Raw genomic sequence first — 144179 nt, 5'->3', positions numbered from 1 at the left:
GAAACAGAAGTAGTTCAGAAGATGTCTACTCCCATAGGGTCTTTGGTCACATTTGCAGATGTTCATATCTCAGTACTTGAGTTATAAAGTGGAAACTGACTCAGTTTCTTCCGTATTAAGAAATGTACAGTATCTTCTGCAATTTGCTCTAAAGGGTTTGTTTCCTATACCATGGTGTCATCTGTAATGTTAAGCGGACCTTAAGAAATATGGACATAATAAGTCAAATGATAAATTACTATCTTCCAAAAGTTATTTCCTAATAACAAGGAAATCACAGAATCCAGAAGTAACACTGTTAATAACACTCTATGTGGATCTTTTCTATCATTTGTATGTGTATATTTGTATATAAATTCATCTATATTGATATATTCTTACAGAATAGAGTTATATTGTGTATCTTTTTATTATTTGCTTTGCTCTTTTTTTTTTTAAACATTCATACAGTGCTTACTGTGTGCCAGGCACTAATCTAAGCACTTTACATATATTTTGACTCTTTTTAGTCCCCCAAACTACCATAAGAGTTAAATAATCTTATTCTCATTTGACCACTTGAGAAAATTTAGACCCAGAAAGCTGGAATACATTCCCCAAGTCACACTGCTGTTAAATGGCAGAGGCTGGATTTAAACCCAGGTATTTTAGCTCCACAGTTCACTCTTAACTATTATAATATTTTATGATGTTAAATATTTTTCTACAACAATGACTTTCAAATTTAGTCTACCTAATTATCATCCAGGGAGCTTGGCTTAAAATGCAAAATCCTAACCCCTTCTCCCAAAGAATTTGATTCAGCAAGTTTGCTTTGGAGTCTAGGATCTGAATTTTCTAATAGGCACCCTGCATGATTGTGTTGCAGCTCAATGGATCACATTTTTAAGAGAAACCTGTATAGAACATCAGTTTTTTTTTTTAACTAAGCTTTATACTGAAGTCAACATACATATAACAAATGCACACTTAAGTGTATAGACCATTGGACTTTCATAAAGTGAATATACTCATGTATCTCCTCTCAGACCAAGATGGAGAAAGTTATCAATGCCCCAGAAGCTTTCCTCTTGCTCTTTCCCAGTGCCTACACCCTCGAAAGTACAACTATCCTGACTTTTATCTCTGTCAGTTATTGTAAATGGAGTCATATAGTACATACTCTGTACTGTGGCTGCTTTCCCTCAACGTTTTGTTCTTATGATTCATCCACATCGCAGCATGTGGTACTAGTCCATGTATTTTCTTTGCACTATAATATTTTATTGCATCTGTTGTTGTTCAGTGCTAAGTCATGTCCAACTTTTTGTGAGCTCATGAACTTCAGTGCACCAGGCTTCCCTGTCCTTCACCATTTCCCAGAGTTTGCTCAAACTCCTGTCCATTGAGTTGGTGCTGCCATCCAGTCATCTCATGTTTTGCTGCTCCCTTCTCCTCCTGCCCTCAATCTTTCCCAGCATCAGGGTCTTTTCCAGTGAGTCAGCTCTTCACATCAAGTGGCCAAAGTATTGGAACTTCAGCCTCAGCATCAATCCTTCCAATGAATATTCAGGGTTGATTTACTTTAGAATTGACTAGTTTGATCTCCTTGCAGTCCAAGAGACTCTCAAGAGTCTTCTCTAGCACCACAGTTCTAAAACATCACTTCTTCAGCACATTGTATAAATAAACTTTAATTTCTATTCTACTGTTGATGAACATTGGATTTTCACTTCAGAGCTGTTATGAATGGTGCAACTACATTTTTGTTCATGCCTTTTGATGCACTTAAATGTACACATTTCTACAGAGTATATGTACATTTCTGTTAGAAATGGAATCGATGGATTCTAGGATCAGCTTGAGTAGATATCACCATAGTTTCCAAAGTGGTTTTGCCAACTTATACGTATCCCCACCACTGGCTTATAAGAGTTCCTATGATTCTGTATCCTTCCTCATATTTAATGATGTCATCTTTACAGAACATTTTTAAAGACCATATAGTGGTTGATCCTATGTGTGGACAATAAATATGTAATCAGTCCTTACCATTGAATATAGATTATCATCTTTCACTGTTTTAAAAAGCATTATAATAAATATTATTGTAGCTGAATCTATGTACATATCCTTATTTCCCCAAACTAATTTCCTGGAAATAAAATAGCTAGATCAAAAATTACACACATTTTAAAGTCATTTTTTGCTTTTGATACAAACCTCTCAAAAGCCCATCATGAAGTTTGTATCAGTCTACTGCCCTACTAATAGTTAGGTGTAAAAGTGTCTGTCCCTCCTAATCCTCAGTGTAAGTTGTGTTTTTAATCTCTGCTGAAATGGATACGCATAGATGGCACCTTATTCTTTTAATTTATCTTTGAATATTAGTGCATTTATGCATTATTTCCTGTGTTCATTAAACAGTTTTACTTCTTCTTTTGTGAATAACTTATTAAAGTCTTCCAGTTTTATCTTTTTCTAAGCTGTTTTGTAACAACAATAGATACTGAGGATAGGAATCATTTAACTATGTTGCAGTTACTTTTTGTTCTTTATCTTTAGTTCTAATTATGGTGTTCGTTTGTGTTGTGTGAAATACATTTTTTTAAGTAGTCCTATATTTTCTCTTGTGCTGTCTGATTTAAGATTTTATAAATATTTCCCATGTATTTTTCTACTTCCTCATTGTTTTCATTCTTACATGAATTTTCATTATATATAAATTCATTGTGATTTATTGTACATAAAGAATATAACTTTTTCATAATTAGTTCATTTTTCATGATTTATAGCCTTTTTCCACTTATTCAGAATGCCATTTTTTATCCTGAAGGCTATTATCTACATGATCTATTCATATTTTTCTTAGAGAATAGTCTTCTAAACCAAGGCTAGAACCCATATCTCCTGTGCCTCCAGCTTGGCAGGCAGATTCCTTACCACTGAACCATCTGGGAAGCCAAAAGAACAGAACACTATCTTAAATATTGTTACCTTGTAGGATATTTTTAATACCTTGTAGGATATATCTTCCCTCATTATCGTTCTTTTTTTTAATTCTTTTTTTTTAAAGGAAAATTAATGTTTCCAGGTAAACTTTAAAGTTGTTTTAGGGAAGTTCCTTTAAAGTAATCTCAGTGAATTTAAATTTTACTGACTTTTAAAAGCAATTTCCATAAAAAAATAATAATTTTACTACAAAAAGTTAAGAAGGTTAAAAATTTACAAAAGGACAGAAATATCTACAATGATTGATTAACAATTAACTATTCTTAACAGGGAAAAAGAGAAAAACTTCCTTGTAGGAAAAACTTCACCCTCAAAGCCCTTCCAGTTACAAACCACAATCACAAGCTTGTTGATGCTTCCTCGTGTGTTGAAGAATTCCAGTCCCAATTCATTTTTGTAAGTAAAATTACTTACTGGGCTCATGTTGATATTTTTAAGATGAACATGCCCTCTCCATTAGGATTAACCTTTTCAAAATCTTATTGAAAAACTGGGAGTTCAGGTTTTTGAGATGTTTTTAATATGTAATAACCAAAAGTAATGTTGCTTCCAAGGACCATTATAATTTGTATATTACATATTTAATTCAAAGAATGCTTTCAAAAAATATTTCAACCAATCAGTTCAGTTTAGTTCAGTTACTCAGTCATGTCCAACTCTGTGACCCCATGGACTACAGCACGCCAGTATGCCTGTCCATCACAACTCCCAGAACTTGCTCAAACTCATGTCCTTCAAATCAGTGATACCATCCAACTGTCTCATCCTCTGTCGTCCCCTTCTCCTGCCTTCAGTCTTTGCCAGCATCAGGGTCTTTTCCAACGAGTCAACTCTTCCCATGAGGTGGCCAAAGTATTGGAGTTTCAGCTTCAGCATCAGTCCTTCCAATGAACACCCAGGACTGATCTCCTTTAGGATGGACTGGTTGGATCTCCTTGCAGTCCAAGGGGCTCTCCAGAGTCTTCTCCAACACCATGGTTCAAAAGCATCAATTCTTCGGTGCTCAGCTTTCTTTATGGTTCAACTCTCATACCCATACTTGATTGCTGGAAAAACCATAGCTTTGACTAAACGGACCTTTGTTGGCAAAGTAATGTCAACCAATAAAATACAATAAATAATTCCTCCCTTTAGATATTGGTATTGTAGGTTCTATGTGGAAATACCTAATTTAAAAAATAGTTATGTCTTTAGGTTTTCTTGAAGGACTGTCATACACAGACAGTATTGAAGCTTACATTTATTTATTCATCTGATTGCTTTTTCATGTTAGAATCAGGCCCTGGAATCCAGATCTGTTTTCCTATCTTAATTACTCTCTCTCTCTATATATATATATATAGCTTTATAATAATGCTTAAAATCAGGCAGTGTTTAATCAGTGTTAAATATTCCAACTTTGTTCTTTTTCAAAGTTGTTTTGGATAGTCTTGGTCCTTTGCATTTTTATATGAATTTTAGAAACACTTTGATAAATTTCTACAAAATTTCTGCTAGAGTTTTGACTGGGATTCTGTTGAATCTACAGATCCATTTGAGAAGAATTGACATCTTAATAAGACTGTTTTAAGTCTTCCAGCTCATCGCTTCATATATTTAAACTTTTAAATTTTCTTAGTAGGGTTTTGTCATTTTCAGTGTATAGTCTTTCATTTCTTTTGTCAGATTTATCTCTAAGTATTTTGTATGTTTGGATGCTATTATAAATGGCATTGTTTTAATTACTGTTAGTATATGGAAATAAATTGACCTTTGTATATGAATCTTGTACCTGTCAAATGTGCTAAACTCACATGTTAATTATGAAAGCCTTTTCATAAAGACTGTCAGGTTTTCTACAAAAATAATCATGATGTCTGTCATTAAAGACAGTTTTAATTCTTCTTTTCCAATGTAAATACCTTTTATTTCTTTTTCTTGCTTTATTGCACTACCTTGAACCTCTAAGGGTATACTGAATAGCAGTACTGAGAGCTGATCATTATGCTTTGCTCCTGATTTTAGGAGGAAGGCATCAGTCTTTCACCATTGAAGATATTTATATGATGTTAACTGTGGATTTTTCATAATTGCCCTTTATCAGACTGAGGAAGTACGTTTCTATTTTATTCTTTCAGTTTTATTGAGATATAATTGACATACACCACTGTATAAATTTAAAGTGTACAGTAATGATATAATTAACATTCATCATGAAGTGATCATCACAGTAAGTTTAGATGAACATCTATCATCTCATATAAGCAAAACTAAGAATTAGAAAAAACTTACGTGTGAGTTGAAAAATATATTGGAGAGAATTAATGGCATGTTTGAAGGCAGGGGGAAAAGGGAATGACAGAGGATGAGATGGCTGGATGGCATCACCGACTCAATGGACATGAAAACTTTGGGAGTTGGCGACAGACAGGGAGGCCTGGCGTGCTGCAGTCCATGGGGTTGCAAAGAGTCAGACACAACTGAGTGACTGAACTGAACTGAATGGCATGTTAGATATTTCAGAAGAAAAGATTAGTGAAGGTGAAGATATAGCAATGGGACTATCCAGAATGGAATACAGAGGGAAAAGGGAATATTTAAAAAATGAAAAACATGAACAGAGCATCTTTGAGAAATGGTACAACTTCAGATAGCCCAATATACATGCAATTAGACTCTCCAAAGGAAAAGGAAGAAAAGTTGAAAGAGAGGAGAATATTTGAAGAAATCATGGCCAAAATTTTTCCAGGTTTGATAAAAACTATAAACCCACAGATAAAAAGCTCAGCAATCCCAAGCACAAGAAACATGAAGAAAGCTAAGCTAGGCTACATCATAATCAAATTATTCAAAACCATTGGAAAAGAAAATACTTATGTCTTGATAAATTAACCCCTTTATTATTAAGAAATGGCCTTATTTATGCCTGGTAATATTCTTTGCTCTGAAATCTTCTTTGTCTGATAGTAATATACCCACCGTCAGTCAGTCAGTCAGTTCAGTCTCTCAGTCATGTCCGACTCTTTGCGACCCCATGAATCGCAACACGCCAGACCTCCCTGTCCATCACCAACTCCCAGTTTACTCAAACCCATGCCCATCGAGTTGGTGATGCCATCCAACCATCTCATCCTCTGTCATGTCCTTCTCCTCCTGACCCCAATTCCTCCCAGCATCAGGGTCTTTTCCAATGAGTCAACTCTTCCCATGAGGTGGCCAAAGTATTGGAGTTTCAGCTTCAGCATCAGTCCTTCCAATGAACACCCAGGACTGATCTCCTTCAGGATGGACTGGTTGAATCTCCTTGCAGTCCAAGAGACTCTCAAGAGTCTTCTCCAACACCACAGTTCAAAAGCATCAATTTTTCAGCGCTCAGCTTTCTTCACAGTCAACTCTCACATCCATACATGACCACTGGAAAAACCATAGCCTTGACTAGATGGACCTTTGTTGGCAAAGTAATGTCTCTGCTTTTTAATATGCTGTCTAGGTTGGTCATAACTTTCCTTCCAAGGAGTAAGCGTCTTTTAATTTCATGGCTGCAGTCACCATCTGCAGTGATTTTGGAGCCCAAAAAAATAAAGTCTGACACTGTTTCCACTGTTTCCCCATCTATTTCCCATGAAGTGATGGGACCAGATGCCATGATCTTAGTTTTCTGAATGTTGAGCTTTAAGCCAACTTTTTCACTCTCCTCTTTCACTTTCATCAAGAGGCTTTTTAGTTCCTCTTCACTTTCTGCCATAAGGATGGTGTCATCTGCATATCTGAGGTTATTGATATTTCTCCTGGCAATCTTGATTCCAGCTTGTGTTTCTTCCAGCCCAGCATTTCTCGTGATGTACTCTGCATATACTGTAGTTCTCTGTTATTAGTGTTATCCTAGTTGAAACCTTTAGTTTCAACCTATTTATGTCTTTTTATTTTTAAAGTGTGTTTTTTCTTGGCAGCATATACTTTTGGGTCTTGATTTTTTAATATAACTTTGTTATTTATAATCACTAATCTTTTCTAGATATAATTTCTGCCTTTTATTTGGATTATTTAAACTATAATAATCTAATGTGATTATCCTTACTTTCTATCAAATTATCTAATGGGATATGGTTTGGTTTAAATCTGTCGTCATACTTATTTCCTATTCCATTTATTCTTTGTTCTTTTTCTTCTTTTTCTGCCTTTAATTAATTAAATTTCTTTATAATTCCATCTTATCTCCTTTTTTTGATTCATTCACCGTAACTCTTTGTTAATTGCTTTTGGGTCTATAGCATCCATGTTTAACTTGCCACAGGCTACATAAGTGAAATTATTCCACCTAGTGTATAATATACATATCTTACCATAGTATACTTTTATTTCTCTTCTCCAGCCTTTTTGCTACAGCTGTCATACATTTCACTGTACATATGCTATGAACCACACATCACTTTGATATAATTTTTGTTTAAGCTGTAAATTATCTTTTTAAAAGATTTAAATAATAAGAAAAAAAGGTATATGCTACCCATGTAGTTGCCACTTTAGGGTTTTTCATTCCTTTGTGTAAATCCATATTTCCATCTGGTATCATTCTGTCTGAAGGACTTAACTTTAATACTCCTTACAGTGCAGCTATGCAGGTGATAAATTCTTTCAGCTTTTATAAAATCATTACTTAGTCTCCTAAATAGTCATTATTTAGTCTGGAAAAATCTGAACAATCATTATTTAGTCTTCATTTTTGAAAGATATTGACAAATTCTGGGTTGACAGTTTGGGAATTTGTTGTTTTTAGTTTTTTTAAGATGTTGCTCCACTATATTCTCATTTGCATGCTTGCTAATCAAAAATCTACTCTCATTCTTATCTTTTTTCTTTGCTAATGGTTTTAAATAATTTGATTATACCATAGTTTAGCTTTGTTCATGTTTCTTATGCTTGGGATTTATTGTTTCTCTATCTGTGAGTTTATAGTTTTTATCAGACTTGGAAAAATTTTGGTCATGATTTCTTCAAATATTTCTTTCTTCCTCAACTTTTCTTCCATTTCCTTGGGGGAGTCTAATTACATGTATATTGCACTGTCAGAAGTTGTGCCACCTTTCACTCATGCTCTGTTCATTTTTTTGTTTTTTAAATATTCCCTTTTCTCTCTGTAGTCCATTCTGGATCATTCCTATTGCTGTATCTTCACCTTCACCAATCTTCTGAAATTTCTAATCTGCCATTAGTTCTCTTTAATATATTTTTCACCTCACACATAGTAATTTTTAAGTCCAGGTGTCCTATTTGATTCCTTTTTTTATATCTTTCATGTCTCTGCTTAACTTTCTAACATATATGATACAGTTTTAGTAATTTCATTAATATCCTTGTCTACTGATTCTAACATTTGCTAGTTCTGGGTTGGTTTCTGTGGATTGGTTTCTCTGTTATTATGGCTCATATTTTCTGCTGTTTTGCATGCCTGGTAAATTTTCTGTGCCAAATACTGTGGATTTTACTTTACCGGATGCTGGATATTTTTGTGTCCTATAGGCTCGAGCTTTGTTATGAGGTGTAGTTATTTGGAAACAATTTGGCTCTTTCAGGTTTTGTTTTTTTTAAGGCAGGACCAGAACAGTGCTCTGTCTCAGGATATTTGTTCTCCACCACTGAGGCAAGACTCTTCTATGTACTCCTCTGTTACTGGCTGGTGGGAGTAAAATCTGTGAGCCCAGGGTACTCCTGATCTTTTCTGGCCACTCTTTCCTCAGCCTTGAGCAGTTTCCTACACACATATTCTGATCTTACTCAGGGCAATACTTGACAGGGAGCTTCTGAAGATCTCCAGGTTCTCCTCTCTACTATTGATACGTTGTTCCGTAAACTGTAGGCACCTTGGTCTCCCCAAATACTTTGCACCACCTCCTCAACTCTGTCTAACCGGCTCTGCCTGGGTTTCCTCTCCTTGCACTGAGGCCTAGAACTCTCTCAAGGCAGTAAGTTGGGCATTCATAAGGCTCATCTCTTTGTTTCCCATCTGTCTGCAATCTCTGCCTTCCTTGCCTGATGTCCTTATGTGCAAAACTTTTTTATACCTTTTGGCTGTGTGTTGAGGTCTTACTGCATCTTCGTCGCCACACACGGGCTTTCTCTAGTTGCAGTGAGCAGGGGCTACTCTTCATTGCAGTGCACTGGCCTCACTGTGGTGGCCTCTCTCTTGTTGCAGAACACAGGCTCTAGGGCACGCGGGCTTCAGTAGTTGCAGCATTCAGACTCAGTAGTTGCGGCTTGCAGGCCCTAGAGTGCAGGCTGGGTGGCTGTGACACACGGGCTTAGTTGCTCCACAGCATGCGAACTCTTCCCAGTCTCCTGCCTTAGCAGGCAGATATCCTTTTACCATCAGGGAAATCCTGGGGTTTTTTTTTTTTGTCAATCCAGTCCCTTATTTCATCTTGGCTGAAAGCAAAGTCATTTTCACTAATTTTAAGTAACAGCTTTTCAAAATTATTTTATGTTTATATGTCAGTGGTGTTTTTGAATGAAAAAAGTATACCCAACAAACATACCATAACCAAAATAAATACAGAGTGCTTAAACTATCCCTTTATAAATCCAAGACCAGAGTCCTCTCTAAATCCCTAACACCCAGCCTGAGGACCTGCTTCAGTGCTTTCCTGTCATCCCTTATAAAGTGAAATATTCATCAAATAAAGCAATTCAGTTAAAAGGTTAAAAATGTAAGGGTTTTTTTGATAGGTAAAACTTAAACTTAGCAGCCCACACTTAGGGATCAAAACTGTTCTGGTCATTGTGAGTGTCATGCTGTTTGCTCATAAGCAGATGCCTGCCTCCAGGTGAGAAGTGCCTTCCACCTACAGGATTCTGCCCTCCTTGTGTATGCCAGACCTTAGACAAAAATGGGGACTCTAGGCACCTGAAATATCCCTGTCCTCTCCCTGTGGTCTTTGAACCTCTTAGTATCACCAACTTAAAAATGTTCTCTAAGCATAGTATTTGGAGAAATAACTGAGGCCTAGTTATAATTTTTTTATCTAACTGCTTGTCTGTCTGGTTTAATAACTTGGTGTTCATGTTTTTAGGAACATAGCTACAGTGTGATGGACAGTCCAAAGAAACTTAAGCATAAACTAGATCATGTGATCAGCGAGCTAGAGGATACCAAGAGAATTCTGCAGAATGTTCTAGACCGAGAAAAACGTTTCCAAAAATCATTGAGGAAGACAATCAGGGAATTAAAGGATGAATGTCTCATCAGTCAAGAAACAGCAAAAAGACTGGAAGCTTTCTGTTGGGACTGGTGTCAAGAGAGCACAGAACAAGACTATATTTCATGAAATAGTTTCATGTTATGTTCTACTTAAAATTGGTAAAATTGATATTGGCTTTTAAGGAAATAATTCTCATTTACCATCATTAAATAATGTCCATCATTCCGTCATTTAGAGTGCCCTTTGGGTCCTCTGCAGCCTGATGCATTAGAGTTATTATCCAAAAACTTTTTTTTAAAGATATGTAAAAATTTTGTGCTAGTTATCATGTTTTGGAGTAACTTGTGAGAGTTATGTTTTTATAGGCCTAAACTATATGGGCTTCCCTGCTGGCTCAGAGGTGAAGAATCTATCCGCAATGCAGGAGACCTGGGTTTAATCCCTGGATTGGGAAGATCCCCTGGAGAAGGAAATGGCAACCCACTCCAATATTCTTGCCCAGAAAATTCCATGGACAGTGGAGCCTGGCGGGATACAGTTCACGAGGTCACAAAGAGTCAGACACTACCGAATGATGAACACTTTCAGACCTAAACTAGTGCCAGGTCACTATTTTAAAATGTTAAGAGATCAAGAAAATTCTGTAGGACTAGGGAAATGATTTTAGATCAGCTACATTAAGCTCTAGTAGTCGAAAGTGGACACTTCAGCAGCATCAGATTTTTGGCTTCAGAGGAGTATCTTTGCTTATAACACATGTCCATCTAGAATCCAGTTCAAGGTGCTTTTATTATTAATAATACCAAAAGATGTGTTTACAAGGCATCCCATGGTAGTGACCTTGAGAACAACATATGGTGCAGATCTTTTGACTTTTAAGGTTGTTCAGAGCCGAGTTAAGAAGACCCCTGATGAGGTCTTATTTTTTCAATATAGTACATCATTTCTCCTCACTAGGAGCACTTTGATGTAAACCAGCATCACTTTAACAAATATTTAAAGAGGATCATAAATCTGATTTTTAAATGGTTACTGACAGTTCTTCTGAACATTTTGTTTCATGATTGTTATTTCATCATAAAGGTATATCTTCAAAATCTGAATGCCAGTAGTAACTGGTTACTTTTAATGCTGTTTTGTATTTTGCAGAAAGTAGTATTACTAACATTTTTTTAAGGTACAAAATACAGAAGAAACCATTAAAAATAATGATGTGGCTCTTCTAGTTAAAATAGGAATTAGAGAGTTATAATGTCTTCCTTTAATTAGGAGACAAGATTACTATCTGAGATTTCATTTAGAGAAATAGATAAGCAACAATTTTAGAATAGCTTCTTACTGAATTTACAGAAAAATAACTTTTAGTTATTTTCTGACTGATCCAAGAGTCAGAAATTTATCTCCTGATTTCTTAGTAAAAACAACTGAAATGAGTCATAAATACTGTGGGTTAGAATAAAAAGTACTAGCCCCAAAGCAAATTCTACTTTGAAGCATGTGTATATACATAAACTCCATTGATATGTCTGTGCTATAATAGTTAGAATTTGAATATCGGTTATTTCAATATGTTAACTAGAAATGAACTGCTTTTTGTGTTAAAATGTTCATTATAATTTTATTTGTGTTATATTAATATCAGTAAGGATACGGTCACTTGAATTTCTTATATTCAAGAAATATATAATGCATGTTATATTTTTATGTAAGATTCCAAACCTTCCCACTAAATGGGATTTTTACCCACATTTGAAAGATTAGCATTATGCTAAGAAATCACTGAGGTGCTATCTTTTTACTACCTTTAAAGTATTCTTTAGCTACCCATTATTTATTTGAGTTATTTAATTTTGCATTCATGGTGGACACGCTAATGGAAATTGGGGTATGATCTTAGGTTTTTAAAGTCAGTGGGCAATGGAGAAAAATAAAAGGATATATCCAAACACTGTGTGTCCAAATTCTAGATGTCTCCTGGCTGCTTAAAATAAATCAAGCTCAGTAGAACTTTCCAAGAGTCAGTTCCCAGTTTCTGCCTCATCACACAGTTACCACAGTCACTTTTACTACTGGTGTTCCGTGTTCACAGTGAACTAAAATTTTGTCTTCTTTTTCAGTGGTCTTAGTGTCATTGACAAAGAGTGAGCTGTTGGCAAAGGATTGGTATCGTCAAGAATCCAGAGCTGCCCATTTGCCCCTTATGGAAAAAGGATTACAAGTAGAAATGTGACATAAGAAGTAGAGTCCTCCCCACCTACCATCCAGGCAAATGCCTGAACGTGTACATACCTCAGTTCCTATAGCGCAGATGTAAAGAATCTGCCTTCAATGCAGGAGACCTGGGTTTGATCCATGGGTCAGGAAGATCCCCTGGAGAAGGAAATGGCAACCCACTCCAGTATTCGGGACAGAGGAGTCTGGTGGGTTACAGTCCATGAGATTGCGAAGAGTCAGGCATGATTGAGCAACACACACACTGTTCCCAGAGATTCCAGGCATGATTGAGCAACACACACACACACACACACACACACACTGTTCCCAGAGATTCCAGCACACACACACACACTGTTCCCAGAGATTCCAGCAAACACACACACACACACACACACACTGTTCCCAGAGATTCCAGCTTAGCCTGAGGACGAGCCGTCCTGTGCAAAACAGAACCAGGCACCCCTCACCCCCATCCAGAGGATCCTTAAGCAGCCAAGGTCAACCTAAGCGTTTCAGTTTGCTTTCAAGCTTACAATAGCCTCTGGATCCTGGAGCAAACCATTTCACCAGTTCAACCTCAGCACCAAATCAGGTACAATGGACTTGATGCAGTGTTTTTCTCATATCAAATTCAAAACTCTGGAAATAGACTTTGGTTGCTAAAAGATAATCACAGTTACACCATTGTCATTAATTTGAGAAAAGATGAAATTATATGTGTTTAGTCTTAATAAAAAGATAAAAGAGGGTAAAGAATCCATTATGTATTTGAAAAATATAATACTTTTTCTAGTAATGTGCTCTATGTGGTTTTTATACACTCAGTTCAATAAAATGAGCTGACAAAAATCAAGAGTATGTATACAGTGGTATTGCTTTAATTTCACCTGCATTTTTCCCTCCACCAATAACTCTGCTGTCTTTTAGAGTCTGCTAGATTAGGTAACCCAGGCGGCAGGCCAGCTTCCACCACAGTATGCATCCGCCATAGATCCCTTTCAGCCCTCTCCTTTCAGCCACTCAAAACTGACAGCCTTCATGTCATCAATATACAGGCAAGGGTAGTATTCTTAGATTTGAAATGTGCTGCCATCAAAACCTAGAGGTGCTTATTAAGCATCGTGCTTCCTTATTCATAGTGGGGGGCTTTCCTGGTGGCTCAAACGGTAAAGCGTCTGCCTACAATGCAGGAGACCCGGGTTCAGTCCCTGGTTGGGAAGATCTGGAGAAGGACGTGGCAACCCACTCCAGTATTCTTGGCTGGAAAATCCCATGGATGGAAGAATCTGGTAGGCTGTAGTCCATGGGATTGCAAAGAGTTAGACACGACTGAGCAACTTCACTTCAGTGCCCTGGTGGCCCAGTTGTTAAGGAATCCACCTGCAATGCAGGGGACCTGGGTTAAATCCCTGGGTTGGAAAGATCTGGAGAAGGAAGCAGCCAGTATTCTTCCCTGGAGAATCCCATGGACAGAGGTTGCAAAGTCCATGGGGTTGCAGAGAAGTCGGACAAGACTGAGCAACTTACACATTCACATTTCATATTCATAGTGGGAGATAGAAGTTGTACTACTAATTTGTCTTTTACTCAGAGGGGATGGTCTAGCATGCCCTTGGTCACTGGACTCCCCCCACCTCAAATTTTCCTGGTGTGGTTGAATTCAGTCACTAAATCATGTCTGACTCTTTGCAACCCTGTGGATTCCAGCATGCCAGGCTTCCCTGTCCATCACCCACTCCCAGAGCTTGCTCAAACTCATGTCCATCAAGTCGGTGATGCCATCCAACCATCTCATCCTCGGTCATCCCCTTCTCCTCCTGCCTTCAATCTTTCCCAGCATTGGGGTCTTTTCCAATGAGTCAATTCTGAGCATCAGGTGGCCAAAGTATTGGAACTTCAGCTTCAGCATCAGTCCTTCCAATGAATATCCAGGACTGATTTCCTTTAGGATGGACTGGTTTGATATCCTTGCAGTCCAAGGGACTCAAAAGTCTTCTCCAACACCACAGTTCAAAAGCATCAATTCTTTGGCACTCAGCTTTCTTTATGGTCCAACTCTCGCATCCATACATGACTACTGAAAAAACCATAGCTTTGTCTGTACTAGCCTTTGTCAGTAAAGTAATGTCTCTGCTTTTTAATATGCTGTGTAGGTTGGTCATAGCTTTTCTTCCAAGGAGCAAGTGTCTTTTAATTTCATGGCTGTAGTCACCACCTGCAGTGATTTTGGAGCCTTCAAAAATAAAGTCTGTCACTGTTTCCACTGTTTCCCCATCTTTTTACCACGACGTGATGGGACCAGATGCCATGATCTTAGTTTTCTGAATGTTAAATTTTAAGCCAGCTTTTTCACTCTCCTCTTTCACTTTCATCAAGAGGCTGTTTAGTTCCCCTTCACTTTCTGCCATAGGGTGGTGTCACCGGCATATCTGAGGTTGATATTTCTCCCGGCAATCTTGATTCCAGCTTATGCTTCATCCAGCCCGCCATTTTCTCCTGGCAATGTTGATATTCCAGGTTGTACTTCATCCAGCCCAGCAATTTGCACGATGTACTCTGCATATAAGTTAAATAAACAGGGTAACCGTATACAGTTTTTATGTACTCTTTTCCCAATTTGGAACCAGTCCATTGTTCCGTGTCCAGTTCTAACAGTTGCTTCTTGACCTGCATACAAGTTTCACAGGAGACAGGTAAGGTGGTCTGGTATTCCCATCTCTTGAAGAATTTTCCACAGTTTGTCATGATCCACACAGTCAAAGTCTTTGGCATAGTCAATAACGCAGAAGTAGACGTTTCCTGGTGTGATAGACCCCTGAATTTTGTGAGTTTCATCTCACCCTTTAGAGCATACTTTACTTTATCGAGGTTTCAGATTTACTAGTCACAGCTTGTACATCCTGTTTGATTAACATAATCTATCAATATAGTGATTTTCTGTAGAATGTCTACATGGTCTAGGTCTCTTTCAATCATAACAGAAGCAAGAGAGTTATAACCTAGGCTGTTAATGTTGTTTTTTGTTAGTTCCATGTTAATATGTTTTCTGATCCTGTTTTTTGGTTTTGTTTTTTTTTTTTCTTTTCAGTAGGGATGGTAAAGCAGGCACCCAGCTAATCACTGGATCACCTACCGTGCACCCAGAGCCATGTTAATTGAGTCAAGCAAGATGTCACAGCTGGTACTTGGCCATTGTCAGGGCTACTCCTTGGGTGAATTTGCTTTAGTCCTCTGTCATCTTGCAGTCTCTGTCTAAATTTTGCAGGAGCCAGAGTGGTGAATTAAATGGAGATAAGATGGGAGCCACTCCTCCTATGTCCTGTAAGATCTGTAAAAGTTTTACCAACCCCACCCACAAATCAGAAGCTAAGGGGTCTGAAAAAAGGGATTAACATAGCAGGCCTGAGACTGCTATCCTTAGAAAGGCCTGATTGTAGAATTGACTCTTGGCTAGCATCTGGGAATTTGGATTTCAGGAGGATTTCCATCATTCCCTAACTGATAAGAGGGCCTCTATGTGCCTTAACAGTTTGTAGACACAATGTGGTTTACGAAGAATACCTGCTTTCCTTCCAGGAGTCTGGAATTTGACAATGTTTTAGGTAAAGAGTGCCTATATAACCAGCCTCCAGTAAACCTTATACACTGAATCTTTCGTGAGCTTCCCTAGTAGACAGAATTTCATACATGTTGTCACAATTCCATGCTACAGTGGAATGACTCTTGGAGGCTTACACCTGATTACCTCCAGACTTTGCTTCCTCAAACTTCATTTCACCACACTTCTAACACTCAGGAGAAACAACGATGCCCATGCTCCCACATCCCTTACCTTCCTCCCAGCTGTACTTCCAATCACAGAAGTATACCCGATGCAAAGCAGGAGCTGGAAGAGATAAAACTGGCAGAAGAAAACATTGGATCAGGACCAGGAAACGCAGGAACAGCAGCCAGATACAACCTGTAATAAGAACTGCATGGGGGTCCATAACAAGCACCAGTAACTGCAGTTTAAGAGGAAATGCTGAGAACTTAGCACAATCAACAATTTCACACATATTTTTCAAGTTTCAGGAACTGAATGCCAGAAAATACACTAGGCACTAAATAACCAACAGAGAAAAGAGCAGTTCCTGTCCTCAAGGTTAGAGACTAGTAAGAAGTTCCAAAAGCAATAATCTGAGAATGCCAAGGAGTGCATTTCAGGAGGATGAGCTTCCTGGTGCCTTTCTCCTCACTGTGCACTGCTTTATTATTAATAGTAGATGCACATGTGCAATAGAATTCATACCACAACATCTTAAAGTTTATGTGTTTGAGTCTCAGTCTCCTTCTTTTAATATTTACCTCAGCTGGTGGCTCAGCTGCTAAAGAATCTGCCTGCAACACGGGAGACCTGGGTTGGATCCCTGGATTGGGGAGATCCCCTGGAGAATAGAACATCTACCCACTCCAGTATTCTGGCCTGGTGAAGAGTCAGACATGACTGAGTGACATTCACTTTTGCTTTTTAGGCACATAAATAAATTTATAGAATAGCCAATTTAACATCATAACCCATTGAGTGTACTGCTTTCAAAGCCCCATACAGTATTGTGAGGGATGCAAAGATGACAAAATGAAGGCATACGCAGCCTACAGGGGTGCACACATCAGAAGTAAGCAAATGACACATTTGCTTATATGACACAAACAGAAGTAAGCAAAGTGGCAGGACCGTGGCAGTTAAAGTAGGTGACTATGAAATGTATGGAGCCTCCAAGCTCCAAAATGGAACTCAAGTGTGTCGATGCAGACACTTTTAAACTTCTGTCACAGGCCTGGGACTCTATTAGCAGCCTCCTCAGATGTGAGAGTAGGAGACCAAACCACCTGGGGAAAATCAAAGAGACCTAGGTTCAAGTCTCAAGCCTGCCAGTTTACAGCATGTGGGACCTGGGCCAAGTTACCGAACCTCTATGAGCATTTACAAAGTAGAAAATATACCTTCCGCACCCTGTTGATGAGAATTATATATACCTGGTTGTAAAATACAGACCACACAATGAGCTTCCCATGCATTGTTTCTCTTTCTTTAAATCCTATGGCAGGATAATGGGGAAAGGAGATAAGAACAGGAAGAAGGGCAGAGCACAAGAGGGGAGACATGCTCTTGATGGGGAATAAAAGCAGTACAAGCCACAGTGGCCAGGTGATCTATCTGTGCCTTGAACAAACCTTCCCTCTCTCTGGCAGCTCAAGGACTAGCAAGGAACATCGTCCCACTGAAAGTCAAGAAAATTTTATTTAATCACATCCTCTCATGTCAACTCTGAAAAACCACTTAATCCATCTTAGATATGTCTCATTCACTCATTCATTCATTCATCCCATTTCATGAAGCACTTGAGACAGTGCTACTCATCATGTGGTTCAGAGACCAGTGTCCAACTGAAGGAGTTCGCATAAGAAAAGATGTCAGCTACATCGCCAAGCCCACTATTTGGTCAACATATCTTCATAGTGAGATTTTTCTCCATAAATAAAGCAATGTGTTTTTAGGATATATTTGTTTATTCTTTGGCCAGAGCATGCAAAATCTTCGTTCCCCAACCAAGGACTGACCCACACCCCTTGCACTGGGAGCATGGAGACTTAACCAATGGACAACCAGGGAAGTCCCACTGAAACCACGTGTTGATCTACATTCTAGGACGAGCACCTCATCTCACTCTGAACTGGCTACCTTGAGTTAGCACTGTCTCAGAGTATCCAGTCGCTTACTAAACAGATACTTTGAACTTACCCTTGGCTCCATGATTTGTGGTCATTTGACCACCCAGGAGTCCCCAACAGATTTGTGTCAGATAATAAGTTTCCCAAATCCTTGTGGTAGAGCTTGTGCTGTTGAAAAAAAATGCATGAGACCACATCTGACTCAGCAAATCTAGGTCTCATGCTTTTTAAAACAGATGTGTTTTATTAAACAGAGATAGTAAAGCATACTCTGTTAGTACAGGACACGAACCACAAATACTGGAGACGAGCACCTTGTGGAGACGGGCACCAGCTGCAGACTTGCAAAGTGTACATACGTACAATTTAATTAGAAGGACAGGGTACCAGTGCTTATAAAAGAGGTAGACTTTATAATGGTACAAAGTGTTGCCAGCCTATACAGCTGAAGGGAACTACCTCTGATATTCTGAGCATTTAAAAAAATATTTTGGCTGCCACTCTCTCTGTGACACTTGTGGGTTGGTCTTAAGAAGTAAGGAATGCCTTATTGCGATGCATGTTTCACCTTTCTGTGACCGTCACCATTATCTGGATATATCCTTGTTGAAAGGATACGACATGGTTTTAGCCAGCAATAAAATGTGGCTATCCAAAGGCTCCAGCCCACAAAGTACCATAGGGACCAGAAAACCAGAATGAAATGAAGATGTATTCTACAATTTAAATCTAGAAACAATTTCAGCAAGCTACTTTTAAAAGTTACTCGTGACAAATGCACTCTGCTGTTGCCCTATGGGAGGGTTGTTTATAAGAGCACAAAATGGAAAGGAACTCAAATTCCATCAGGCAGTGAATCGATAAATAAAACTATGGTGCACCCATACAAGGCAATAGTAAGCAACAATTCAAAAGAAAGAGATCCATCTATATGAATTGGCATGGGAAGAAAAGACATTTAAGTGAAAAAGAAATAATTTAGAAGGCAACTCAAAATATTAGCCCATTTATAAAACAATTTTTAAACCCACCTGCAAAACAATTTTTAAGTGTGTGTGTGTGTAAATACATAGAAAAAGGAATAGAAGGATATATGGCAAACTGTTAAAAAGTGATTAATCATTGGACTTCCCTGATGGTCCGATGGTTAAGAATTCACCTTCCAATGCAGGGGACATGCGTTCCATCTCTGGTCAGGGAACAAAGATCCCACATGCCACAACTACAGAGAAGGCCACACACTGCAGCAGAGTCTGACGGCCGCAACTAAGACCCAACGCAGCCTAAACAAATAAAGTGTTAAAGTGGCTGGTTCTATAGAGAAGGGAGAAGATACTTCCTGTAGGGTAGAGGGAGTGGGAAGAGAAAGAAGGTGCGGGGAGAAGAAGAGAGAGAAAGGAGAGGAAGGAAAAAGAGAGGGAAGGAAAGAACAAGTTTTAACAGCATTCTACAAATTTAAATCAAAACCATGCCATTTCTGAAAAAACTAGTAGCTGCTTGTCACCACCACACTCATCATCTCCTGGAGACACTGGTGAATGTTAGGTAAAAGTCTTAAATTATTACCATTTCCTGTAATTCCTGGATATTTCAAAGAATTCTCTCAAACCCCTGCCAGCTTAACTACTGCAGTTTATAGAAACCATTGTCTGGGTAAGTATGATGACAAGATTTTAATTAGCTTGCCTATGACTAGACACCTAGCAGAACCCTAAAGAAAACCCCTTCATTCCCTGTTGAGAACCTTCCCCTTCAGCTTTCCAACTGCCTCAATACCTCAGAAAATTTAAAAAAAAAACAAAATTTCAAAGTACTGCTGTGTGAGATTTGTGTGCACACGCTCACAAATCAATTTGCATGAATCCTCACGTGCTGCCTTTTCTTAGTTTTGTTTCAGATATCCGGGTTCTAGAGGAAACGTTTGTCTGAAACAGAAAGTTATTATTTTTCAAGAGTAACTATATTTAATATTTACATAGCCCCAGTCTCCATTGAAAGTGTTTAAATGGCATTAACTCACTTAAACTCACAACAACCCTGTGAGGTAGGCACTATTATTGCTCTCATTTTATAGAGGAGGAAACGAAAGTTGGGTAACTTGCCCCTTGGTCTTACAGCTTGCATAATGATACATACTCTCCTCAGTTCTACAAAGGGACACATTGTTATCAACCTCAATCTACAACCCAGAGATTTCAATTCAATAAACACTGAATTGCTCATTGAAAACACCTAAAGGCCAGACTTCATTCATTCCATTCAGGAGCTCCAACTGGGGCAGTTAAAGGTTGAAGGATAAAATGTGAACGCACCCCGTGTCTGAAGCTGGGGAAAGCCCATAGTGACTCATCACCGCAACCTGGATCTGTCTGATGCTACTGCCAGGCATAAACAGGGCAGCTGAGCACAGAGGATGAAGTCAGCTGACCGCATTCGTAGCCAAGACACTCAGGTATCCACAGCTTCCACCTGCGGGGGAGTCTGTCTAGTCATGCAGCTTCTCTCAGCTCTCAGGAAGAATGCACGGAATGATAAAAAGAATCATCTTAATTTCTTCAAATGCCTTACCTTACCCAACCACTGGAACTGACATAGTTTTCTACTCCCTGTCTACTTCTATAGTTTGTAATCAAATACAAGAGTATAAAAATTAATAGCTCTTCTTTCCATTTAACAAGCAACACTAGACTAGAAGTCTAGACTAGAAGTCTCGTGTTGCTTGTTAAATGGTTATTCTCTATGTGATTTGCTACCGTAAGACTGTACTGGTAATACTTTAGAATCTGTCTTACCATACCACATGCAGTGCAGTGTGTATGGCCTCAGGTATAGCTGGATCCACGGGGTCAAATGATGTCAGACTCTGCTATCTCTCCAGTCGGTTTTATTGAACAGACTCTCTCTTTGTGTAGGTGTCTCTCTCCCCAACTTCAAGTCCAAAGGCAAAATTTATGTGCCTCTTTTCCAGTCACTTATACAAAAGTTCCAGGATTGGTTTTGACTGGTCCCCAGTTGATTTGGCTTGAGTCAAATGCCCATCCCTAAACCAATTTCTATGGCCATAGAAAAGCGATGTGATTTGCAAGCGTAGGATACAGACAATCCTGAAGCCAGGGAACTTAGGCTAATCAGTAGTACTGATTAGATGTTGGGACAGATGTTGGGCTGAGTAAGCAAAAGATAATAAGCAATGGGACTTGGAGCAGTCTCTGAGAGGTATGAATAGTGGGGATATGGCTTCAGAGTGGAGGTTTTAGTAGATCTTTTCATGTACTTTGTCTACCAGGATAAGGCAGGAAGGTGTAGGAGTATTTTGGTCCTTATGATAGTGATAGATAAAGATGCCTTTAAATACACAATTTGGTTAACTGGGAAACATACAGAATCATTTCATCATTCTATTTGACCTAGAAATTAGATTCTGTCTCTGATCTTGTGACACTGGTTCTCCAACTCATCGTGGACCAGATTCATTCACATTCATTCATCTATATGCTCATGCATTCATGCAGGCCAGAAGAATCCAGTAAGGGTCTTCCATGTAGGAAGCACTGGGGTCACCCTGAAATCAGTGGCACCCTAGAAGAGGAATCTCCAAAAGAGCATCGGACCCCCCTCTCCCTATCAGCTGTCATTCTTCCCAACAGTAGGTCCATGGGGCTTTGACATCATAAACCCAAATACACCAATCACCCAGCTTAGATCATTATTAAACAATGATGCTTAAACAATGGACAATCTTGCTTCATCTATATTCCCACTCCCCATCCTCTGGTTATTCTGAAGTAAATCCCAGACAACATATAACCTGTAAATGTTTCAGCAACTATCTCTGAATCCATCTTTATCTTTTTGTTAAAATCATTTATCACCATCATATTTACAATAATTACTTAATATCATCAAATATCAGTGTTTACATTTCCCCAGTTGTATTTTCTTTAACAATTTGTTTATTTGAAGCAGGACCCAAATAAGGTCCAAATGTTGTAATTGTTTAGGTGTCTTAAATCTCTTTTAATCTGTAAGTTCTCCCTCTACCTCTTTTTATTTATTTAAGCCTTAAAAAAAAAATATGGTAACAACCAAGTCTTTTGTCCTACAGTGATGCCTGAATTTTCAGGACACTTTCACAGAGCCTTTATAAAAATAAGCTGACAAGCAGGGGGGTCAGAGTCCACCTAACACAGTGATTAGAGCATGAATTCTAGAGCCTAACTGCCTGTGTTCATATCAAGTTTCTGCCACTCAATAGTCACATGAACGAACCTCTCTGTGTCTCAATTTTTTCATCTTTAAGTGGGGTTCACAATAGTACCTTCTTCACTGGGTTATTTTAAGAATTAAATGGCTTGATGCATGCACAATAATTAGAACAGTGATGCATAGAACACAGCAAATGATATACAGATGAAACTGAGGGTCAGTCACACTGACAGGTCCAAGGTCTCACAGCTAATGGGCGGCAAGGCAAGACTAGAACCCTGATTTATCCCACTGGTTTGATACTGTTTCAGACCATTGATAAATGAGAGCTCTCACGTGGTGGGCATCACTCCGCCCCTGGCCAGGATGTTACTGCCTTTCTGTTGTTAAATCGCTGGGATGACTTTAGGAAACTTCTCCAGATCTCATCTCAGTCTCCAGATCTGCAAAGTGGTGGAGCTGGAGATATGTCTCAGGTGCCTGCAATCCCTTTTAGGAGAAATCCCAGCAGAAGACGCCCTTAGCAAGCCTAGCAGGAGAGTCATACAGTCTAATCCACATGGGCGCCGACCACAGAACCGCATAGATTCCCGGAAGGATTGTGTGCCCAGTGCTCCTGACACAACACGCCGATCCACCCCCAGGCCTCCAGGAAATGAGCCTCGGGGCGCTAGCGGCTACTCCTTCAGCCTGACTCAGGGGGCAGGCCGGTACCCATCGCTCCCCAGGTTATCCGTAATCCTGACTCACGAAGGCCCTGCTGGCAGCTTCCCGGCTTTTTCACACAGGTAAGGGGAACCCCTCCCCCAGACGGCTTCAGCGGTTTCTGCAGCAGGAAACCAGCCTCATTGGACTTAAGTGTGTCGCGCCTTTGGTTCTCTGAGGCCTGGCAGCAGAACAGGGACTTCATCCCTTCAGGACTGCGGCGGTGAGTGAGGCTAGGTGTTGCTGGTCATCCTCAAGCAGTCGTGCTGGGGTCCTTGAGCGTGTGATGGGCAGCTCTGCAGAGCGCCCCTCAAAGCCGCAGACGGACAGCTGCAGCCATCCAGCCATTCTCAACTTGTACGGTCTGAACGACAACGTGTAAATAAGCAAGGCGGTCAAAACTAAATCTACACACCAGCAGTAAATATATGTTCCAGGGACTCCCTGGTTGGTCCTGCTTCCCATGCAGGCTGCCTGGGTTGGATTCCTGGTCAGGGAACAAGATCCCACAGGCCACAACTAAGATCCAGCGTGGGGCTTCCCTGACAGCTCTCTGAAAAAGAATCCGCCTGCTAATGCAGGAGACACGGGTTTGATCCCTGGTCCTGGAAGTTCCCACAGACCATGGAGCAACTAAGCCCATGTGCCACAACTACCGTGCTCTAGAGCTTGGGAGCCACAGATTCTGGAGCCTGGGCACCCTAGAGCCTGCGGTTGCCAACAAGAGAAGCCACTGCAATGAGAAGCCGGCACAACGTACCTAGGGAGGAGACCCCTACAACTAGAGATAAGCCCACAGGCAGCAAGGAAGACCTAGCACAACCAAAAATAAATAAATTAAAAAATAAAAAGACCCTCCTCAGCCAAATAAATAAATAATAAAAGTTTTTTTAAAAGATATGTTAGGATTCTCTGCCAAATAAAAATTCAACGAGGAATACATGTAAATCCATGGCTGATTCATGTCAATGTATGACAAAAACCACTACAATATTGTAAAGTAATTAGTCTCCAACTAGTAAAAATAAATGGAAAAAAAAAAAATTCAATGAGGGACTTTCCAGGCAGTCCAAGGTTAAGACTCCATGCTTCCAAGGCAGGAGGCATGGGTTCCATCCTTGGTCAGGAAACTAAGATCCTGCAGGTTGCTCAATGCAGCCAAAAAATAAAAATAAAAAGAATTGTATGAAACTAAAATTTTTTGTTCCTTTTGAAGTTTTATTTATTTCATAAACTTCAGGACAACAAATGCAAACAGAAAGAAATTCTATTACCATTTTGATTTTGTTACTTATTTTCATCATTTCAAATGAAAGGTCATCAGAAATTCAATACAAAAAGAAAGAGGATCAGAAGAAATAATGCAAATGTCCATCATACAAAATGTTTGGCTCAATGGTTTGCAGTAAATCCATAAAACACAATACTGGCAGTAGTTACAGAGAATATGTGGAACTAATTTTATTGGAATGGCAATATGATTCTAATACAGAATACAAAGTGTCAACAGTATACGTAATACACACCCATTGGCGTAAGGTTATGGGTGTCTCTGCTTTGCAGCCTCCAGTGCTTCTTTATCTTAATACTCAAACCCCTTCCTGTCATTCCTTAATTAATATTTAATGTCCCTGGCAGACTAGACACTCCATGAGAGCAGGAACTCCATCGTTAGCCCGAGTACCTATACCAGGCCTAGACGTGACCCAGGACATGCAGTCAACAGAACCGAACGGTGGAATCTAAGGAGCTAAGCTTGTCCCTGCTTCCTTTCCAAATTGCTGACACATCGTTGACTTAACCATCTATTTCTAGAATTTTTGCCTAGGATTATCATCAAGTCTGTGGAATTTACCATTCTTCTAGTTGGTGAGTGTCTGCATTCTTATTCACTTTGATTCTCAGTTCGCACAGTCTCCCTCATTAGATTGCCAGCCTTTGGAAATCAGGGACTGTGTTCTGTTTTGTTCTTTCTGTAACAGCCAGGAAAATGTTTTGCTCAACCATTAGGCCATGGAGCGATTGAATGAGTTGGCAAGTATAAGCTCCTAAGAGAACAAAGAATTGAAGCCACTGTGATTTAGCTGCAGCCACAACAACTCCCTTTCTTTTTTTTTCACTTCTGTATTTTTATTCTTGTTATACCTTTTATTTAATATTCATTTGCACAGCCAGTGTGGGCAGGAAGAGGGGAAACAGGCTTTGGATTCACACATACTTAAAAATCTCAGCTCTGCCACCTCTCAGTGGTGCAACTTTGGATAAATTGCTTGAGTACTTCTCTGGGCCTTGGTTTCCTTGGTTGTAGGTAAAATGAAGATGATAATATTTGCCTCGCGAACTATGGACATTCAGTTATACAATGCAAGTTACATGCTTAGCACAGTGCCTGACACATAATAGGTATCAATAAATGTTATCAATATCTATATTGACACAGTAGAAGACATTCTCTTAGCCAGTTCAGCAGCTTAAGTGAAGCTTCCAGTCCTTATACAAAGCAGTCTGGTGGGTGCCCGCAGCATGTTGAACATTTGAAACCAGAAGCTTCTCTGCAGCGCCTTCATGTTTGCTCCAACTACCTGAGTTGTTTTCTTCCCCAAACCTGTTCTGTGCTGTTTGTCCTCAAACCTCTTTATGCCAGCTGAACTTGTCCTTGTAATTAAGTGATTTTTTTAACTAATTAATTTATTTATTTGGAATGGGCTGGGGAGGGAGGTGGAAGTGGGGTTCAGGATGGGACCATGTACACCCATGGCTGATTCATGTCAATGTATGCCAAAAACCACCACAATATGGTTAAGCAATTAGCCTCCAATTAAAAACAACTCCCTTTCTTGTGCCAGGCACTGTGGTTGGAGCTCTGTGTCAATTATCTCTTTTTTTCGTCACAACAATCCTCAGGGGGATATACTACAAGCCCCATTTTACCCCTGAGGCTTCAAGTCACCCACCTAGTAACAAAAGGAAACAGGGCTGGAGCCAGTTTTTCCTGACTCTGAAATCCATACCTTTTTTAACCTTTATTTTATTTAAGTATAGTTTATTTACAATGTGTTAATTTCTACTATATAAAAAAAAATTTCTACTATACAGCAAAGTGACTCAATTATACACCTATATACATCATTTTTCATATTCTTTTCCATTATGGTTTATCACGGGATATTGAACATAATTCCCTGTGCTACACAGTAGGGACCTTGTTCTTTATCCATTCTATATATAAGTTTGTATCTGCTAATCCCAAACTCCCAATCCATCTCTCCTCCAATGCCCCACATCCCCTTGGCAACCACAGTTGTGTTCTCTGTGTTTGTGAGTCTGTTCTGTTTCATAGATAAGCTCATTTGTGCCATATTTTAGATTCCACGATACGATATTTGTCTTTCTGACTTACTTAGTATGATCATCCCTACATCCAGGGTCCATGCTTTTAATCACTTGTGACCATCCCCTCCCATTCCTCCAGTAGCTGACAGGAAAAAAAACTGGGCATCTTTGGGGCAATTTGATGAATCAGAGGGAGTCCTGAAAGGACAACTCAGTAAATTAATCTCCCAAAATTTTCGTGTCTGTTTAGACAACGACCATGACGGCTACTAGAGAAGACAGTTTTTCAACTGTGGTCTTGGCTCCTGAACCAAAGCAGAAAAAACATAATCCCTGATCTGAAACCTGTGAACAGTCTCATCAAACCGCTTCAGTCTCTGAGCCTTTGGATAACGCCCTATGCATCCTGTTTGGCTTTGTGAAGTAAGCTATACAGAAGGAAACAGCGTGGAATATTTCCTGGACAGATCCTTTCTCTTGCTGAGGAGACCTACACACACAAGGAAAGAGAAGAAAAGACTTAAAGGAATTAGAAGTATAGCGAGGGTGTGGTTGTCCACAATCCAACTCCAGTCAAGGATGGATAAATGATGTTTGGCTGTCATTACAAGAGGCTCTGCTTGATAAACACTGTCTGGTATTTCCTTGCTGACTTCTTACCCTCACACCACAGGACCTGCTCACTGTGGTTCATTATGCAAATACAACTCCCTGAATCAAGCTGTGGGTGACTCACCCACCCCCTTTAAAGCCACGCTGGGTTCGAGGCAGTGACTGCTCAGGGTGGAAGCCATGGCTCACGGACCCTGCTTCTCCCACTGGCTGTTGGTCTGCTGGTTGGTGGTAACTGTGGCAGAAGGTAAGGGTTTTGCTTTTATTCTCCTGTGGGTCCACTAATTAACAAGCTGTGTAAAAAGAATGAATTTGGCTCCATGATTATAACATATCCATGAATTGGAAATATTTACGTCAGCTTCCATCAGCCTGTGTGTTTAAAGAGAAGGACACTGAATTTTATCATCGGAAGGTGTTGGTCCTAGTCTCAGTCCTAGCTATATGACTTTAGATGCACTTAACTGCTCTGAAATCCATTTCCTCTTGTGTGAAGTGACAGCATGAATGACATCCATTATTATGAGGGTTGTTAGGACCAAATGGGAGAAGGCAATGGCACCCCACTCCAGTACCCTTGCCTGGAAAATCCCATGGATGGAGGAGCCTGGTAGGCTGCAGTTCATGGGGTCTCAAAGAGTCAGACACGACTGAGCAACTTCACTTTCACTTTTCACTTTCACTCATTGGAGAAGGAAATGGCAACCCACTCCAATGTTCTTGCCTTGAGAATCCCAGGGACGGGGGAGCCTGGTGGGCTGCCGTCTATGGGGTCGCACAGAGTTGGACACGACTGACTTGACTTAGCAGCAGCAGCAACAGCAGGACCAAATGAGCTATCCTGCAAGAAAAGCTCTTCAAGCTTCAAGCACTATATGAATACTAGCTATTATTGTTGTGGAGCTAACAATTTCCCCCCTGAATTACAGCAATGTCCATCTCTTTGATTTCCCCATGGTGTGGTAATTTACACATGGTGGGTGCTCAGTTTCTGTTTGTTGATTGCTTTAATCACATCTAGTCAGTTGTGTCCTGGCGCTGCGGAGGTGAGTCTAGACTTCTTGCTTTGAGATTCTATGAGATTCAATTTCTCCACTGCTCCTTTCTCCTTCCTCCCCACCACCCCTACAAAATTTCCAGGTGGCCTGAGCCAGAGACTTGGTTTGCAAACACTGGGGACAGGCAAGAAAAGGAGGAGAGCCCCAGGAGTCACACCGAGCCCTCCATCCCTTTCATGTGGCCTGGGACTTTGCGGGGCTGCAGCCAGACCCTAGTAGACCCTAGTCATCCCCCAGCCAGTTTGCTGCGCCCATGCACCACAGCTCATAACGGAGTGGAGAGGAGCAGGGCCATCGGAGCTGGTGGTTCCAGAAAGTGAACCACTCTTCAGGAAACCCTACAAACATGTAGCCAGATAAGTTATAATGAAATTAGAGGTTTATTCACTTTTTTTCAAGCACTGCTAAAATGTGGTTTCTATTTTGGGCTCCCTCTCCCCCACTGTCCCTCATACTGGCCTCAAAGTCCTTCAAACGCAGCTTCACTCTCTCCAGGCAGCCCTGGTTTCAAGTCATCACTTGCTTACACGTGTGGTCCCTGAACTCACCCCGTCCTCTCTCATCTCCATGGCAGCAGCTGTGGCTAGCCCCCTTTCCTGCTTTCACCTGTTTATTACAATTCTGCTTCATATGATGTCGTTTAGTGTCGCTATGGTATTGCCTTCACAATGGTTTTCTTAAGACACGTGGTTTTAAAATTGTAATCTCCCTCTACCTGAAATTTTTGAATTCTTATAGCAATTCGCACATTGCCCACAGTACTTACTGCATTATGCTCTGTATTACAGATCCATGTATTTGTAGCATCTCCCCATAGGCCCTGTTTCTTCATCTCTGCCTTTGTCGCAGCTCCTAACACAGTAATCTGTACACTGTTGAGTCAACTAGACTCACAGCATAGGATTGAAAGAGGCCTGTGTGAACTTGTGTGAAGTGGGCTCCAAAGTCTTTATCTGTAAAATTAGGGACTTGACCAAAATAGCTAGTCATTCTGTGAGTCTGTGCAGGAATTCAGTTGCAGTTATTGTGAGCAAGATAATCACAGGGCTTATATTTCTTTTTGGTTCACCTCTGAAGGCACCTGAGGATGTATAAAAGAAGAGCTGCCTACTTATACATCAAGTACAAAGCTTACTTCTCTTAAAAATCAGGGTAGCTCACTACAAAACAGCTATTGTCTGCCCAAACAACCACAGACTACAGGTAATTATATTTTCTAAAAAGAGGTCATCTCATCCTTGCTGTTTTTTTTAAAGTACTAGTTGTTGGTGTACTATGAATTTCATGTCTAGACTATAATAAACCCACTTAAAATTGATGTCCAAACTCCAGCAATAGTTTGGCTTGATTATTTTATTATCCTCTAATTTTGAATGTAAATTATTTTTGCAAATTTTCTGGGTTTGGCAGGACTTCCTTGGCAGTCCAGTGGTCAGACTCCACATTTCAACTGCAGGGCATATAGGTTTGATTTCTGGTCTGGAAAATAAGATCCTACATGCCATGTAGCAAAAAAACATTTTTTTTTTCATTTTTTTCTGAAACTAGAATGAAATACTCACTTAGACTTGCAAAAATCTACAGAAATGAACTCAACATTCATTAATACAATCCACACCTGCCTGCCTGGCCACTCATTCAACTCATCTGATCTGTATTGGGCATAAGTGCTCACGCTAAGCCAAGGACTGGTTATAGCAATGACCGATAGGGGCTTCCCTGAGAGTACAGTTGGTAAAGAATTCACCTGCAGTGCAGGAGACCCCGGTTCGATTCCTGGGTTGGGAAGATCTGATGCAGAATAGAAAGGCTACCCACTCCAGTATTCTTGGGCTCCCCTTGTGACTCAGCTGGTAAAGAATCCGCCTGCAATGCGGGAGACCAGGGTTCGATCCCGGGTTGGGAAGATCCCCTGGAGAAGGGAAAGAATACCCACTCCAGTATTTTGGCCTGGAGATTTCCATGAACTGTATAGTCCATGGGGTCACAAAGAGTCAGACACAACTGAGAGACTTTCACTTTCACTTTCAGTGACCAATAAAGTCAACAGTCCTCCTCATCTTTATGGAAGATCAATAACCTAGTAGCTCAGTTCAGTTCAGTTCAGTCACTCAGTGGTGTTCCACTCTTAGCAACCCCATGGACTGCAGCACAACAGGCCTGCCTGTCCATCACCAACTCCCAGGGTTTACTCAAACTCATGTCCATTGAGTCAGTGATGCCATTCAACCATCTCATCCTCTGTCATCCACTTCTCCTCCCACCTTCAATCTTTCCCAGCATCAGGGTCTTTTCCAAAGATTTGGCTCTTCGCATCAGGTAGCCAAAGTATTGGAGTTTCAGTTTCAGCATCAGTCCTTCCAATGAATATTCAGGATTGATTTCCTTTAGGATGGAGTGGTTAGATCTCCTTGCTATCCAAGGGACTCTCAAGAGTCTTCTCCAACGCCACAGTTCAAAAGCATCAACTCTTCAGTGCTCAGTTTTATTTACGGTCCAATTCTCACATCCATATCTGAGCACTTTACATATCTTATTTTAGACACTACAATAAGCCAATAAGTAGCATTATTTTCTCCAAATAAGGAAAGGCAGACTGGGAGAAAGCTGTCAATTAAGTTATGGAAGCTGTCAATAGTCAAACATAATTATTAAATGGTGGAGCTCATATAAGTCATAGAGCTCAGGGATTCTATGCTGTTTTTAAAAATTATGAAAGTATGATAAAAAAGAAAGTATGATAAAATTTTCAGATGACTTGGAAAATGCAGAACAAAGTTACATATAGTTCCACTGTATATTACAATTATTTTTTAAGTAGATAAATTAAGATTTTTAGTGGAGTTAAAATAGAAAACTCTCAAAAATTAATAGAATGAATAGACAGAAAAGTTGAAGGAGGTAGTGGACCTGAAAAGCATTATGAACAAATTCAATGTAATTAAGATTTATACAATTTTCACACATCAGCAGAATACAAGTTCTATTCCAGTTCCCATAGACTGTAAACCAGGAGAGACTGGAACATATCCAGGGGTGTAAAACAGGATGCAAAAATTTCATGGTCTAAAGGTACTGAAATCATACACAGTCTGTTCTCTTAAGAGATCCTGTGCTTTTAAACACGATGCTATTCTGCCTCTCAAAATGTTTCCCATCTGCATTTAAATATTTGACTGACGTTAGTCTAATTAAGGTTACAGAAGAGTTCTCATTTTTGATATTCAGTATATTTGGTGTCATGTCAGTATGCTACATAGTGAGAAATATTTGCTTGTTAATAATCACATTATCCCTGAGAGGTAGGAACGTGATAACTTTCGCAATTAGGGAAACTGAGATCTCTCTCAGTCTGATCATGTCCACTATAGTCACAGTGCTAGCGATCAGGAGACCAGGTATGCACGATGATCTCGCAGATACATCAGTGGAGGAGGAATATAACCACTGAATATGAATCACATGACCAATAAATATGGTGAAAGTGGACTCACGGGGTGCTACGGAAGCATATTGCTAAAGGCCTTAAGCCAGCCTCAGGGGAGAGAAGACCTCCTTGAGGAAATGAGATATGAAATCTACATAGAGATAAACCAGGCAAAGAGAGCAGGAAATGATGTTCTTGGCATCTGGAACCAACTTTTTAAAAGAACAGGACCATGGATGATTGTTGTCAAAGTATTTGTCAACATTTGTCAGAAGAGAGCCTTGACTAATACTGGACAAACCAGGCATTTTCTGGTGGCCCAGTGGTTAAGACTCTGAGTTTCCAAAGAAGAGTGCATGAGTTCGATACTAGTGACAATACTAACACTTATTTGTGGGGTGGCGGAAACGAGTCAGATTCCTATGGATTAAATAGGTGGGGGGAAAAGGAGTAGAGTGTGTAGACTTCTCTTTGAAGTGAGAGAAGTAGAAACAAGAAGTTCATGGCAGATCACTGAAGTTTTCTCTCTGAAATATGAAGCAGAGTAATCTGCTTAGAAAGGTCGGGAGAATTATGAAGAGAATTCTTCAAATGAATGAAGAAGAGTGAGAATGTTGAAGGGGCTTTGAAGAGACTATGGAAGGTTTAGAAGACAGAGAGACTGGATCAGAACATGGACAGACAGAAGAATTCAGGAGCAGTATTAACTCTTTGGAGACCACGAATGGCATCAACCCACTCACTCAGATGTATGGCCTGAACCTCGTAAATAACCTGTGACAGTTCCCCAAATAAGTCCCTAAAGTTCCCATATTTTACAACACTTGAGCTAGCCAACCAGTAGCCTGAAATAGTCACCACGTGTCTAGTCTGCTGGGAGAACGTGGTTTTACGTGAGCTAGATACTGGGACAAGCTTATATCTTGACCTTGAGTCCTTAGAAATTCCTGGAAGAAGAGCGTTGACTAATATTGGGTAAACCAGGGACTGCTCTGGTGGTCCAGTGGTTAAGACTCTGAGTTTCCAAAGTAGAGTGCACGAGTTCGATCCTTGGTCGAGGAATTAAGATCTCACATGCTGCAGCCCACTCCAGTATTCTTGCCTGGAGAATCCCACAGATGGAGGAGCCTGGTGGGCTACAGTCCACTGGGTCGCAAAGAGTCTGATGCGACTTCACTTTCACTTTCACTTTCAACCCTCAGCTGAGAAGACTTTCAGCTCTTGTGTTTGCTATTGATTGTTTTCTTGAGTTCTTAAAGACCTGTGACTATATTTAAGTTGCCTGTTTTCTAATTGCATCACTTTACACACTGTTGTCTAATAATATGTGGTATTTAAAATGCTTTCTTAATTATTTTGAGCAGCCATTGCCTGTATTTTCTTAGCATCTCCTTGGTTTTCTTACGTGAACTCATCTGACAGGGAAATGCAGCTTTTTTTTTGCCCTCTCTGCATACTGGACCATCTGAGTCAGTGGTCTAACTAATCCCTCATGGTCTCTGAGCTACTGTTCTACCAAACTCAGCAGTTATGTGCTTCAGGAATTTTTCTAACTAATCTCCAAAGTAGAGTGCACAATTTTTTCGGTAGAATTGGTCCCATTAGGAGACTCTTGGTGTCACCTTTGTTATCTTAAAAGCTGGTCCCTTCGCTGAGGCTCTTCGTTTTTTTAAGACTTGATGCTATTTCAGCTGAAATAAATTGGCAAGGCTATTTTAAAAATTGAGGTAAGCCATTTAAGAAATTGAAAAGTAATCGCAAACGACATAGGGTAGTTGTGACTTTCCATTCTGTATCAGTTGAATTTTTGTGCTCTTTTCCCTGTGTACGTGGTGGTTCTATTTTTCTCCAATAAAACTTTTTATTAAAAAAAAAAATCTCACATGCTGCGTGGCATGGTCAAAAAACAACAAAATTTTAAAAAAATTTAATTTAAAAAACACTAGACATCCCAGAGTCAGAGAAGCACTAACAACTCTAACACTCCATCGTCAGGAGGATTTGGTGAGTAGCCTCAGTTTTTGTTTTGTTTTGTTTTGTTTTTTATTTTTTTTTTTTTAGCCTCAGTTTTAAGAAGTAAAATGAGCACAAAGGGTGGATGTTTTTAAAAGCTAGAATCCAATTTACTGAGTGGCAGAGCCCAAGACCTAGCTAAACCTGATCTGATAGCAAAATGTCACAATGGAGCTCAAGAATAAGGCTAGCTTCCTCTCTAGCGACTGGATTCTCAGCAGAAAGTTTCTATGTTAAAAAGGTTCATAATTAATCTGATCGTGTAGGAGGAAAGTGTCAAGACCAGCTCGACAAACAGGGTTTCTGAAAGCGTGATACAGCAAGAGAATGAGAAACGAGACACAAGAATTCAGAGAAAAGTGAGGATCAGAGGACCAACCCCGCTCCAAGGTGAAGGTGCAGAAACTGAATCCCAGCCAGGTTTATTATACTTTCAGCCGTGAATGAAAGAATATGCGGGGAGTTAAACTATAACTCATGTGGCCTTCAGGGCCAAAGAACAAAATGATCATTAACCATTAAGCAATTAGGAAACAGTAATCAATAACAAATCAGTAACTAAGACTAATGTTTTTATCTATAGATTTTCCACCACATACGTAAAACATGTGACTCTGAGATGCCAGTTGAGGAACAGTCTGGGGTTGGTTTTCTGATCCCAGGAGCATATCTTGTTTTCAAGATTATGAACTGTTCCCTCTGGACTTGTTCCAAGAGTCTCATGCCTTGCATCCAGTTTATCAATAATTATAAATTTCTTTTGTGGCCCTTGCCAGGGTCTGCTCTTCTTTTTCCTGTCTCCTACAGAAAGAATGAGTGATATGGCATTAAGTCATCTTCTGTAGTTTGAAATGTCTTAATCCAGTTTCAACCATAACATTTCAATGCTCAGTAGCCTGAGTGGATATGGGAGAAAGAGTCAGTATTTAATTCACCCATTCAAGGTGGATTAACAAAATAATAGAGGTGATTATTATAAAGATATTTCCAAGAAACTTAAGTACAGCCAGCCCTCAAAAAGACCAACCCTGGAAAGTCAAGAGCCAAGGCTACCCTCACCATCACCCTGTTACCACATAGGCACTTCTCTCTTTTTCTCTTTGAGAGGCCGTCCCCATTTTACAGCTATGGAAAGACTGGCTTCTCTGTTCATTCAACATTCAACTGGCCGACACCTGACACTTCAGCCTCTCCCCTACACCTTCTCCTTACACCCTCCACTGTGTCTCTTTGTTGAACTTCTCAGATGACATCTGATTGGTCACTGGCCAGTCAATGAAAGAGCTGAACGTCTAACAACAGTCCTGTGAGGAATTCATTGTTTCCATCATTCACACTCAGCTGCCCTTTTCAGACTTGTATTGGCAAGTTTCTAAGGGACAGGATAATTTTCTAAAGGAGATCTTGCTTTTTCATAGCCAGTTTGATTAAGTGATCCAGCTTGACACTGGATATTGATCCAAATTTCTTCTCAGAAACTCATCACGCTGGTCCTCAGTGCTCATTCCTCTGCTGTGTGTAGACGCTCCCTCTGTCCTCTTCAGGGAGCGATTTCACTGCTGGGAGAGTGAAGCAAGTCTTTCAGATTAACAGCCTTCGGGGGGACAGTTACTTTTCTTAACGTTACATTTTTTCCCACCAAATTTTCTTATTTATTTATAATTTATGCACAATAAAAGGCACACATCTTAGAAGTGCAGATGAATCACTTTTTACATATAAGCATATGTGTGTACACATATATTTTTGTGTATATTTATATGTATGTGTATAAATATAAATGTGTGTGCATATCTCCATATTCATGTAACAACCACCCAAATCAAGATCGAAAGAATTCACTGTTTCCTTTCTCCACTAAATAACACCTACATGTAACCCTAAGCTGTTTTTCACTTTTTTTAAACCATTCAGTTCAGTTCAGTCGCTCAGTCGTGTCCGACTCTTTGCGACCCCATGGACTGCAACATGCCAGGCCGCCCTGTCTATCACCAACTCCCGGAGCTTACTCAAACTCATGTCCATCACATACGTGATGCCATCCAACCCTCTCATCCTCTGTCGTCCCTTTCTCCTCCCACCTTCAATCTTTCCCAGCATCAGGGTCTTTTCAAATGAGTCAGCTCTTCGTATCAGGTGGCGAAAGCATTGGAGTTTTCAGCTTCAGCATCAGTCCTTCCAATGAATATTCAGGACTGACTTCCTTTAGGATGGACTGGTTGGATCTCCTTGCAGTCCAAGGGACTCTCAAGAGTCTTCTCCAACACCACAGTTCAAAAGCATCAGTTCTTCGGTACTCAGCTTTCTTTATAGTCCAACTCTCACACCCATACATGACTACTGGAAAAACCATAGCCTTGACTAGATGGACCTTTGTTGACAAAGTAATGTCTCTGCTTTTTAATACGCTGTCTAGGTTGGCATAACTTTCCTCCCAAGGAGTAAGCATCTTTTAATTTCATGGCTGCAGTCACCATCTGCAGTGATTTTGGAGCCCTCAAAAATAAAATCTCTCAATGTTTCCACTGTTTCCCCATCTATTTGCCATGAAGTGATGGGACCAGATGCCATTATCTTAGTTTTCTGAATGTTGAGTTTTAAGCCAGCTTTTTCACTCTCCTCTTTCACTTTGACCAAGACGCTCTTTAACTCTTCTTCACTTTTTGCCATAGCGGTGGTGTCATCTGCATATCTGAGGTTATTGATATTTCTCCTGGAAATCTTGATTCCAGCTTGTGCTTCATCTACCCTGGCATTTTGCATGATATACTCTGCATAGAAGTTAAATAACCTGGGTGACAATATACAGCCTTGACGTACTCCTTTCCCAGTTTGGAACCAGTCTGTTGGTCCATGTCCAGTTCTAACTGTTGCTTCTTGACCTGCATACAGATTTCTCAGGAGGCAGGTCAGGTGGTCTGGTATTCCCATCTCTTTAAGAACTTTCACAGTTTGTTGTGATCCACACCATCAAAGGCTTTTCATAGTCAATAAAGCACAAGTAGATGTTTTTCTGGAACTCTCTTGCTTTTTTGATGATCCAGCAAATGTTGGCAATTTGATCTCTGGTTCCTTTGCCTATTCTAAATCCAGCTAGAACATCTCTCATAGATTAACATAATTTTGCTTGTTCTTGAGCTTCATATAATTGGAATCTTACAGTATATACTCTTTTGTGTCTAACCTCTTTGGCTCAACATAGCATCATAGGGTACATCCATGTTGTTGTATTCATAATTCTTGCTCTTTATTGCTGAGTAGTATTTTATTGTATGAATACATAGTTTATTTATCCTCACCTATTGATGGTTTCTGTGTGTATGTACTTAGTGGCTTCAGTCATGTACAACTCTTTGTGATCCTTTGTACCGTAACCCACCAGGCTCCTCTGTCCATGGGATTCTCCAGGCAGGATACTGGAGTGGGTTGCCATGCCCTCCTCCAGGGGATCTTCCCAACCCAAGTCCCCCACATTGCAGGCGTATTCTTTACCATCTGAGCCACGAGGGAGTCCACTGATGGTTTGCAGGGTTAGGTTAATATGAATAAGAGTGCTATGCGGATTTCCTTGGTGGTCTTGTGGTTAAGACTCTGCGCTTCCCCTGCAGGGGGCACAGGTTTGATCCTTGGTCAGAGAACTAAGATCCCACAAACCCCACAGTGTGGCCAAAAAAAAAGCTGCTTAAAAAAAAAAATTCTTGAACTAATTTTCTGTAGACATACGCATTCATTTCTCGTGGGTAAATTCTCCAGCATGGAATTTCTGGGTCACAAGGAGTGTCCATGTCTCATTTTACTGAACTAGACAGTTCTCTCAAACATGCTTTAGGGAGACTCTAGAATTCTCCCTTCCATTCTTTCTCCTCTGCTACACCTGAAGACTTTCCCCTCTGTTCCTGCCATCAGGCCTATTTCCTGACATGTACTTTTCTCCCCACAGGACAAGAAGTGGTCACTCCTCCTGGAGATTCACAAAGTAATGCGCACCCTACAGACTGCGAGATTTTTACACTCACGCCTCCCCCTGCCACAAGGAACCCAGTGACGAGGACCCAGCCCATCACCAGGACACCCAGGTGTCCCTTCCATTTTTTCCCACCACGGTGGTCCCGAGTCTACATTAGGTTTCCATACAGGCCTTACCCTCCTCCAACGTGGAACCACCATTTTCAATTCCATCCATATTTTTGTCCACATATTCGCCTTCCTCCTTATTACAATTATTTCCCCAGGAGAAGACTCTGGAGAGGAAGTTCCTCTGAGGAAAGCTGAGAAAAGAGAGAAGCCCCAAATGTGCTGAAGTAAAAGAAGACAAGACCTCAGAAAAGACTCGAAAAAGATTTGTGCTTTCAGTTTCCAACTAAAACAATTGGGTTGGAAAATTATGCATCTTAAACTCCACTGACTGGAAATTGTTCTCCTTGTCTGCAGTGAACGTATTGGTTTATAGGTTATTCATGATAACAAAATAGAAGCAATAACTACATTATTCTTATCCTTTACTTTTTATGATCACAACATGTTTATGCAAGAAAAGTTCTAAAATGAGTGGTTCCCATAATTCCTATCATCTTGTGATACGGGAAGAATCAGCTCCATCTTCTAAGTCACAGTGAAGAGCATTTAAATAAATTGAGACTGCTATAAACCAAATGGAGACATTAATGACACCCTTTTATGCTTACTGGAAAACTCACAAAGCAAGGCATATTTACAAAGTGATCTTTAAAAAAATTATAAAAGACAGAAAGTTTTGTTTTATCCTGTTTTGCAGTGGTTATTCATTCATTTTTAACTGACATACAATTGACATAATATTATATTGATTCCAGGTTATATAACATAATGATTCAATATTTGTATATATTGCAAAATGATTACCACAATAGTTCCGTTAACATCTGTTACCATACATAAATTACAAAAGTTCTTTCTTGTGAAGAGAACTTTCAAGATCTGCTCAGTTTTCTAATAACAAAAAGAAATTATAAAGATTAAAACAAAAAGCTATGGGGACTTTAACAACAGGTACTATTTTAAAGATACTATAAACTAAATTACCTAACCAAAACAGTTCTTTTTAAACTGCAATATCTAAATATACTTTAATGTTAACTGTTTAAGCCACCAATGAAAATTAGTTTGATATGTATCCCACTGTTTCTCCTGTTATCTTCATATTCATGCTAAGTCACTTCAGTCGTATCCAACTGTTTGTGACCCTATGGACTGTAGCTCGTCAGGTTCCTCTGTCCGTGGGATTCTCCAGGCAAAAATACTGGAGTGGGTTCCGCTTCTCTTCTCTTCAGACATATAGATACTAGTTTAAATTATATACTTCCCCTAAAACTTTCAACATGGTTCTAGGCTCAAAATTCAAGTACGGGGATGTTCTAGTAACTCTAGGATGCCACAGACACAAATTCAGTCAACTATAGGAACCTTGTATTCTGAGAAGGCAACATAAGCAACAAATCCCACAGGCTGTGTTCCATCGTTATTGACATTTCTTTAGGCTTTCTGTAAAATACTGCCTCCTTTTTGTGCTGTTCACCTTGCCTGTAACATAGGAACCTCGGTTTCTCATATGTGGTCAGTGGCTTACATCTGTTCCTCCCAAAAACTTTGTGCAAAGCTGCTGCTGCTGCTTCTACGAAGGAAAAAAAGTGGGGGTTTGGGGGCACACAAAGACATGAAGATGCTGGGAATGTTGCCTGGGAAACGGAGAGAGATATAAAGTCATCATGCTGTTTCCTCACTATATTAAAAGAGAAAAAGAAAAACACTATTTTCTTTACTACATAGCAAATTTTCATCCTCAGAATAGATATTTGCTTAGAAATCACAAGCTTAAGTAAACTTGTATTTGAAATCCTCATTAAGTAAAAAAAAAAAAAAAAAATCTATATTTTGTAATAAACTTGCTCGCTCATTTGCTTTCCTTTCGGCTAATGGGGCATAATCCAGAAAGGGCCAACCTTGGGCAAACCTGAAGAGAGATCAGTGCTGTATCCGAACCTCACCTCCCTCCCTGGACCTCCTGCTTCGTTACCTCTCACCCCCACCTCTCACCGCTCACCCAGCGTTCGGTGAGCTCACCGCACTCTACCGCCCAAAACCAACCTGGTTCTGACAGGCCTTTCTCTCCCCAGACATTTGAATTTTTGCAATCCAGTATCTCAGCGTGGTTCAGTCACGTGCGATTCTTTGCGACCCCATGGACTGTAGGGGTCGCCATTAAATCCGGTATATGACTGCTCCGAAATCCAATCCCTGAAGGCCTTGTTAGTGATCTATAAACCTCAGGAAAACTAAGACAAACTAAAAAGGGTGTAACAGCTTCAGTGCATCCATTATAGAAAGTGGGCTACTCCTGGGGTATTTCACAGTAAGACCTTTTTTCAAAATGGCTTAAGATAAAATTACATCATTTCTCACCCTTGAACATGCATAGAATAGCCTACATGAGAAACAGTCCACAACCCCAATTAAAAGTATAGGCCTTTGTGAGTTTTCAAATCCAAACATTATTGCTCGGTCATGTCTGACTCTTTGGGACCCTTTGGAGTGTAGCCTGCCAAGTGCCTCTGTCCATGGGATTCTCCAGGCAGGAATACTGGAGTGGGTAGCTATTCCCTTCTCCAGGGGATCTTCCCGACCCAGGAACTGAGCCCAGGTCTCCTACATTGCAGGCGGATTCTTTCCCCACTGAGCCATCGGGGAAGATCCTTGTGAGTTTGGGTTAGTACATTTTTCTTTTAAAATATGGAGGTACCTAGCAGGTTTATCGACTCAGGGGGATCATCTTCAAGTACTAATATGTCAAAATGAGCTAGTTTACACGTGTTCCTCTTAGCATATAGGTGGGACTGTCTGCTTCTGCAGCAATGGCAGTCTGTTGGGAACATGTGACTTTTTTAATGCATCTTTTATACACATAAAATACATCTTTTGCTTTGTGGCAGAAATAGCCTATGCAAGTCTAAAGTTCTAATTATACTAAAAAGGTGTAACCTGAACTGAATCATCCAGCAAACCCAAATTTACAAAACAACTGCTCTGTAATTTCCAAAATACGTGGATGTCAGGGTAGACAAAGTGTAAAGATGATTAAAGAGACGTGACAACTAAATGTAACATGGCCTAGAGCTGGAAAGGAAAGGGAGATATTGCCACAAACAATATTATTGGAACAACTGGAAAATTTTTATGTGAACCATGTTTTAGGTAATAGACATATATCAATGTTAAATTTTCTGAGTTTGATAATTATGTAAGAGAAGATCCTTGGATAAAAATCTGAAGGTAAAGGAATATATTTTATGCAACTGTCTTAAACTATTTGGGGAAAAAATGTGTGTGTGTGTGTGTGTGAAGGAAGGGGGGAAGGGAGATAGAGAGAGGGAGAAAAGGGGAATAGGGAGGGAGGGTAGGAGGGAGAGTGAAAAAAAAATGGTGGGAAAATGTTTTTACAATTGATATATTTGGAGGAAAGGCATGTGACAGTTCTTTGTATCATTCTTGCAACTCTTCTGTAGCTTGAAATTATTTCAAAATGAAATTAAAAAGATATTATTAAAAACAACACAAGAGTTAGCAATAAGAGTTTAGTTGTCGGGGAGGAATTGGGCTGTTTAAGGTCTCAGGAAGCAGATGAGGGAGATGACAGTTGGACTGGGGAGTGAGGTACAAAGAGAAGGAAGATTAAAAAGATCTTGGGGGAAATATCCTGGAAAAAACTGCATTGAAAGTGGTCGCAGTCATGTGGGGAGGACAGAGTCCTACAGGCCAAGCTGTCCCTGCCACCCCACCTTCCCCCAAGAAGGAGCACTTGACTTGTGGGAGGGGCTATGCCTACGTGGACTTTAAAAGTATCTAAGATTCTGGTGTGCACTTAAGATGAGATGTAACTCATATTTTTGTTCACTGAGATATTTTGTGGTTAAAAATTCTTCATGAGACAAGAGCTCAGGGCTGGTGCACTTGGGAAGACCCAGAAGGATGGGATGGGGAGGGAGGTGGGAGTGGGGATCGGGATGGGGAATACATGTAAATCCATGGCTGATTCATGTCAATGTATGGCAAAAACCACTACAATATTGTAAAGTAATTAGCCTCTAACTAATAAAAATAAATGAAAAAAAATTCTGAGCAAAGTGGAAATGCAGTAATTTTAAAGGAATTTTATGTTGAGTTGTGCCATGTGAACACATCTTTTTTTGGTTTTATTTTGTTTGTGGTCAGTATTAAGAAAGCAAAATCTCTGCTTACTGTATCTTTTCATAGTCATTGTACAAGAAGCAGTCTTTTGTGGTCACTGTAAAATGACTATAATGTTTGGTAGCAAACAGAATCCATGTACTCTTACTAAGGTTAGATAATTTGTTGTATCTTCAGTCCAAGGTTTCTTTATGCTTTTTAAATAATCCAGTAATAGAGTAGAATCTATTAGCCAAAATCAGTTTGGGGATTAAAAGCAAAACCTGGGGTGCGAGAGAAAAGGGTGGACTTTTACAAGGTACAATCAGTAAAAATTCAGGGAAAGATCTGAAAACCCTGTATGATAATTCATACTTGTTCCTGTACTGTGCCCTGAGTTGGTAATATCAGTAGCTTTTTATCATGTCCCTCTTGTCCTTAAATTTTACTTTAAAAAATTTATATCCCCAATACTTTCTACCCTTGGAATTTTTCTGTCTTCTGAGTTTTTTTTTTTTAATGTTTAAAAATATGTCAGCATGACAGTCCACTTTTCAACTAGTGACTTGGGCATGATACAATCACTAGAATTTAAAGAGTGGTAGTCATGCCCATAGGGGGAAAGATGTTTGGGTGTGTTCTTTTGAAATTGAAACTATAAAAGTAAGTGCTTAAAAGATCTTGTTTGTTGTTCTGTATGGTAAAGACTAATTCTGTTGTATCAAGTACATAATTACTTATCATTTTCTTCCTCCTGACAGCATTAATAAAGGTTTGGTTCTAAACCCCCCCAAAAAAATTTTCACAAAAAATTAACCATGAATTTATTCATGCCTTGAAGCTAAGTTAGACATATAATTCTATTCCTACAGCCCACAGTACTACCAACGTTGTAATAATTCACATGTTGGTTATAAGAGTTATGGGGCATCTAGACTGGTTGAGCTGAGACTCGTGTTCACTGGTATCTGGGGAAGACAGTTTTTAATTGGGTAAGGAGAGGGAATTCAGTTGGAGGTTGGGGTCTCAATGGGAGAAATAAAAGATATAAGATGGCATGTCCTTCCACAACCACCACCCGGATTGAACTGGAGCTGGGTGATGAGCAGCAGATGATGATCAAAATGTCTTTTTTTTTTGGCCACTCAGCGTGGCATGTGGGATCTTGGTTCCCCAACCAGGGATCAAACCTGTGCCTGGATGCCAGGGAAGGGCCCCTGCCAATGTCTTTAAAAGAAACTTTAGGGTCTTCGTTGGTGGTGCGGTGGTAAGGAACCCTCCTGCCAATGCAGGAGATGGTGGGGCTCCGATCCCTGGTCCGGGAAGATCCCACATGCTGTAGAGTAACTAAGCCCCTCTGCTCCAGAGCCCAGGAGCCACAATGACTGAGCCCACAAAGTTGCAACTACTGAAATCTGTGAGCATAGAGCCCATGCTCCCCAACAAGTGAAGCCCTCACACCACAACTAGAGAGTTAGCCCCTGCTTGCCACAACTAGAGGAAAGTCTGTGCAGCAACAAAGACCCAGCAGAGCCAAAAATAAATTTAAAAAAAAAATTTTTTTTTAAAGAAAGCTGGTCCCAGAGTCCTTGCACGCATTCTCTGTCTTCAGTTTCCCAGACTAGCCCAGCCTCACTACGGTGGACACCTTCATGGGTACCTGGAAGTTAGTGAATAGCAGGAATTTCGATGGCTACGTGAAGTCAGTTGGTGTGGGTTTTGCTACCAAGCAGGCGGCCAGTATGACCAAGCCTACCACAGTCATCGAAGTGAATGGGGATACAATCACCATAAAAACCCAAAGCATCTCCAAGAACAGGGAGGTAGGCTTCGAGCTGGGAGTGAATTTCAATGAGACAACAGCGGATGACAGGAAGGTCAAGTCCATCCTGATGCTGGATGGAGGTGAATTTGTCCACAGGCTGAAGTGGGATGGACAAGAGACAACACTTGTACAGGAAATAGTTGATGAGAAACTCATCCTGCCACTCACCCACAGCGGTGCAGTTTGCAATCGTACTTATGAGGAAGAGGCACGACCTGTCCACTCCTTTACTGACTGCTCTTCTGCCAGTTGGCTACTCATGGGCTCGGCTCCAGATTGCCTCATTTTTATCCCCTGGCATTTTATATAAATCTACTTTGATTGGGGAAATTTTCCTGGTGTCAGCTGGCATCAGCCTGAATCCAGTTCCAATCTCGTTGTGTATGTTTGGTTCTTTAACTGCATCCAAAGGGTGCTCTGAGGTCAATAACGCAGAGCCAAGGCCAAAAAAGAAAGCAAGCAGACTTTAGGAGCCTCTGAAAAGAGCAGAGCTGCTTTGGGATCAATGTGACAAAGTATCACACAGTTTTAAGAAGGGGACCCTTCTCTCCACCTCTGCACAGAACTTACTCCTTCTCTGGAAAATAGAAGTAACGACTTGTGGGAAGTCAGAAGACAGCAGCATTCTCATACAAGGCGCTGGTTTCATCCTGGCTGGGGGGTGTGGTGGGATGCTATCCACCTCTGCAGTGTTGAATTGCCTTCTGAGGATTTGTGGGCAGCAGGTGTCAGCAAGGGACATTCAAACCAGGAAGGAAGTTTGGGTCTGCGTGGGTCTGCCCCTGAGTGATTGGTCTGAGGCACATTTAAACACTGGGGTTTGCTAAGTTCCTGATTAAAAATGAAAAACTAAGAAAGGGCCAACTTCTTTTGTAAACATTAGCTTATGGCACTTCAAAAATCATTTGAAGAAGTGTGCTAGCTTGCTTGGACTGCCTTTACAAAGGCTGGGTGGCTTAAATAATAGAGACTTATTTTCTCTGAGTTCTAGAGGCTGATGGTCCAGGATCAAGGCATCAGCAGGATGGGTTTGCTCAAAGTACTCTCTCCTTGGTTTGCAGATGGCCACACGCTCACTGCCTCCTCACATGGCCTTTTCCTTGCGCCTGTGTGCCTCTGCTGTCTCTCTTGTGTATCCACATATTCTCTTAGTTAAGGACATCAATCAAATTGGATTTGGACTCACCATAATGACCTCATTTTAACTTCCATCATCTTTTTTAAGGTACTATCTCCAAAGATATCACATTCTGAAGTACGGTGGACAAGACTTCAACGTAGGAATTTGAAGGGGATGAGTTCAGCCCATAACAGGAGATATCCAATTTTGATAGCAGTAATTACAAATTTTCAGGAGAGCTGCATAATCTAGACAGAGCTGCTCTGACTCTAAAGAACACAAGGGTTACAATGCTCAGGTACTTTTTTAAAAATTGAAGTATAGTTGATGCACAATGTTATATAAATTACAGATGTATAATATAGTGATTCCCAATTTTAAAGGTTATACTCCATAGTTATTATAAAATGTTGTCTGGGACTTCCCTGGCGGGCCAGTGGTTAAGAATCCACCCTGCAGACAGGCAGCTCAGAAACCTCCGTGGACACGGCACGATGGGCAAAAAGGGCAAGAAAGAGAAGAAGGGCCGTGGGGCGGAGAAGACGGCCGCTAAGATGGAGAAGAAAGTGTCCAAGCGCTCGCGGAAGGAGGAGGAGGACCTGGAAGCCCTCATAGCCCACTTCCAGACTCTCGATGCCAGAAAGACTCAGGTGGTGGAGACACCTGAGTGTTAAATGCCTCCCTCTTCACTCATCCTGAGAAAGATCAATTAATCCTTTTCGGAGGTGAACATTTCAATGGCCAAAAAACTTTTCTATATAACAAACTCTATGTCTACAACATCCGGAAGGACAGCTGGACCAAAGTGGAGATCCCCAACCCGCCTCCAAGGCGCTGTGCTCACCAGGCCGTGGTGGTGCCCCAGGGTGGTGGGCAGCTGTGGATCTTCGGTGGGGAGTTTGCCTCTCCAGATGGAGAGCAGTTTTACCACTACAAGGACCTCTGGGTGCTGCATTTGGCCACCAAGACCTGGGAGCAAGTCAGGTCACCAGGTGGTCCTTCAGGCCGGAGTGGACATCGGATGGTGGCCTGGAAGAGACAGTTGATCCTTTTTGGTGGCTTCCACGAGAGTACAAGAGATTACATCTATTACAATGATGTGTATGCCTTCAACCTGGACACTTTTCTATGGAGCAAGCTGTCCCCATCCGGGACTGGGCCCACTCCCCGGTCGGGCTGCCAGATGACCGTCACCCCTCAGGGCAGCAGCATCATCTATGGTGGCTACTCAAAACAGAGAGTCAGGAAAGATGTGGGCAGAGGCACCCAGCACTCCGACATGTTCCTACTGAAGGCTGAGGAGGGGAGAGAAGGCAAGTGGTCAGAGTGGACACGGATTAACCCTTCTGGAGCCAAGCCCACGCCAAGATCTGGATTCTCGGTGGCTGTGCCCCAAACCATCAGATGCTGCTCTTCGGAGGGGTGTGTGAGGAGGAGGAGGAGGAGAGCCTGGAGGGGGACTTCCTCAATGACCTGCACTTCTACGGCCCCGTCAGGAACCGCTGGTTCACAGGACAGCTGAAGGGGCCCAAGGCGGAGAAGAGAAGGCGCAGGCGGGGCAGAAAGGCGGAGCCCGGGGGCGCCGACAAGCAGGAGGTGAAGGGGCCCAGTACCCAGGAGCCCCTGGAGGTAGTCAGGGAGGTGGTCTCAGAGGACGGGGCCGTGGTCACCGTCAAACAGGTGCTCGCTGCCCAGGGAATGGCGGGACAGCTGGAGTCGGATGCCGACGACAGCCCCGAGGAGGCAGGTGTCGCCCCGGTGGAGCCCAGCCCCGCTCCAACGGCATGCTGACCGTGAAGCACGGGCGCCTCTACCTCTACGGCGGCATGTTTGAGGCTGGCGACCGCCAGTGACCCTCAGTGACCTCTACTGCCTGGACCTCCATAAGATGGAGGAGTGGACGGTCCTGGTAGAGATGGACCCAGAATCTCAGGAGTGGCTGGAGGAGACCGACTCGGACGAGGACAGCGAGGAGGCTGAGGGTGCAGAGGGCGGCAGGGAGGAAGCCAAGGAGGACAGCGGTGAGGAGGAGGAGCACAGCGGCGAGGAGGAGGAGGACAGCGGCGAGGAGGAGGAGGACAGCGGCGAGGAGGAGGAGGACAGCGGCGAGGAGGGCGGGGAGGAGCACCCCTCGGTGGCGCCAGGCGAGCTGTTCACAGACTGCCTGCCCAGGACGGAGCAGCACTGGCTGAGGTGTGCGCGGGACGACATCGGGCCTGGCGCCCCAGAGAGGAGGGTGCTGTGGGCAGCCCAGGCCCCGGCCCAGGCCTTCTACGACGGCTCGGCCTGAGCGCACTCCAGCCGGAAGGTGGACCAAGGGAGGCGCGGTCCCCTGCAGCTTAAAATAAACTGATCTGGCCCGAAAAAAAAAAAAAAAAAAAAAGAATCCACTCTGCAATTCAGGGGACACAGGGCCAGTCCCTGGTCAGGGAACTCAGATCCCACATGCCATGGAGCAAAGATCCTGCATGATGCAATGAAGATCCTGCGAACCGCAGGTGAGACCCTATGCAGCCATAAATTAAAAAAAAAAGAATCTGCCTGCTGATGAAGGGCACATGAGTTTGATCCCTGTTCCAGGAAGATTCCGCATGCTACAGAGCAACTCAGCCCATAAGCCACAGCTGCTGAGCCTGAGCACCCTAGAGCCCATGCTCTGCAACAAGCAAAGCCCCTCTCACCGCAACTAGAGAAAGCGGGCATGCAGTAACAAAGACCCAGAGCAGCCAAAATATAAATACATACTTTTTTTTTAATTGACTCTATTCCCCGTGTTGTACAATGTATCCTTGTAGCTTATTATATACCTAAGAGCTTATACCTCCTACTCCCCTATGACTATACAGCCTTTCCTCCCTTCCCTCTCCCCACTGGTAACCACTAGATTATTCTCTAGATCTGTGAATCTTTTTGTTATAGTCACTGGTTTGTTGTCTTTTTTTAAATTCCACATGTAAGTGATATAATACAGTATTTGTCTTTCTCTGTTTGACTTACTTCACTTCACATAATGCCCTCCAAGTTCAACAATGTTGCTACAAATGGTAAAATTTCATTCTTTTTGGGGGGGGCTGAATATATATGTACTGGGGGCTTCCCAGGTGGTGCTAGTGGTAAAGAACTCACCTGCCAATGCAGGTAGGCTTAAGAGATGCAGGTTCAATGGTATTTTTCACAGAACTAGAACAAATAATTTCACAGTTTATATGGAAATACAAAAAACCTCGAATAGCCAAAGTAATCTTGAGAAAGAAGAATGGAACTGGAGGAATCAACCTGCCTGACTTCAGACTCTACTACAAAGCCACAGTCATCAAGACAGTGTGGTACTGGCACAAAGACAGAAATATAGATCAATGGAACAGAATAGAAAGCTCAGAGATAAATCCATGAACCTATGGACACCTTATCTTCAACAAAGGAGGCAAGGATATACAATGGAAAAAAGACAAACTCTTTAACAAGTGGTGCTGGGAAAACTGGTCAACCACTTGTAAAAGAATGAAACTAGAACACTTTCTAACACCATACACAAAAATAAACTCAAAATGGATTAAAGATCTAAATGTAAGACCATAAACTATAAAACTCCTAGAGGAGAACATAGGCAAAACACTCTCCGACATAAATCACAGCAGGATCCTCTATGACCCACCTCCCAGAATATTGGAAATAAAAGCAAAAATAAACAAATGGGACCTAATTAAACTTAAAAGCTTTTGCACTACAAAGGAAACTATAAGCAAGGTGAAAAGACAGCCCTCAGATTGGGAGAAAATAATAGCAAATGAAGAAACAGACAAACGATTAATCTCAAAAATATATAAGCAACTCCTGAAGCTCAATTCCAGAAAAATAAATGACCCAATCAAAAAATGGGCCAAAGAACTAAACAGACATTTCTCCAAAGAAGACATACAGATGGCTAACAAACACATGAAAAGATGCTCAACATCACTCATTATCAGAGAAATGCAAATCAAAACCACAATGAGGTACCATTACACGCCAGTCAGGATGGCTGCTATCCAAAAGTCTACAAGCAATAAATGCTGGAGAGGGTGTGGAGAAAAGGGAACCCTCTTACACTGTTGGTGGGAATGCAAACTAGTACAGCCGCTATGGAGAGCAGTGTGGAGATTTCTTAAAAAACCAGAGGAGTCGGGTGGAGAGGGAGGTGGGAGGGGGAATCGGGATGGGGAATACGTGTAACTCTATAGCTGATTCATATCAATGTATGACAAAACCCACTGAAATGTTGTGAAGTAATTAGCCTCCAACTAATAAAAAAAATAAATAAATTTTAAAAAAAGAGATGCAGGTTCAACTTCTGGATTGGGAAGATTCCGTGGAGGAGGGCACAGCAATCCACTCCAGTCTTCTTGCCTGGAGAATCCCATGACAGAGGAGCCTGGTGGGCTACAGTCCATAGGGTTGCAAAGAGTCAGACATGAGGGAAGCGACTTAGCACGTATATACGTACCACATCGTCTTTATCCTTCATCCGTTGATGGACACTTAGGTTGCTTTCATATTTTGGCAACTGTAAATAATGCTGCTATAAACATTAAGGTGCATGTATTTTTTTCCTGTGTTTTTGGTTTGCTTTTTTCCCCCAAATACATACCCAAGAGCAGAATTGCCAGCATATGATAGTTCTAGTTTTAGATTTTTGAGAAACCTCCATACCGTTGTCTGTGGTGGCTGCACCAATTTACATTTCCACCAGCAGTTTACAAGGGCTCCGTTTTCTCCACATCCTTACCAGTGCCAGTGCAGACTAATTCTCCAATTTCCATTCATTGTGAGCATCAGCTTACATTTGGCTACTTGTAAATCACACTTGGAAACTGTATCCGACTCATTCCGAAGACGTTCAGCACCCTTCTGGGATTAGCATTCTTTGAAGCGGGCTGATCCGCCTTCCTGCAACTCTGCCTTTACCCTTCTGCTCAACTTTCATCGTTGTGAGGCAAATTTACTTTCATAATTTTCCAAATTCTTTTCATTTACTCAGGATTCTCAGTGAAATCCACAGCTCCTCCTCCCCACAGGAGTGCTCCCACCAGCATAGCTCTCCTCCAGCCACTGCTTCTGCCTCGCTGACCTCTGAGTCATCAGCCACTTGCTGACATTAGGGGAGAACCTGACCCAATCAGAGACAAAGTCCACATACCTTGGGTCTCTTCGGCTCCCTCTATGCTTCCTAGAGCTCCTTGTTGCTCAGTTGCTAAGTCGTGTCTGGCTCTTTGAGACCCCATGGACGGAAGCACACCAGGCTTCCCTGTCCTCCACTATCTCCTGCAGTTTGCTCAGGTTCATGTCCATTTAGTCAGTGATGCTATCTAACTGTCTCATTCCCTGCTGCCTTCTTCTCTGTTTGCTAAATCAAACAGATTAAGCAATCCTTAATACTGGGTCCTTAAAAGCGGGGAAAGAAGACCACTTATTGCATGGACAAAATGGCAAATAATACCCCTCAGGTGAAATTCATCACAGGTCTTAGCACTTTTCCCCTAAGGATGAAAATCACTTACAGTGAATGGGGTTTTACTGCCACCTCCTGGATCATGCTTGGCAGCACTGAGCAGCCCTGGGCGGAGCCAAAGGAGTAGGTATCACCATAGTGAAGTGGATATAATAATGTCAACTACAAAAACTCCCAAGCTCAGAACTTTCAATACTCTCCTTAAATAACTTCCAGCCATCCAAGCAGAACTGACTTCTTCATTCCTCTACCCTAAAAAAAAATGCCTCTCTCTCATTAACTTATTTCCTCCCAAGACTCAACAGAAGAAAGGGGATCTGAGATCTGACCACCTTACCTGGGATGACAAGTATAATTAAACATAGGCAGAACACTCGATGACATAAATCAAAGCAACATCCTCTATGAGCCATCTCCTAGAGTAACAGAAATAAAAACAAAAGTAAATAAGTGGGACCTGATTAAACTTAAAAGCTTTTGCACTATAAGCAACTATAAGCAAGGTGAAAAGACAACCCTCAGAATGGGAGAAAATACTAGCAAATGAAACAACTGACAAAGGATTAATTTCCAAAATATACAAGCAGCTCATACAACTCAATACCAGAAAAACAACCAACCCAATTAAAAAGTGGGGAAAAGACCTAAACAGACATTTCTCCAAAGAAGACATACAGATGGCTAATAAACACATGAAAAGATGCTGAACATCACTCATTATTAGAGAAATACAAGTCAAAACCACAATGAGTTATCACCTCATACTGGTCAGAAAGGCCATCATCAAAAAGTCTACAAACAACAAATGCTGGAGAGGGTGTGGAAATAAGGAAATGCTATTGCACTGTTCGTGGTTATGCAAATTGATGCCACCACTATGGAAGATGGTATGGAGATTCCTTAAAAACTAGGGATAAAAAAAAAAAAAAAAAAAAAAAACTAGGGATAAAACCACCATATGACCCAGCAATCCCACTTCTAGGCATAGAAGGAAACCTAAGGAAACCAGGCTTGAAAAAGACACATGTATCCCATTGTTCATTGCAGCACTATTTACAATAGCTAGAACATGGAAGCAACTTAGATGCCCATCGACAGATGAATGGATAAAGAAGTTGTGGTACATATGCACAATGGAATATTACTCAGGTATAAAAAGGAATGCATCTGAGTCAGTTCTGATGATATGGATGAATCTAGAACCTATTATACAGAGTGAAGTGAGTCAGAAAGAGAAAGATACATATCATATTCTAATACACATGTACAGAATCTAGAAAAATGGTTCTGAAGAATTTATTTATAGGGCAGCAATGGAGAAACAGACATAGAGAATAGACTTATGGACATGGGGAGAGGGGAGGAGAGGGTGAGATGTATGGGAAGAGTAACATGGAAACTTACATTACCATAGGTAAAATAGATAGCCAACGGGAATTTGCTATATGGCTCAGGAAACTCAAACAGGGGCTCTTTATCAACCTAGAGGGGTGGGATGGGGCGGGAGATGGGAGGGAGGTTCAAAAGGGAAGGGACATTTGTATACCTATGGCTGATTCATATTGAGATTTGACAGAAAACAACAAAATTCTGTAAAGCAATTATCCTTCAATTAAAAAAAATTTTTTAAATACATTCTCCAGGCTGCATTGCATTTCCCAGTTTAAAAATAATTTTTGACCTACAATATAGTTTGTACCAAACTATGTTATTTGAATCTGGTGTTTGCATTTGTTTTCAGGAGGTGGGAAACATACCTACAAAGGAAAATCTCCAACAGTAGAGCTGAAATCTGCTTCAGTTTTTTTTTAAGACCTTTAATATCCTTCATTAACTAAAGCATAGTTACTCCAATACTTTGGCCACCTGTTGTGAAGAGCTGACTCATTTGAAAAGACCCTGGTGCTGAGAAAGATTGAAGGCAGGAGGAGAAGGGGATGACAGAGGATAAGATGGTTGGATGGCATCACCGACTCGATGGACATGAGTTTGAGTAAACTCCGGGAGCTGGTGATGGACAGGGAGGTCTGGCGTGCTGTGGTCCTTGGGGTCGCGAAGAGTCAGACACAACTGAGTGACTGAACTGAAGTGAACTTTCACCCAGTTTGGTCCCCATGGTAAATTTTTTCAGATTTACTCATTTATTTTTATAAAGTAAGGGCTTTCTCTAGTTGCAGCGAGTAGGGGCTGCTCTTCACTGTGAAGCATGGGCTTCTCGTTCCCGTGGCTTGTCTTCTTGTGGAGCACAAGCTCTGGGGCACACGGGCTCCAGAGCACAGGCTCAGTAGTTGTGATGCATGGGCTTAGCTGCTCTGAGGCATGTGGGATCTTCCCAGTTCAGTTCAGTTCAGCCGCTCAGTCATGTCCGACTCTTTGCGACCCCATGGACTGCAGCAGGCCAGGCCTCCCTGTCCATCACCAATTCCCGGAGCTTAACCAAACTCATGTCCATTGAGTCGGTGATGCCATCCAACCATCTCATCCTCTGTCGTCCCCGTCTCCTCCTGCCCTCAATCTTTCCCAGCAACAGGGTCTATTCCAATGAGTCAGTTTTTTATATCAGGCGGCCAAAGTATTGGAGCTTCAGCTTCAGTCCTTCCAAAGACCATTCAGGGTTGATTTCCTTAAGGATTGACTGGTTTGATCTCCTCGCTGTCCAAGGGACTATCAAGGGTCTTCTCAACAAACACCCATGGCTTTATCATTTATTAATTGAGTGACATGATAAATTTCTTAAGCTTTTGAAGCCTATACTTTGCTTATCAACCATGACTAACATTCCTACCTTCACAGGGCTACTATTACAATTGTCAGATAAAAATCGCAGAGCTAGATGGTTTGGAACAAAAAGAGATTATAAAAAATATGTGGTTCCCAATCTTCAAAGACACAGAAATTTTGGTGGCGGCAGCGACACTGGGTATTGATCTTGCCTGTCTGTGTGCTTTCAGAATCTGGCCCTGACTCTCCTGGAGGGTCTAGAAGTAATTCAATAAACCGCTTTTCTATTTGAAAAATACATAGTGGAGGAGACAGAAAGGTGGGTATATATGTAAGCAAATGGACTGATGATCAAAGGAAGACTAAAGGGAGGTTTGCCAGGGACGGAGTAAAGGGACAATGTAAGTCATTAGTTAATCCCACTAGGGGATTGTAAGTCCAAAAATATGGAAGACCCCTGTAAGTTCATGATAGCTCAAGAAAGCAAGTTTATCCAACCATACAACCAAGCAGGCTTTCTTAGCAACAAAACCACACAACAAAACCACACAAGACATGCCCCAAAGCAATAAAACAATGGTGGCATGAGACCCACCACTTGCCCAGTGAACTCAGTAAGTTAATGACCCCTAGGACATGCTCTCTGCACACATAAGAAACAACAATAATTTGCGGACCTAAATGAACCATGTAGGTTCAAGAAAATTCCCCTGCTCAACCTGGAGGAGGAACTGATGACGGAAGCACAACGTCTAGTCAAGAGACAAGGAAATTCTTCTCCCCCTCCCCACTTTTCCTTTGACTGTAAAATTGTAGCCCAGTGAGTTCTCAGTAGGCAGCATTTCTTGCCCACCCACTTGTAAGCCTCAGAAGCGTCCTATTGTAATAAATCACTTCTTATCTACCGCTTTTCTCTCACTGAATTCTTTTTTGTGCTGAAACATAAAGGACTATAGTGCCAGAGCTCGTCAGAGCCCCAGAAACACCACCAAACAGGTTCAGGTTCAGGAGAGAAGTAACCAGTGGAGACGCTGTTGTGGGACAGAAGGATTGGTTTCAATTCAAGCAGCAGTTAATGGTGGTCGTCTTCCACATTTAGAGGCACGTGTGTGTGTGTTCAGTCACTTCAGTCATGTCCAACTCTTTGAAACGCTAAGGACTGTAACCCTCCAAGCTCCTCCATCTGTGGAATTCTCCAGACAAGAATACTGGAGTGGGTTGCCATTCCCTCTTCTAGAGGATCTTCTGACCTAGAGATCAAACCCATGTCTCCTGTGTCTCTTGCATTGACAGGTGGATTCTTTACCACTGAGCCACTGGGCTCTAGAGGCATGCAGATAGCTAAATGGAGATAAACTGACATAAAAGCCTGTTCTCTTGACTGATTGGAGATCCTACCCTAGTGTAGGGAGAAAACATGCTGAATTGAAATATTTTGGTTTCACTTTCCTGACTCCTCATTTAATTCATGTTAACCAATAACACGGTTTCCAAAATTTGGCTAGAGCCATCCTCATTTCTACAGGAGATGACCCTTCACGCCAAAGTAGAACAAGAAGGGATTAAATAAGGCTATGCAACAGAGGGAAATAAAATCTCACTGAAAGCAAAGGAAAACAATGTTTTGTGGGTGAGTTTTTGTTTTGTTTTCAGTTTTTCAGTATATAATAACATCACAAATATCCACAAGAATAATATCCAAAAATATCTACAAACACAAAGCTCTAAATCACAAGTTACTTACAAGTGATGACAAGTGATTGGTGGTAAGGCACTTCTCAGAAAGACATGTTAAGAGACAGATAAGCTTTATCATAATTATGAGCTTTTCTGGTGGCTCAGTGGTAAAGAATTCACTTGCTAATGTAGGAGACTTGGGTTCTATCCCTGGGTCAAGAAGATCCCCTGGAGAAGGCAATGGCAACCGACTCCAGTATTCTTGTCTGGGAAATCCCAAGGACAGAGGAGTCTGGAAGGCTACAGTCCATGGGGTAGCAAAAGAGTCAGAGATCAGTTAGTGACTAAACAACAACATGGTAATTACACTTTCAAGTTACTTCACGTCTGAAGCTACAAAGAGAGAAAATTAGACCTTTTAAAAAGTGATGTGAGAACAAACTTTTCATTCGCATGGAGGAGTGTTAAGGGCCCATTTCTAATGCTAAAACACAACACAAAACAATGGGGGAAAATCCATTTAGTCCAATTTTCTAGGACCAGCCTTAAAACCTGAAAAACGGTGATGCTGAGGTCTCTCATTCCTGCCAATGGTTCGGTTATAGGAAGCAGAGCTTAGAAAACAAGTCAAGCAGATTTTCCTATCTAGTGTAACACATAATTTACTATAGATCCAGCCTTGGAGCAAAACTAAAGCAAAGGAACCAACGATGAGAGAGTCACAAGAGATAACGCATCTTCTGTGGCCCCATTTCTACAGGATGTTAGCTATCCTAACCAAGCAAGGTATTCTCTCTTACCAAGTAAGTTATTCTCAATCAAGAGAACCAGGTTTTAAGATTGAGTTTGTCACAATTTTTACCAGGTCATCTTTACAAGACAAGTAAAGGACAAGACAGGATCAGGCTGCTTGTATCACTGGCTGTACAAGAAAATTAACTTGCTACCCCTGTTTCCTAAATTTTGAAAAAAAAAATTAACAATTATTTCAAACTTATTTGTTAAAAATATGCAGTGCTGCATGCATTATTCATGGTCTCAAATAAAAACCAAGCAAAAACCATATATGGAGCTCAGTAAGATATAATATTTATTAATTTTAAAACATACATACACACAGCAAGCCCATTTCCCCCACCAGTACATACATATATTTTCTATTAGTAAGCGACTTAATCATACCCTTGTAGGTGAGAAAAAGTTAAACTAACCTCAAACTGAAAAGAGGAATTATTTTGGTTCAGTATCTATGGCCCCAATTTGTAAAATCTTCTTTTTCAAGTAGTTCTGCAAGTTCTAAACAGATAAGATTCTCAAGTCTTAACCTGGACTTACAGTAAATCATTATTAGCTCCTTAACTCTGAGGTTCACAATATGTTTTAATAAACAAAAAAATTCCCAAAAGCAAATACAGAAATGAGGTTATTGATCTTAGATCCTTAGACACTGAGATGATATTTTCACACTGATCTAAAAATTAAAACAACATATAAATAAACTAGAGAAACACTTGGTTTTTTAAGTATCATCTGTTTTCCATGCTGTAGAGTCTCTTGGCAGTATTTTTCAAAGTCAAAATAAAATAATATTTTAATGTGAAGCTGATTAGTATTTACACATGAATTTTTTTCAGCATGTTAGCCATAACAATCTAGTCAAATACCTGGTCAGAGGTTAAAGATAGAATTTCAGAATCAAGACCAATCTAAGGTCAGAATTTCAATATTAAGCTCCCAGAGAAAAGTGCTAGTTAAATTTGGGAGTTAAGTTCTAGCCAATGCCTTCTGGAAAAAAACATGTTGTTAAAATTGGTTAAGGCAAAAAAAATGTCCACACAAATTCTGGTCCCCTTAACAACTATTCTCTAAATGTGGAGCATGACTTACAACCCAGAAACCAAAATCCTGCAGTCCATTGGTTTAACATTACCACACAAAAGTTTGGACCACTCTGCTAGTAAAGATGTATGGGCTGATGGTAAATGATCTTGCACCTTGACAAAAAGTTTTGGGGAAGGCCTAAGTGTTTGAGGAACCAAGGAGAGAGGAACATCTCTAGGTTCTGTCTAATGTCACCTTCAAACTATCAGTGGGACAAGAGTGAAGTCCTAACAGCGGACATTCCCTCCCTAAAGCATTTCCAACTGGAGAGTTTCATAGACACTGGCCCAGAAAAGAGTAATCAGCCTGAGTCAACTGGTATAATGCAGTTTCAGCCCTCAAACTCTGTATGGTTACCTCTTTTTTTTTTTTCAAATGAGAAGCACAGTACTCAGCTCCAAGGTAAACTTAACAAAATTCTTCTTCACCACTCACTTCAATCACATTCCTACACACAGGAACATGAGCACTAGAATTTTACAAAACAGAGGACTATCCAATGCCAGAACCACACTAAGTTATTAGAAATAAAGGTTTCTTTGCAAAATTTGCTTTAGTGTGGATCTTAGAAGATCAGCAGAGAGGCCAAATTCCCACAATAACACTGATCAAACATTAACAATAATCACAGAAACCAAAGATACACTTCTATCCATAGACAGTAGTTACTTTTCTCCTTAAAGCATAGAAACAAGCAAGATTTTTAAATGTGTTTTATAATTAAATTTGGGTAAAGGAAACAGTTTCTCTTTTTGATCCTTTTTTTTTTTTTCCATTTTCTTCAAATGATCCTAGTTTTGATCATCTACCTCCACTGAACTCACTTCCAAATAAATGTACACATTATACAGATAACACACAAGATTCAATGCATAAATAACAAAACCTTTTAAATGCTTCTCTCTCTTTTTTTTACTCACTTTAAATACACAATCTACTAATAGTAAATACACATTCATACAACAAGAACCCTATCACTATTCTTTCATTTGATATATCTTGAAATAGCATCAACGGACTTGAAAGGTGAGGGGATAACAGTTTTTCAATCTTCCTGTGAAACACATGGATGATGTCTTTTCTTCTGCTGCAAGGCCTTTCTCAGAAAATGCAGGCAGTTCAGAAGTCAATGCTCAAAGCCATGAATCTCTGCTTCTAGAATTCTGTTGCACAAGAATGTCGTCTCAGGTACCACAGAAGCATCTAAAAGCAAAGGGGGATATATGTCACCCAATAGTTTATATAAATTCCTTCTAGAAATTGATTTCTACCTCTCTTGTTTTCTTACCCTGTATATATTGATAGTCTTGGTAGGTATTACATAGTCTAAGAAAACCATGTGTATCAAAAACAAGATTTTAAAGACAGTCTTCGGGATAATTACTCACCAAAATTATCATGCATAGCACATCCCCTTTTATATAAATAATGACTAATTTTGACAAAATAGATGCAAGTTTTAAGAGAGCTTGAAGTTTACACAGTATGTATAATGAATGCATTGAAAATAACTTCCACTAGGGCCTTGGAAAGGACCTCTAAAAATGAGAAATTAAAATTTAAACTTTGTTCACGTCACAGTAAATTCACATTTGGTGTCACAGACATTCAAAATACTTTGTGGAGGTTGAAAGATTAATTCCAACAACACAGTTATGAGAATGTGGGGTTTTATTAGCAATACATTTCACAGAGTTAATGAGATATTCAACTTTGAATGATGTGTGTGAGCTCACATAGAAAATTATCACCCCCAAAAGGTCTGATTTGGAGGGGGTCTGATTTTGATTTTTAGCATTAAAAAGTTCTATTTAAAAGGAAAGCAATCACTGGGTTTAGTGCTGATACCTCTTTTAGGAAAAAGATTATCTAGCAATTATTTACTCTTTCTTGTTTTACAAGCCCAAAGGGCGTATGACTGATAAGAGAGATAAGTCTGTATCCTCCTGGAGCACTTGTCACCCTAAGTTCACATTACTGTATCCAATAAAATACAGCAGATCAGTTTAAAAGCAAGAGATACAAGCTCTATGAAAAAGGATTTCATCCCAGAGACAAATGCTACTCCTGTTTTGTTTTTTTTTTTTAATAAGTGGTACAATTCTTTGTCTATCAGGAGTTCCCACAGAGCCAAACATGGAAGAATATTTTGGCTGAGAATCTGTAGCTTTAACAAGCTATTAACACAAAACATTTCCCATGAAGGGTAACACAGCTCCAAGTGTGAGAAATCAGACCTACCCATTTCAGAACCGACAGGACACTCAGTGCTGGTGTTCCACGGGAGGCAAATCAGCCTCTGAATCATCTGACAGGGGAGACTTTGACACCTAGAAGTTAATAATTGAACATAATAGATTCTCAGTAATTGCCAAAGTCCTACCTCCCCCACATCCCAATTCTTGTTCAAACATCAGATGATTAGGACTAACTATTCATATGGATAGCTCAAGCTGCTTATACAGGAAAAGATGAAGTAATGGCTTCATCATACTCTTTGACCTCATTGTTGATATATATGCTAAATGATACTTCTGATGTGCCAGGGCAATGTAAACCTGCTGTAACCCATGTTTACTACCTATCAACAAAATAAATGAATCAAAACCCTTTGGAAAAAAATACAAAAAAAAAAAAAAAAAAACTGAGGATGAAGGACAAGAGTCAAAACTTGGAGCTACAACCCTTCATGTGGGAGTAAGTTTCCAGTTTTGTTTGATTTTCACCACTGTGACTTTGCCCAAAGGGCAAGCCCTGCTATCAGGGCTACTCTGCTATCAGAGTAGTGAGGAAGTGTAAGACAGATCAGTAGAAATTACTCAATCTGAAAAAAACAGAAAAAAAGATTGAAGAAGGTGAATAGCCTCAGGAACCTGTAAAAACAAAACAAAAACCTACCAAAAGTCCTACCATATAAGTCACTGGAATTTCATAATGAGAAAAGAAAGAAATCATGGCAGGAAAAAATATTTGAAGAAATAATGACCAAAACTTGCCAAATTTGATAACAGAAATCAGTTTGCAGATTCAAGAAGCTCAGCAAATTTCAGAAGGATACACTCAAAGAGAACTATGTCCAAACATAAGATATTCAAGCTAATGAACACAAAAGACAAAGATTAGATATTGAAAGCAGCTAGAGAAAAATGACCAAGAAGGCAGTGGCACCTCACTCCAGTACTCTTGCCTGGAAAATCCCATGGATGGAGGAGCCTGGTAGGCTGCAGATCAGGGGGTCACTAAGAGTAGGACACGACTGAGCAACTTCACTTCCACTTTTCACTTTCATGCATTGGAGAAGGAAATGGCAACCCACTCCAGTGTTCTTGCCTGGAGAATCCCAGGGACGGAGGAGCCTGGTGGGCTGCCATCTCGAGGGTCACACAGAGTCGGACACGACTGAAGTGACTTAGCAGCAGAGAAAAATGAAACACTACATACAGAGGAACAATTCAAATACCTAATAATTTTCCACCAGAAACTGTAGTGACTAGAAGACAGAGAAATAATTATCTTTATAGTGCTTAGAGAAAAAATTTATTTTTAAAAAATGTACCAACTCATGTTCTATATCCAGTGAAAACATATTTCAGGAAAGAAGGCAAAATAATAATGTCATTCCCAAATGAAAGAAAAGTAAGAGTTTGTCATTATCATACCTGCTCAGTAAAAAGCATTACAGGAGGTTTTCCAGACAGAAGGAAAATAATATCAGAAATTAAAACTGTAATCTTTAAGAAAGAAGGAAGAACAACATTAAAAGTCAGCAGCTAGGTAAACGTAGAAAACTACTTTTATTTGCATAAACTGTTTAAAATACGACTATTTTAGCAAAAAGATAACATAGTGTAGTGAGGTTTTCTATGTATGTGAATAAAATACATATGCTAACTCTAACATAAAGTTCAGGTGTGGGGAAGAGAAATAGGTTTGGAAAGATTCTACATTTTATAAGTGATACAATACTTACTCTAAGTAGACTACAAAAAAATTAGTTACATACACTGTAATCCCTAGAGAATTCATTAAAAAATAATGCAGAGATTATCACCAAAGAGCCAATACTAAAAATATTTAAATGCAAAATAAGACTGGAAAGGAAAAACAGAGGAACAAAAAACAACTAATTAAAAAGACAGCACTAGATCCAAACACATGAATAATCATATTAATGTTTATTGGCCTAAATATTCAGTGGTAGGAAGGATTCTAAAGATATTCCCCTAAGGTATCTGTCCCTGGTTAGTCAATCAAGCTCACTTAGCTACTGCTGTGAAAGAACTTTGCACACGAAATTAATTTGGCAATTCAGCTGACCCTCAGATAGCTTATCCTGGTGGGCCCAAGGAATCACATGTGCCCTTAAAAGCGGAAGAATGTCAGAGAGGTGAGGCAGAAGAGGTAAGGGTCAGTCAAAGGAGTAAGAAAGTTTCAACCACAGTTGCTGGCTTTGAGGGCTGTGGAATTAGGCCATGAGCCATGTGAGTGGCCTCTGGAAGCTGAGAACAACCCACCAAGTTTCAGTCTGAAAGGAAACAGGACATCAGCCCCACAACTACATGGAACTAGATGCTGCCAACTACTTGAATGAGCCTGGAAAGGGATTCCCCCTCTAGAGCCTCCAGAGAGAAACGCGGTCCTGCTGATATCTTAATTTCAGCCTATGAGACTTTTTTTTTTTTTTTATGAGATTCATAAGGAGAGCAGCAGCTATACCTTGACTTCTGATCTATGGAAACTGTGAGGTAACAAATGGAGATGGTTTTAAATTGGTAGTAACTTGTTAGCAGAAATAGAAAACAAACAGACATTCCAATTAAAAGAATCAGAACTGACAGAATGGATACAAAGAAAAGATCCTAATTTATCTGCTGTTGGCTAAAGAAACCTTCAAACATAAAAACCAGATAAGCTGGAAGTAAATGAAAGTACTGATAGAAAGATATACTATGGTGACAAATAACTGTAAGTACGCTGGAATGAAGGCTTCCCAGGAGGCACGAGTGGCGAAGAACCCACCTGCCAGAGCAGCACCTATGAGACGTGGGTTCAACCCCTGGGTCGGGAAGATCCCCTGGAGGAGGGCATAGCAACCCACTCCAGCATTCCTGCCTGGAAAATTCCATGGACAGAGGAGCCTGGTGGGCTACAGTCCACAGGGTCGCACAGAGTCAGACGTGACTGAAGTGACTCGGCACGCACGCAGGCTGAAGTGACTATTTTAATCTCAGATAAAACAGACTTCAAGGCACAGAGCACCACGAGAGATAAAGTGAGACACTTCAAAATGATAAAAGGGACAATGTATCAGAAAGACAAAACAAGTATAAACATGTCTCTACCTAATAAAACAGATTTTTTAAAATACATGCAAAAATAAACAGAAAAAATAGATAATGCCACAATCACAGTGAAAGATCTTGATAGCACTCTTTCAGGAACTGATGGAACTAAACAAAAAAATCATCAAGAATATACAGTGTTTGAGCACTATCAACCTTAATCGAATTTCACATTTATAAAACACTACATCCAACAAACTAATTATATACATTATTTTTAAGAGAATAAGGTTTATTCACCAAGACAGACCATGTGCTGGGCCATAAAACACATCTCCATGCATCTAAAAAAAATCGAAATCATACAGAGTATATTCTCTGACCACATGGAATTAAATTACAAATAAATAATAAAGTATCTAAAGAATACCCAAGTATCCATTCAACAACACATTTCTAAATAATTAGTGGGTTAAAGAAGAAATTACAAGGGAAATTTTTTAAATGTTTGACCAGAATGATAATGCAAATATAACATATGGAAATTTGTGGGATGAAGCAAACAATGCTTAGAGGAAAAAAATTTGAAGTTATGTCTGTAAATATAAGATGTGTAAGCATGGGGGGTGGGGTGAGGGAGTGGAGACAGATTCCGTGGATTAAGCAATACTTCACTTATAGAATCTATCTTACAGATTGTTCCAGAAGGTATATAACAGACTTTTATAAATGTGAAAATGTTCTGTAGTTCAGTGGGTTGATGAACACCATAAAGTAAGGGTGCAAGGCAGGTCACAGCCTCAGAAGGCAGGCCCTTGGCTTTCCGTCTCCGGCTGGGTCTCTTCCCACCTAGATTTCCCACACATAAATTCATGTTATTTTGGTGTTAACCTGGGCTTTTTCAATACACCTCCTTTCTCTTTCATTGTATTTTAAATGCAAATGGAAGATGAACAAATAACCTGAGAGGAAAAACTGCAGAACCAGTTTACAAATGTAAAACGATTAGTTCAGAATGAGAAAGAAAAATACTGAAGAAGGGGGAAGGCAGCTAAAGCTTTTCTTCCATTGCAATGCAACAAGATTGAGCTGTGCTGACCCCAAAAGTGCTTTGAACAATAATGTGCTCACAAAGAGCAAGTGGGAAATTTTGCTTTAAAAATCTGCTTTACATTTAACTTTAGCAGTATACGAGGAATTTCCCGCAACACTGTAGTTCCTAAAAATAAAATCTGTGGCCATGCTTCATCTCCACACAATAGGAATTTGTTTAGCTTTAATGATGTTGCTCCCGAAATGGCTGGCAAGGGATAAGGCAAAAAGCAACAGCCGTCTATAAATGTTTTTCTCAGAATCACTCAGTAACTGCCTCTGTAATTCGTTATCCTCAGCAATAGCAGTCCCCTTGTTTGCAGAGTTGTACAAATTATTTCAGGAGTAACAGTAGGAAAAAGCACCCACATAGAGGAGGAGGGTACACACAGGGGCTGTCTAGGAAATGGAGATACTTCGGGATGGAGAATTCCAAAATAAAAGTTGCAGCAAGCAGAAGTAAAAACTTGTTTGAGGAAGAAAAGTGGGGAGAAAAAAGAAGTAAAGAGAAAAATTCAGTGATACATGTCTCAAGTTTGCAGCTAGTTATGGATGGCCCAAGAGATTAAAAAGTTTGCCAGTTTTCTTAGGGATATGACTATTGTTGATATGAAGGTAGCAGAAACATAAATATTCTGGAGAGATAAGAGAAATTATAGAAGAAGACTATATGGAATAGAAAATTTCTAGCACGAACCTAGAGGGGTGGGATGGGGTGGGAGGTGGTAGGGAGGTTTAAGAGGGACGGGACATATGTGTACCTATGGCTGGTTCATGTTGATGTATGGCAGAAACCCACGCAATGCTATAAAACAATTATCCTTCAATTAAAATAAATAAATTTAAAAAGAAAATCTCTAGCATGGATGGAACAGATTGCCCTAGGGAAAAGTGTCAAATAAATAATACCTTTTAAGAGGATAAAAATAATTCCAGCGTTTAACTCTTTGAAAGATGGGTAATATTAATAATTTTGGTATTATTGCAGTGAAATGCCATAAGCTACAATAAAGAATAGGTATGTTAAAGCCACAGCTAGGCTACATACACACACACACAATTTTTTAACCTATACAAAACTGATCACTGTAAGCTGGGAAATGTTTATGTAAATATATATGTAATAAGGGTGCGTAATGCAACGAATCATAAAATAAAATTTAACATGCAAATTTTACAGATATCACTAATAAACCTACACAATCCATTAAAGCAAACTCTCCATATGACACTTTAAAAGGAAGTATGCGTGCTAAGTCACTACAGTTGTGTCTGACTCTCTGCAACCCTAACGACTGTTGCCCATCAGGCTCCTCTGTCCACGGGATTCCCCAGGCAAGACTACTGAGTGGGTTGTCATGCCCTCCTCCAGGTGATCTTCGCCACCCAGGGATCGAACCCACGTCTCCCACAGTTTCTGCACTGCAGGCGGACTCTTTACCGCTGAGCCACCTGGGAAGCCCAAAAGAAAGTATGAGAGAAACCCAAGTTCCATGAAACCTACAGAGAGTATTTCTGTACCTGCTGTAAGGCGATACTGGGGGTGTGCAAGTCAATTGTGGCCAGAGACGGAATTCGAGATTCTGAAAGATTTTTGTTCTCCTTCTTTATTAGCCTGGAATTCCGAGCTAGACAAAAATAACCACGGACAGAGTGAGAAAATGAGACATTTTTGTTAGTTCTTCACATTCTATATCTGTCCTTCAGTCTGTAGTTATTGTACATAAGTCTACATTTTCACATACTTAAATATGTAAAGTTACTAAAAATTTTAATACTGTTAGTTTACTTAACATACATTTTAAATAATATATACAAAAAGGCTGAAATAGTAAAAGCATTATAAACATACCGATGCCTTCCAGGGCTTTTAGTTCAGGGAGATGATTATAATTTAGTTCAGGCAAACGGACATCCGTCTTTGAGTATTCCCTTCTTTTCTTATTTGCCTGAAGTAGGCTCCTTTCACTAGCAACCTAATATCATCAGAATGGTTAACACAAATGAATTAGCTTCCAGGTAAGCTTGTCCCCTTTCATAACTACTATATTCATATCTTAAAATTTATGGAATTCAAAAGCTGGAATAACATAAAGTTTGAGGAACACTAATAACAAATGAAACAACTTCACCCATTTATTTCAAATCTCTTCCTAATTTACTAAAATTGCTAACAAGTGGGGTGCTTGAGTGCTCTGAGTTTCTCCTTCTCCCTCCACCAACTGTCAGTCTAAGTTCTGGCAAGCGTCACAAGGTTAAAAGATGGGCATCAGTGTCCTGGTCTTTCAGGCCAGCAAGGTCAGGCCTTATGACACTTGCTCGACTTTTATGCATATAGTTGTTACTGACACCTGAATTGTGAATAGTTCATCTTGTCACAGATCACATCTCCTAGCACATTTTTCACTTTCCCAATGGTAATCCTGTTACTCATTTTTTTACATTTGTCCTTGTCTCGCTCCTCAGCATTAGCAAATGATATTATCTTCCTAGAAATACATTTTATTAAGGTATAAAGTATAAAATTATTATTCCAATTATTTTCCTAATCTTTCTTAGTACTATTACTTCATATTTTATAAAGTCTGGAAAAATAATAAAGAACAGAAGTAGCACCTCAATTCTGCACCTTTGTGAGTTTGAAATTTTCCCAATCTGTTTAAGAAACACAGAAACTCTACAATCTTTTCCACATTTTCAAAACAGATGATACACAGAGATATTATATGATTTGCTAAAAGGAAAAAACCACATATAGATGATGAAATCATATGTATGTCCATGTATATACACATACATATATAAACAGTGAAATATACACACAAAGACTATAATGACAGTGTCAAGCCCCTAAGGTTCCAGATGTCTTGAGTTTCATATTCTGTGAACTACCCTGCCTCCCAGAAAGTCTTCAGAAGTCCTGTACTGAACTTTTGAGTTTCTTTATTTGAGATGTTTCTATTTATTCTTTTAATAGAATAAGTGCTAAGCCTCAAGTTTCAAATCAACTATAAAATAAAATAATTAGTTTAAAAAAAAAAAAAAACTACCTGCAAGCAAAAAACAATAAAATAATGAGTCCAAACTACTAGATTTGTATACTCAAAAAGTGACAAGTTAAAATACATAAGAGATGTTTATAATAATATACTTATCTACATCTCAGAATCAGGGTACAAAGCATGGGAGAAGGGTATTGATAGTCAACCTAGAAGTTGAAGAAAGTGTATGCTGAGTTCTGCCTCTGTTAATTTTCATTAAGAAAAGACTCCATGGGTCTTCTCCCCACTAATCTTTACCTCCTTTCTTGAGTCCCTGTTCCAAAGGAAGATAAACAGAAATGAGATCTAAAATTATCAGCCACCGTTGATTATGTAATGCCTGAAAAGAAGCCAGCTACTTTGAGAAGACTTGCTGATTAAAATAGTCTTCCAGAGCAGATCAGGAATATAAACCACACAAAAAAATCCATAAATAAATGAGCAGAGTATAGGGGAAAAAAAAAAAAGGAAAGTACTATGGATACAGAAATTATAGGCTAAGAATAGTTAAAAGAAAAATAAATGCAATGTCTCAATCATGAGGGACAGGAAAAGAAGGGTATACTTTTCAGCTCTGAGGATGATGAAAGAGGTAGAGAAGGGAAAGTCCTGAGGAAAATACTCCCTTGGAAATATACATCCGTACCTCCCTGTTCCTGGCAGAAGAATCCACTCACCACATTTCTTAAGCAGTTTAAACGCATGTGACACTACTCAAGGTGTGGGGCAGAACAGTAATAAAAACAAAGAAAGTACAAATCCCTCCTGGGAAGTTTCCATTCAGGGAAAGGGGTAGCAGGGAAAAACAGACAATATATAAATAAGAGAATACAGAGGATGTCATGTAAGGGGAACTAAACAAGGGGAGGGGAGAAAATAATAGGAAACAAAATGAGTTAAAATATTTGAGAAGACTTCACAGTAAGATTTCATGAAAGTCAAGAGGGAGAGAAAGCAAATTCTTTGGATGATCTGGGGTAAGGATACTCTAAAAGAGAGGAAACAGCAAATGCAAAAACCCAAATGTGGGACCATGTCTAGCCACGTTCTAGGAATAGCAAGGAAATCAATGTGATTGGACTTGTTTAGTTGCTAAGTCATGGCTGACTCTTTTGCAAACCCATGAGCCGCCAGGCTCCTCTGTCCCTGGGATTTCCCAAGCAAGAATGCTGGAGTGAGTTCTCATATTTTACTCTCAGGGATCCTCCCAACCCAGGGACTGAACCTGTGTCTCCTGCATTGGCAGGTAGTTCTTAACCACCAAGCCATCAAGCTGGATGGACTGGAGTGATCAAAAATGAGAGGAGCCAGGAGCGGGATGGAGGGGTGGCAAGGGTAAATCACTCAGGGACCAAAAGGCCCTGAAAGCACTTTGGTTTTCTCAGAGCTAAAAAGCCAACAGAGGGTTTTGAGTGGAAAAGCAATGATGATTCAACTTAACTTTTTTAAAAGAAGCCTTCTGGCCTAATAATACTCCCTAAACCCTCAGAAGACCTGTGAACCCTGACATGATTCTACTACTGCAATCTGACACTATGTTTTAATCTGTTTATTCTCTGCTAGACCAGGAGCTCCTTGAAAAAAAGATTAACTTATTCTTCTCCAGTGTTTTCTGCTTAATAGATAATAAATATCTGTTAAGTGAGGAAATAGAATACTTCTACCAGAAATCTGATCTGGGTGAGATAAGATAATTTACCTTTTCGTCTACTCTATAAAGGTACTGATTACCAAACATTAAGTTAAGAAAATTTATGATTACTGAAAAAAACTAAAACAGATATCATTTTAATAACAACATCTTTTTGACTGAGGTATAGTTGATTTACAATGTTATATTAATTTCTGCTGTACAGGAAAATGATTCAGTTATATATACATTCTTTTTTATATTCCTTTCCGTTATGGTTTATCTCAGGATATTAAATAATAGTTCCTTGTGCTGTACAGAAGGACATTGTTGCTTATCCATTCTATATAATAATAACATCTTACATTTAAATTTCTAGATTCGTAAAACTTAAACTTGACTTTGACAGGCTAGGATGATATATACATAGTTAAGTTTCTACACTACGATGTGTCTCCCAACAAAACTCTCAGTTCTTCACTACCATGTTTAATATTAATAAAGCCTAGAAATGACTAATGCTTGCTCTTCTACCACTGAAAACAGTTCACTTACCAATGTGGTCACATTAATATTATAAGCTCCTGGTGGAGAATGTTTATTTGGTTTAACAAATGGAATACAATACTTCTTGGTTTTCTCATCCACTCTGTAACAAAAACAAACAAACAAAATTTATGTTAGAATCAGCAGTAATTATTTTTTTCAAGCATAAAATTAAATGACTCAACACCAAGTGACATGAACGGACATGAAATTGAGCAAACTCCAGGAGAGAGTGAAGGACAGGGAAGCCTGACGGGTTGTAGTCTGAGGTTGCAGAGAGTTGGACACGACTTAATGACTAAACAAAAAACTACCAAGTGACATGCAGTTTAATCGAATTTATTGCCTATTCTTTTCATTCCAATCCCTAAGAAAGGCAATGCCAAAGAATGCTCAAACTATCACACAACTGCATTCATCTCACACGCTGGTAAAGTAATACTCCAAGCCAGGCTTCAACAATACATGAACCGTGAACCTCCAGATGTTAAGCTGAATTTAGAAAAGGCAGAGGAACCAGAGATCAAATTGCCAACATCTGCTGGATCATCGAAAAAGCAGGAGAGTTCCAGAAAAACATCTACTTCTGCTTTATTGACTATGCCAAAGCCTTTGGCTGTGGATCACAACAAACTGTGGAAAATTCTGAAAGAGACGGGAATACCAGACCACCTGACCTGCCTCTTTAGAAATCTGTATGCAGGTCAGGAAGCAACAGTTAGAACTGGACGTAGAACAGGCTAGTTCCAAATAGGAAAAGGAGTACGTCAAGGCTGTATATTGTCACCCTGCTTATTTAACTTATATGCAGAGCACATCATCAGAAACGCTGGGCTGGAGGAAGCAAAAGCTGGAATCAAGATTGCTGGGAGAAATATCAATAACCTCAGATATGCAGATGACACCACCCTTACGGCAGAAAGTGAAGAAAAACTAAAGAACCTCTTGATGAAAGAGGAGAATGAAAAAGTTGGCTTAAAACTCAAGATTCAGAAAACTAAGATCATGGCATGTGGTCCCATCACTTCATGGCAAATAGATGGAGAAACAGTGGAAACAGCGGCTGACTTTATTTTTGGGAGCTCCCGAATCCCTGCATATGGTGACTGCAGCCATGAAATTGAAAGACACTTCCTCCTTGGAAGGAAAGTTATGACCAACCTAGACAGCATATTAAAAAGCAGAGACATTACTTTGCTAACAAAGGTCCATCTAGTCAAGGCTATGGTTTTTCCAATAGTCATGTACGGATGTGAGAGTTGGACTATAAAGAAAGCTGAGCACCAAAGAATTGATGCTTTTCAACTGTGGTGTTGGAGAAGACTCCTGAGAGTCTCTTGGACTGCAAAGAGATCCAACCAGTCCATCCTAAGGGAGATCAGTCCTGGGTGTTCACTGGAAGGACTGATGTTGAAGCTGAAATGCCAATACTTTGGCTACCTGATGCGGAGAGCTGACTCATTGGAAAAGACCCTGATGCTGGGAGGGATTGAAGGCAAGAGGAGAAGAGGATAACAGAGGATGAGATGGTTGGACGGCATCACCGACTCAATGGACATGAGTTTGAGTAAACTCTGGGAGTTGGTGATGGACAGGGAGGCCTGGCGTGCATGGGGTCGCAAAGAGTCAGACACGACTGAGGGAGGGACTGAACTGAACGGAACTGTACTACTAAATGCCCACAGCCACACCATGCAGCAGCAGATATGCAAAACCAATTATCTCTTTTATTATGACAACCTCTTTTTGTGTTATCAGACTAAATAACTATAGAGTCTCTTCACCTTAAATAATACAACTCTATTTTCTTAGGACTCGGTAAATCTTTTGATCAAACACTCATAATTTTCATCACATTGGCCAAGAAGTCTTTTGAAACAGCAACCTGACAAGAAGGAATAGCAGGGACTTCCCTGGTGGTCTAGTGGTTAAGACTCTGCCTTGCATTACAGGGTACGTGGGTTCAATTCCTGGTCAGGGAACTAAGATCCCACATGCCACAGAGCAACAAAGCCTGTGCACCTCAACTACTGAGGTGTGCCTTCTAAAACTGGTGTGACACATGTTTGCTCCTTTATTGGGCCAAATGAGTAAAATACAGAGACTCCATCTCTCCCACATCCATGGGCTAGCATTTGAAGAGGAGGAAGAGTATTACCATGCTCTCCAAATTACCTCTCAGTTCCGCAAGTTGTACCACCTCCGGGATCTGTATTTGGAGACTCCCTCCTTCCTTGAAGGCTGCCTGAACCAGATGCTCAGGTGCCTGATGACTCCCTTGGATAACCTTGCTATAACTCACTCTCTCCTTACGGATTCAGACTTGACCCATCTGTCCCAATGTCCAAACATTAGTCAGCTAAAGGGCCTGGATCTGAGTGGTGACCTCCTGACGTACTCCAATGCTGAGCTCCTCTCAGTTCTCCTGGAGAAAGTCGCAGGCACACTTGAAACACTGGACTTAAACATGTGTGGGATTAGGGACTTCCATCTTGAAGTCATCCTCCCTGAGCCATTGCTTCCAGCTCAAGTCCTTCAGCATGCATGGAAACCTTCTCTCCATGGCTATCATGGAGAAGATGCTGCAACACACTTCCGCACTGCCCAGTTTAAATAAAGAGCTGTATCCTGTCCCTCAGAGTTTGCGGTCCAGGGGAATCCGTCAACCACAGAGACTTGCACAGTGTCGGGCTGAACTGTTTGAGATTCTGAAGGACTTAGGACGTCCCAGGACCATTTGGATTAGCTCTATCTCCTGTCCACAGTGTGAAGGTCATGCATTCTATCATCCTGAGCCCATTATATACCAGTAAATATCCTTGCCTAGTTGATTGCCTATATCACAAATTTTCTTGGATACTAAAAGCTAGGACAGAGTTGCATCATAAGGGAACAGAAACTCATGGTTTCAGATATCTGCTCAAAGTGAATATGAGAAGAAAAAATGATTCAGCAAAGGTGCAGGATAGCAGAGGAAAAAGTTGACTCTGAGAGGAAAAGGGGGCTTGGAGGACAAGTGTCCTAAAGAGCCAGAAAGATAAACCTAAATTTCATTAGGTGGACTTGGAGCTTTTGACACATATGAAGCTACCCGTGGTTGGATGTCTCTAAAGATATGGTCAAAAATAAAGAGGCCCTCAGTGTAAACTTAAAAAAAAATTTTAAAAAAAATAAATAAATAAAACTAGTGTGACACAACCAATAGTCAGTGCACTGCAACGAAAGATCATGTGTTTTACAAGTTAAGACTTGACAGCCAAATAAATACATAAATAATTAAAAAAAAAATAACGAAGAGTATCCAGAAGTCTAAGAGTAATAATGCAGGTGGCTGGACTGATAAATATTTGCAGCTTGTAAATATGTAAGAACATTTTGTTCTTATTTTCCTAATTCATACCTGTAACTCTGAATTCCTGAGATAGTTCCCATTCCAGAAGTAACAGTGGGAGCTGTTGCAGAAAGATTGTGTGTGAGTGGGGGAATTGCCATGCCTGGATTTCTTGTTTGGTCCACGCTGCCATTGCTGACATCTCGGAGGCTCGTTGAAGGCACTATTTTGACGGGGCTCATCCCATTGTCATTGAGACAGCTGGCATTTGAAGCTCGACTTGCTTTTTCCACTTTTTCTCCATCTGTTTTTGATCCTTTTATTTTAAATACTTTAGAATCCTTAATTTGGGGATCAGCATTGGTATCCTGTTATAAAATGTTAACAACATTAATGATCTGAGCAGAAGGAAAAAAACCTTTTCCCATGAAGTACTTGTCAACAAAAGCAGAATTTCAGAGAGATCACCTTTCTTGGGCTCCGGTTTTTCTCATTCTACCTATGGAATTAAAACCAAACCTAGGATTCTCAGTCAGACACCTATTTCAAATGAAAATGCAACTCACACTACCTCTGACATATATATATACAGCCCCCATGCAGCAAAGAAGACCAGCGCAGTCAAAATTAAATAACTTTTAAAAAAAATTATACATACACATAAGCAGGTATACACATACCAAATTATACTTCAGTGGAAAACCATGAAAGAGGACTCAAGCATGCCGACTTTTGTTCTCATGTATTCAAGAGTCAGGGAACACAAAATTGAGTCCTCTTTCTTCTTTGGGTTCATTTGAGAAAATGTGAGTGAGTTGGTGGTAGATTTGAATTATCTTACTGAGAACAGATGCTGGATAATTTACCAAGAAAAGTAAATTTCAAATAAGTTGAGTACCCAAATCTCAATTTTTAAATGCTCTACTTTATATAAAATTCTAAAAATTATATTTCTCTCTCCTATTATCTAAGGGGAAAAAACGGTGTATGTGTTTGCATATGAGTGTGCACATGCACATCTAAATGTTCTTGAATGAGTATGATTTCCCGACAAGCCCTGTTGTACAGACTTGAGTACAGTAAGAACTCAGTACATGATATCCTAAGATTTTTTTAAAAAACAGGTAATGTCTACAGAAAATACATTTTTATAACTAATCTAAAAGTGAACTTGTTAACCACTCAGGAAACTTTTAAGATCTTCAATATCCCATACCCCCCTCAAATTTAAGGATATATTAAATTTAAAATTTAATATGCCTTAAAACATGGAAATTTACCTGTACCACAAGTGTTTTTCTCTCTTCACCCAAGGACTCATCCTTTTCCTTTTCCTTCTTTCTGATTTGAGATTTTTTAGATAAAGAAATGTTTCTGGCATCTTTCTGTACTTTTAACTGCAGTTCCTGAGGAAACCTACATAAAAATACATTTGTCGATAAGACTGTATGAAACAGATAAATCTAGGGAAAAATTGATGTTCAAGATATTTATCTTTAAGATTTGAGCATTAAACTAGACTGTGTTATTCAAAATGAGAAATGAGGTTTCTGTGGACCGCTGGAGATCTCTGAAAATCTTCCAGGAGGTTCGTAAGATCAAAGCTCTTATCTTAGTATGAAGGTGACTTCTTTTTCACCATGCTGACAGTTGATGAAATAAAAAGCAACGGGGGGTAAACTGCAGGCACCTTACCAAGATTGAAGCAGAGGCACCAAACTTTACAGAGGTACAAAACTTTACAAACCTTACACAAACTTTATTATATTCTTCCTAGTCACAAATTCTCAAGTTTAAGTTGGGGAGGGGCAGTTTTGTTTAAGAATGTCCCTGATGGAACAGTAAGCATATATATACATATATATATGTGTATATATATATATCCATTATTAAATCTATACCCCTGAAAAAGTACCTCCATTGCAAATCAAAGTGCAACGGTTGCCTGAACAAAAGCACTTGTGTAGCTGGTTGAATTACAAGCTAAACTAGCCACTTTCTTCATGGAACAGTATTACTTGAAAAACTGATAGAAAAATTATTACTACTCAGACTTGGGGTATTCAGCAGATATTTTCTTTTAAAAAATGAACAAAGGAGTGTGTTACTTCAAGGAAAAATCCAATAATATTTGCATTAATGATAAAATTCACCTTTTTATAAAAAATTAGAATTTCATTCAACTTGTATCCACTACTGTGAACTTAGCAGATTCCTAATACTAAAGGTTTTTCTGATGAGAATGTGACTTTTTTATATAGCCCAATGAAATGTCAACATTATTAAATAAAGCTCTATATAACTTAGCAAAAGAGTATTTTCCAAATGACTAATGAATGATTCTACAAAAGCATGCATGAGTAAAAGATCTACTCAAAGTGCAAGACGGATAAGTGGATTTTAATGTAATGGGAAAAGTTCATTGATACGGTTTCAGATTCCACAATACAAGCAACTTTTAAGAAACTACTGCTGTCAAGTTTGGGTACAGTATCAAAGTTTTTTGGTATGGAATCAAAGAAAAATACCCACAGTGATCTAAAACAACTATCAAAATTCTCTTCCATTTTCCAACTACATATTTATGTGCACCCATAGTTTCTCTGTATATTTCAACCAAAACAACATAAGAAATCAAATGTGGAAGCAAATACGAGGATCCGGTTATCTTTTACTAAGTTAGATAATAAATAGATTGGCAGAAACATAAAGCAGTGTCACTGCCACTCATCTCACTATTTCTTGTTTTGCCAGCTGCACTGATGCCAGCGGCTGGAGCAGCACAGGAGACCATGCCAGCTATTCTGGCCCCCACTGGTTTGGCACACCAAGGTCTCCACGTGCATCCACAGTCAGCAGTGTCATAGGAGTGGGTGTGGTGTAAGTTCAGCAGCAACAGGAGACGCCACCTTTGCAAATGCATCAGGACCCAAGATGATAGCATCGCACAGCTGGTAGCAAGACCAGAAATCAGTGACCCGAGTGACGGAGGTCATCACAGGGAGAGAGAAAGAACGGCATGAAGGGACTGCTTCGTGAAAACCAAGAGCCCTGACTTGGTGAATGCAGGGGACCACTCCTAGGAATGTGTTGCTGCCAAGGGTGAATGGAGGTAGGGTGGTAAATATTTGAGATCCTGTTAGAATAGGTGGGTAAAGAAATACTGTTTGTTACTGTTATGTACTGCTATGGGGGCCTTACTTTGACCCTAGGTTGATGTGACATAGAGCACATAGTACCGTACCTCTCAGCAAATCCATCCATATGGAAGAAATCATGGTGCAGGAGCTCCGCACAGAAGGGCCTTTTGTCTGGGTCAATATGTAAGCATTTCTGGGAAACCAAGGAATATATACTGTTCATATCAAAGAAAAACTGCCTACATTCACATGTCTAAACATAGAAAGTTCTTCTTCAGAGTCAATGAATTTTAAACATCTATAATAAGTGATAAGGAATAAAGCACAAATCTAGACAGTGACCACCAATGACTGCTAATATCACAAAAAGAAAGACCGCCAGACATTCAGTGTCTCTGAATATACAAACCTCTTATGAAGTATTCTTGCCAAAAATTCAACCTAATTCCAATTAAGCTCTAGCTCTACTATGAGTTTATAAAAAATATGGGACATGGAGGAACATATTAAACTATAGTATGTGAAAAATTCTATGGGACAAACAACCTATTTTCTTTAATAGATAAATGGCAAGGTTTAAATAAAAAACAAAGAGGTGAAGAGGAGCTTGTAAATTAAGTGTCTTAGACATATCAACCAATTGTGATCTCTAGACTTCATGTGGATCCTAATTCAAACTATAAAAAGGAATTATGAGAAAATCAATGAAACTTTGAGCACTGATTAGGTATTTTATATTAAGAAATTTTTGAGAATTTTTTAAATTTACAGTACTTGCAGAATGGAAGGGAAGGGAACTACTCTGCGCTTATTATTGTGCTAGATACTTGACATAGATGATTTCATTTTATCTTATTCTTTCATTTTCATATAGATTTTATTATATCTTGTTCTGACCCAATGGAACCACTCACAGCTAGTAAAAATAGAAGGGACTCAATAAGTAGCTTTACATGAACAAGAAAATTATACAAATAATTAAGGTATTTGTAAGTGAAATACCATAATATCTGCAATTTGCTTCAAAATACTCCAAAAAAATGTTGCTGAGGGAATTCCCTAGTGGTCCAGTGCTTAAGGTTCTGTGGTTCCACTAAGGGGGCGGAGGTTCAATTCCTAGTCAAGGAAATAAGATCCCACAGGCCACACAGTAAAAAACTGCTGAGGAAAAAAATTCCTAAGTGTGTGGATAGGATAGATGAAATATTTGCCAAAGATTTTTAACCATTGTAGCTAATGACCAGCTTATGGGGGTTCATGACACCACTATTTTTTCTACTTCCTTTTCTATGTTTAAGATTTCCTATAATAAAATGTTTAAAAAGTCATATGATTCTACCATAAGGGACATAAGTTGGACAATCATTTTACCTTTATTCCTTTTAAATCTCTTTACAGACAGATCATAAAGCTAGTCTAAATAAAGAATATTTGGATCTGTTACATTATGTAGAAAAATAACAATGTATTTTTCTAAGAACTTGTTATAACTATTCATAAGCTTACCAAGCTTTTTTAAAAAGGAGTTATTTAAAGAAGTAAAAAAGCAAAAACCATCTTAGCTAAATGTTATGTGGCCCTGCTCTTTCAGAGATATTTATTTTATCGACACTTTAGGACAGGGACCTCCCTGGTGATCCAGTGGGTATGACTTCGTGCTTTCACAGCAGAGGGCACGGGTTTGGGTCTGATCCTTGGCCAGGTAACCAAGATCCAAGATCTCACATGCCACACAGTGTGGGCCACCCCCCCCCCCAAAAAAACAACAACAAACAACCACACTTTAGGACAGTCCTAACTAATGAGGCTTTTTTGAGCTAATAAATCCAAAAGGCCCACTTTTAGAAACAATTTGATCCAGTGGGAATGTCCCTAATATCTTCCTCAATTAAATACAAGGCAAAGGTGACGATCATGTAAAAATTAGCTTCAGTGAATCTAGTGGTTGAATAAAAGCCCCTTTTTAACAATATACTACAGATCATGATCTGTAGACTTTAATACTTTAAAGCCCTAGATTTAAATACTTCACTACTCATCTTTTCATTTTCTTATCCTATTTTCTCCTCTTTTCCACTTATACAAGGCCTGCATTTTAAATGTTAGACATTAAAAACACATCATTATGGGAATGTTTTCACACTTAAAACATGCTAGATAATACAAAAAGATTTTTAAAAAACAAGCAAAATTTTCAGGCTTTTATCTCTGGCATTCCTCCATCTCTGTTCCCACCAAATTAAACTCTTAATGTTGCTGTTGTTGTTCAGCAGCTAAGTTTATCCAACTCTTTGTGACCCCGTGGACTGCAGCACATCAGGTTCCTCTGTCCTCCACTCCCCCAGTTAGCTCAAATTCCTGTCCAGTGAGTCAGTGATGCTGTCTAACCATCTCACCCTCTGCAGCCCCCTTTCTCCTCTCTTAATGTACAAAAATTTAAGTTGTCAGAGGAAGTTGTTGACCGAAAAGATCAAGCAGACCAGGGAAAAAAAAAAAAAAGGGAAAATCAAATCCCCATAATTGTAAATTCCCTGTCAGAAAGAGCACAGAAAAAGTATTGATTACCTTTGCTAAATCAATCACAACTTCAGAGAGTCTGGGATAGCGTCTTTCAAGAGGCACCATTTCTTTGATTTCAGGCAACCTTACTCCAGCAAACACAGGATTTTTATAAAACAGCTCCTGATGTCTTGGAATTAGATTACCTAGCAGTGAGAATAGCACACATCTCTGTCATTATGCATCACAGGACAGGTGGTGTGGAGTAGAGATGACAGGAACTCGTTATGTAAAAGTGGGGACTCTCTCAGCAAGCGAAGGCAACCAAAGACAGCGGTCTCATGGTGGTGATGCCTGGCAGTCATTATGGTGGTTTTGCCACAAGTCAACTCAAAGGAAATCAACATTCACATCTCAACATACTCATTCAGAAAAGTTCCCACACTACTGTGTAGAAACATGAAGACATGAGGGTGGAGCTTAGGAAAAGGACAGGTAAAGAACATTGCATAATTTCTTATAATGGTATAAAAAAAATGCTTTATTTCCAACAACAAAGCACAAAATGCTGACCCAAACAGAAAATGCTAATAGTTGTATGGTCAGAATCTAATCTAAATTAAAAAGTTCCATTAAAAAAATTTAATTTTTACCCAAGTGATGTTTGCCTGATTTAATCACTTTTGTCTTTACTCTCAATTTTAATATCTAACCTAATATAAAATACCCAGATAACCACGATGGTGTGATCAATCACCTAGAGCCAGACATCCTGGAATGCAAAGTCAAGTGGGCCTTAGGAAGCATCACTACAAACAAAGCTAGTAGAGATGATGGAATTCCAGTTGAACTATTTCAAATCCTAAAAGATGATGCTGTGAAAGTGTTGCACTCAATATGCCAGCAAATTTGGAAAACTCAGTAGTGGCCACAGGACTGGAAAGGGTCAGTTTTCATTCCAATCCCAAAGAAAGGCAACGTCAAAGAATGCTCAAACTACCACACAATTGCACTCATCTCACATCCTAGCAAAGTAATGCTCAAAATTCTCCAAGCCAGACTTCAACAGTATGTGAACTTCCAGATGTTCAAGCTAGATTTAGAAAAAGCAGAAGAACCAGAGATCAAATTGCCAACATCCTCTGGATCATTGAAAAAACAAGAGTTCCAGAAAAACATCTACTTCTGCATTATTGACTACGCCTAAGCCTTTGACTATGTGGATCACAACAAACTGTGGAAAATTCTGAAAGAGATGGGAATACCAGACCACCTGACCTGCCTCCTGAGAAATCTGTATGCAGCTCAAGAAGCAACAGTTAGAACTGGACATGAAACAACAGACTGATTCCAAATCAGGAAAGGAGTATGTCAAGGCTGTATGTCACCCTGCTTATTTAACTTCTATGCAGAGCACATCATGCAAAATACCAGGCCGGATGAAGCACAAGCTGGAATCAAGATTGCCAGGAGAAATATCTATAACCTCAGATATGCAGAAGACACCACCCTTATGGCAGAAAGCGAAGAACTAAAGAGTCTCTTTAAAGAGGAGAGTGAAAAAGTTGGCTTAAAACTCAACATTCAGAAAACTAAGATCATGGCATCTGGTCCCATCACATCATGGCAAACAGATGGGGAAACCATGGAAACAGTGAGAGATGACAGACTTTATTTTTTGGGGCTCCAAAATCCCTGCAAATGATGACTGCAGTCATGAAATTAAAAGACACTTGGAAGAAAAGCTATGACCAACCTAGACAGCATATTAAAAAGCAGAGACATTACTTTGTCAACAAAGGTCCGTCTAGTCAAAGCTATGGCTTTTCCAGTAGTCATGTATGGATGTGAGAGTTGGACTATAAAGAAAGCTGAGCGCTGAAGAATTGACACTTTTGAACTGTGGTGTTGGAGAAGACTCTTGAGAGTCCCTTGGACTGCAAGGAGAGCCAATTAACCTATCCTAAAGGAACTCAGTTCTGAATATTCCTTGGAAGGACTGATGCTGAAGCTGAAACTCCAATACTTTGGCCACCTGATGAGAAGAACTGATTCACTAGAAAACACCCTGATGATGGGAAAGATTGAAGGTGGAAGGAGAAGGGGATGACAGAAGATGAGATGGTTGGATGGCATCACTGACTCGATGGACATGAGTTTGAGTAAGCTCTGGGAGTTGGCAACGGACAGGAAAGTTGGCGTGCTGCAGTCCATGGGGTCACAAAGAGTTCGACACGACTGAGTGACTGAACTTACTGACTGAATATAAAATATACATATGAAAATTCTGCTGTAAGAAACCACTGCGTTGTTTATGGAATTTCTAACCTAAACACTTAATCCTCAAGATATTTCCCATCATTTCCATTTTCTAAACTCCATCGCCCAACAGAAAGTTGACATTTCAAGAAATATGAGAAGACTTTGATAATGTAGCTTTGAAATTCTGTACAAAGTACAAAGAGCAAAAGTCCTGACTGAAGCAAGATTAAATTACCTTGGAAGTCCCTGTGTCACTCAATGTGAAGATGAGAATGAGGTAATAGTCATATTATACCAAATGCTTGCTGACCCAAAGATAATATGATCACTTGTATTCTCTCTACGTGTGACTTACTTGAATGCAAATGTGCAGAAAATGTCCAATGTTTGCTCTTTTCTTTAGAGGGGAGCTGGGCAGGAGGACAGGTAAAAGCATTATTAGGATCATATGTCAGATAGACAAAACCAGGCAGAGGATGAATGAATGAATATTTACATCTATATACAGAGAGAGAGAGAGACAGAGAGAGAGGGAGAGATGAGGTTTTCCTATTTGCTCCCTATATTCATTCAAAATACGCATCATCTTTAGTGTACCAACAACTTGCAAAATCAATACAAACCAATAAAATCACATGGGAAAAAATTACTAAAATTTAAAATACAGATGCATAATCTTACCTAAACACACCATAATATGATATAACTGATCAATATCAGAATCTCCAGGAAAGAGGGGCTCCCCCATGAGCATTTCAGTTACCAGACAGCCGATGGCCCACACATCAACAGCCCTGAAAGAAAAGCAATGTGATGTAAAATCTGGGATCCTAATGTGTTTCAGTTCAGTTCAGTCACTCAGTCGTGTTGGACTCTTTGCGACCCCACAGAATGCAGCACTCCAGGCTTCCCTGTCCATCACCAACACCTAATATGCTTACTATGACTGAATCTGTCTGCATATTGTTGTTGTTCAATCACCAAGTTGTGTCTAACTCTTTGCCACCTCATGGACTGCAGTGCACCAGGCTTTCCTGTTCTTCACTATCTCCCAGAGTTTACTCAAATTCATGTTCATTGAGTTGGTGATGCCATCTAACCATCTCATCCTCTGTCATTTGCATATTACTATTTTGTATTCTTGGTATCAAGAAAAGTAATAGTAAGCCTTAAATTATGCTCCCAAATATTTTTTTCTATAAACTTAAAGTATTAACTTCCAACATTACATAAATCAGATTTCAGGAAACTTCAAGCATGTGACACAAGGCTACCAAATAGTCAAAATGCTTGTTAAGTATACTTTATTCTGGATATGTCTTCTGGGTTTGCAGCCAGAGGCTACTCATTTTTCTTTACACATAATTTGAACAAGGTTCATCAGTGTATCTAACTCTACACTGAAAACAGCATACTAGAACAAGATGGTTACTGGGGACACAAACAACAAGAACAGAAAGCTAATACGGAGAAAATAGAAAAACTCTCTTAAAAATCGGTCACAAGAATTTAGAGTATTCTGGCATCATTACCATAGGAACAACTACCTTGAAATTGCTTAAGGCCAGAGCTGGTACAGAAATTACAGCATGGCAGTAAAATGAGAGCTTAGAGTAATCAAGAAAATATTAAACGATATATGCTCTAAAAACAAGAGAAATTATAGAAAATATTTTAGAACAATTTCTATTGAAACTGGTAAAACCTGCAATCCCTTCTTCTTTGTAGAATTCATTTATGAAGATGATTTGTATTTTTTAAATGGTTCACTTCATTCCATTTCTACCCCCACCCCTGCCCACTCTACTCGGCCTCAATGCGCGAGTGTCAGACTTACCTAATCAATGTTACCTCTCTTTACAAGTGATAAATATATCTATTTCTAACTTACTATTAAAAACAGACCATTTACTCACCTTGATTTCTCTACCTTTAAAATAATCATACTCATACCAATCCATTTCACAAGAATGTTTAAAGGGGAAACACAAAAATGATCACAAATCACTTTATAAAGTTTTCTAAACTGAAAACTTCCTTTCAGTATTAGAGGGATTTTTTTTTTCTTAATGTAAGAAGTGGGATTTATTTAGAGAGAAACACTCCACAGACAAGGGTGTGGGCCATCACAGAGGGCGAGTGCTGAGTCACTAAGTCCTGTCTGACTCTTTTTGTAACCCCAAGGATGTAGCCACCAGGTTCCTCCATCCATGGGATTTCCCAGGCAAGAGTACTGGAGTGGGGTGCCGTCTCCTTCTCCAGGGCATCTTCCCAAACCAAGGGATTGAACTCGTGGCTCCCACACTGACAGGCAGATTCTTTACTGCTGAGCTACCAAGGAAGCCCAATGAGAGGGACTGTCATTATACTGAAAACATACTCCACTTTATCAAAAAAGGAGAGTCAAGTCTGCCCTCCGCACCCCCGCCCTGCTGACGACGTCTTACTTGCCATACTTGACGTCACCAACCAGCAGCTCTGGCGCTCTGTACCATCGCGTGGCCACATAATCAGTGTACACCTCCCCGGGAGCTGCCAGCGTCCGTGCAAATCCGAAATCACACAGCTTGACAACGCCCGACTGGGAGACTAATATGTTCTCTGGCTTAATATCTCTGTGTATAATCTATGATATAAAAAGCAGAGCTTGACACATATTGAATGGCACATCAAGTTAAGCAAGCTAACTTTTTTTTAGCACCTGTTACATGCAGGGCACTGCTTTTGTCCCTATGATGAAGACAGACAAAAGCATATAAAGTTGTTCCTGGGTTTAAAGAACCTGAGACCAAGCAGGGGAAAAAAGAACATTTATGCTTGAAATTTTATTTAAACAATTAAATTGTATTTAAATGATTAATGATATTGAATGAAATATATGTTACTGTGGTTGTTCAGTCACTAAGGTGTGTCCAACTCTTTGTGACCCCAAAGACTGTGGCATACTAGGTTCCTCTATCCTCCACTATCTCCTGGAATTCACTCAAGTTCATGTCCATTGAATTGGTGATGCTCTCTAACTATCTCATTCTCTGCCAGCCCCTTCTTTTGCCTTCGATCAATTTCCAATCAATTGCTCTGATAATGAGGGCTCTCAAGACTAAGAGAGTAAAGCTATCATTGAAGACTGCAGTGGTCAGAAACAATTTTTGAGGAAAAAGGTGGGCTCTAAGACAGGTCTTTAATACCAGTGTGACCTAGATAAATGAAATGAAAGGGCAATCCAAGTGAAGGGGACAAAAAGAGCAAATGAGTGAGAATGGGAGTAGACCAGTAACCACTAGGGAAATGTTTTTCCTGGAGTAGAGGTTACTTACTAGGTTATGCCTCAACTGCCAGCCTGGGAAGTCTGAGCTCATGTCAAGGTGATGGGAACCCATGGGAACCCATGACATGACCCACATGGTGTTTAAAGAAGATACTGAACACTTAAAGAAGGCCATGAACAAGATAAAGCAAAGAGGGTAACTAGAAGTGGGACAAATAGGAGGTGATAGATTGATGGCGTGAGAAGACGGGGACGACAGAGGGTGACATGGTTGGATGGAATCACCAACTCAATGGACATGAGTTTGAGCAAATTCCAGGAGACAGTGAAGGACAGGGAAGCCTGGTGTGCTGCAGTCTGTGGGGTTTCAAAGACATGGATGTGACTTAGCAACTGAACAACAACAAAAACAAAGGGCCCATGCTAGTCTGGTGCTCAAATGAATGGAAAGGAAGAGGTGGAGTGTAGAAATATTCTAAATCAACAGAATTTAGGAAGTAATCTCAGATACTTTCCTTAAATCTGGGAATCTAAAAGAATGGTGGGTCCATTAACAAAAAATAGGAAAGTCTAGAGAAGGTTAGAATTGGTTATGAATAATTAGCAGTTTAGTTTCAGCAATATGAGTTTTTAGGTGGATTTCTGAGCACCCAAGTGGAGGCATACATCAAGCAATTATCAATGTAAAGAGGCAAAAAATTTTTACATTTGTAAAAATTGTAAATGTAAAAAAGGTCAGTTGATTATAAAAGAGAGACTATGGAAAGAGAAAACAGGACACTGGGAAACAATAGTACAAATTCTAGAACTAGGCAAAACAAATTATTAGGTCTAATTCTCTAATACAAGTAAATTTTATTTTGAAAACTTTGAAGATATATTTATTGTAAACTCTCGGAGGACCAGAAACTGGCACAGCTGAGCATTTTGCATAGGCTAAAGTTAGTAGCATAGCTACTAACTTGTATTATATCCTCGATATCCACAGTAATGGCTAGTTAATAACATGCATAGCTCAAGTATGTAGAGTTGAAGTACTGATGTCTGTAACTTACTTTCAAATAATGCATAAATAAATCAGGCAGATTAATAAGTAGACAAATGGAAGAAAAGATGAATAAATATTTAATAAAACAAATAAAACAAAATGCTAGCAAGTATAGAATCCAGCAATAGGTGGATACACCAAAAGGAATGGGTGTTCACTGTATATTCTCCCAACTTTTCAACTTTACAAACAATTATTTAAACTGAATACTTACGTTGTGACTGTGACAAAATCCAATCCCACTGATAACCTGAAACAAATACTTTTGAACTAGTTGGTAGTCTAGTCCATTTGGAGAGAGCTCCAAGTCATCAAGAACCGTATGGTCAACAAACTCAAAGACGAGGTACCATCGCTTTTTTTTCTTACACACTTCCAACAAATTCACCAGATTTTCATGCCTTAGTTGCTATCAAAAAAAAAAAAAGTGAAAAATAATTTCTTAGAGGACCAAATTACTAGTAATAGTCACAGTCTAAAATAGATCTCAGCAGAAGAGAAACATCTAAATAAAATGCATAAACAGTATAAATTGTGAAGCTATATCCTGGCTTTTAAAATATGTTAAAAAGACCTTGCTGCTCCATTCTCCTCTCAGAGAACACAATAAAGCCAATGAGAAAAAGAAGTGTAGCTTCATCTTTGATGAAACTAAGAAGGATCTAGGACCCCGACCCCTCAACAAATGAGGTGGCACCAACAAGGTCAAACAGGAGTCTAGGAAGATACCATAAGATTATTTGTGGTTACAAAGCTGGCAGAGCAGAGTTTTCCAAAGCTGATGACATACCCTGAAAAGAAAAACAAAACCAAAAAAAAACCCTTCTTTGATATAATGAGAAGAGGGTTCACAGACTGTCAGTGAAAGCGTCCTAAGAACTGAATGGCACCATGAAACAAGACGGGAGGGGTAAACAATCCCACAGAAACTCATTTGCTGGAAGCAGTCTGTCAGTGAAACCAAAGGGAAGGCCAAACAATTCATTATGAACAAACCTGCAATTACAAGTTTCAGAGAAATTAAGGAGAACATAAATAAATCCCACACTCGGACTTCTGTTGTTAGGAATATCACTGTGAAGCGGGGTGAATTCCTGCTAGCCTGAAACAAGACCATGGCTTCTCCTGAAAACGAACCTCCTTCAGATAGCTGGTCCAGAAGGGTCTCACTTTGTTGCAAGAAGCAATCAAAAAGGAACAAATTCAGAATCTATTCAGAGATACAATAAGAAAAGGACACTCTGTAATGTAATATGGGAAAATAATATTTTTAAAAATTGATTGTATGTATATGTATAACTGATTCACTTTGCTGTATACCAGAAACTAACAGAACATTTTAAATCAACTGTTAGTTGTTGTTTAGTCACTGAGTCACATCAACTCTTTGCAATCCCAAGGACTATAGCACATCAGGCTCCTCTGTCCTCCACTATTTCCCGGATTTTGTTCAAACTAATGTCCAATGAGCCAGTGATGCCATTCAACCATCTCAGCCTCCGTTGCCCCCTACACCTCCTGCTCTCAATCTTTCCCGCCATCAGGGTCTTTTCCAATGAATCAGTTCTCATCATGTGGCCAAAGTATTGGAGCTTCAGCTTCAGCATGAGTCCTCCCAATGAATATTTAGGGTTGATTTCCTTTATAATTGATTGGTTTGATATCCTGGTAGTCAAGGGGACTCTCAAGAGTCTTCTCCAGGACCACAGTTAGAAAGCATCAATTCTTCAGCACTCAGCATTCTGTATGAACCAACTCTCACATCCATGCATTACTAATGGAAAAAATATCAGTTCAGTTCAGTCGCTCAGTCATGTCTGACTCTCTGTGACCCCATGCACTGCAGCACACCAGGCCTCCCTGTCCATCACCACCCCCAGAGTTTACTCAAACTCATGTCCATCGAATAGGTGATGCCATCCAACCATCTCATTCTCTGTCCTCCCCTTCTCCTCCCACCTTCAATCTTTCCTAGCATCAGGGTCTTTTCAAATGAGTCGGCTCTTCACAGCAGGTGGCCAAAGTATGTGAGCTTCAGCTTCAGCATCAGTCCTTCCAATGAATATTCAGGACTGATTTGCTTTAGGATGGACTGGTTGAATCTCCCTGCAGTCCAAGAGTCTTCTCCAACACCACAGTTCAAAAGCACCAATTTTTTGGCACTCAGCTTTCTTTATAGTTCAACTCTCACACCCATACATGACTACTGGAGAAACCATTGCTTTGACTAGATGGACCTTTGTAGGCAAAGTAATGTCTCTGCTTTTTAATATGCTATCTAGGTTGGTCATAACTTTTCTTCCAAAGAGCAAGCATCTTTTAATTTCATGGCTGCAGTCACCATCTGCAGGGATTTTGGAGCCCAAATAATAAAGTCTCTCACTGTTTCCATAGTTTCCCCATATAATTGCCATGAAGTGATGGGACCAGATGCCATTATCTTAGTTTTCTGAATGCTGAGTTTTAAGCCAACTTTTTCACTCTCCTCTTTAAAGAGGCTCTTTAGTTCTTCTGTGCTTTCTGCCATAAGGGTGGTGTCATCTGCATATCTGAGGTTATTGATATTTCTCCCAGCAATCTTGATTCCAGCTTGTGCTTCATCCAGCCTGCTATTTTGCATGATGTACTCTGCATAGTAGTTAAATAAGCAGGGTGACAATATACAGCCTTGATATACTCCTTTCCTGATTTGGAATCAGTCTGTTGTTCCATGTCTAGTTCTAACTGTTGCTTCTTGACCTGCATGCAGATTTCTCAGGAGGCAGGTCAGGCAGTCTGGTATTCCCATCTCTTTCAGAATTTTCCACAGTTTGTTGTGGTCCACACAGTCAAAGGCTTTGGCATAATAGATAAAGCCGAAGTAGATGTTTTCTGGAACTCTCTTGCTTTTTCAATGATCCAGTGGATGTCGGCAATTTGATCTCTGGTTCTTCTGCCTTTTCTAAAACCAGCTTGAATACCTGGAAGTTCATGGTTCACATACTGTTGAAGCCTGGCTTGGAGAATTTTGAGCATTACTTTACTATCATGTGAGATGAGTGCAATTGTGTGGTAGTTTGAGCATTGTTTGGCATTGCCTTTCATTGGGATTGGAATGAAAACTGACCCTTTCCATTCCTGTGGCCACTGCTGAGTTTTCCAAATTTGCTGGCATATTGAGTGCAGCACTTTCACAGCATGATCTTTTAGGATTTGAAATAGTTCAACTGGAATTCCATCACATCCACTAGCTTTGTTCGTAGTGATGCTTCCTAAGGCCCATTTGACCTCACATTCCAGGATATCTGGCTCTAGGTGAGTGATAACACCATCGTGATTATCTGGGTCATGAGGATCTTTTTTGTATAGTTCTTCTGTGTATTCTTGCCACCTCTTCTTAATATCTTCTGCCTCTGTTAGGTCCATACCATTTCTGTCCTTTATCGAGCCCATCTTTGCATGAAATGTTCCCTTGGTATCTTTAATTTTCTTGAAGAGATCTCTAGCCTTTCCCATTCTGTTGTCTTCCTCTGTTTCTTTGTACTGATCACTGAGGAAGGCTTTCTTATCTCTGCTTACTATTCTTTGGAACTCTGCATTCAAATGGGTATATCTTTCCTTTTCCCCTTTGCCTTTTGCTTCTCTTCTTTTCACAGCTATTTGTAAGGCCTCCTCAGACTGCCATTTTGCCTCTTCGCATTTCTTTTACTTGGGGATGGTCTTGATCCCTGCCTCCTGTAAAATGTCACAAACCTCCGTCCATAGTTCATCAGGCACTCTATCAGATCTAATCCCTTGAATCTACTTGTCACTTCCACTGTATAATCATAAGAGATTTGATTTAGGTCATACCTGAATGCCTAGTGGTTTTCCCTGGTTTCTTCAATTTAAGTCTGAATTTGGCAATAAGGAGTTCATGATCTGAGCCACAGTCAGCTCCCAGTCTTGTTTTTGCTGACTGTATAGAGCTTCTCCATCTTTGGCTGAAAAGAATATAATCAATCTGATTTCAGTATTGACCATCTGGCAATGTCCATGTGTAGAGTCCTCTCTTGTGCTGTTGGAAGAGGGTGTTTGCTATGACCAGTGCGTTCTTTGGCAAAACTCTATTAGCCTTTGCCCTGCTTCATTCTGTACTCCAAGGCCAAATTTGCCTGTTACTCCAGGTGTTTCCTGACTTCCTACTTTTCCATTCCAGTCCCCTATAATGAAAAGGACATCTTTTGGGGGTGTTAGTTCTAGAATGTCTTGTAGGTCTTCACAGAACCATTCAAATTCAGCTTCTTCAGTATTACTGGTCGGGGCATAGACTTGGACTGCTGTGATAGTGAATGGTTTGCCTTGGAAACAAACAGATCATTCTGTCATTTTTGAGATTGCATCCAAGTACTGCATTTTGGACCCTTGTTGACTATGATGGCTACTCCATTTCTTCTAAGGGATTCTTGCCCACAATAGTAGATATAGTGGTCATCTGAGTTAAATTCACCCATTCCAGTCCATTTTAGTTTGTTGATTTCTAAAATGTCGATGTTCAGTCTTGCCATCTCCTGTTTTACCACTTCCAATTTGCCTTGATTTATGGACCTAACATTTCAGGTTCCTAGGCAATATTGCTCTTTACAGCATCGAACTTTGCTTCCATCACCAGTCACATCCACAACTGGGTGTTGTTTTTGCTTTGGCAAAACAACTCTCTTCATTCTTTCTGGAGTTATTTCTCCACTGATCTCCAGTAGCATACTGGGCACCTGGGGAGTTTATCTTTCAGTGTCCTATCTTTTTGCCTTTTCATACTGTTTATGGGGTTCTCAAGGCAAGAATACTGAAATGGTTTGCCATTCCCTTCTCCAGTGGACCACATTTTGTCAGAACTCTCCACCATGACCTGTCCGTCTTGGGTGGCGCTACATGGCATGGCTTAGTTTCATTGAGTTAGACAAGGCTGTGGTCCTTTGACTATACTGACATTTGTTAGAAAAATGATGTCTCTGCTTTTTAATATGCTGTCTAGGTTTGTCTCAAATGGAAAGGAGTCTTCCTGTAAACAGAGGAGATCCTTGGGTGGGCAAGATCCCCTGGAGAAGGGAATGGCAACCCACTCTAGTATTGTTGCCTGGAGAATTCCATGGACAGAGTAGCCTGGTGGGCGACAGTCTATGAAGTAGCAAAAAGTCATCCACAACTGAGCGATTAACATTTTTATACTTTCCTTCCAGGAAGCAATGTCCTTGAATTTCATGGCTGCAGTCAACGTCCACAGTGATTCTGGAGCTTAGGAAAACAAAATCTGTCACTGGTTCCACTTTCCCCTCTTCTATTTGCCATGAAGTGATGGGACCAGATGCCATGATCTTAATTTTTGAATGCTGAGTTTCAAAACAGCTTTTTCAATCTCCTCTTCCACCGTCCTCAACAGGCTTTTTAGTTCCTCTTCACTTTCTGCCATTAGAGCGGTATTCCTTGCATATCTGAAGTTGTTGATATTTCTCCCAGCAATCTTTATTTCAGCCTGGCATTTCACATGATATACTCTGCATCTACGTTAAATAAACAGGGTGACAACAGATAGCCTTGTGTGCTCCTTTTCCAATTTGGAAACAGTCGATTGTTTCGTGTCTGGTTCTAACTATTGCTTCTTGGCCCACTTACAGGTTTCTCAGGAGACAGGAAAGATGGTCTGGTACTACCATCTCTGTACGAATTTTTCACTGTTCATTGCAATCCACAGAGTCAACCGCTTTAGCATAGTCAACGAAGCAAAAGTAGATGTTTTTCTGGAATTCCCTTGCTTTCTCCATGATGCAGCGAATGTTGGCAATATGATCTCTGGTTCCTCTCCTCTTTGAAACCATCTTGTAAACCATAAGTTCTCAGGTCATGTACTGCTAAAGCCTAGCTTGAGGGATTTTGAACACAAACTTGCTAGCATGTGAAATAAGCACAATTGTACAGTACTTTGTACATTCTTTGGCATTGTCCTTCTTTGGGATTAGAATGAAAACTGAACTTTTCCAGTTCTGTGGCCACTGCTGAGTTTTCCAATTTTGCTTACATATTGAGTGCAGGACTTTAACAGCATCATCATTTAGGGTCAAGAAGCAACAGTTAAAACCAGACACAGAATAACTGACTGGTTCAAAATTGGGAAAGGAGTACAAGAAGGCTGTATACTGTCACCCTGGTTATTTAGCTTATATGCAGACACATCATATAAAATGCCAGGCTGAATGAATCACAAGCTGGAATCAAGATTTCTGGGGAAAATATCAATAACCTCACATATGTAGATGATACCACTCTAAAGGCAGAAAGTAACAACGAACTAAAAAGCCTATTGAGGAGGGTAAAAAAAGAGATTGAAAAAGCTGGTTGAAATTCAACATTCAAAAAACTAAGATCATGGCATCCAGTCCCATCACTTCATGGCAAATAGAAGGGGAAAAAGTGGAAACAGTGACAGATTTTATTTCTCCTGGGCTCTAAAATCCCTGCAGATGGTGACTGCAGCCATGAAACTCAAGGACACTTGCTCTTTGGAAGAAAAGCTATGACAAACCTAGACAGCACATTAAAAAGCAGAGATCGTTTTTCCAACAAAAGTTCATCTAGTCAAAGCTATGGTTTTTCCAAGAATCACGTACAGATGTCAGAGTTGGACCATAAAGAAGTCTGAGTGCCAAAGAATTGATGCTTTTGAACTGAGGTGGTGAAGACTCTTGAGAATCCCTTGGATAGCGAGATTAAACCAGTCAATCCTAAAGGAAATCAACCCTGAATATTCATTGGAAGGACTAATGCTGAAGCTGAAACTCCAATACTTTGGCTACCTGATGTGAAGAACTGATTCATTGGAAAAGACCCTGATGCTGTGAAAGATTGAAGGCAGGAGAAGGGGGCAGCAGAGGATGAGATGGTTGGATGGCATCACCGACTCAGTGGATGTGAATTTGAGCAAACTCTGGGAGATAGTGGAGGACAGAGGATCCTACAGTACATATCCACAAAGCACTGGACACAACTTAGCGTCTGAGCAACAACAACAAAATGCACCTAACAAGAAAGAATCAAACTATATGATGCAAAAATTGAGAAGTGCAGGGAGAAATACATGAATCTACTACCATAGTTGGAAATGCCAACATTCTCAGAAACAGATCCAAGCAGGCAGGTAATCAGTAAGGCCTGAGTTGAACTCAAGAACACCATCCAACAACTGGGCAGAACTGGTATCTGTAGACTACTTCTTCCAACAACAGAAGAAGTAAGTTTTTTCTCAACCTCATGTGGCATATGCACCAAGATATACCACACTGTGGGCCACAGAACACACTAACAAATTGCAACGATTAGAAATCATGCAATGCCTTCTGTCAGATCAAATGGAATTAAACTAGAAATCAATAACATAGAGATAACTGGAAGATCTCAGAATAGGTGGAGATTGAACAATATACTTCTGAATTAAATTAAAACACAGGCTATCTGTTTCATCTTATCCCCCATCCCCCTCTATTTTTCTGTTTTTCTTATTAATGGACCAAAGCTGAGATTCAGACTTCATTAGAGAAGGCATGGCTGTCATAGGCATGTACAGACTGCCAGTGGTGAAGATACCTGCCACAGGACATCAGCCAGCCAAGTGGAGAAACTGCAGGGGCACCAGAGGTGTTCCATGAATGATGCTGATACAAGCTCCCAGGTCCACCATATGATGGTCTGCTCACTTCATGCCAGAAAAATGACCCCCCAGGAAGGGAAGCCTCTATCGACAAAGCCTAAAATCATACAAGCTGGCAAAAGAAGAACTGTTTGCAGAGGTCCCCTCCAGCTTCACAAAGCAGAGCAAAAAGGAGTGATTCAAAGCTAAAAATTGATATCTGGCACAGTAGCCCATGAACAGAGAAGGAAAAAAAAAAAAGCTTGGGAAGAAAATATCTTCACTTTAGCCTCAAATTATTCCTAAAAAAAATAATGTTTCAAATGTAATGTCCAGAGAAAAAAATAAAGATAACTAGTGCATGCAAAGACATGTTACTATAAGTAAAAAAAAAAAAAAATCAGAAGATAAAGTTAATCAAAACAGATGCAATATGAGTTCAGATATTGGAATTATCAGATATAAGTGACTATGCATAAAAAGTCAACGTCAAAAAACTGAGGGAATCTGCAACCATAAAAAGTGATACAGTAGATTTGAACCCAAAGAAAAACTCTAGAAGAGAAAAGTATAATAATTTCTGAACATTAGTGCCACCAAGCACCCTTAAGGGTACCCTCAAGAGCCTCATTTAAGCAAACATAACTCCTCTCAGGGGGAAGATAACATCATCTAGAAACTCGGCATTTTTAGAAATTAATACTGGCATATCAAGAGATAAGACTCAATCAAAAACCAAGAGAAAAAACAGACAATGGAAATAAACATGTGGAAGATCTATTTATTGGACACAGACTTTAGAAAAGCCTGTGATTTAAATAAGAAAGCAAAATAGAGGGTTCAGCAGCAAAATGGAAATTATAAGAAAAAAATCAAATGAAAAAATTAGAACATTAAAATATGTCTTTAAGAAATCAGTGGGTGAGTTTGACAATAGATTAGATATAGCTGAAACAGAACTACTGAACTGGGGCTCATTGGTGACTCACTGGTAAAGGATTCGCCTACCAACACAGGAGACGGGGGTTCGATCCCTGATGGAGGAAGATCCCACGTGCCTCGCAGCATCTAAGCCTGTGTACCACAACTGCTGAGTCTGTGCTCTCGAGCCTGGGAGCTGCAACTCTCTGAATCCACATGCCACAACTACTGAAACCTGAGTACCCTAGAGCCCATGTCTCACTAGAGAAGAGCCCACGTAGCAATGAAGACCCAACACAGTCAGAAACAAATAAAATTTAAAAAAGAACTACTGAACTGGAGGATAGGTCAGAAGAAAATCTGTAGAATGAAGCCAGGGAAAACAAAAGGATGAAAAACACAAAAGAATATAAGACACATATGAGGAAGGTGTCATATATGAAACTGAAATCTTAAATGGAGAAGAGAAAGAATGGGACCGTAGCAATACATGAAACAGTAATAGCTGAGCATTTTCTAGAAGTAACAAATGACATTATTTTATAGATGCAAGGGCCATAAAATCCAAGCAAGATAAATATAAAGAAACCCACACCTAGGCATATTATTGTAAAAGTGTTGAAAACCAAAGACAAAGAGAAAGCTTCAACGCACCCAGAAAAAAGAAAAAAAAAAAAAAAGACCCACTAAGGAATGTCTGACCTTTCAATAGAAGCAATGCAAATGAAAGCCAGCAGAACAGTGTAATGCTACCTTGAACATATCAGAGGTAACTAATTGCCAACGTAGAGTTCTATATCCTGTGAAAACCCTCTCTTAAACAGAAAGCAAAGACTTTTGAAAGACAAACACAGACAACATTCCTTACTAGCAGATCTGCTTTAAAGAAAATAAAAGGATGTGATTTAAGTACAAGGAAAATGATCCCAGATGGAAGCTCAGAAATGTAGGAATAATTGATAAATAATGGAAAAGACAAATATTAGGTATTTATCAAAGGAATAAGAATCTTACATAGTACATATTCAGATCATAGGGCAATTGTGTCAAAACTAAACAACCAAGGGAGAAAAACCTAGAAATTTTCCACATGTTTGGAAATGAAAGAAAATGAGAAAACATTTTGCACTGCTAATCAAAATTTCTAGGACACATACAAAACTATTCTTAGAAGGAAAGTGACAGCTTTAAATGCATATATAAGGGGAAAAAAAACTAGAAATAAAAGAAGTTAAGCATATAACTCAAAAGATTAGGGAAAAGAACTGTAAAATAACCCACCCACAATAAGTAGAAGGTATAAAATACTAAAGAATAAAAATTAACGAAATAGAAAAGAAATACACAACAAGAAAGACCAACACAACAAAGTCAAACACTGGTTCTTTCTAAAGATAAATAAAATGGATAAACTTCCAGTTAGATTGATGGGGGTGTGGGGGCGGAGGGAGTTAACATTGCAGGTCTGAGATTTTTGTCCTTAGAAAGTTGGCTTGCAAAGTGACCCCACGGCTTATACCTAGGTACTTGGATTCCAGAAGTGTTCCTTCATTTCTAGAACTGATAAACCGCTCATGGTGCAAACAATATGGTGTATGTTGAATACCTGCAGTTCTAAGAGTCTGGAATTTTGGTGCAAGCAAAGCAGGGAGTACCTCTATGACAAGCCCCATTAAAAAACTCTGGGCACTGAGTCTCTAATGAATTTCCTTACTAAACAATTTTTCACACGTAGTGTCATAACTCATTGCTGGAGGAAATTAGTGCATCCTGTGTTAATCCACTGGGAGAAAAGCGACAGATTTTCTCTGGAATTCACCCCATGTGCCTTTCCCCTTTGCTGATTTTACTGTATAACTTTTCACTTTAACAAGTTATAGCCAAGAGGAAAACTATTTGCTGAGTGCCATGAGTTCTCCAAGTGAATCACTGAAGCTTGGGGTGGTCTTTAAGACTCTCAACAGAGTTGTTGGTAAATAGATAGGCAGACAGATAGAGAGACGGGCAACAGATACTTTTAAAATTATGTTTTGGGACTTCTCTGGTGGTCCAGCGACTAAGACTCTGGGCTCCCAATGTGTTGGAGCCCTGGGTTTGATCCCTGGTCGGGGAACTAGATCCCATATGCCACAACTAAAGATCCCGCCTGCTTGCAGTAACTAAGACCTGGAGCATCCAAATAAATAAATAATAACAAATTATGTTTATATTCACAGATAAATGAATACTCAGATGTAATCCTTCTGTTTATTACCAAAAGAGAAAAAAATCTATTTTTTTTTTACAAATTATGTTTATATTCACAGATAAATGAATACTCAGATGTAATCCTTCTGTTTATACCAGAATAGAAAAAAAATTTACACTTTAAACTTACTTATGGAAATAAAACAAATATTAAAAAAGCACTTTCTAAAACTGTTGACCAAGAAACAACTCATTTTCTTTTTCAATTCAATATATGTATTTACTCACCTTTAGTAACTTGATTTCTCTCATGGCAATTTTTTTAACCATTTTGTCATCATCACTTTCTAAGAACTTCTTGATGGCCACAATTCTTCCACTGTCTTTATTCCTACACTTCATCACCATTCCGTAGCTCCCTTCTCCAACCAATCCTAGGTTCTCATATTTTTCCATTTTAATTCAAAACCACTAGGAATTTTTCTCTCTGTGGGAACCGAAATATGGCATTAATTATGTTGAATGTATTAATTCCTCTACCCTCCCAAATTAATTCTTCCCCACCTGTTTTCCATATTAGGACAGACACTGCATTAATGGTTGTCCTGTGTATTTATTTCCATCTAAGCTATGTTTTCAAAATATTTACATGCATTTCATAATAGACAAGGCAAGTGGAACTGAAGCCATTAACTTTAAATTTAAATAACTGAATGTCATGTTAATGAAATCTCAATATATTTTTAATGCAGATAAAGCAATGCTTGAACTATTATACAAAACAATTACAGTTTACCTTAGAAAAACACAACTTTCACTCAAAGGTGAAAACCAAGTGAATCTGGTTTTAGTGAAGATAAAATTTATTTTTTTACATCAGGTTTAAAAGATCAAAATTGAAGATCTTTATAGTCTTTGTAATCAGTCGGGGAAAATATTACCAAGTTAAAACTAACAACTTCAAAAAAAAAAAAAAAACTAACAACTTCTGATAAACTTTTTTTTACTTTTCTTACCATAGTAATTAAATTCTTACATTGAACATACTAAATAACAGCAGTCAACAGTATGTAAGCAGATTTTTGAAAATTAAATGTTAATGTTGCAAACACTGTATTTCAAAAATCCTTTTAATGATTAATCACTAGAAGTATGATTATTTGAATTTTGTGTTTAGAATTATTTTACATCACATTATATGACATTTTCTGAAAAAAGGCAATCCTAACAAAATCTGTCTTACTTTACCAGTGATTGGTGAAGGACTAGCAACCATTCCACTTGATATTTTGGAATAGAAAGAAACTTTTCAGTCCAGATACAGTTAGGTTTTAATTCATAAGTTTTGATTGTCAAGAAATATAAAAACTAATAAACTATAACCTCAAAGTTAAATTTATTTTTATAATCTGTTTTTGAAATTAAATTCCAGAAGCAAAAAATAAAAAATATTGCTCTTAATTCCAATGTGATTCTAAAAGTTTTGGAAGGAAAAGAAAGTCTTTTGGTAATATATTCCGGCTTCCCTGGTGGCTGAGAAATAAAGAATTGCCTGCCAGTGCAGGAGACACAAGTTCAATCCCTGGGTTGGGAAGATCCCCTGGAGAAGGAAATGGCAACCCACTCCAGATTCTTGCCTGAAAAAGAAAATCCCATGGACAGAGGAACCTGGTGGGCTACAGTGCATGGGGTCACAAAAGAGTCAGACACAACTTAGCTACTAAACTACAACAAAATATACATTCAAATGAGGATTCATAATTGAAATTTTTTAACCTGACAATATAGAAACACTCATTCATAAAACTTGGAAAGAAACAAATTCTTACCTGTAACATTAGTGTGTACTTATGGCAATCTAAAATTAATTTACCCAGACTGTGAACTGTGATATTTTCCTTTCTTCCCTATTGGTACACTAATGACTAAGACAAAACAAATATCCTCTTTGTTCTAGCAAACTGTGAAAACCCAATGTATACATTTTCATCAGTTTACATTTGACAATTTAGGATATACATATATATATATATATATATACACACACACACACAAGCTATTTTTGTCCTTGGTATGATAAGCCTAAAGTCTAGTCCTTAGTAACATATGCTGTCTTAGTGGTAGGGAAAAAAATTAAGGAAAGAAGAGAGAGAATTACATTGATAATTTTTTCCAAACACTGACATTTTATTTGAAAATAGTTAATAGAGAGATTAAACTAAATATATATATATGTTGATAAACATGGAAAATCAGAAGATTGATCTTTGAAAGGAGAAAAAATAAATCCTAGTCAACACTAACCCAATTATGTCATTATTTTACTACCAACTCTGATAGGAGGTTCTCCCATAAACTGTCCCTGACACTAACTTGCCATACATTTGACATTTTAACTTCCATTTAAGTTCTATTAACTATTTTTAAATAAAATATCAGTGTTGGAAAAAATGTCATTGTAATTCTGTCTCTCCTTTCCTTAATTTTTTTTTCCTTCCACTAAGACAGCATATTTTATTAAGGACTAGACTTTAGGCTTATTATATCAAGGACAAAATAGCTGGAATCTATAACTTGAATCATTTTTTAAAAAACATTTGTAATTGGTGTCCTCAATATTTGGAAATGCAAAGTGAACAAAATTAAAATTACTTTAAGCATGTCACAAGCTAACATTCAGCAAGTTAACTACTCCAAATGTATTCTCCAACCAACTGCATATCGGGTCACGGTACATTGAACACACTTGCTCTTTCAAGTGGCACTGCCCACAAATACCTTAAAAGTATCAAGGCTGAAAACGCTTCTTGTTTCCTGAAACAGTTACTCATAAACCATAACTTCTCATGCCTTCTACTTGTGAATATAAAGGGTGATACAAACTAAAATGGACCAATTGGCAGTGCGGTAGTTCTGGACATATGCCAAGGAAGCATAGGGTTCTTCTACCAATAATTTATATAATAAAAATAATGCTTTTTTTATTGTGTTAAAGACACACAAAAAAGAACGAGATAACAGAAGCTTTAAAAACTATTATACTTACTGTTTCTTTTAAATCTTTCCGCGTGGAAAGTCCAAAGGTTTTCAACTTGGAGAGAAAATTGAGGTGAAGAGCATCTCCTTCGCAGGTCTAAAAGATGCTGACTAACTAGCAAACTAGCAATTCCGCTGCTGTCTTTATTTCTTCCGCGGACACAGTCACGGGTTTCAGGTGAAGCAGGCAGGTAGGCTGATTGGCCTCAACCCGCCGTAAGCTCACACTCAAGAGGACCGCGGGCCGCATGCTGTCGTCGTCAAGGCAACGACCTCGCTCTGTCCCCAAGCATAGGCACAAAGTCTCCAGAGAGAGATACGGCCGGGGTCTAAATGCGTCCACGGCAGACACCAACACCTGTTGGCCAAGGCCTGTAGGGAAATTAGCAAGGGTTAGAGGGCGCCGCCCCGCAGCTCTTCAGATGCCTGGTCCTTGTAGTCAGCGAAACTGCTCAGCTCTGGCTAGCCCTAAGCGAAGGCGTTGGCCACCAAGCTGCAAGGGGGCGGATCCTCATCCGCCCAGGCCCGCCCCCGAGTGCGCCAAGCCGCCCGTGTTCTGATTGGTTGAGCTCTGTCGTCAAGATCTCTGATTGGCTTAGCGTCACCCATCCAGCTAGTTCACCTGGGGCTCGGCTCTGGATCTAATCTCTGATGCGCAGACGCTAGCATCAGCATACACCTACGTTCTCAAGTAATTAAGAGAGCACCTTTCCTTCTTTCCTTCGCTGGGAGATCTCTCCTCTAGACTGGAGGCAACAAGCGAGTCTAGTGCTCACGGAGAGGCTAAAAGTGGTGGTGGTTTTGTAGGATTGGGTGAAAATGGAAGGGGGAAACCGTGAAAATAGCGCGATGAAGCGTTCTTCAAGCTCCTCCGCTGAGCCGGGAAGTGGGCTCTGCAACCCTCACCGCGGAATGTTCGGCCTTGAGAGCGATTCGGCGCTTTCTTTCCGGTCTGGGCAGTGGGCCAGTGTGGGACAGGTAGATGAGAGTAACAGAATAGGAGGCGATAAGTAGGCGAGGCAAGGTGAAGGCAGGTAAGTGACGACAGAACTGACGTTAGAAGGGACCTTGGGGAGGACAGCCTGGGCCCTGAAAGTGAGGGAAATATTTTGGAGATAACAAAAGGGGAAGAGAGGACAGGAATGAAATAACAGGAAAGTGGCTAAGACGGTTGGGGAACTAAAAGACATGAGCAATACTGGCATATGACAGCCAGCCAAGCAGGGTGCAATTAGGAATGCTATGTTTAAGGCACAGACTAACTCAATCCATGATTAGGCAAAACTGGCAGGTCAGAATCATGTAGATGCTTAAGTCACACACAAAAAACAGGGTTTTTCCTCATTCCATACCTCTGCAAGGTATGGACATATTCTGCAAGGTATGAGGATGCCTTAAACTCTGTTATTTTCACATTAGATCATAAAAACCATTTTATAATGGTATTTGGTCTCTGTAATTCCTTGATCCAGTTAGGAGAGTGTCCTGGATAGCAGATCTACGAAAAACCACTGAATTGTACACTTTAAAGGGGTGAATTTTATGTGTGTGAATGATACTGCAATAAAACAATAGACATACAGGAGGATAGGAAATTCATAGCTGGCCCAGAAATCTTTTTCAGCAAATTCATATATTTTAGCTTCGAGCACCCCAATTCTTTCTCCCCTTGGCAGTCATCTGTTAAGTAACTCTTTGGCAACAATCATTCTCTATGTATCTGGATATCCCAAAACAATGTGCTTCAGTTTCTTGCAAGAAAAAAAATATTTTTTTTTGGCAAGAAAACTTTAAAAAACCTCTCACTTAGGTCTCATGAGATACTGAATGATCATGGGATTTTGTGATCACTTCAATTGAGTTACCAAGTGAATGGAAGGGCCATAAAATCTTCAGACTACAAAAAGTAAGGTTATTTTCAATATAGTATGGCTCATGCAGCTATGAACGCATTGTCATTCTATTAAGAAAATAGACTGACTCATTTTGCAGTTCCTGTTCTTTGATGGAAGGATGGACATTTGTCATAGAAAACAATTCTGTTCTCAACCTAGTAGTTGATTCAGTGCCTCATTGCCACATTTAAAAGTGATTAAGATAAATAGATTTGGAAACCTAAAGTACAATACACCACTTACTTGGTCAAGTTCAATATACACCATATTTGATCTGCCAGTCACCAACACAGCTATATCATAATAGTATAACCTGGAATCCATTCCTCAAATGTTAAAAATAGCATATTCTGTTTGCATTGATAAGGAGACTCTTATAAACTCTCCCTTGATGTTCCCTCTCTCCCTCTAGCCTCTACCCCCTTCCTCTGTTCATATTCATAGCATGCATGCATGCATGCATGCCAAGTCGCTTCAGTTGTGTCTGGCTCTGTGCGACCCCATAGATGGAAGCCCACCAGGCTCCCCTGTCCACAGGATTCTCTAGGCAAGAATACTGGAGTGGGTTGCCATTTCCTTCTCCAAGATATTCATAGCAAACCTACAGAAGAAATTGTTTATTTCCTGTTCTCTCTTGGGCTTTCATCCTTCTCCCTTCATTGGAATAGTTCTTCCCAAAAGTCACTATGACCTATACAGAGTCATCTATGGCAGACTACTGGACACTCACAATAAACTGGCTCCTTTTTTCTCTATGTGTGGCTTACTTATTTTCTGAAATTTCCATTGCAGTTAGGAGTGGTCATGCAACTGAAGTCAATGGAATATGAGATGTGTACCATTCCCAGACCTGGCCCATAAAAATCTCCATTCACGATCCTCCATGTTACTTTTCCCTTCCAGCTAGCAGTAATGGAGATGACTATAATGTGATCTTCAAACCACACCGTGAAGCTGGTAGAGCCCTCATTCATCTAGGTTCCTACTGACCTCTTCACCACCACTTTTTTATGAGGAGGGGGGGAAACTGTTGTTTGAACTATTACACATTTCAGGGTCTGTTTATTTTAGCAGTTGTGTGTTAGTCACTCAGCCATGTCTGACTCTTTGCAACCCTAAGGATTGTAGCCCGCCAGCCTCCCCTGTCCATGGAATTCTCCAGGCAAGAATACAGGAGTGGGTAGCCATTCTCTTCTCCAGGGGATCTTCCCGACCCAGGGACTGAACCTGGGTCTCCACATTGCAGGCAGGTTCTTTACCATCTGAGTGTCCATCTAATTATTTGACCTCTCAGCAGCATTTAAACTATACTTTGTATATTTTGTATAAATATATATATATATTTTGTATATATAAATATATACAAATATATATAAATAAATATATATAAACAAATATATATAAATATATATATATTTTGTAAAGTATATTACTATACTTTGCAAGACAAATTCCCAAAACTTAGCTTCCCTTGACACCAATATTTGCCACATTTTGTCTGTTTTCTCTGCACGTTCTCCTGTTGTAGAACCCTAAAGGTGGGGATTATCTGAGGTGGGGATAATCTCAGCCTCTTCTGTGCTCTCCTCCTAGACGATTTCATCTAACCCAATAGCTGCAAAGACCTATACTAACCAATCACAGCACAGCACTCTCCTCAGAATTCCAAAATCATACTGCCTGACATTTTTTCTTGGATATTCAATTGGCATACAAAACATGGATATAATAGAACTGGTATTTTGTTTAGGCCACACCCATGTGGCTTTCAGTTCCACAGGGATTTTAATTCCCTGTGGCAGTGACAGCCCCAAATCCTAATCACTAGGCCACCAGGGAAATCCCTAAGAGAAGTGTTGATTTTCCCTCCAATTCATGCTCCTTCTTTATCTCCTTCTCTATCCGAGTAAGAGTACTGCCTTCCACCCAAGTTGCTTCAAAATCCTAGGAGTCATCCTTGAATATTATCTTTCCCTCACATTCAAAATTCAATCCATAATGGGGTTTTCCCGGTAGTCCAGTGGTGAAGACCACACTTCCAATGCAGGAGTAACTCCTGGTGGAGGAACCAAGATCTCACATGCCATGTGGTGCAGCCAAAAAAAGAAGAAAAAAAAAATCCAATCCATTATAGTCTTATAGGCTGTATCCCAATTATTAACTGACCATTGATCACCATCTTCACTACTCCAACCCTAATGCAAGTGACCATTGCCATAACGCAGCATCCCTTCCTGACAGGCTCCTCACATCATTTCCTTGCCCAGATTCTTACAATCCCAGTTAAAGAGTAAAATCCAACTACAGGGACATCCTCAATTTAGCTCTTACCTACCTCCTGATTGGAGAAGGGAACGGCTACCCACTCCAGTATTCTGGCCTGGAGAATCCCATGGAACTGTACAGTCTGTGGGGTTGCAAAGAGTCAGACGTGACGGAGCAACTTTCACTTCACTACCTGTTGGTATCATCTGCTTACTGTCATGGCCACACTGGTGTTAATGTCCTTGACCACACCAAGCTCCTTGCAAGCACAGCATTGGTTCTATCTGGAATGCTCTTCATCCTTAAAGCTGGCTTTTCTTCATTTCAGATCTCAAATGTACCCCCTGAAGCCTTTCACACCACCCCTGGGAGTGGTGAAGGAACAGCCCCATCTCCAGTCACTATTACATCCTCTACTAGATCTATCTTCTATTAGCCATGTGCTATTGGAAAAACAGTCAACCCCACTGTGCCTGAGTTTATCCATCTGTAACATAAATAGGACTCCTCAGAGGATTACTATTGGAACTAAATGAGTTCTATTATGCCCAGGACTAATGAGGACTGAAATTGCTTGTCTGTTGCCTCCCTCAAAAACGACAAGTTTTCTGAGGGTAGGCTCCATCTGCTGTATTGCCAGCCAGCACCCAGGGAGGTTTCTGGCACATGTGTTAGTCATTCAGCCATGTCCCTTTGTGACCTCCATGGACTGTAGCCCGCCAGGCTCCCCTGTCCATGGAATTCTCCAGGCAATACTAGAATGGGTTGCCATTCCCTTCTCCAGGGGATATTCCCTGCATCACCATAGCAAGCAGATTCTTTACCATCTGAGCCACCAAAGATGCTAATACTCACGGACTGCTGTACAAATCTTTCTCACTGCTTTCACACGTATTGGTTACTTCACTGCTTGCTTTCAAACATCACTAATCCTTCCTGGTAAGCCACATTCCAACTGAAATGTCCCACACATGTTTTCTATTCCAGGTCACTATCCTCATTGCTACATGTCAAGCAGAGCTTTGTTTTCACCTCTCCAAGCTTTAGTTCACCTCTTTAAAAATAATAAATGAAAATCAGAGTAAGATGTAACCTAAGTAAAATAAGAGGTCCTCAAAAATTATTCTTTTCTCACAGTATTTAACAGGTATTTGGTTTCTGTTCCAAGTCTACACCCTGCCTCATTAATTAATGCTGAACTTCCTGAATGTTGTAATTCCTGATTAAAGGATCCTTAATTTTAGGCCTACTCATCTGGAAACTGATTTTTTTTCAATTTTCTAAAATAAAGCCAGAATAAAATGTACTGCACTCAAAGTTTAAACTCTCACTGCTTAAAACTCATCTTTTTTCTAAAATTACTCACTTTTGAAGCAGGTCAACACTTTTAGCTAATCCAGTATTTCAAATTACTTCATGCTTGTGTAACTATATACTTTATGAGCCTCAGTCTCATCATCTGTAAAAGATAACTACACCCAAGTTTGCCTAAATATTAGGTCAGATATTGGAGAAAACTCAATTTTGGAGATGAAAATGGGTGTAAAGAGAACTATTTTACTGGTTACACTGTTTTTGTTGATTTGTATATTTATGCTATTTAGAACTTGAATCATTCTGCATTCCTTTCAGACACCTAATGTCAGCTGCCAAAAAATAACCTAAATCTATTTCCCTCCCCCTCAAACATCACAGCAGCCTCCTGTCCCCATTCTTATCCTCCTACCACCTAACCTGATACCCAGCATCTCTCTCCCGTGATTAACTGTCTTCATAATTAATGGCTTCATGTTGCAATTGGGGTTCCCTCGCTGCTCAGTTGGTAAAGAATCTGCCTGCAACGCAGAAGACCCAGGTTCGATCTCTAGGTTGGGAAGGTCCCCTGGAGAAGGAAATGGCAACCCACTTCAGTATTCCTGACTGGGGAATTCCATGGACAGAGGAGGCTGACAGGCTATACAGTCCATGGGGTCACAGAGTTGGACATGACTGAGTGACTAATGCTTACTTACTAAACAAGTTTTAGGATTTTTTTTTTTTGGATCCTATTTTGTGGAAAATGCCATTGGAATTTTGAAACAGATTGCACTGAATCTGTAGATTGCTTTGGGTAGTATAGTTTTTCCAAATGAACTCAGTATGTGGGCTGCTTACATGATCCAGTCTAGTTCACCTCTTACCACTTTGCCACCCCTTGAACCCTAATTCCACCTATCCCAGGTTCTCATTACCCTCTTCACTGTTCTAATTTCGTAGGCTTTACATTAGCTAGTCCCTCTAACTGGATTGCTCCTATGTCCCATGTCAACTCTAGATGATTGAGGAACACTCTCTAAGTGATCTGTCTTCATTAAAATAAATATGAAGGAAAACACACCCCCACACCCACCAAGCTATTTACAGAAATCATCCATGGGTTAACATTGTCCAGTTCATTCTCTTGGATTATCTGTACTTTCTACAATGGGCACAGCATGCTTTTTGTGTGTTAAAACACAGTACATAAATCATTCTACATACTGTTCTTGAAATTGAAAAGCACAAGTCAAAATTACACTCTCCTATAAAGCTTCCTCTTTTAAGGTCCACTTCACATCAAAATCCAAGACGGTTCCACTAGCACACCTGCCTCCCCACCATCAAAGCATGGTTTTTTAAAACATATACTTTTGTAGAACACTCCTGCCTCCCCATCATGAAAGGCTGGCTTTAACACACTCCACATACCACTTTGCTTTTGTAGTTATGCAAGGGAACAACTTTGGATCCTTTGATACTACCTTTTTCCTCACTAAGACCTGGTTGTTTTACGCACAGTCTTTCAAATTGTTTAGGTTTCTAACATCACTCTAGTCCAATCTAGTACAACCACTCTACTATCATGGCTTACTGAAACACAGCATCCTTTCACCCAACTTACTCATTACTTAACTCCTTCATTTTGTTTACTCTGTAGCCAGATATTTCAAAATAGAAATACCATCCTGCCAAATAAACCTTCAACTTCCTATTATTCTTGCCATAAAGACCAACCTCCTCACAGTCAGCTTCCTAGTTTTTCCTTAAAAAAATAAAAGGATGGAACCTGATCCCCCTGGAAGCGGAAGCACGGAATCTTAACCACTAGACTGTCAGGGAAGTCCCCCTAGCTACCTTAAATATGCAACCAGTTTCAGACCTTTTAACCTGAGAGCAAGGAAACTTTTTTTATTTCATCACTTATCAATAGTATCAATAGTACCTAAAACACACCTGGCACGCCAAAGCTCAATCGTTAATCAATTAAAATGGACAGAAGGGAGACAAAAGAGAAAATATTAAGCAGAACAGATGTCATTTTTAGGTTAATAGAGACGTTCACTATCAGAGAATTAGGTATGCACACCACTTACAGAAGCATGGCAGTTAGAAAACACATTGCTTTGGACTTCTGAATTTTGAATTACCTAGGACTTCAAAGGGCTTGCCTCATAGCTCAGTTGGTAGAGAATCTTCCTACAATGCAGGAGCCCTGGTTGGGAAGATCCCCTGGAGAAGGAAATGGCAACCCACTCCAGTATTCTTGCCTGGAGAATCCCATGGACAGAGGAACCCGGCAGGCTACAGTCCATAGGTCACAAGAGTCAGACATGACTTAGCAACTAAATCACCACCAGGACTTTAAAAGGGGACAAGGCAAAATAGGAATAAAAAAAGAAATGTTTGAAACATAGTTATAAGTAGACAGTAGAAATTCAACTGTGTAAAAAAAAAGTAACACTTACTGAATGCCCCATACACTGTTTTAGGAGCTTCATGTATTAACTCACTGAATCCTCACAATCCTCCTCCTTAGTCTACAAATGAGTTAAACAGGAGCACAGAAAATGGCTAACCACAGAATGATAGAGTTGCCATTCAAGGCCAGGCTGTCTCCAAAGCCCACCTCTTATCACACTGCGTGAAATTTACTGAATGGACAATATACTGAAGCTAAGGTAATTCCTGGCCTAAATGAAACCATTCAGAGAAAACTTGTGAGGAAAGAGGCTGAGGACAGAAAGGATAGGTGTGTGTGTAGGGGGAAGGTGGTGGTGGTTATAGGGTGATGAGTTTATTGTCATAAAACCAAGTAGGCAGCCAGCTTTATCAAAACTCTCAGGAGATCAAGGACAAGAATAGTAATCTTACTGTGAATGTTTAATTCTAAACTCTCACTTACAGTATTTTGCCCAGTATTCGGTAATGCTAAAAACCAATTTTGTTTCCTATTAATTCTTAAGTATAAGGTGTGGTTACATACTACATAAACAGATTGGAAGATTTCAATTGTCAAAAATACCTTGAAAACTGAAGGAATTCTGACTTAACTATGCAAATGGTTTTAAAGAAAACTACTCACATCTTTTATGATCAATGAACCTACTCATATCTTTTATGAAGGGAAATCTCTTTCAGAACATGATGATACATAATTAATTTATCCAGTCATTTAAGATACTTTAGAATTCTGGTATTAAAATGATGAAGACAATAATTAGAAAGCCTTATGAAAACAGACTGAAAAGGAAAACAAAAAATCAAGTCTTCACCTGAAGTTGAAATATAAATTATGATGAGCAAGTTATCCTAAAGAAAAAATATGAACATCTATTCATTACATTTTCATTTACTTGATACAAAGACTATATTATATAACACAACTGAAATGAAGCATCATGTGTTCAACTTTCAAATATTTTGTTCCATATTTCCTGTACCAAATATTTTACTCCTTCAAATTTGTTTTCAATATAGTATGGCACATACATTTTATCCCTTCTGAATGTTTTTCCATAGCCATAAAATTAAATATTATACATTATAATTAAAATTGAAAGTGAGCTTAATAGACACTTATAAAAATCTAAAGCCTTATTTCCTAAAAGTACTTGAATAACAGTCTAGCTTTTCTCCAGCACAAACTAGTAAAGATTTACGGGGAAAAAAAAAAGGGAAAACAAAAAAAAGGATTTACGGAATCTTCAGTGTTAGAAATATATTAGGAAAAATTCACTTGTACTATCCCTATAAACAAAATAAAAGTCTCAAGTTCTAAAATTACATATGCCTTATGATTTTATTTTTCATTTGAAGAATATATTTGTTAACTATGACTGAATGATTCTTTTCCATTTTAATATTCTTTTAGAGCTGCACAGATTTGTTCCAATTGCTGAACTGGTCATGTCCATAACTTCAGATCACCTCGATCTTCCCATCCTCTTTTCCTTCTGAGATGAAGTAGCAATCCTTTGGAAAACCCAAGATTAATAAAAATAAACAAGTGTTTAGTAGTCTGCTTCTCACCTTCCTCACCACTTATTATTCTGGGCTAATATTCTCTATCTTGTTTACCAGTTATCTAACTGAACTGGGATCAATCTCAGTTCAAGTAATTATGTTTAAGTCTTAAATAATTTATGTATCAAATTTCACAAATAATAATCAGTTGATTTTAGAACAATTCCTTATTTTACTGAGGTTGTGTGATATGCAACTGGGAGAAAATATTTCGGAACACAAACCTACAGATTAAATTAGGGACATAGATAAAATGCTGCAGACATCAGTAGTTTATTGTTTGTTTAGTCCAAACACATTCAAAATGGAAACTCAAAGAATACTTTCCACCTGAAACAATTAAACTAAATACTACTAGCATATAATGCTTAACACATTACAGCAATAAAGATGGTAATCCATTGTCTTCTATACCTACTAAAGCCAAGATGGTAAAGCCAATTTGGTTGCAATAGTGTCATAAGGATAGAATAGAATATTACCATCCAAAAAATAAAAACAAACAAACAACAACAATTAAAAAAAAAAAAAAACCAGCAAATAACAGTTATGGTAGATGAATGTTTTTACTCTGGTTCACTGAAAAGGGGACAAAATGTTAAAGTCCACAGTACTGCAGGTGAATAATCACCATGTAAACTTCTCCATGTGATGTTTTAATGTTTTATTCATGGTATGTAAAGACTGAAGCTGAATGGCTCTTTGCTTTAATTTTCTATTACACTTAACATTTATCATCACTTTTGGTGCCAGAACAGTTTTCATGGGTGGAAGGGCAATATCTTGGATTCAAAATTTTATTTATATATATATATATATCAAATAAAGGAGAAAGAAATGAAAGAGGAACAATATGCTATAAAAAAAAAAAAAACACTGACAAGAAACCACTTATTTAAAAGCAGTTTGAATAAAAGCTTCAAAACTCAAAAGTAATTTTCTTGTAAGAACTTCAAGTACTATACATTAGAAAGCGTAAATGTATTTCAAACAGGAAAAAAAATCCTTAAACCCCCCAAAATGGAAACTGAGAAATCTGTGTCCTCAAAATATATCCAATAGTGCAAGACTTTTCCTCGAACATGGAAGACCTCATTCAAGGGGTGGGGGTGGGGGTGGGGGGGAATAGGCTTAATTTTACTTACATTGCCCAGTACATGAAAAACAAAATATGTGCATCATTTGCTAGTTTACTAAATAGCAAACAATTTCATAATTAAGAAAGTTTGCTATTATGTCAAGTGCATTTTTTGTTTGTTTTTACTAAGACAGAATGGAGAAGTCTTCCATGCTACAAGCAGCTTTAAGTGGTCACACTTATTTACCCCACTCCTGGCCTGAAACATCAGAAACTGGTAGGTACCAAATACTCCAGGCATAAAATCGGATATCCTTTTGTCATATTTGTGGTTTACCGGAACTTGCTATAAAGACAGACAATAATCCAGCAGCTACAAACTTTGCTCACAGAATTGTTTAGAGATTCATGTAAAAATAAAAGATGTCATCCCAGACTTAAATTCAGAGCCACTCGGGTGCTGACATCAGGTCAAGAATTGTGCAAAATGAATGACAGTTCCCTGCCCCCCCAAATAGAAAATGCAAACACTTAAGAGCTGCTGTTCTTTTCTCTGAAAATTGCAGTATCCTCACTTCAAGTTTACATGCCATTTATGGAATCTGACTGCTTTTAAAAGGTCACTAAAAATGTACATCAAGTTGACTGACTTTTCCAAGCACCTCTCAAGTGATACGCTTCAACGTTCACCTTCAGGCTAAGAGAAAAGTCAACAAGAGACTTTGACTCAAATAACGTGACTTCCTCCTTCCCTCTCCCTCCCAAACACACAAGACTCCCTCCCACAGAGAACACAAAGTTGTTAACTGAAGAACAAGGTAAATAATATACTAGTCAATTTTACTGATTTTAAAGATACTGCAATTTTTATATACTTCAATGATTTCTCAACATTTTGCAGCTGTTTGGCTTTGCAGCACAGCAATTTATACACTATACTGTACAAAATTACCAGCAAGACTGGAATGATGTATTAATAGAAGGCACCATCATGCGTATTACATTACCAGAGAACAGAAATACAGTAAAGACAACTTTCACTGTACACAGCTTAAAGAAAGGAAAGGGGGAGGAGGAGTGTGTCGAGCAGCCAGCCATCCCTGTACTGAAGAGGGGCAGGTGGAAAAAAACCTTAGATGTGGAGCTACTAAATCTGGTCTAATATTCAAGACCATAGCATTTGAAGTTCTGATCTTTGTTATTTAGTTCATAACTAAATGACTTCCTTCTGGAATATACTTGTAGTCTTGTTAAGGTTTATGTGTACACACGCTGGTCACAGCAAGCAGGTAAAAATGCCCTCATCATTTCACAAACTATGCTCTATTGGAAAAAAAGATGAAAGATTTTTTCCCCTATTGCCTCCTGTTGCAGATGTCAAGGTTAATGAGTTCAGAGTACCCATTAGTGCATTCTGATGAGTGCATAACAAGTTTCTGTTGGTTTGTATTTTTGGGGGAGCCAAGAAAAAAAGGCAAGATTCTCCAATTGCACAAATTGCACTATTTGTGTTTCCAACAATAATAGGCAGAAACAGTAACACTTAAACAAAATGTGCAGCAGAGGATATTTTGACTCAAAGGACCTGAATTCAGTTGGGCATGTCCTTTTAAGTTCATTTTGTTGTAGATAGTTTAAGATATGGTCATTTCTCAGTCCTTAATTCTCCAAGTCTAGATAAATTAACAATGCGAATCCTGTTGTAAAATTGGGGAAATAATGTCCACCTCAATTTAACTGATAACCGAAAGATGCTTTTCACATCAAAGAAATGATCAAAAAGGCTGTGTCACATTCCAAAGCCAAAAAAAAATTAATAAGAATGCAAACACGATGAATAATGTACCACTGTCAGGACTCTGCCGACAGTGGCGCCTCAGCGACGCTGTCCCGTGAAGCGGCCTTCCATCTGCCCGGCTCCTCTCCCAGAGCCAAGCTTCTGTGCCATGCCGCCTCTCGGAGGGGGTCCTCTTCCATCCCGGTCGCGCATCATTCCACCGCCCACGATCCCCCGGGGACCACCAGGACCTCGATCACTGCGCCTAATATCCCGGCGGTCATCACCACCACCTCGAGTTTCTCGCTCTCTGGCAGCTCTTGTCTTTTTCTCTTCCACATTTAAACGTACTTCCCCTCGAAACATAATTGGCTTTAAAAAGGAAGAAAAAAATGTACATGGGCAGGTTAGACAGTAACAGTGATGTAAGAAATAGTGATTTTCTTACTTTCTTACGTAAGTAAGAAAATCCTAAAAGACAAAAAAACTTCGTAAAATTCTCAATATGCAATCTATTCTCAATATCCAACCTTCTTTACCAGAGTAAATAATGAAACAAATTTATTTTAAAATGATCCATATCTCTAATTTTAAAACTACTAACACATCTTTATTCTTTGCATAAATACTAGTTCACAGTAAACTATTTTTAACTGTACAATTTAAAAGAGACTAATTCACATTAAATACAACAGGAATAATAAGGTATTCAATTATGCCCTTTAGTCACTTACTTTTGCAATTAAGATTCTCTGAACTGGTTCGGAGTCATCAAAAACCACAAAACCAAAATTTGGAAGCTTTCCCCCAACACCCTTGGTATTGATGCGAAGTTCCACAACATTTCCAAAACCTGTGAAAATATACATTACACAAAGGATAAGATATTTTAACAGAATATGTTGTAACTGTAACTGTTTAGAATTTCATACCTCATTCCTCCTGACCCATTTCAAAACACAGCCTGCAGGCTGCTATACCCAGCGCGCATTAAGGTACTCTCACTCCTATAGGTTTCACGTCGTTCACTTAAGATGCCAATCACTAGCCTGTTCTGTTGCCCTGCATCTTTATCAGTCCACTCAGAAGGAAAACTTACCTACACATTTTAGAGAGACAATTTTATTGTCTATATTAGATTTGTATTTGCCGAATGACTCCCATTTCCAACTTTAAGACTGATTCACCCAGCTCTTTCTTCTAACCTCTACAGAACCAGGTCAATCAACACTAAGTACAGTCACTGGGAAACATCTGATGTAACCTTATATCCCTGATCAATTAAAGGTGACCAGTACCTAGAGATATACACATTATGTATGGAGGTAAATGTTTTGTTTTTTAAATCATATTATGAAAATAGTACTCTCCTCAGTGTAGAACATATATACAATAGACTACTAAGCCATTCAGTTCAGTTCAGTTGCTCAGTCATGTCCGACTTTCTGCGACCCCATGAATTGCAGCACGCCAGGCCTCCCTGTCCATCACCAACTCCCTGAGTCTACCCCAAACTCATGCCCATCGAGTTGGTGATGCCATCCAGCCATCTCATCCTCTGTTGTCCCCTTCTCCTCCTGCCCACAAGCCCTCCCAGCATCAGGGTCTTTTCCAACGAGTCAACTCTTCACATGAGGTGGCCAAAGCACTGGAGTTTCAGCTTCAGCATCAGTCCTTCCAATGAACACCCAGGACTGATCTCCTTCAGGATGGACTGGTTGGATCTCCTTGCAGTCCAAGAGACTCTCAAGAGTCTTCTCCCAGAAGCTGGCGCTCAGCTTTCTTTATAGTCCAACTCTCACATCCATACTCTGCTTTTTAATATGCTATCTAGGTTGGTCATAACTTTCCTTCCAAGGAGTAAGCGTCTTTTAATTTCATGGCTGCAATCACCATCTGCAGTGATTTTGGAGCCCAAAAATTAAAGTCTGACACTGTTTCCCCATCTATTTGCCATGAAGTGATGGGACCAGATGCCATGATCTTAGTTTTCTGAATGTTGAGCTTTAAGCCAACTTTTTCACTCTCCTCTTTCACTTTCATCAAGAGGCTCTTTAGTTCTTCTTCACTTTCTGCCATAGCCATTAAAAAGAATGTAATAATTCCATTTGCAGGAACATGGGTGAACCTAGAGATTGCCATACTGAGTGAAGTGAAGTCAGACTGAGAAGAAGAAATATCATATGACATAATACATGGAATCTAAAAAGAAATGATACAAATGAACTGACTTATGAAACTGAAACAGACTCATACAGAACAAACTTATGGTTTGGGGCGGAGGGGAATAAAAGGGAAGGGATAGTTAAGGGAGTTTTGGATCAATATGTACATGCTGCTATATTTAAAATGGATAACCAATAAGGATCTACTGTATAACTACATGGAACTCTCCTCAATGTTATGTGGCAGCCTGGATGGGAAAGGAGCTTGAGTGAGAATGGATACATGTATATGTCTAAAAAAAATTTTAAAACTCTAGAAACTATAGCAAATCAAAATAGTTGTCAAAATTTTTGGCATTACCATCAATTATCTGGAATATAATGTTACGTGAAAATCTGATTATAACAACAGAATGCTTTCTCTGAAATAAAAGTCAAGAAGAATAAGTCTTATGATTAGAAAAAAAATTCTCTTCACCTTCTGCTTAATTTTACCATAAAGCAAAGTAAACCACTTACTCATGAAGAACTCTTTTAGCTCATTTTCATCAATATCATGTGGCAAGTTACCAACAAAGAGTTGATGACTATCTGGATAGCGAATTATTCTACGGTTGTCAGATTCATTCTGTTCAATGTCTCCTCTGCCTAAGAAGAGGAACAGAGCAGATATTAAAGTTTACAATGTCATATAATAAACAACTAGTTCAAAGCAATGGAAGTTAAAAACCCCAACACCTGATATTCTTGTTTTAGTTTAATAAGGTAATAAGCTCCTCTGAGTTGTGGAACTATTATTAGTAGGTTAGTTAGAAAATAACGTGACACTGACGCGTTAACTGAGGGTACTGACTAGACTGCCAAGTCCTTTCTAGACACACTGGTCTGGTCATGTGAAAGCCAGGCATCAGCAGAACAGGCACCTTGCCACCACCAGGCACCAGGCTGACTTTAGACAGTGAGATGTGCTTGTGCTAAATATCTGTCTAGTACTTTAAAGTTCACAAACTAATCTTGTATAAAAGACTGTATAAAATTATAGCCAAATCAGTAAATTTAACAGCAAAAGTATGTCATTTATGTAACCTTTTATACACCTTAGGGTGCTCACATATACATATATAAAATCTTATATGATCCTCCCACTAACACAAGGAACAGAATAAGGCATATAAAGAAAGGCATCACACAGAAAAAATTTGTTTAGTCATATATACGGAATTTAGAAAGATGGTAACGATGGCCCTATGTGCAGGGCAGAAGAAGAGACGCAGAAGAACAGAACAGACTTTTGAACTCTGTGGGAGAAGGGGAGGGTGGGATGTTTCGAAAGAACAGCATCTATATTATCTGTGGTGAAACAGACCACCAGCCCAGGTGGGAGGCATGAGTCAAGTGCTCGGGCCTGTTGGGCTGGGAAGATCCAGGGGAATCAGGTGGAGAGGGAGGTGGGATGGGAGACCGAGATGGGGAATTCGTGTAACTCTATGGCTGATTCACATCAATGTATGACAAAACCCACTGAAAAATAAAAAAAAATAAAATAAAAAAAAGACCAAAAAAAGTAAATAAATAAATAAAGTTCTCAACTCACAAAAAAAAAAAAAAAAAAAAAAAAAAAAAATTTGTGTAGTAACTGAATGGTTTAAGAGAATGTCATCATTTAAGGGTCTTACCCAAGATCACAAACTCAGTGACAAGGCTGGGATAAACCCCAGCTCCCATAACTTCTGGTTTAATAACACACTTATTTTATTAAAAAAGTATATTTTCTAAATGTGATGTATACTATCCCCCACCTCCTCCCAAAAGCAATCTAAACATATTTATAGAATTCAAATAGAGGTTCTACATATATTAGCTAACAATGGAAACAAGTCAAAAATCATGGCAACTTACTTAATACCTAAGACAATCAAAATAAGAAGAATCAGGGTGTGCTTATTGTTTATCTGTGAAGAGATAAGAGTGCTAAGTAAGAGACTAGGTTATTGGCAGCTCGGTTTTGAATTCTTAGAACCAGTGACAATAACCAAAGAAAATGTGTCTCAAAATTCTCTTATTATTTTTAAAATATATGTCTCTATGGCATGTCAACTAATTTCCCCCTCAAAGTTAGCTGTTTTACCCAGGCTGTGTATAATATATCAGGTTACCTCAGCCTTTAAACAACTTGGTACTAAAAGGATTTGCATATAAAATACATTATAATTTAAAAAAATTTTTTCAGTTTAGTTTTCTCTAACTTTTCACATGCTAACTGCTGAAGATCACAGGAGGGGCTGACTCACCTGGTCTTGGTCCTCTAGGAGGGAAACCAGGTCGTTCTCTAGGTCGTTGTTCACGCACACGAGGTGGCTGAGATTGAACTTCTGGTTTAGCTTCCACTCTCGGCTAAAATACAAGCGGAAGAAATACATTATAAAGAAACACATCCCACAGGAGAAAAACAACCAAACTAAAGCAACAACACCAAGTCACCAGCAGGCATTATGGTAATATTAAGTCTAGAACATTTTTAATGTATGTCCTATATATGTGAAACATAAATTTTTATGAAGATATTCTGTACCAATCTAGGACTGTAGAGTAAATTTTGTTTTCTCACTCTAGGTTATAATTCATAATAAGCTGTTTTTTACAACCATATTTTTTCAATAAAGTTACATCCACATTAAGACAGTATAAAAGATACTGCTAAAAAGGTAAAAAAATGCAAGATGAGCCATTTGGTGTAAATACATATACAAAATAAAAAGCTGTCTTTATCTTTGGAAGACAAGAATATATAATACATACTTCTAATTATCTAGTTTGCTGTCCTTCAAATTTAGTGCTCAGTGATATCATGAATAATTTTTAAAATCAATATTTTGGTAATTCAAAATATAAAATTTAGTATACTCTGGCACCTAAAAATACTACCTTAAAGTTAAGACGTACACAAAAAACAATATAGGAAATGTGTTTATAGCATCTCAAACAGTCAAAGAAGTCCTTTAGCTCCCTGTTGTTCTTCCTTATGAGAGAGATATGCATTTATTTAAGGACTGACCCCAACAATGTTTCTTAACATTGGGGGTGGCAGGAGAAATAATAGATCATTTTAAGTTACCCTCCAAGTTTCTGCTAACTACTAAATAAAACACATGTAATTAAATAACTATATTAAAAACAAAATGACAGCTACATCTATTACCTTTTCCTTCATACATGGCATTTTCAGTATTTCCAACTTCTTCAGGCAGTCTATTACCCAAATATTTATGATCCAAGGAAGAGAGAAAACATATGCACCTTCAAAGAATGCTGAAAACACTCAGCAGGAATATGGAGAATGCGTCCTCAAGTCAAAAAACTAGCTATCTTTATGGTTGACCACCTCTGAGTACCTCAGCCCAAAAGTGGCTCAAACTCTTTCATAGTTTATATAACTAGGATACTATAATTTGCAAGGACAAATTTTGATACAAAGAGCTGTTTCTTTCAAAAACAATTTATAGTTTCACCTGCTGTAACCAGAAGGTATATTATCTCCTATCCTAGCAGTCTTTAATAAATTTGCCTGTCTCACTCAGTTGTTTTTCTTCTAGATTTCCTACTTCTCTCAAAATGAAGTTGTTTCCCATGTTCTAGAATTTTGCTAGCTAAAAAAAAATTTTCAATGTCTAACTCTTTCAGGTATTTAAATTATTTATGTGTATTTATTCCTACAAGGACCATATCTTATTTCTACACCAGAAAAAGTACCAAGTACAGTGCTATTAGACACAGATGTTCAGTAACTAATGGTTCATTTAAAATTAAATTATATTTGGTTCTCTAATTCAAAACATGTAGGAAAATGTTCTAGCCTGACCAGGGAACCAACACTACAGCCCCGAGACCACTGCTATCTGTATTTAGAATTTAAGACTACATAACAATTTGATGGAAAATGTGATGCCTGGAAAAGGCAGCTATTTAGAAATTTCAACTGAGGAGGGCAGGCCTAAAAGCACAACTCGAATAGTATGAATATAAAAGTTTATTATTAAAGAACAGATATTTTCTAAAGTTTGATGAAGCTAGTACTTAAGGAACAAAAATAGCAAATCACACTTTTTAATTTAAATATCTAGAAAAACCTCAATTTATTCAATCCAAGAAAAAGAATTCTAGCTGACTGATTCAGATTCTTTTCAAAAGATTAATGAAACAAAAATAAACAAGTAGCAAAACAAAAAAGTTACTATCCTTTAAGGATTTAATATTAAAAACACAAGTTTAAATAAGTTTCAACATCTTACAAATAACCCATACGAGAATTTAGCAACTTTTTAGATACTTGATGATGCCAGTACAAGAAAAATATGAGACAAAAAAATTTTATCAATATTTCTTTCAATATATGTCAATTAAGCCAGCTTTGCACTTAGAATTCTTCAGGATTAATTTCATGAAAACTTCTTGCTCCAAGGAGATAAAGTAATTAAGACAACCATGTACAACCTTCAGGGCCTGAAAATTAATTCCACACAACCAGAAAGTGTGCTCACATGACAAATTCCACAAATGAAAGCAAACATAATATGAAATAAAAACGAAACCATCAATCAACTCAGTAACAGCGGGTAAAACCACAACTAATGTATACTTCAACCAAACAAAAGCTACTTAAATGAACTAATCCACTTCCAACAAATCTGCCACGAAAATAAATTAACTACTTCTAAATTAATGCCTACCAATACTTTGGAATTAGATTTAATTCTCCTTCTATTAATGTGTGCTAAGTCGCTTCAGTTTTATATCTGATTTTTTGCAACCCCATGGACTGGGACCCACCAGGCTCCTCTGTCCATGGCATTCTCCATGCAAGAATACTGGAGTTGGTTGCCATTTCCTCCTCCAAAGGATCTTCCTGACCCAGGGGTCGAACCCGCATTTCTTATGTCTCCTGCATTGGCAGGCGGGTTCTTTACTACTAGCGCCACCTGGGAAGCCTTTTATTAATAATCTATGCTCAGAGTGTTAAGGAAATGGATATTATACCAAAGTGACAAAACTGAATGTTTATTAAATCAAGAGGAATACAATTAAGAATCCATTCTTATACTGCTTCAGGAGATCAGAAAGTATTTTAAAGTTTAAATTATAAATGTTTAAAATTTTGTCTTAATAAGGAGATAGGTTATTAAAACACAATCCAGTCTCTTGCCCTTTTTTTTTTCAACTTAAAATTTTATTTCTCTAGACAAGAGGCTAGGATCTAATATAATGTAACATATAGACATGACTTAGATATAGCACTCCTCTTCTTTGATGTAAACACTCTTCTTCTTTGATGTAAACAGAGATACATTACCCTCCAAGGGCTGAAGAAACCTACAGGCTTGCATGGGTATCCAACTGCATGAATTCGAAGCCCTACTATTTTATTTATATAGCTGTCTGACCTTTGGTGAAGTACTTGAGGTCTCAATTTACTTGTCTGTGAAACAGGAATAATTAGTCCCTACAGGGACTAGGTAAGAGTAAGTAAGTGCTCTGCACAATGTGCGGTGCCATACTAAAGGCCTAATAGGCATTAGTTACTCTAACTTTTAACTAGCAGTAAGTTTAAAATAAATGTAGCCAACTCTCTGAAATCCAAGTAATAATCCAAAAGATTCCAAACACAAATCTGGTAAGACACTAAGAATTCCAAAAGAAAATTCAGAAAATCACTTATTGAATCTTCAAATGGGTAGCAAAGTACAATCAGTACTTGGAAAATTAATTTTCTTCATTAAGACAGACTTCTAGTTTGTGATCTGAAGTAATTATTCAGTATTACCTAGCTGGAAAAAAAAAAAGAAAAGCTACCACAAGGCCATGTATTCTATTACATAGCTAATTATGTGTACCAACACCAGGTAGACTGCCTAATAATTCCTAGCTACTTTTGAAATCTCACAGTTTCAATGTTCAGAACACAAAAAGAGGTGTATAAACACAATTTTATGTGCACTAACCATTTTACATGTAAATTTTATACTGGAATGAAGCTTGACTCAAAATGTAGGAGAAGTACTGGACACCCTTTAACTGTGCCTATTTACTTTAGAATTTGGTTAACTCTAAAGTATGTCTAATGAACACATTAGGTAGCCAGTGTCTTTATTTTTCAATGTTTTTGAAAGCTCTGAGGTGGGTAAGATGACAAACAGACAAAAGGCAGAATACTAGAATGATCAGTTAAGGTGAACACTACAGTCATAAGTTGGTACAGGCTTCAATTAAACAGTATGAACCACTTACAGACTGAGAGCTTAGGCAGTGCATTTTTGTTTTTAGTTTTCTGTTTAAAAAAAAAAAAAAAAACAATGATTCTTTATAATGCCATACTTCTTTGTGGCTTTCAAATTTCTTCCCTAAAATATTTTTGCTAAATGAAATTTTAAACTTATAAAAAGGAGTTTTTTGGTTATTTTAAGAAGGCTTTTAAATGACAATATATATTGTTAAAACTAACTAAATCTGTATTTCACACACCCATACCCCCAAATACCACCTATGTAGATGATGAATGGAGATCTGGCATTTAAAGTGGGTGCAACTGACATTTAATACAATTTTTTTGTATATTTAATTCATAATTTCTGATTGACTCATTCTAAAAAGTATGAAAAAGATAAGCAATTGGCAATGTAACAAGGATACAATCCAATGTGTTCACAGATCGGTTACCTGTGAGACTGGTGCTTTAACATGGGGTGGAATTCCAGAGGAAGAAACAGTGCCACTAGGAGGCAGGTTTTTACTGGTCACTGAAGCCCAGGAGAAAGCCTGCAGGAAATGCAACAAACCTAGACTACTAATCATGGAAAACCACCAACATTCCTATAGGGAAACTTCCAAATATATATTTTCTTTTCATTTCTGAACTATTGCTCTATATTGGAGGACTCCTAAAAAGAAAGGCACACACACACATGCCAGTCTATGTGCCAGGTTTCAAAATTTCATTATGCAAGATTATGACTGTTTTGTCTGAACTACTAAATAAATCCACAAGCAAGTTCCTATATGCTCTAAGTAGATGAGCAAGTGGTAAGCAAAACCACTAACAACTACACATGCTAGAAAAATAAGAACCTAATAGAATCAATTTCTTTCCCCTTTTGGGGGGAAGATAAGGTATGTGATGGTGCTAAGGGGAGAGAGGAAGGACAGGAAAGAAGAGAGTACTAGCTGGAAACTTTAACAGACATTCACAAATAGAACAAGCAATCTCCTCTCACTACCCAAATATACCTACTTTACAGAAAAATAAAAAATGTTTTAGGTAGGTTTAAACGAAACACTATGGGTATCACTCATCTTTCCAAGACAGTTTGGTGTAGTAAGGAAACTGTTCCCATTTAAACCAGAAATAGCACACGTATCACTTGTTTTAACAATAGGCCAATTTGTTTTAAGTTGGGAAACTGCATGACTCCTGTTTGCATCCGTGCGTAGAGGATTTAATACAGAATGGAAGAGCAACTCTCGGCTTTATTACATGGACTTGAATAATTTCATGTATGGTACTAAACACTGCACACAGATAAAAATCAAATCTTAAATTTTATTCTGAGGGGTGTTTTTTAGGGGGTGAAATACGATATCCTCAGAATTATAAAAAAAAAACCCACAGCTTCTTTCATACACATAAAAAAAAGCATAGTTTACCATTCAACAATTAACATAGCAGAACAAAGGTCATGCTTCATTAACAGCACCGTATGGAAGCGTGATGTTACGGGCCTAAAGAGCTCCTCGGATCTAACCTTTGGTGGTTCCTGTGGCAGAGAAACAGGTTCAGCAGGCGGAGGAGAAGCAGACTTCTCCTCTAACTCTTCCAAGTTCTTCTCCTCCACGGGCGGTTTCAGCTCTTCAGTCTTTGTTTCAGATTCTGGCTCAGGTTCAGGTTCATGCGAGGATTCTTCTAAAGGCTCCTCTATGCCATTACTACAATAAAATATTTTGTTCACTTTTCAGTAGGAGTGAAATGATCAACTCAAATAGGAGAAAATTCAGCATTTCTCTAATTAATGGGCAGAAAAAATAATATACACTGTTTTGAAGCAAAGTTCACGAAGAACCAGAAGGCAGAAGGAACAATACTCTCAAGCAGCCTTTCTCTAACCTAAATGTAAAAACTAGATTACTAAACATGTTTACTTTAGCACTAACTATAAGGAAAACCCATTAGTTAAAAAATAAAATGCTTAAGTCTGTATTGTCTCAAACAGTATACATTATCAGTAAGTGATGGGTTTTAGGCCAAACCATTTTCAATTTTTGAATTAAATGTAAGAATGCCTTCCAAATTTCTTGCACATACATGGTAAATACTCAGGCACTGGCTACATAGCTTCATCAAGAATTTACTTTCAGCAACAATTCTAGGAACAAAAACCACTTGCAACTCCATGATATGGACAGTTAGGCCAAACTTGGCCTTGCAGGCACTATTCTTACGTCACAGGGTGAGCTTCATAGTAGCCACTGTTAGCGTTCTCCTGCACAGGTTCTGGGGACGGCTGTCTTTCCTCTTGTTCTTCCTCTACTTCATCTTCTGATTCTGACAACACATAATACACCACATCTCTTTTTAAGAGGCTTAATACACAGTTTCATATATGTATTTTTAATGTTCAAAGAAATCATAAATAGTTTAAAAATAGCGTTATTTCTTGAAAGTACAAAGGCACTTAATATTCCTTGTTCTCTTAAAGAGCAAGCAAGATGAAGTTTGGAATTATGCTATTTTTTTTTTTACGATATTTTTTAAAAAGATCTATTAGTAAGAAAAGGAAAGGGTAGGAAAAAATGCTATTAAAGTCATAACTCAGTTTCCTTTGTCATATTAATTCAATGAAGCAATAATGACAGAGAATCAGAAACAAGCTGATGTATATCAACAGAAGATTAAATAATTCTGGTATAGACAAAAAAATATCAACAGCCAACAAAGACACACTAGATGAAAAAAAGGCCTAGCTTTGAGTCAGCTACTTCCAAGTTTAGGAAAGTATCAGTCGGTATAGAATACAACAAAATTCTGTAGTAGGCACCAAATTCTTGGTTATCTATATAGAATGAGATTGAGGGAGTTTTTTTTTTTCCACTTCTGTGTATGATTTTTATAAAATTTCATATAAAGAACATCTTTTTAAACAAAAAAGAAGAACAAAAAGGAGAAGAGGGGCTTTGACTCAGTTACAGAGTCAAATTTCTGTAAGTTTCACACTTTCCATGTCATTAAAGAATACTCATACCAACAAAACCCTTGTATCTTGAAATCTCAAGATATCTCACCTTCATCAAGTTCTGGTTCAGAATCACCAAATACTTCATCTTCATAACGAAACATATCATTGTGAACATAAAACTTATTTGGAACAGATCCCTATAAAAAAAAAATCCAAATACTCCATAAATACCCATAAATGTGGTATGACATAAAGAGAATAAAGTTTTTATTTTAATACAGAAATAATGTAGACTGAATATAACTTTCCAAAGCTGAACATGCTATAATGTTAATATAAAGAAAATCACAGAATACTTAAGAAATGACTACTTTCAAACAATTAAATAGCACACTTTTAATATTATTTCTGTAATCTTAATCATCTATTTGCACATTTGTATCAGGATCTCATTTCTTCTGCTCAACAGTCAAAGCACAGAAAATTCAAATAAACGGGTCCAACAGGCTCCTCAACAACAGCGACATGCACACCTGTGCCTGTGAGAGGAGACCAGTCACTTCAAGCAACCAGTTAACAGCAAAATGAAGTCACATAAATGAAAATTAACTGAAACGAAAACTTACTTCAGGAGCCAGAACAAAGGTTTGCATAAACTTCCTCTCTGGTTGTCCACTGTTAGACAGCAAACCCATGACTTGGACCACTACTCCATCACTCAAGGTTGCATGAGCATCCACATGACGAATTTTAGTATGACATTCGCTGAAGTTCAGAGATAATACTTTGTGGTGTATATCCTTTATTAGGAGGTGGGGAGGAAATACAAACTCATGATATTGCATTACCTTTTTAACATTCAATACTACAGACTTCCACCAATTTCCTCACAACTCTAGAATACTAACTACTTAATCTCTCTGCCTCATTTGAATCCATTCCACCATGCTCTGCATTACTGACAGACCCATGTTCCATAAACCATGTTGACTACTGCATGACCTCACACGTGGTTTTACTTTACTGCTTGTCTGTATTTCTTCTTTCAATTTCCTCTTGTTTGGTAAAGCGAATCCTATAATTCAGAGTCTAACTGAAATCCCACATCCTCTATAAAGTCATAAGGAATATACTTCTATTCATTCCTGTAACATAAGGTTTAGCCCACATTTCAATAAATATTATACACTATCTCAACTGTTTCAGGTATAAAATACACCAGTGATATAAAAATGTCCCATTTTCTCTTTTGTATCCATGCCAATGTTAACACTGTGCTTCCTACAAAAATCAATGTTTATAAGAACTCAAAGCACATTTGACAAGTATTGTAACATAAATTTTAGCATAGCTAACTGATCACACTCAAGAAGAAATCCATGGGCACAAGAAGGCTATTTTCCAAATCTCTAACTTAAAATAACCTTAACTTAAACAAGTTCAAGTAAGTTTAAATCAGTTAAAATAATCTTAAATGTATATGAAATTGACACTTACATTTTGGCCATAGACAGCCTCCTGGGGCTTTCCACTAGCATCTACTCCACCATGAACATACGAAGAATTCCTGCCATAAAACCTATAAAAGCATTGATAATGATTAACATTCAGTTATGAATACAAAGAAGTCTAAGAGGGAGTGGAGTCCTGGCATTAAGCAGAGTTAGTCTCCAGGTCTGGCTCTGCCACTGATTAGCTGTGTAACCTTGAGACTCACAGTCTTCAAGTTCACTTTCCTTAGTAACATGGAACAAGAGTTAACTTCTCCACAGAGGTACTGTCAGGATTAAATGAGCAACGACAGAGAATTTTTAGTGTGCCTGGCTATTAGTTATACTGTCTTAGGCTATTCTCATCTTACTGTATCTATATGCTGTTAAGTGGGAAAATGAGACATTCAAAATATATTCTAAATACCAATGCTGTTGTTTATTTACCCATTTTTGTCAAATGTAAAAACTTAGTTATTTAGATCTGTTTGGAATCAGACACTATTTAACACTCATTCTACTAAGAGTTCCAAATGACTACTGATTCCAAAGGCTAAGGTTAAAAGTTTAGACTTAATTGAAATAATTCAGAGATCAAGTTTAAAAATATATATATATACTATTTTAGCATCTAATTTCTCAATTTTTTATACTGCTCTTAAGTACATGATAAATTAGTGCTTCTCTGGTATTACATAAAGCAACTAGGAGATCTTCCTAAATTAAGGTTATCAAATATGCAAAACTAATTTTTTCATAAGGAGAATTCAGCTCCTATTGCAATAAAACATGGAAGACTTCCTCTATGACAAACAACTTTCTCAGTGCACTTCACATGTAATGATTCATTCTAGTCTCCTAACAACCTCAGGACTAACATAAATGCTGTTATCTAAATGAACAGACTGAAGTTCAGAAGAGGTTAAATTAACTCAAATGTTACACACCTACCAAGTCAGAGCAGCTTGCTCCAGACCCATGCTTTTAACCACTACCCGTATTTTTTTTTTTAATGTTTACACTGTTCTCTCTCATGTACTAATGGCAAGCATGTATACAGTTTTCATTTGGACAATTTGGCTGTTAAGTGTGCATAGGAAAAGCTTTAGAGAAAATCATACCTTAGACTTAACAATTCTATTTTCTAGGAAGTTATTCTAAGAAAACAACTAGAAAGATGCCCAAAAATGCACGTGTAAGGATATGCACTACAGTGATGTAACTGAAAAATTTAAAACAAACTTAAAATTTTTTATGAATAAGGAAATCTGCTATAAAAGCTAAGTATAAAACAGAAGTCTGTGCTGTTACCTGAAATTATGGTAGAGAGTCTTGTCCTTCCTTGTTATAAAAAGAAAAAGTTAAAAATGCTAATACCTACACTGTGAGACAAAATTTCAGATAATGAAAAGCCTTAATAATTCCACTCTCCCTCAAACTTACATATACTATCAACAGGAATGTTTTTATTTTTATAATCAGAAAAATGTACAAGTATGGATTCCTTTTTGGGGGGGCAGTGTTAGTTGTCTTAAAATGTCTCCTGGAATAATATAGGGAATATTACACACATGTTTAACAATGGCAGAGCACAATGCAAAACAGAACTTTAGAATGCCCAGCACATTTATAAAGAGAACCTGTATCTAAACAGAAAAGTCCTTTAACAGTCTTTCCCAGGCGAAGTGGCAATGACACACTTATCCTAACTCATCTGACTAGTGTGTTCTACAACAAACGCCGGCAAAGCCTAATCCTTACAAAGGTCTCACTTATCTTCGACCTACTAAAAAATACACCAGGTAGAACAAAAACTATAAATACTATCCATAATATAAATCAATTTCATTTCAGTCTCCGGAAAAAAAATTAGCTCATATACATGTCTTGCCAAAATAGTAAACAAGGCTACTCTTGCCGTCTCACAAAGGAATATTTTCTTGTGAATCAATCTGAAGGAATTTTCACAAATGAAATCAATTAACTGATTCATTTCCTAACGCTGCTACAGAGAACTTTTAAAAACCACACAAAAACCAAACGAAACATATAGGGTTATCGCCAACTTAACCTGTGATTTCAATCAAGACTAGAACCCATTAGTTGGTCAAGTCTGTGGTTAAAAAAAAAAAAAAGAAGAAACATAAAATACCAGACCATGTAATTGTATATGTGTGTGTACATATGTGAATGTGTTATATAATGGGATCTGATAAGGAGTGTTTTTCTTACTGTGGATTTCATTCACGGAGGAAACAAACTTGAAAAAGATGGGTTTTATGCCATCAGATTGTTAAACTATTGGATGAGCTTTGTAAAGATACTTGTCAGGACGCGAGGAGACAGGAAAGACAAAATTTATATGTAGTCATATTCAAGAAAATAAAAGTAAATAAAAATAGTAAATAATCCAATTAAAATTTACCTGTGTAAATATTCTGGAGCTTTATTCAGCAAAGTATAATATTGCCTCACAAACTCCCGCCCTACAAGCAGCGGACTGGGCTTCTCCATAACCATTTCTTTGCTGCACAATGTCAAATACTAGGGAAGCAAACATAAGAATAATAACTCTTAAAAGTCATCTTTGTTAAATACTATGAAGCAAATTTTCTTAGCCATTCAAATGAAAATAAAATCACGCATTAAAAAGTAACAGTAAAATAATAAATTCCCAATAACCACTTACAACCTCCAACATTTGCCATTTCCTCTTCGTCTCTGTCTCTCTTTCTTGATCTCCCTATGTCTCAATACAAGGCGAAGAGGCAAGTCCAGTGCTGTCTCAGACCAGGTGACGCCATAATGAAGTCTTTTTACTCATAGTATATTTTTCCTTTGGGGAACATTATCTCCTACATTCTTAGATTCTAATTGTTTATTTTGAAAACTAGGTAGAGGGCACAACTCAGGACTTGGGGAGATTACACTTATAGACAGTAATAGCTTTTGTCTTCTTTATGTAATACTCTCGCCTTCTAGGGATTAATTTCACTGTTTCAAAATCAAAATAATTACCATTAAAAATCAGCAATACTCTACTCAGATAATGGTGTTTCACATTTAGTGTATGTCTTTTCAACCTTTCTTGCTATTAATTATCTAACTACATGTCAGACACTGTTCATATAAAGTGGGATACCTCAGTGAACAGGACTCTAGCCCTCGGAGTTTATAATTATCATGGAATACAGACAAGCAAACAGGGAACAGAATGGGTTAGGTGTGACCTAAACATACCTCTCAGCCCCAACTCTCAAAGATAAACCAGTAAAAATAAAAATAGAAACATAACCTTTCATCATTTAAAGTAAATAATTTATGTCTATAACCCTCCAAACAGCAAAAGTCATAACACTAGGAATTAAGAGAAATGGGAGGAAAAAAGAGAAAATATGAGTATCACTAGTTTAAATACACGTATATACACACGTTTGTGTGTGTGAAACTACTGAGCAAATCAAGATGCAGTTTAAATTCCTGTTAACAAATAAACTTCAACGTGGGTTTTTTTGCTGCACTAAACTTGCTGGATCTTAGCTCCCTGTCAAGGATCAGAACTCATGCCCTCAGCAGTGAAAGCAAGAAGTCCTAACCACTGGAAAAGTGCAAGTGAAGTCGCGTCCGACTCTTTACGACCCCATGGACTGTAGCCCACCAGGCTGCTGCGTCCATGGGATTCTCCAGGCAAGAATACTGGAGTGGGTTGCCAGTTCCTTCTCCAGGGGATCTTCCCAATCCAGGGATCGAACCCAGGTCTCCCGCATTGCGGGCAGACGCTTTAACCTCTGAGCCACTAGGGAAGCCCCTAACCACTGGACTGCCAGGGAATTCCCTCAAAGTAGGTCCCCTTTTAAAAATTTCACAAAGATAGCCCACCATTATCACTAAAACTGTGATGCTTTTTAATAATCAGATACCAGCCATAAAGGAGCCTACAGATAAAACTCTATTAAATTAATCCTGGTGACTCCCAACTCAATTTTTACATAATGCTGTATTAGGTTCCCTGTTTCTCCTTTTGCGATTGTCTTGAAACTCAGTCGATATTAAAAAAACATATTTTTATATAATGCCTAACTGCTTCCAGTGCCAGGGTCTGGGGGGAGGGGCAGTGGCAAGAAACAGCCGAAGAAACAGGCAAAGGAGATGAGAAGGTGAAGCTCTGAAGCAGTAACAAAAAGAGGTGCAGAGAAGCTGCAGGAGCTGAAAGCAAAGGCCATGGGGAAGGTGCCCCGGGCCACAGGCAGAATTTGGAAATCTGGCAAAAAGCTGTTCCTTATGCCTCAGATGATGGTAATCATTACTTCCACTACTGTTTAAACACTTGCATTCTCTTCCATAAAATTTTTTTGCCACCTATAGCTAGAAGAAAAGGCTTCCCTGGTGGCTCAGTGGTAAAAAAATCCATGTGCCAATGCAGGAGTAGTAGGTTCAATCCCTGGGCCAGGAAGATCCACCGGAGAAGGAAATGGCAACCCACTCCAGTATTCTTGTCTGGGAAATCCAAACCCCATGGACAGAGGGGCCTGGCAGGTTACAGTCCATGGGGTCACAAGAGAGTTGGACATGACTTCGCAACTAAACAACAAATAAGCTAGAATAAAGTGCTGTCTTGGAGTCCGTGGCACATTCAAGAAATGAAATGTTCACAGTGGCTTATCCCTTCAGTTCTCCCTTAGTCATTTCTATCCTAGTGAAGTCAAAGTAAACACAGCCTAGAATCCAGGCAATCTGTTCTTCAATCTTTGCTCTACCTTAAATTTTGTGCCACCTACAATTAAATCAACTCATTAAAAAAAAAAAAGTTAATGCACAAAACAAAATTAGCCACAGTCATTTCAGGTGCCATTAGTTTCCCCAAACCTAAAATCCTCCAACAATAAGGATTAACAGATCCTGATGCATGAAGAGACTTATTTACTATGTTTAAAGAAATGAAGCAGGGACTCCCCTGATCGCCCAAAGTTTGAGAATCCACCTTGCAATACAGGGGGCTGGGGTTGATCCCTGGTTGGAGAATTAAGATCTCACCTGTCACAGAGCAACTAAGCCCAGGCATTGCAACCACTGAGCCCATGCACCCCAACCAGAAAGCCCAAGCACCTCAAGAAAAGCACCTCCGTGACACAATGAAGACACAGGCAAGTAAACAGCCTTAAAAAATAATGAAGAAAAAAACGCAGTGTTTTTATTAAGAATGATAGGCGAGATTGCGGAACAGGAGACTTATATAGTAAAATTTTATAAAACAACAAAAACGTGGAAATTATGCACATTTAAAACTGTTAACAACTGATGTTAAGCTGTGGCAAAATACTAACTTACCCTCTGAATAAAATATTATGTACAAAACAGTTTTGTTCAAAGGTCAATGACAAAAAGCACTATTAGGTATTGTTTCTGAGTTTGGGGATTCTCATTTTTCCCTTTTTTTCTTCTCTACTTCCAGATTTTCTTCAGTGAGACTTTGTTACTTATCCCCATTTCCCAACACATTTATAAAGTACACAATTCACCTGAAATTTTTGTCACCTATGTATAACGAAAGTGAAAAAAAAAAAAAGTATCACACAAATCAATATCAAAGAAAGGTCAAAATACACTGGTGTTTTTGTAACAAAGTTCAAGAGAGGTTTCACATTGCCCACTACCTTTACAGTCACTGAAGTTGATGGCCATGAAGCCGGGGATCATCAATTTATATCAGAGAAACAGGCAAGGAAACTGGCAGTGAGGGCAACTTTTTACTTGATTATCCAATAAATTACATTTATTCAAAAAGAGATAACCTGAAAAGTGAATTTTGAATGGGGAATGAGATAAAGCAGTGCTAACCTGGTGAAAGCCTAAACAAACAGCTATATGTAAGAAGCTGTGCAGAGTCCAGTTTCTAAAAGTTACAGGGAGACTCCCACAGGGAGTAGATGAAATGAAGATGTTACATAGAGGACGGTGTTCCAATTAAATACACTGACTTAAATGCACTCAATTTAGAGGGCTAAAATATAATTGACTGATGGGAAATCAACTACATTAACTAGAAAGTAAAAAGTATGGGGGGAGGGGTATGGAAAGCAACCTCACTCTACTTTTAACAACAGATTAATTCATGTATTCTACACAAACAAGGGAAGCTACAAGGGCCTCAAGATTTAAGAATACTTATGTACAAAAACAATCTTCAGAAGGTTGTTAGCCTCAAATCAGCTTCAAAGAGCAATTATCATCTAACACCTTTTTTCAAAATGTCAAATTCCCCTATAAAGTCCTACTTTCTCCCAAAACACGTGAACATGTGGAGACTGTTGTCACACTGTAATGTACAGTGTAAAAGGTACTCGTTTCCTGTCAGTTAAAAGCAGTATCACCCTATTTATTCATCAAGATACCAACCTGATTACATCTGGCTTTCCATACTATTTAACAGAACCTCAACTACCTCAGAGGTCATTCACTAACTCTGCCTGTAACTCCTGTGTATCTTCAAACATCTTTTTATTCATTCCTGTCTTTCCCCTGAATTCTCAAAGTACTTTATCATGCACTCAGTTCAGTTCAGTCACTCAGTCGTGTCTGACTCTTTGTGACCACATAGACTGCAGCACACCAGGCCTCCCTGTCCATCACCAACTCCCGGAGCCTACTCAAACTCATGTCCATTGAGTCGGTGATACCATCCAACCATCTCATCCTCTGTCATCCCCTTCTCCTTCCGCCCACCTTCAATCTTTCCCAGCATCAGGATCTTTCCCAATGAGTCAGTTCTTCACATCAGGTGGCCAAAGTATTGGAGTTTCAGCTTCAGCATGAGCCCTTCCAATGAATATTCAGGACTGACATCCTTTAGGATGGACTGGTTGGATCTCCTTGCAGTCCAAGGGACTCTCAAAGAGTCTTCTCCAACACCACAGTTCAAAAGCATCAATTCTTCAGCACTCAGCTTTCTTTGGAGTCCAACTCTCATGTCCATATATGGCTACTGGAAAAACCATAGCTTTGACTAGATGGACCTTTATTGGCCAAGTAATGTCTCTGCTTTTTAATATGCTGTCTAGGTTGGTCATAACTTTTCTTCCAAGGAGCTATCATGCACTCTGCATTAATCATATTCTGACCTAAATTACTAACCGTGCATCTCTCTTAGTCTTCCCCTTATCTACTCCCCTCTTAAATATTATAATCCAAGTTCTCCCTTAAACATAATTCTCTATAATGTCATGATTCTCAAAAATCCAGTGACCTCAGTCTTCTACCAGTCTGCATCACCACTGATGCTCACCTCCTCCTAACTCTTCTAGAGTTTTACCATGAGGCAACTTTCCTTCTCATCAAAATGCAAAGTTCTCAAGGTCTGTCTTCTATTATGGCAATTTGTGATCATCAAACAGCTTCAGCTCCCAGATTTACCTAAATGTGTATGTAGTCTCTGCTAGAATTCAAATTTAACATCTTAACCCCTTGCTAAATACGCACACATGATCTCGTAAGTAAACCAATACATACATACATTCTCCCCTATACAGATAAAGCAGTTTCCTTGTTTCTGTTAATGATGCCACCACCTTTCTTGCTTGAAAGCTCAGTCCTAAGTGACTTGCCCTCTTTAAAAAGCTTGAAACTAAAATCTTGACAACTCAAAAATCTCTTGGAATTTGTCCCATCCTTTCTGTTTCTCACTAAATTCAGACTCTTTCAGTTCTTTCTCAAAAGCCTTCCAAACTGGGACACCCCTTCCAAACTGGTACAGTGGATGGGAATTCACCTGCCAATGAAGGGGACAGGGGTGAGATCTCTGTTCTGAGGATTCCACACGTCGTGGAGCAACTAGGCCCATGTACGACAACTGCTGAGCCCCTGCGCCTAGAGCAGGTGCTCAGCAATGAGAAGCCACCTCAGTTAGAAGCCTGAGCACAAGGAAGGGCAGCACCTGCTCACTCCAACAGAGAAAGCCCACACACAGCAACAAAGATCCACCACGACCAAAAATAAAGAAATAACTTTTCTAACTGTGACGCCCTCATTAAAGAAAAAAGAGTCTTCCAAACTTTTGTATCATGTGTAGCATTCGTTGTACACATAAAATTCAAACACCTGCATTCAGTTTGAAGTATTATGCCTTCCACAGGAATCCAGGCTGACATACACAGCCCTAACCAACATTTCAAATGAACCTTCCACTACACTTCTCACTTCTCTAAACAAATTCTATGCTCTTGGTGGCTCAGATGGTAAAGAATCCACTTGCAATGCAAGAAGAGACTTGGGTTCAATCCCTTGGTTGGGAGCATCCCCTGGAGAAAATGGCAACCCACTCGAGTATTCTTGACTGGAGAAACCCAGGGACAGAGGAGCCTGGTGAGCTACAGTCCATGGGGTTGCAAAGAGTCAGACACGACTGACCGAATAAGCGAGAATATCATAACACTTAGCATCTTTCCCAGAACTTGCAATTTTCATACTCTAGGTTACTGTCTTACTTCATTCAACACCAGCTGGATAAATAGGTTGAGACAATACAAATTCACTCAATATTTATTAAATACATACTACCTAAGGGCCAGAAACTATGCAAGGAAAAAGGGAGGTGAATATGACAGACTTGATCTGCTGCTCCAAAGAAATTTCAAGTCCAGTGGGAGATAGAATTCCTAAATGCAATTATCTAATGTGATAAATGCTATAGCCCTACCACAAAGGATGTACCACTTGAATTGGAACAGGAATAGAAATCTGACATGCAGAAGATGAAGTGAGTACTCCAAGTCAGAGCTATTAAAAAAGAGAAAATATTTAGGGAATGACCATCTCTTTAAAACCATCAATTCTCCCTCATGGGCTTTTCAAACACATACTCAAGATCCTAGTCCAAACCTACCTGGCTTTCTTAGCTAGGTCCCTCAGGCAGGACTAATCATTTCTTCTTCTAAGTACTACATGCGTCATCTTTGGCTCTTTTTATTAACATGTTTAGTCCCAGTAATGTGTGCATGTGCACAGGCATTACCCTCTCCTGTTTGGAAGATTCTTTAAGTTAATGCTAAACGGAAGCCTGGCAGTGTTATGCTTCCAGGAGATGCTTAAGAGATTCTTTGCAGCATCTACCATTACTTTGTACTTAAGAGGATTAAAAAAGATTGTTGAACAAACCTGTGATACTGAAGACTTCTAAAGGGAATTCCCTGGTGGTCCAGTGGTTATGACTTCATGCTTCCACTGCCAAGGGCAGGGGTTTCATCCCTGGTCAAGGAACTAAGATTGTACATGCCACAAAGCAAGGCCAAAAAAAAAAACAAAACAAAACACTCTTAAGAGAAGGAGCCTACCAAAATACAAAGGTATTTCAATAGCTTCTAAAAGTGCTATGAGGGATGTAAGGTACATGATAAATATGTTATTAACACTGCTCTATGCTATATATGAAAGCTGTTAAGACAGTAAATCCAAAGAGGTCACATCACAAACTTTTTCTTTCTATTCCTATAACTTCTTATCTGTATGAGAGGATGGACAAACACTTACTGATAATCATTTCATAATGTATGTAAGTCAAATCATCTTGCTGTACACAACTTACATAGTGCTATAACAATTGTTTATGTGCTTCTCAGTTGTGTCCGACTGTTTGCAACCCCATGGACTGTAACTGGCCAGGGTCCTCTGTCCATGGAATTCTCTAGGCAAGAATACTGGAGTGGGTGGCCGTTCCCCTCTTCAGGGGATCTTCCCCGACCAAGAGATCAAACCTGGGTCTCCTACACTGCAGGTGTATTATTTACCATCTGATGCAATATGGGAATGCTAGTGAAAAAATAATTAAGTCATTAATCATGTAATTTCAAAACATTTTGAAAGCCAATCTTTTATATTCTAGTTTTTTGTTTGTTTGTTTGTTTGTTTCTTTTAGCTGCCCCAGCCCTTAGTTGCAACCCTGGTGGCTCAGCTGGTAAAGAATCCTCCTGCAGTGCAGGAGACCCTGGTTCGATCCCTGGGTCAGAAAGTTTCCCTGGAGAAGAGATACGCTACCCACTCAAGTATTTTTCAGCTTCCCTGGTGGTTCAGACAGTAGTAAAGAATTCGCCTGTAATGGAGGAGACCTGGATTTGATCCCTGGGTTGGGAAGATCCCCTGGAGGAGGGCATGGCAAACCACTCCAGTATCCTTGCCTGGAGAATCCCCATTGACAGAGGTTCCTGGTGGGTTAAGCCCATGCGCCACAACTATTGAGTCTGTACTCTAGAACCCGCGCTCCACAAGAGAAGGTACCAATGAGCAGTGCCCACTTGCTGCATGTAGAGAAAAGCACAAGACCCAGCAAAGCCAATAAATAAATACTTTTCTTTTAATTGAAGTTAAAACCATAATGACATAGCACTAAATACCTTTAATAACGCTAACATCAAAATCTAAAAATACTGAGTGCTTGCAAGGATGGGAAAAGTTGGTAGGAATTGAAAAAAGGTAGTCACTTTAGAGAACAGTATGGCAGTTTCTCATAAAAGTAAACATACATGCCTCATATTCCCCAGCAATTCCATTCCTAGATATTTATGCAAAAGAAATTAAGCATATGTCTACACAGAGACCTGTATGTTGTTTGCAGCAGCTTTATTAACACTCAAAACCTGGAAACAACTAAATGATCATTAGCTAGGTGAATGAACAAACTGTGGTAAATTCAAATAATCAAATACTACTTGGCAACAAAAACAATTTACTGATAATATGCAGGTAGCACTAGTGGTAAAGATCCACCTGCCAATGCAGGAGACCTAAGAGACATGGGTTCCATCCCTGGGTTGGCAGCCCATTCTTCTAGGTGAATGAACAAACTGTGGTAAATTCAAATAATCAAATACTACTTGGCAACAAAAACAATTTACTGATAATATGCAGGTAGCACTAGTGGTAAAGATCCGCCTGCCAATGCAGGAGACCTAAGAGACATGGGTTCCATCCCTGGGTTGGCAGCCCATTCTTCTAGCCTGGAAAATCCCATGGACAGAGGAGCCTGGCAGGCTACATTTACAGGATCACAAAGCGTCAGATACAACTAAAGTGACTTAGCACGCAAAATGCAACAACATAAATGAGTTTCCAAAATATTTCTCAAAGATAAAGTTAATGCTCCCCTTCATGTATCACTGCCTTCTCCTGGTGAAGGGGCCTGCCTAACTCAATGAAGCTATAAGCCAAGCCCTGTTCATAGCAAGAAGTTCTGACAAAACAAGATCCACTGGAGGAGGGAATGGAAACCCACTGCAGATTTCTTGCCACAAGAAACCCTGAAGAGTATGAAAAGGCAAAAAGGTATGACACCAGAGGATGTCCCCAGGTCAGAAAGTGTTTGATATGCTACTAGGGAAGAATGAAGGGCAATTACTAACACCTTCAGAAAGAATAAAGCTGCTGGGCCAAAGCAGAAAATCATGCTCAGCTCTGGATGTGTCTGGTGGTGAAGGTAAAGACTGATGCTGTAAAGAACAATACTGGATAGGAACTTGGAATATTCAGTTCAGTTGCTCAGTGGTGTCTGACTCTGAGATCCCATGGACTGCAGTACGCCAGGCTTCCCTGTCCATCACCAACTCCCGGAGCCTACTCAAACTCACGTCCAACACGTGGATGATGGCATCCAACCATCTCATCCTCTGTCATCCCCTTCTCCTCCCACCTTCAATCTTTCCCAGCATCAGGGTCTTTTCCAATGAGTCAATTCTTCACATCAGCTGGCCAAAGTATTGGAGTTTCAGTTTCAACATCAGTCCCTCCAATGAATATTCAGGACTGATTTCCTTTAGGATGGACTGGTTGGAATCTCCTTGCAGACCAAGGGACTCTCAAGAGTCTTCTCCAACACCACAGTTCAAAAGCATCAACTCTTAAAGGCACTCAGCTTTCTTTATAGTCCAACTCTCACATTCATACATGACTACTGGAAAAACCATAGCTTTGACTAGATACTTTAGTTGGTAAAGTAACATCTCCTTTTTAATGAGACATTATTAAAGCTTTTTAGTATATAGGTTGATCATAACTTGTCTTCCAAGGAGCAAGCATCTTTTAATTTCATGGCTGCAGTCACCATGTGCAGGGATTTTGGAGCCCAAAAAGATAAAGTCTCTCACTGTTTCCATTGTTTCCCCATCTATTTGTCATGAAGTGATGGGACCAGATGCCATGATCTTAGTTTTCTGAATGATGAGTTTTAAACCAACTTTTTCACTCTCCTCTTTCACTTTCATCAAGAAGCTCTTTAGTTCTTCACTTTCTGCCATAAGGGTGGTGTCATCTGCGTTTCCAAGGTTATTGATATTTCTCCCGGCAATCTTGATTCCCAGCTTGTGCTTCATCCAGCCCAGCATTTCTCATGATGTACTCTGCATATAAGTTAAATAAACAGGGTGACAAAATACAGTCTTGACGTACCCCTCTCCCAATTTGGAACCAGTCTGCTGTTCCATGTCCAGTTCTAACTACGGCTTCTTGACCCACATACAGATTTCTCAGGGGGCAGATAAGGTGGTCTGGTATTCCCATCTCTTTCAGAATTTTCCACAGCTTGTTGTGATCCACACAGTCAAAGACTTTGGTATAGTCAATAAAGCAAAAGTAGATGTTTTCCTGGAACTCTCTTGCTTTTTCGATGATCCAGTGGATGTTGGCAATTTGATCTCTGGTTCCTCGGCCTTTTCCAAATCCAGCTTGAACATCTGGAAATTCACGGTTCATGTGCTGATGAAGCCTGGCTTGGAGAATTTTGAGCATTATTATTGCATAAGAACCTGGAATGTTAGGTCCACAAATCCAGGTAAATTGGATGTGGTCAAGCAGAAGAGGACAAGACTGAATATCAACATCTCAGGAATCAGTGAACTAAAATGGACAGGAATTGCTGAATTTAATTCAGATGACCATTTTATATACTACTGTGGGAAAGAACCCCTTAGAAAAGAAGGAGTAGCCCTCACAGTCAACAAGAGTCTGAAATACAGTACTTGGGTGCAACATCAAAAACGACAGAATGATCTTGGTTCATTTTCAAGGTAACCATTCAATATCACAGTAATCCAAGTCTACGATCCAAACACTGATGCTGAAAAAGCTCAAGTTGACCAGTTCTATGAATATCTACAACACCTTCTAGAACCCCCCAAAAAGATGTCCTTTTTATCATACGGGACTGGAATGCAAAAATAAGATGTCAGGAGGTACAGGAATAACAGGTAAATTTGGTCTTGGAGTACAAAATGAAGCACGGCAAAGGCTAACAAGAGTTTTGTCCAGTGAACACTAGTCATAGCAAACACCGTTCCCAACAATACAAAAGAAGACTCTACACATGAACATCACCAGATGGTCAATACTGAAATCAGATCGATTATGTGTTTTGCAGCTGAAGATGGAGAAGGTCTGTACAGCCAGTAAAAACAAGACCTGGACAAACTGAGGCTCACTCAGATCATAAGCCCCTTATTCCAAAATTCAGACATAAATTGAACAAAGTAGGGAAAACCACTAGGCATTCAGGTATGACCTAAATCAAATTTCTTATAAACATACAGCAGAGGTGATAAGCAGATTCAAGGGATTAGATCTGGTAGAGAGTGCCTGAAGATAAGGATGGAGGTTCATGACACTGTAGAGGAGGCAGTGGCCAAAACCATCCTAAGGAAAAAGAAATGCAAGAAGGCAAAGTGGTTGTCTGAGGAGGCTTTACAAACAGCTGAGGAAAGAAGAGAAGGGAAGGGCAAGGGAGAAAGGGAAAGATATACCCAAATGAATGCAGAGTTCCAAAGAATAGCAAGGAGAGATAAGAAGGGCTTCTTAGGTGAACAATGCAAAGAAACAGAGCAAAACAACAGAATGGGAAAGAAGCTAGACTTCTTTCAGTATGGGAAGCTGGTTTCAAAAGAATGTGAACTGAGAATTTCCAGATATACAAACTGAATTTAGAAAAGTCAGAGGAACCAGAGATCAAATTGCCAACATCTGCTAGATCATAGAAAAAGCAAGAGAATTCCAGAAAAATATCTACTTTTGCTTCACTGGCTATGCTAAAGCCTTTGAATGTGTGGATCACAACAAACCATGGAAAATTCTTCAAGAGACAGGAATACCAGACCACCTGTCTGCCTCCTGAGAAACCTGTATGCAGTTCAAGAACAAGAGGTAAAACCGGACATGGAACAAGAGACTGGTTCAAAACTGGGAGAGTACATCAAGGCTGTATATTGTCACCCTGCTTTTCTAACTTCTATGAAGAGTACATCATGTGAAATGCCCTTGTCAATCAAGATTGCTGGAAGAAATATAAACAATCTCAGATACGCTGATGATGCCACTCTAACAGTAGTAAGCTAAGAGGAACTCAAGACGCTCTTGATGAAGGTGAAAGAGAGTGAAAAAGCTGGCTTAAAACTCAACATTCAAAAAATGAAGATCATGGCATTCGGTCCCATCACTTAATTTCAAATAGATGGGGAAACAATGGAAACAGTGACAGACTTTATTTTCTTGGGCTCCAAAATCACTGCAGATGGTAACTGCAGCCATGAAATTAAAAGATGCTTGCTCATTGGAAGAAACGCTATGACAAGCCTAGAAAGTGTATTAAAAAGCACAGATATTACTTTGCCAACAAAGTTCCGTATCATCAAAGCTATGGTTTTTCCAGTAGTCATGTACGGATGTCAGAGCTGAACAATAAAGAAGACTGAGCGCCGAAGAATTGATGCCTTTGAACTGTTGTGCTGGAGAGGACTCTTGAGAGCTCCTTGGACTGCAAGAAGATCAAACCAGCCCATCCTAAAGGAAATCAACTCTGAATATTCATTGGAAGGACTGATGCTGAAGCTGAAGCTCCAATACTTTGGCCACCTAATGTGAACAGCCAACTCGTTTGAAATTCAAGACCCTGGTGCTGGGAAAGATTGAAGGTGGCAGGAGAAGGGGACGACAGAGGATGAGATGGTTGATCACATCACCAACTCAATGGACATAGTTTGAGCAAACTCTGGGAAACAGTGAAGGACAGGGAAGCCTGGTGTGTAGTCTATGGGGTCGCAAAGAATTGGACACCACTTTGCCACTGAATAACAGCAAGAAGAGATCCCTCCAGGAAAATCAGAGATACCAAGGGAACATTTCATGAAATAATGGGAATGATAAAGGACAGAAATGGTAACGACCCAACAGAACCAAAAGAGATTAAGAAGAGGTGGCAAGAAAACACAGAAGTAAACAAAAAGGTCTAATGACTCTGATAACCACGATGGTGTGGTCACCCACCTAGAGACAGACATCTTGGGGTGTAAGTCAACTGGGTCTGAGGAAGCATCACTACGAACAAAGCTAGTGGAGGTGACAGAATTCCAGTTCAGCTATTTCAAATCCTAAAAGATGATGCTGTTAAAGTGATGCACTTAATGTGTCAGCAAATTTGGAAAACTCAGCAGTGGCCACAAGACTGGAAAAGATCAGTTTTCATTCCAATCCCCAAAAAAGGCAATGCCAAGGATGTTCAAACTATGACACAATCGCACTCATTTCACATGCTAGCAACTTACTGCTCAAAATCCTTCAAGCTAGGCTTCAACAGTACGTGAACCGAAAACTTACAGATGTACAAGCTAGATTGAGAAAAGGCGCAGAGGAACCTGAGATCAGACTGCCAACATTTCATTGGATCACAGAAAAAACCAAAAGAATTCCACTAAAGCATCTACTTCTGCTTCATAGACTACAAGAAAGCCTTTGACTGTGTGGATCATAGCAAACTGTGGAAAGTTCTTTCAGAGATAGGAGTACCAGATCACCTAAACAAGTCTCCCGAGGAACCTGTATGCAGGTCAAGAAGTAAGTTATTAACAGAACTGGACACGGAACAATAGACTGGTTCAAAATTGGGAAAGGAACATAAACCTGTATACTGTCACTCTGCTTATTTAATTTATATGCAGAGGACATAATGTGATATACTGGGATAGATGAATCACAAGCTGGAATCAAGACTGCTGGGAGAAATAGTAAATTCTAGAATGCTACAAATCCCATCTTTGGGGCGGGGGGGGGGGGGGGCGCGCCAAGGGATAATACAAAAAGAAGTGTGGGTCTAGGGGAAAAAAAATACTGCATATCAATTCATACCACCACCTGTAAACTATTTATTGAGTATTAAAAAGAGTATAATTAATTTTGTAATTTTAAAAAACACTTTAAAATTTTCACTTGGTTTTTGATAACCATAACTAATATATGTTATTGGTTCGAAAACATGGCTCTAAAATAAAGATCGAAAGTGTGAAAATTAATTTAGCACTAATAGCAGAGCAAAAATAATCTGACATTATGCCTACATTAGTGACAATTTATCCTTAAAGTCTTGAGTGTGCTTAAATACTACCAACTAATTGAAGATAAAGTTGAGTAGGTGGAGGGGAACAGACTAGTAAAGCTATACCATGCTGGAATTTAAAATGAGCAGCTACATAGAGAAAGAGAAACAGAAAGAAACTTACTGCCTAGACCCAAAGGTACAGTGGAATTTTGTTGTTTCCAAGAGGTAATTTTAAAAACATCTGGTGTGCTTACCTGATATAGCACTATTTTTTTTTTCTGGTAGCCTAATGTTAAATTAATGGTCTTGAAAACAAAAATGTAATATACTGAAACCCAACTGTGGAACATCAGTTCATATGTAGTCATTAAAATATTGTCAAAGGGTAAAATCATAGGTGGAAAATAATGAAATATACAATTTGCAACTAAAGTATGATTTCAATAACAAGAAGGGCAATGTATGCACTTTTGACAGGAAAATGAAATTAATTCTTTAGATCTACTATTGCAAAATAATGATCAGTGCAGAATACAATACAAAAGATAAGGTTATCCAGGTGAAATACTTTTGTGTTCCTTTAATCCTTTTTAATCTTAGGGATCTCTGAAATGGCACCTCTGTTCTCTACTCAGTAATAAAATGGCTCTATCTATACATGATCAAAAAATCTAAACTGCTAAACACCTAGCTGCACCTCAACCAAATATAAGTATCAAAGTGAGTGATAGTTGCTCAGTCGTGCCCCACATTTTGCAACCCCACAGACCCACCATGGGGCCCACCAGGCTCCTCTGTCCATGCGGATTCTCCAGGCAAGAACACTGGAGTGGGTTGTCATTCCCTTCTCCAGGGGACCTTCCCAACCCAGGGAGCAAACCAGGGTCTCCATATTGCAGGCAGATTCTTTTATGTCTGAGTCACCTGGGAAACCCCATAAGTATCAAAATGCAGAATCAAAAATTCACTCTTCAAAGAGCCTGAAATATTCTGACCACTATCTATAACAAGTGATGAGAACTGCAAGATCTTTGGCTCAAACAGTTGGGGATGGGGAAATTCAGTTATTGCAAACTAATTACATGAAATTCCATCACAATTTAATACTTAGGGTTATTTCCATCCAAAATAAAAACTGCTAAAAAGTTGAGATCCCATGTTGTCTTGTTTTTTTAAAAAGTCAAGAAGCCAAAAGAAAACGACATTTTGGAAAACAGAAAAAATTCTACAAAAATAATTTTTCAGTATTGTGAAGTTAGAAGTAGTACTCTATCTTGCTTTTTATTAAAAAAAAAGTAAGATCCTAGGAAGAGGATGCAGTTTTCTTATCACAAACTATGTTACCAAAGGCTATGTCTATGCTAGGACAGAACTTATCTCTACTATTGAATAACTATCCCCACCCCTTCCTCTCTAGAGCCCCTCACTCCTGGCTGGCTCACACTAGTCAGGCCCAGGTCCATTGTCACTGAAGCATGGGCTGTATTACCCATTCTTAACAGCTAACCCCATATTAAAATTGAAACCTTTGGAACTACCAAAGGGTCTCTGTTTAAAAGGACTTTACCAATCAAAACAGCAATGCTTATCTATTGAAAGCAGCAACCTTCAATTTGTTGTGGCAAGCCATGGAATGAAAGCATCACAAACAAGATCTAAGCACCAGTCACAGAAATAAGAGATAGTTGTGAATTAAGCCTTTTCTTTCCGAGGGCCCCACAGGTAAGGAGGTGAGTTTTTTAAGTTCAGAGGTATTAAAAAAGTGACCAAGCATTAAAGAAATGGAAATGTTTCCCCACAAAAATTAGTGTAATTTATATTATGCTTCAAGGTAACCTTAAACAAGTAACCTACACATCCCTTTACCTTCTTGAGATAGATAATAGCTTCATTTACAGAAAAGGAAGCCACAATGTTAAGAGCCTAAGGAAAGGAGTTCAAAGTCCCTCAGCATTTGAAATAAGGTCTCCTCCCTGGAACAGTGATTTTTCATTATATCTGTTTAAGAACCACCACTTTTGAAGACCATCCAGGGATGCAAGAATATTAAAAAAAATTTAAAGTCCAACTGTTAGCTTATTTGATACTGTAGGGAGAAGTTAAAAAACAGAAGACAGTAACATAAAAGGAAATCCACAACAGTCATCCCAACATACCTACAGTATCAACATAGGTAAAATATCTAGAATTTAAAAGATAAAAATAAGCTGAGGGAAAGCCATCAAAAACTGATTACATTGCTGCTGAAGCCAGTCCAGAGTTCCAAGAGATGCAACTTGTTTGTTCTGTCAGCTTTTAAATGTTTCCCAGTGGAGAGAGTCCTGTCTGTCAATTAAATTCTACTGAATTTAAGTTCAGGAACAACCCTCTAGTTTGTAATTATCAAAATCAGCCTTGAAAAGGGGTCATTCCTCACCTCCATACACACTCAGTATAAAATATGTGGGGATAAGTCTTATTTAAAGCAAACAAGTAAAGAATTTTCAATCCTGATAATGGGCAATCAACAGCAATAATCTTCAGGACAAGGAATCTGACTGTTAACCTACTGGTATTTATATATTTTCAGTAACTGATAGGGACATTTTCATTAAGTGAACTGTGGATAATGAAAATAACCTACTACCAACAATGCCAATACTATTCAATCTCAAGAGCTGTCTGGTAGCAATTCTCCTCACCTACTAACTAAACACTCACTCGACTACCAAATTAAAGACATTTACTTCTCCTCCCATTTTTGATCCCCATCCACCCCACAAACATTCTGGTTCTTTCCTCTTGCTACTTATTGACAAATATTTCAACCCCTGAATATTCAACAACTTGAACTATAATATCTACTAAATAGAAAGAAATCCATTTGAGGTCCTGATCCTCCCTTCAATTCCTTGCTAACTTTTCAGAATTAAACAGCCTCAAGAGATGAAATCATAACACATGTTTACTCATAGCTAATCCTAAATATTTAACGGGAAAATAATATCACCAAAGAAACAACACATTTCAGTTTAAACGAATCATACCGTCTATTTTCTGAGACCAGGAATTTTGGACCTCAAAAGGACCACTGAATACTAAGAGGGCCAAATGTTTACTCTGAAACTTTGTTCACATGCCTAAGGCTATATTAACTGCCAAATATGGAGCTAAACAAGGAATTTCCATTTTCTTCCCCTCTAATATAGGAGGCTCCCCAAACTGCAGTTAATGTTTCACGGATCCAGGTATATGCAATGCTAACATTTGAGAGTCCAGCACGAGGTGCTAAAGTCAGTATTTCCACATAAGTTATTGTCACAGCAATCATACGGCGGGCAAGACGGAATAACTTTGCTATTATTCCAGCTTCGGTGCACTTGTGTGGTTTTGTTTTTATTTGATTTTTAAGACAGCAAAGGCACTGACTCTCTCCCTCCCCCCCCCCCCCAAAAAAAATTCTGTTAAGAAATTAGGCATACCTTGGAGGGGAAAAAAAAATTGATCTATGCGGGAAATTGTAGCTGCAATCTACACTCGCCCCAGAGCGGCACAGGGCCATCTTAAAAAATCTGCCTTTATAGAGATGCAGGTAAAATTCGATCGGATTCAATTAACAAAAATAACACAACCTAGGGACGCTATGTTCCTCTCCTTGACTATCCTTCCCACTCTCCCCAAGAAAGAGATGGGAGAAAAGAAATAAACCCCCTCTCCAGAGCACGCAAACACCTCTTCTATTCCTGAGTCAGTAAGAGATCGCCTGCATAAAAGGGCACGGAGAAGGAGCACGTTATATATAGCCCGGGTTTCAGAACTCTCTCGGGATAAAACAGAGGGGGGTCAGAGACCGCGGAACACCAGGTACTGGGGTAAGCAAAGCGGCGGCTGCCTTCAGACCCGGATTCTGTTTCCGTGCAGAGAAATGGTGCCCGGAGGCCGCTACTTTCGCATCTGCGTCGCTTCTGCCTCCGCCGACACAGCCTCTTTTCCCCTCCCCCACGGGCGGGGCGGCAGCGGCGGCCTCCCCGTTCCCGGGGAACCGGGAGTAAGAGCCGCAAGAGTCGGGGACGAGAGTGGGGGGCTCCGCACCCGAAAACATCCTCTCCGGCAAGCCCACTCTCCCTCGTCCCGTCCGAAGCCTCCATCAGCGTGCCTTTGGGAGCCGCTGCGTCCCCTTATCCAGCTCGCCACCTCATCCCCAACCAACCCCGGCCCCACCTGTGCCCTCGGAGCCCTCCGTCCGCAAGACGCGCGCCGGTCACCTCCCTGCCCACGCGGCCTCCCATCCCTCACCTGAGAGGAAAGGCTCGGCTTCTCTCACGCACACACCAGCAGCGTAGGCAGCCGGCAAGAACAATGTCTCTCTCGGCCTCCACACCTCCGACACCGGGGCTCACGCACAGAACGGTTGCCGCGAGCCGCGGCGGGCGACGGGAATGTCCCCTTCCGACCACCACACCGGCCGCCCTTCCCGGCCCCCGTACACACCTCCAACCAACAGCGGCGGCGGGTACGTCGCGCGGAGGTCAGCGGGAGAGTCGCCGAGGACCGGCTGCAGCGGGTTTTTCTCACTCGCCGCCCCCTCCCTCTGACAAATCTCAAGTCAAGGAAGCCGGAGAGCCGAGAGCTGGTTCTCCTCACAACCACCTCTTCCCGGGCACCAGGCGCTGCGGCGAGCGACAAGGAACACGGACGTCCCGCCCCCTTTGCCGCCGCCCCCTCTTATTGTTTTACCCCTGCCGAAAGGGCTGGGGAACCCCCCAGCACGGCTTCAGCCAATCACGCATCTCCTCCGCGAGCTGGACCCAGCCTTCTCGCGTCCCTCTGCGGAGCACGCGCAGAACGCCGCCGCGCTCACGTACTCTCGCGCCCGGAAAGCCGGGGAACCGGAACCGGCCTGAAGCCGGGGCGAGAGTCCGCTGATTTGACGTCACAAGGAGGCAGCCTTTCTCCGGCCCAAGGCTCGGGCCTCGTCGCCCTTCGAGATCGCGGCGTAAGAGGAGCCGGGTGGCTGCAGCGCGGTGCCTTTTGCGCTGTGCCCTTTGGGGGACTGATTTTTCTGGTCCGTTTATATAATTAAGGGGGAGAAAATGTAGTGATTCTTCTTCCTGAACTAGGTATCTGCAGGTTGCTGCTCTAGACGAGCGTAAAATGCAGTCAGTGGCTTTAGCTGCTTGCAGCTAAACTCACTCTAGGAAATGGAGGTTTTTAAGCTCCACCGAGAAGGGCACATCCGTTCAAACAGGTTTAACGCAACATACATTATAGGGCCTACTGCGTTCTAGGTACTGGGATGTAGAAAAAATACGACGTGGCCTCCACGGGGGGCGGGGGGGGGGGGTTTCTATTTCTTTGTGTGC

At 39.4% G+C, this 144179-nt stretch overlaps 4 protein-coding genes and 2 pseudogenes across 8 annotated transcripts in view; 4 read left to right on the top strand and 2 right to left on the bottom strand.

The window, feature by feature from the left end:
• The window catches only part of THAP6 (THAP domain containing 6), a 16441-nt gene extending 3248 nt beyond the window's left edge, over positions 1-13193 (top strand). For 2 of the 3 annotated variants that reach the window (XM_065914691.1, XM_065914692.1), the window contains exons 4-5: positions 3262-3387; positions 10038-13193. In XM_065914691.1, the coding sequence (XP_065770763.1) occupies positions 3262-3387; positions 10038-10292 (381 nt within the window). In that variant the 3' untranslated portion in view covers positions 10293-13193. The remainder of the gene's footprint in view (positions 1-3261; positions 3388-10037) is intronic. The other variant, XM_065914693.1, reaches the window with a different exon arrangement.
• A 13941-nt stretch (positions 13194-27134) lies between these two features.
• On the top strand, positions 27135-37724 carry ODAPH (odontogenesis associated phosphoprotein). 2 transcript variants are annotated; one of them, XM_065913869.1, is made up of 3 exons: positions 27135-27201; positions 37393-37529; positions 37674-37724. In XM_065913869.1, exons 1-3 carry the CDS (start codon positions 27135-27137, stop codon positions 37722-37724), a joined length of 255 nt encoding a protein of 84 aa, XP_065769941.1. The 2 variants fall into 2 exon arrangements, with proteins under 2 accessions (XP_065769941.1, XP_065769939.1); XM_065913867.1 differs by having other exon boundaries at positions 37393-37724.
• A 1085-nt stretch (positions 37725-38809) lies between these two features.
• On the top strand, positions 38810-43786 carry LOC136152732 (fatty acid-binding protein, heart pseudogene; annotated as a pseudogene).
• A 1280-nt stretch (positions 43787-45066) lies between these two features.
• LOC136152919 (kelch domain-containing protein 4-like) lies at positions 45067-46947 on the top strand (annotated as a pseudogene).
• An 8609-nt stretch (positions 46948-55556) lies between these two features.
• CDKL2 (cyclin dependent kinase like 2) lies at positions 55557-97787 on the bottom strand. The gene is made up of 14 exons (XM_065914591.1): positions 97296-97787; positions 94538-94736; positions 83717-83911; positions 81634-81812; positions 79868-79980; positions 76991-77130; positions 74530-74618; positions 72566-72701; positions 71355-71653; positions 67964-68057; positions 64590-64713; positions 64259-64365; positions 58605-58693; positions 55557-57566 (listed from the first exon to the last, which is right to left on the bottom strand). The coding sequence occupies exons 2-13, from the start codon at positions 94703-94705 to the stop codon at positions 58628-58630; spliced, it is 1710 nt and encodes a 569-aa protein (XP_065770663.1). The 5' UTR covers positions 94706-94736; positions 97296-97787; the 3' UTR covers positions 55557-57566; positions 58605-58627.
• A 9239-nt stretch (positions 97788-107026) lies between these two features.
• On the bottom strand, positions 107027-143518 carry G3BP2 (G3BP stress granule assembly factor 2). 2 transcript variants are annotated; one of them, XM_065913950.1, is made up of 12 exons: positions 143308-143518; positions 124924-125042; positions 122506-122587; positions 121635-121808; positions 121115-121205; positions 120275-120377; positions 119581-119761; positions 118499-118597; positions 114079-114181; positions 112307-112435; positions 110357-110475; positions 107027-109994 (listed from the first exon to the last, which is right to left on the bottom strand). In XM_065913950.1, exons 2-12 carry the CDS (start codon positions 125016-125018, stop codon positions 109722-109724), a joined length of 1449 nt encoding a protein of 482 aa, XP_065770022.1. In that variant the 5' UTR covers positions 125019-125042; positions 143308-143518; the 3' UTR covers positions 107027-109721. The 2 variants fall into 2 exon arrangements, with proteins under 2 accessions (XP_065770022.1, XP_065770023.1); XM_065913951.1 differs by lacking the exon at positions 118499-118597.
• Positions 143519-144179: the final 661 nt, after the last annotated feature.

Source organism: Muntiacus reevesi, chromosome 22 (genome assembly GCF_963930625.1).
Source record: "Muntiacus reevesi chromosome 22, mMunRee1.1, whole genome shotgun sequence".
Classification (NCBI taxonomy): Eukaryota; Metazoa; Chordata; class Mammalia; order Artiodactyla; family Cervidae; genus Muntiacus; species Muntiacus reevesi.
Note: the sequence above shows the minus strand (reverse complement) of the source record. Positions and strands in the feature narration are given on the sequence as shown.

Bases quoted from the DNA above. Each gene is read 5' to 3' on its own strand.
- ODAPH (XM_065913867.1), top strand. From the start codon at position 27,135: ATGGCTCACGGACCCTGCTTCTCCCACTGGCTGTTGGTCTGCTGGTTG. The intron at 27,202-37,392 runs GTAAGGGTTTTG...TTCTCCCCACAG, and splicing joins GGTGGTAACTGTGGCAGAAG to GACAAGAAGTGGTCACTCCT.
- CDKL2 (XM_065914591.1), bottom strand. From the start codon at position 94,705: ATGGAAAAATATGAGAACCTAGGATTGGTTGGAGAAGGGAGCTACGGA. The intron at 83,912-94,537 runs GTGAGTAAATAC...TTTTTTTGATAG, and splicing joins GAGAAATCAAGTTACTAAAG to CAACTAAGGCATGAAAATCT. The intron at 72,702-74,529 runs GTACGGTACTAT...ATTTTTATGTAG, and splicing joins ATGGATGGATTTGCTGAGAG to GTTTCCTCAGGAACTGCAGT.
- G3BP2 (XM_065913950.1), bottom strand. From the start codon at position 125,018: ATGGTTATGGAGAAGCCCAGTCCGCTGCTTGTAGGGCGGGAGTTTGTG. The intron at 122,588-124,923 runs GTAAATTTTAAT...ATGCTTTTATAG, and splicing joins GCTCCAGAATATTTACACAG to GTTTTATGGCAGGAATTCTT. The intron at 119,762-120,274 runs GTAAGAATAGTG...ATTTTATTGTAG, and splicing joins TATGAAGCTCACCCTGTGAC to TAATGGCATAGAGGAGCCTT.